At 42.0% G+C, this 144179-nt stretch overlaps 2 protein-coding genes and 1 long non-coding RNA gene across 7 annotated transcripts; all 3 read right to left on the minus strand.

Moving 5' to 3' along the window:
• Window positions 1-11320: 11320 nt before the first annotated feature.
• LOC112234116 lies at window positions 11321-13929 on the minus strand. The gene is made up of 2 exons (XR_002950850.2): window positions 13137-13929; window positions 11321-12626 (listed from the first exon to the last, which is right to left on the minus strand). It is a non-coding gene; the product is annotated as an uncharacterized LOC112234116 (long non-coding RNA).
• Window positions 13930-14621: 692 nt separating this feature from the next.
• On the minus strand, window positions 14622-16816 carry LOC121841119 (phosphoinositide-interacting protein-like). Its single transcript, XM_042307510.1, has 2 exons — window positions 16349-16816; window positions 14622-15738 (listed from the first exon to the last, which is right to left on the minus strand). The coding sequence occupies exon 2, from the start codon at window positions 15711-15713 to the stop codon at window positions 15309-15311; it is 405 nt and encodes a 134-aa protein (XP_042163444.1). The 5' UTR covers window positions 15714-15738; window positions 16349-16816; the 3' UTR covers window positions 14622-15308.
• Window positions 16817-40501: 23685 nt separating this feature from the next.
• LOC112234115 (protein shisa-6-like) lies at window positions 40502-108542 on the minus strand. Of its 5 annotated transcripts, none has more exons than XM_042307483.1 (9): window positions 108346-108541; window positions 106795-107789; window positions 100513-100661; window positions 88197-88289; window positions 87309-87380; window positions 50169-50234; window positions 49009-49029; window positions 47877-48017; window positions 40502-44350 (listed from the first exon to the last, which is right to left on the minus strand). In XM_042307483.1, the coding sequence occupies exons 2-9, from the start codon at window positions 107337-107339 to the stop codon at window positions 43722-43724; spliced, it is 1716 nt and encodes a 571-aa protein (XP_042163417.1). In that variant the 5' UTR covers window positions 107340-107789; window positions 108346-108541; the 3' UTR covers window positions 40502-43721. The 5 variants fall into 5 exon arrangements, with proteins under 5 accessions (XP_042163417.1, XP_042163415.1, XP_042163416.1 ...); XM_042307481.1 differs by having other exon boundaries at window positions 47850-48017; XM_042307482.1 differs by lacking the exon at window positions 49009-49029 and having other exon boundaries at window positions 47850-48017; window positions 108346-108542.
• Window positions 108543-144179: the final 35637 nt, after the last annotated feature.

Consider the following 144179-nt stretch of genomic DNA (forward strand, 5'->3'; position numbering starts at 1 on the left):
CAACATTTATGTTGATGATGACGTTGTGATTTTGCACTGCATGTTTACATATTCAAAGCAACATGTCCCATATAACCGAAAGTATGAACAAGCTTGACATTTTGGATGAACAAATTGCCAATCGGAAGAATGGCTGGTATATGACGAGAATAAACACTGAGACAATCTCCACAATAGTCACCATCCAACGCTTATACATTATGATCCACCACCAGGATTACTACGGATTCCATGCCTGGTATTGGATAGGACACCGTTTGCAGCAGCTTGCCGGTTTGTGTTATGGTACCCAGAATGCCCTGAGACCCCTCTCGTAAATTATAGAGGTCATAGTAGTCTGAAAGCTTTAACATCATTTTAGAAACATTCATTGCGAAAATACAGTATATAATTTCGACCCAAACACCAGGTAAGGAGACTGGACCGAATGCTCGTTTATTTTACAACGTCTTTTGGGACTCGCTGTGGCCTTGCAGCATGAAAACATGTGCGTTTCATGAAGACGTCACCAATTGGAATCAATGCCTCGCCCAGTCCTGGGTTGTTTGTAAACAGAGGATGGTGGTGGAGGGGAGGGTGAAGACATCAACACCTCTTTGCAAGAATACCATGATCACACCTCTAGTGACAAGTACTGATAGTGGTTTGGATTGCATATCTATCAGTATGGCTTTGGATTGCATATCTACCTTGTCAGACGGGACGGTAATTTATTCAGAGGAGCAGGATGAGGCGAGTTTGATAAGGACTCAACCCTCTCCTGTGCAAGGGACCGAAGACAGCCTTTTAACAAAGTTACTTTTTAACGTGTTTTTCATGTCTTAAAAATGTTTGACCTTTGTTAGATCATTAGTACACATTTTAAATGGCTTTTACAGATTTGATGTCTACAAGGAAAGTACTGTTATTCATGGTTGTTTTTATTGATTTTAACAACATGTACTTTTTAACTAATTTAAATGTAACTTTCAAATGCTGTGTTTTATGCTTTATTGCTGTTTTTATATGTATGAAATGATGTAAAAAATGTATGAGCTGTTTTTAAAGGAAATGTGTTAATAAAACTTTTCCAAAAGAAAAAAAAATCTACCTTGTCCTTCCGCAGTCCAAATAAGAGACAAATATATTTTTCATGAAGAATCCGATTACATCAGAAATAATGTTTGATTTGTCAGACAACCCTACACACAATTTCTTGGCTCTTTGTACAAATTAATGCAGGGGGATAATAATTTGTTTATATATTTAAAACAAAAACACTCCTGCACACTCTAGAACATTTAAAACTAGATAGAAAGTATGTAGGAATTGTAATGGATTTATGTCTTTTCAAATAGGCCTAACTGCCTTTCTTTCTGGCCCCCGAATTTCTTTTGACAAACAAATTGGGCCAAAAATAAATATGTGCGGCCCTCCGTTGAATTTTGACCTCCAATTGTGGCCCTGGAGCCTAAATTATTGCCCACCCCTGCTTTATACTGAATTATACCTTGTGTAACATATATCTTTCTTAACGGGCATTTTACATGATCGCCTAGAAACACCATTCCTGGGGTCTATCGGAGTATCCTATAGTGGCTTTCCTTATCTCTCCTCTCCTTAATTGTTCAAAACAGTGTCGATTTTAGCATGTAAATCTTGGTGGGGCAAACTCCCAAATTTGTTATTAGATACAGGCCAGCAAAGCCACTACACAACACTAAACAATACATTCATTGCATTATAACGGTGACAAACGGTTCCCACAAACTGTTTTCTTTTCAGCACCATGGAGTGAATCCTTACCACTGCTACACCTGGCCTTCAGCAGAGACTTGTCTGGCAGCAAAACAGTTAATTCAGCCTCATTTACTGCCTTTTTTTAAAGACAGCTGATATGGCTGACTTCCTTAAACAAATGTGGTTTCTACTGACAATTGAGATGTACAAACATAAAGGGACGACGAGTTGATAAGGGCCTATCCTTAATTCCGATTAAGACATAAATGAGCGAGCTAGGGCGGACGTAGTCAATATAACTATTAATGTACAGGGTAGCCTAATGGTTAGAGTGTTGGACTAGCAACCGGAAGGTTTCAAGTTCAAATCCCTGAGCTGACAAGGTACAAATCTGTCATTCTGCCCCTGAACAGGCAGTTAACCCAGGCTGTCATTGAAAATAAGAATTTGTTCTTAACTGACTTGCCTAGTTAAATAAAGGTACAATTTAAAAAACAGGAAGGTGGTGCTGTGGTTCTTGTGGGACAATGTTGTCATCAAAGTCTGGCGTTGGACTGTTTATTCTTAGTGTTTTCTTAGCACTATGCCAGGTGCTTGTAAGGGCACAGATGACATACCGGTAAGATTCCAGTTGAGCTCATTTAATGACACTGATTCACATAGAGCAGGAATGGCACAGCACAGTGTATGGCTTGACAATTGTGTTAACCAAGAGTGTGTGTGGTTATTTCGGAAAAACACACAATGGCATTGGCTAAAACAAAGAATGCTAACTATAGGCAATCAGAGGAGATGGCTGGAACTTATCACTTGGCTTGTGTACTTTCTCTAGTTACTTCCTTCTCCTCTGTTAGAGATTGCCCAGCATACTCTGTTCCACATTACTGGTGGGCGGAGCTACAGTTCTCCTATGTCCTACTAATATTTACTTTTAATAGTCTTTCGTACAGGAATTCTCTGGATTTATGGTGCTTTCAAGACAACTGGGAACACTGAAAAGAAAACAAAGTCGAATCATGACGTCGGTGATCTTCAGGTCGGAGCTCTAGAAAGAGGCCAGAGTTCCTGACTTGGAATTCTGTGTTGGATGGCCGTTCAAAACCTATTTTCCCAGTCGGAGCTTGTTTTTATCCAGAGTTACCAGTTGTCTTGAACTCACCGAAGTCTGAGATTACCCAGTTCTGAGTTTCCAATTTTGAACGCGACAGGATTGACAACATTGCCAATGTATTCAAATTTATCTGGCCCATGATGTTCAATGTTTATCCTTTTAAGCTTGGAAAAGAGACCCTTAAACCCAGACTTGGGCCACTCACCCACTCCACCGAATAGCAGGCTATTGATTGCTTTGCAGTGCTTGCAGTTAGCCACTGATTCCTTCCAAACTACACTTTTTTGTTGTGTAATGTTTATGTCCAATGGCCGCTGAGCACCAATACATTTTATATATACTTTCTCTTCAGGATTGAAAAGGATTTGCTGGTAGATTGTCAACGTGATTCATGATGATGACTGCTTGTATAGCTTGCTAGCTAAGATTTTGAAAGTGTGATGTTGACATGATATCAGGAATCAAGGTAAGACCCAAGTGCAGACCATGTGAAGTAACAATGTTTATTGTAACACCAGGGGCAGGCAATGACAGGTCAAGGCAGGCAGACTCAGGGTCAGGCAGAGTTTAGTAATCCAGTGGTGGAGCAAAGGTACCGGACGGCAGGCAGGCTCAGGGTAGGCAGAGGTCAATAATCCGGAGGTGGGACCAGGGTACAGGACGGCAGGCAGGCTCAGGGACGGGCAGAGTGGTCAGGCTGGCGAGTACAAGGTCAGGACAAGCAAGGGTCAAAAACCAGGAGGACGATCAAAAGCAAGGCAGTGAAAAAGACAGGAGCTGACAGAACAAACACTGTTAAGCTTGACAAACTGGCAACAGACAGACCTGGTCCAAAAACAACCCCTAGCCCCATAACTTAGGCACATCGTTTGTTCTTAACTGACTTGCCTAGTTAAATAAAGGTTAAATAAAATTTTAAAAAGTCAATGCCTTATTTCCATTGAGGTCCCTAAAGTGCATGGTGCAAAAACATTACAACCAGTAGATACAGACATAGAAACATTCTTGCATACAATAGGTACAGACATAAATGCATAGGTACAGACATTAAGACAGTTCTATTGTTCAATCATCAGCTAGCTTTTGAGGTTCTTTTTTTTACCCCCTAATTTCATAGTATCCAATTGTCTTGTCTCATCGCTACAACTCCCGTATGGGCTTGGGAGAGACGAAGGTCAAGAGTGCCTAAGGTACGTGCCTAAGGTATGGGGCTAGGGGTTGTTTTTGCACCAGGCCTAAGCCTTATTCCTCACCTTTAGCAGAGAGGAAGAGGCAAATTATCTTTGCCTTTAGAGCATTGATCTTGAAGAACCACAGGGGAAAGCAAATCCCTGTGTATCTGCCATATTGCTTCCACTTATCCTATATTCTGAACCAGTGACGACCCGTCACTCAGGGCAGGTCACCTGTTTTGAGCCCCACCTGTTTAGCTAAAAATATATATTTTTAAATTAAAACAATTTTTAAAAATGAAGTTAATAAAGCCACATTTAAACATTGTCTCTTTTTTGCTTTCTTGAGTAAGGCAGCTCCAATATGCAGGTGTTTCAGCCTAGCTCAGTGCTTCTGTGGTGGTGGAACAGTCCGCGGAAGATACATGGCGTAGGTGTTGGTAATGTTCTCTAGTTGCGCCGTGATTGGCTCAGTCTTCTGTCACTCATGGGGACACTACGTAACCACAAAATCCACGGGGAGAGCTTGAAAATTCAAGCCCCTTGTGTGCTGCCATAGAGTTACATAATAAGTGCCCATCCAAGAAGGCTCAAGGTCATTGGCCACAGATACACAACCCAACCAAGCCGCACTGCTTCTTAACACAGCACGCATCCAACCCGGAAGTCAGCTGCACCAATGTGTCAGAGGAAACACGTGCACCTAGCGACCTGGTCAGTGTGCACTGCACCCGGCCCGCCACAGGAGTCGCTAGTGCGCAATGAGACAAGGATATCCCTACCGGTCAAGCCCTCCCTAACCCAGACAACGCTAGGCCAATTGTGCATCGCCCCATGGACCTCCCGGTCGCGGCCGGCTGCGACAGAGCCTGGGCTCGAACCCAGAGTCTCTAGGGGGAACTGCTTACACTGCGATGCAGACCACTGCGCCACCCAGGAGGCCTGAGGTTCTTTTTAAATTAAGTTATGGTCAGTATGGCTTTAAGTTGTTGTGGTAGTTTGTTCCACTCCACAGCTCCATATATAGAAAGGTATTCTTACGTATAGACGCTTACATTTTAAACAATCAATATCAGAGGCTCTGGGTTAAGAACAATTCTTACATGCTTGTTTTGGCTGGTCTGTAGCTTATTCTTTAGATGTTTCTGGATGCTGGTGAACCATTATGTGCATGAATAATTAAGGTGACACTGAACCGGTGTACATGCCACAGTCACTATAAAGTCATTTTTAGGTCTGAGCTGGGAATGTACTTTTTTGGATTATCTTTGTTAAAGCTTTCATGTCCATAGTATCACCAGTCAGGTACCTATCCAATCCAAACCCATGGTAGCAGACCACGAGTAGCCCCCTTTGACACTTAAACCAGGGAACCTTGATATCTTTACTCTGGAACCAAATCCGATGGATTCTGTTTTTCCAAGATGCAGAGAAAGTCTCTTATTTTACAAATGCCTAAATTCTTTAAGAGCTACACAAGTGCCTAGGGGTAGGGGTGAGTGGTTGTTTCTGGACAGACCACCACAGAAACTATTCTTTCTAGATGCATGCACCAATAAACTATATGAATATCCAGCTACCACTGGAGGGAGGCATGCACCTTCCTTAACAATATTCACAAGATGGGAGAACCACAGCAGAATGCTGGTAAACTGTACCAGAGGTTTACAGGAATAATGCATATCCTGGCATAATAAGTGATTTGATAAATCATGTTCAGTCATTTCATAACATTATTTATGAACATGAAATGCTTTGAAGACTTATGTTACTGTTTTTGTAACATGAAAAACACGACAGTATTGCATCAGCTAGTGTTTAGCTAAAAAAACGTTTGTTTTGGCAGGCCATAGAATGTGACGTGCACTCTCCATTTTAACTGTTTGTGTTTGAGTCAGAAGCCATATGAACAATGTTGATCATTACAACACATGTTTATTTTTCCTTTATGGATCTCTTACATGCTGGCAACATACAGTAGGCAGTAACCCTTTCAATAGATTTGGCAATCATACCATCGAAATGATTTGATATTTCATGGTACAAGAGCAAATATTTGTGAAAGGATTATTCTGTTTTGATATGGTTCGTATGTAACAGCTTGTACTTATTTGTATACAAACTGCTTGTATACCAAAGAGTGATACGCAGGTGTATTAAAAGACTGCCTCACCTGTGTGAGAATATGCTAGAGTATGTATTTGTGGTAGGTTGATGGACAAGCCCATAATTGTAAACAATTGTAAACAATGTGTAAAACAGGCAACATAACTCTTGCCCAACATGTCAAGGCCTTATAATATTCTGCCACTGGAGTGTGAAGTGATAATGTGCTACTGATGTTTATGACTCACGCCACCATGACAACCTGAAATCGAGCATTAGCAGGAAACCCAGGGTCCCGCGAGGCTCTGAGCAGCGTGGACTCCATACCACTGCTCCTGGGGAGAAGCTGCTCTAATGCCTCTCCTCCATTTCCTCTGGCCAGGGCGACAGCCAAATGGACTCATTAATAACACTCTCCATGAGGGCGTCAGAGGGAGCTAATGCTGCCCAAAGTACTGATTAGGGCAAGGGGAATCCCAGGGGGCGAGAAGCAGAGGATAGGCATAATGAAAACTCCCTCTCCTTAGTCAAACTTCAACTCAGAGTGAGTAAAGGGAACACACATTGTATACACACATACAAGAACTAACACAAGCACACATGTAATTGTTACTTGTTTGAGTTTGACTGAATCAATATTCTGAATGTTTGTATACCGTCTATTGCGTAATATTCTGTACTTACAATAGATGCTCCTATACTGAACAAAAATATAAACGCAACGTGTACCTTCCATGTTTCATGAGCTGAAATAAAAGATCCCAGAAATGTTCCATGCGCACAAAAAGCTTATTTCTCTCAAATGTTGTGCACAAATTTGTTTATAACCCTGTTAGTGAGCATTCCTCCTTTGCCAAGATAATCCATCACACCTGACAGGTGTGAAGCTGATTAAACAGCATGATCATTAGGCCAAAGATGTATCAAGTTTTGAGGGAGCGTGCAATTGGCATGCTGACTGCAAGAATGTCCACCAGAGCTATTCCCAGATAATTTAATGTTCAATTCTCTACCATAAGCCTCTACCATAAGCCGCCTACAAAGTAGTTTTTGAGAATTTGGCAGGACGTCCAAACGGCCTCACAACCACATGTTGTTGAACCACACCGCTCCAGCTCAGGACCTCCATTCCAGCTTCTTCACCTGTGGGATTGTCTGAGACCAGCCACCCGGACAGTTGATGAAACTGAGGAGTATTTCTGTCTGTAAAAAACTCATTCTGATTGGTTTGGCCTGGCTCCCCAGTGAGTGGACCTGGCTCCCCAGTGGGTGGGCCTATGCCCTCCCAGGCCCACCCATGACTGAAGCCCTGCCCAGTCAATTGAAATTCATAGATTAGGGCCTAATGAATTTATTTCAATTGACTGATTTCCTTATATGAACTGTGACTCAGTAAAATCGTTGAAATGTTCCATGTTGTGTTTATATATTTTTTTCAACATAATTTTGAGGTAATAAGTTTGACTATAACACTATTTTGTGGTCTCTGTCATGTCACACAAATATACTTTTATGTCACTAAAAACAGTGCACACTAGGGTTGATATGTCAGTCAAACGATTCTGTAGTCTCCCTGCTTTCTCCCTGTCTCTGTCGCCTTCCTTTTAGAAATCCTTAGTCATTGCTGGAGAATGATATTTACTCTTTTTGTTTGTCTCTTGGATGGGTGGATCTACTGTCACATCCTAAAGCAGAACCTACATTGCTAGTTAGACTAGTTTCAGACAGCCTCACTACTAATACACTCCCGTATGTATTTACTTAGACAGTGAAGCTAAAACTTTTAATTTGATTCTATACTCCAACATTTTGGATTAGAGATAAAATGTTTTATATGAGGTGACAGAAAATGTCACCTTTTATTTGAGGGTATCTTCATACATATCTGTTTTACCGATTAGACAAAAGAAAGAGGATGTGTCTAGTCCCCCCATTAGGAGTTGTCATTAGTACTTGGACAAATTAATGTGTAGCAGGGGTCGGCAACAGGCGGGCCCGTGTGCCAAAACCGGCCCACAAGTGATTTATTTTGCCCCCCCCCCCCAAGTTAAAAAAAAATAAAAACGTGTTTAAAGTAGAAATCTGTTTCCAATTATTCCCCTAAAAGAGAGACATATGTGATCGTGTCTCATGTCTCAATATAACCAAGGTATGAAATGATTGTATTTGAAAATACAATCTCTTTTTGGGCTTCCTTGTAATCAATTTGAATTTGACAAATTATTATATTTATGCTTCAGCCCCCCGACCGACAAAATTTGTCCCGCGGCTGAATCTAGTTGTCTACCCCTGACTTATAGTGTTTTACATTTCGTCAAAACTTTAGTATTTGGTCCCATATTCCTAGCACACAATGACTACATTAAGCTTGTGACTCTGCGAACTTGTTGGATTTAAATGCAGATTGTTTTGGATGTGTTTCAGATAATGTTGTGCCCAATAGAAATGAATGGTAAGTAATGTACTGTATTTTGTCATTTTGAAGTCACTTTTATTGTAAATAAGAATATAATATGTTTTTTAAACACTTTTACATTAATGTGGATTTGTCCAAATAGTTATGAAACCTTCAAATGGGGTAACTAGATTACATAAAGTTCTTTCATTTAATAAATGGTCAAACAAATATGCATGAAAATATCCTCAAATAAAAGATGACATTCTATACTGTCGCCTCATATAAAACATTTGATCCAAAAAGCTGTAGTATAAAGCCAAACTAAAAGTTTTAACTACAATGAATAAATATGTAGGAGGGTGTACATTTAGCACTCATCTTCTTCAAATAAATCAAAATCAAATCAAATGTTATTGTTCACATGCAGATGTTAATGTGAGTGTAGCGAAATGCTTGTGCTAGTTCCGACAGTGCAGCAATATCTAACAAGTAATCTAACAATTCCCCAACAACTACCTAATACACACAAATCTAAAGGGGTGAATGAGAATATGTACATGTAAGTATATGGATGAGCGATGTCCGTGCAGCATAGGCAAGGTGCAATAGATGGTATAAAATACAGTATATACATGTGATATGAGTAATGTAAGATATGTAAACATTATTAAAGTGGCATTATTTAGAGTGCATTGTATAAAGTGACTAGTGATCCATTTATTAAAGTGGCCAGTGAGTGAGTCTCAATGTAGGCAGCAGCCTCTGAGTTAATGATTGCTGTTTAGTAGTCTGGCGGCCTTGAGATAGAAGCTGTTTTTCAGTCTCTCGGTCCCAGCTTTGATGCACTTGTACTGACCTCGCCTTCTGGATGGTAGCAGTGTGAACAGGCAGTGGCTCGAGTGGTTGTTGTCCTTGATGATCTTTTTGGCCTTCCTGTGACATTGGGTGCTGTAGGTGTCATGGAGGGCAGGTAGTTTACCCCCGGTGATGCATTGTGCAGACCACACCACCCTCTGGAGAGCCTTGCGGTTGATGGCGGTGCAGTTGCCGTACCAGGCTGTGATACAGCCCAACAAGATGCTCTCGATTGTGCATCTGTAAAAGTTTGTCAGGATTTTGGTGACAAACCAAATTTCTTCAGCCTCCTGAGGTTCTCCTGAGGTTCCTGACACCACACTCCGAGTGCCCTCACCTCCTCCCTGTAGGCTGTCTCGTTGTTGTTGGTATCAAGCCCACTACTGTTGTGTCATCTGCAAACTTGATGATTGAGTTGGAGGCGTGCATGGCCACGCAGTCGTGGGTGAACAGGAAGTACCGGAGGGGGCTGAGCACGCACCCTTGTGGGGCCCCAGTGTTGAGGGTCAGCAAAGTGGAGATGTTGTTTCCTACCTTCACCACCTGGGGGCCGCCGTCAGAAAGTCCAGGACCCAATTGCACAGGGCGGGGTTAAAACCCAGGGCCTCCAGCTTGATGATGAGCTTGGAGGGTACTATGGTGTTGAATGCTGAGCTGTAGTCAATGAACAGTATTCTTACATAGGTATTCCTTTTGTCCAGATGGGATAGGGCATTGTGCAGTGTGATGATGATTGCGTCGTCTGTGGACATGTTGGGGCGGTATGCAAACTGAAGTGGGTCAAGGGTGGCCGGTAAGGTGAAGGTGATATGATCCTTGACTAGTCTCTCAAAGCACTTCATGAATCAATGAGTCATTCAAAATGTTGAGTCTGTCACATTTTGAAGCCTCTCGTTCTGATATCATTTTTGAGGATAAAACTTTTATTTTTATTTTTTATTTGAACAAATATTTATTACTTTACACATACTATAAAAGGAGTTATATATGCTGATGCAGTCTTTAAGGATGGACACAAGTGCTTTAGAGTTCATGTCCCACTTCAACCCAGCACAGATGAAATCCTGGCTGTCTGTACATGACATCTTGTCATTCTTCATCATAAGGGTAGAATAGGGTGCATATGCCATTCTTCACTTCCAACTGGAGTTGTTCCAGGGTCCAACAGGTTGCTGGACAGAGGAAAGTATATGTCTTTTTTGAAACAACAGCCATGTCTTCATCATTATTCATCATCATTAGAAACAAACACACACCGCTTGAACTAAAGCTCAAACCTTCTTTAAAGAAAACAAGGGCCTCCGGTTCACAGTCCAATGAGAAACATGGACAAACACCCAGAATTCAGAATTCTGTCAACTCCTTAAAGTTGTGAGGGTCAAGCTGTCAGTCCAGGGGACCAGCCATTGGTCAGGTGGGTCACCTTTGACCATGTTTGGGTGTCACTTTGGCAAGATGAGCTCTTCGTAAGGCACTGTGAGACTCCCCAGGTACCAGAATATCCAGAAGACCAGGCTGAGGAAGATGAGCAGGGGCCCCGACAGCACAAAGAAGTCCCAGAAACTCAGAGGAGCAAAGATCCCCAGGAAAAATAGGATCAGACCGACAACATCAAAGACCAAAGCCAGGATGAGAAAGAAAACACAGCGACCCATAGAAGAGGTATCCATAGCAGGAACATGGACGCAGTCTGGGTTCCTGCCAGCTGAGGACTTTACAAGAATGAGGAGAGGCCTTTCCAGCCACAACCTTTTTAAAACGCAAGTCGCATTCTTCTGATTTTCAGCACGCCTTCAAATTCTTCCATTGTAGGAAACAGCAGCAGAACTGGTATCCAACCACAACAGGTTGTACTACTCTGAATGATCCATTAAAACTTAAAGGCCAAATGGTCCAACCTCATTCCTTAGCAATCCCTGACTTGCAGCAATGTAATGACAGTGCTTGAAATGGATGATCTCATTAGATAACTATTTTTATTTTGTATGCTTATCAAGATCATTGGATGTATATTTAAAATAAATAAAAATCTAATGCACCATGCCTCTGTGTATAAAATAATAATGCATTTCATATTAATATTATGACATCAGCATATATGTATAACATCTAACATTATGAACAGTGTGGGAAAAGATACTGTATGTTGGGAAGATATATTTCAGTGATTTTATCAGCAGTTTATATTTAGCCTGCAGAAGGCCTACTGGACGCATTCCACAATTATTTACTATTTCATGCTTCCTACATCATGACAGAAAGAGGAACTGCAGTGAAAAACCTCACCCTTTAAGTACCTGGTTTGACCAGTCAGACAGTCGTGGGAGTTTGGTTTACCTCTGTGCAACAGCTATTCAACCAAGGACCGCAAAGCAGAGTCAACAGGCCAGGATTAGGTAATACTTAGCATACAGACAGGCAACGCCCTGAGTACAATGACTTGATATGCACACGCTCATTATCAGTAATGTTAGACAAAAGCTATATGTTGGTAAGGCAACTGAAATCTAAAGAATATTAAGAAATAAAATATAAAATAAATCACAACATTTTAAAAAATGCAGTCTGGTGGAATATGCATTTTAGAAGTTTGCGCACATGAATAAAAACAAAATCAGCCTACTCAATGAACAGTTAAAAGAGTATAGCCCAAATGTCCATGTAATGTCAACATGCAGGTGAAACCAAGCTCAGTGCCCCAGGCCACACAACGTTTTGTTGAGAGTTTACAGCCTGCTTTGGCAATGCAATTGTTGTGGCACAGGCAAACCTGCCTGACTACTGTTTTTATGTAAAACAATTGTAAATGCAGGTGATTGCATTTCTGGGTCTGGCTTGGGGAGAGTCTGTGTTCAATTACCTGCCGTTCAGACAGAGGCCTCTAGGATTTCCGTCTGAGACTATTCTAGAAAATGGCTACGATGAACCTTAACATGTCGATATGTTTATATGACAAAATATAGCCTTTCCACATAATATTGATCCTGGAACATAAAAAGTTCACATAACATCACATGGAGATTATATTAATAATTGATATATATAAATAAAAAACGAAAACAATATAACATGCATTTAGAGCAATATCTACAGTAGGCCTATATCCCTAGGACTATGGGTCATTTACCCCATAATGATGAGTCTTTGTTGTCAAGAACTAACGTCCAGACCAGTACTGATTAATGTCCTGAATTGTCTGTAGTCCCATTCCGTGAAGCGTACAGTGTTGAAGGTAGTCTTGGGATCAGACAGTGCTACGGAGAACCTTGAAATTCAAATGAGAAAATACCAAATCAATAGACTGAAAATGTTTCATCCCGAATACAGGTGTATACATTTTCCAGATTATCATTTTACTTTACATTTTACAATTATACAGTACAGTCCCCTAATTCAGGGTCCCCCCACCACACACACACACACGTTTTTTTTTTGTTGCCCTAGCACTAAGCAGCTGATTCAAATAATCAAAGCTCGAGGAATAGTTGGTTATTTGAATCAGCTGTGTAGTGCTACTGAAAAACCCAAAACGTGCACCTGGGTGGCCCCAGGACCGAGTTTGGTAACCCTTGCCCTAATATGAATTACCTGTAGTAAAGCTAATAATGTTACCTAGGCCTACCGGTTTTATGATGTTTTTTGAGCAAAATAGCTGAATGAGGTTAATGTGTTTATCAGAGAGGACTTCTTTTTCATTTTTGAAAATGAAATATAGTTTATTTTCCTGAAATTATGCACAATTTATTAGAAGCCTACATCTTATCCCAAAACTTACAATCAGAACAGCCTTTCAACATTACCCCTAGAGAGGGTCTGCACATCCAAGTTCTGTATATCTGGTGTCTGTTTTTCCTTCTCCATCTGAAAGGAGTCCAAGCTGGAGTCATAGCCGCCATTCTGATATTTCCCCCAGGTTATTCGAGAGGCGACGTGAACAGGTGAAGGCGTCACAGCTTTAACCTTGTTTTCCTCTGCATACTTTGTGGTTACATGTTCATGTTTGCATTTTTTGGAAAGCCTCTCTGACAACTTTCTGGCCAACTGTACAAAACTCAGTTTATTTTTCATTAAGCTTGTTCCAAAGCTGTCTTCTGAGACCTGTATATTTCCCACGTACCACATAATCCACCAAGCCAAACTTATGAAAATTATAATTGAACCACTGTAAATCAAGAAATCGCCATAAAACCTGCCATCGATACGGAAATTGGCAAAAATTCCAATGAACAGGATAATAAAACCAATAACATCAAAACCAATAGCCAGAAAAAATAACGGCACACACCCGCCTATGCGTCTAAGGTCCATCATTGTGTCGATACACCCTGAAAATAACGGAAGGTGCGTCTATTCTGTTCCTTCTATTCTTCTCGCACCCAGAGAGCACACCTGCTGTGAGTGCCGCCCCAACGTGACGTGTTCAGAGCGGAAGGTAGACAGTACACCAATTATTTTCTTCTTCTTTAAAAAAAAGGTTATTTTGTCACGACAACAGACTATAATTTAATTGATCAGCAAACACATAAAATAGACAAACAAAAAGATCTATACTTTCTTATGGCGCACTTATTTTACAGTAGCCTATTCACCAGAAGTGGTTGTCTTGCATATGGTGTTGTTGCTTGATGCAAATGATGCAGCTTGTGTGCAGGCCAACTAAGTTCTTTCGACGTAATGTAATTTGCCAGTCAAATGAGTATTCACCTACAAGTGAAAATACATAAGGGAATGTCGTGGAAATAATAATCTGCCTACCCTATACATAAACAAAATCGATCACGTTGATATAATTTGCAACATTTAGACAAACCTAGTCAGTCACATAAGGCATTCTGAACAGAAACAGAAACATCATTATTCTAATAGTATTTTATAGTCACTCTAAAATTGAGGTTGTGTAAAATCAAAGTTTCAGTCCAGTCACAGAAGGACATTCAAATGCTATGAAAAGTGTGATGTCTTCACTTCCCCTTGGCACTAAAAACATTACATTTGTTGGGCCAGTCAAGTGTCACACTGCCATCACAGAGATGACATCTAACACACACACATCACTGGAAGTCTGTCATGGCTGTGGATGTGATGAGTATAGCCTGCAGCTGAAAAGAAAATGCATCCATCACCAAATGTTATTTATTTTACCTTTATTTAACTAGGCAAGTCAGTTAAGAACAAATTCTTATTTTCAATGACAGCCTAGGAACCGTGGGTTAACTGCCTTGTTCAGGGGCAGAACGACAGATTTTGACCTTGTCAGAATCAGGGATTCGATCTTACAACCTTTCGGTTACTAGTCCAACACTCTAACCACTAGGCCAACCAAAATAAGCACTTGTGTTATTTATTGAATTAATCATGAATCAGTAGCCTACAACAAAGGCATGCTGTCAATACTCAATCCTGCTCTCATCAATGTACATGCACACACCTTTCTTCTCAACATGCTTGTCACTCATTCTAATAATTATGCGTAAAAGCAGTGGACTACATTGATAATTGTGTTATTTGGCAGCATGGTAATTTTCTAGTACTCTCAAATGCTTAAGAACAAATGCCAAAGAACCACCTGTAACTTGGTTATAATGTATACTTTGTCATGCAGATATTAAAATACTGTATACATCCATAGTGGTGGAAGAAAATAGAAGGGTTCATGTTCCCCTACAAGTTAAACATTCATCATGTGAACGTGTAGCCATGCTCAACGTGTAGCCATGCTCAACGTGTAGCCATGCTCAACGTGTAGCCATGCTCAACGTGTAGCCATGCTCAACGTGTAGCCATGCTCAACGTGTAGCCATGCTCAACGTGTAGCCATGCTCAGCAGGGAAGTATCAAATCCTCCATTGTGCTTTTGGGAAACTAAATGGTCTGACAACCAGACTTTGAGCCTGAGGACTCTCCAGGATCACAGCATACAAGACAGGGATACCCCGCCCGGCCCACTTCATAATTTAAAGACTGGTTGCCTGTAGTAGCTGAAGGGCTTCTTCATGGTGGGCTGCTTCCTGTTCTCCTTGGTGATGGGGATCAGCACCACGCCCACCACCAGCACCATCAGGCCAATGGATACCAAGGCCGGGCCCAGGATGTTGGTGGCCTTCCTGCAGTAGCCAGCAAAATACAGGCCACTCAGGATGAAGCCGCAGGCAAAGATGCTGCCCCCGGTGGACATGAGGTGGAATGGGAACCAGTAGATCTCACATGTGCTGCGGGCCGACTCGTTGGTCCAGAGGGACTCGCTGCGGGACAGGCTGAACACGGTGCTTTCTGTCTGGGGAGTGAGCTGCTCCTGGGACTGGGAGTGTAGGGTGCACTCCCCAAGGGGGATGTTCTCTGGTAGTCCAGGCATAGCCTTTAGCCTTACCCTTCCTCACCTGGGAGTCAGTGGAAGAAGGTGAAGGTTCAACAATGACCCATACATCCCTATCTCTTTCTGTCTATTTTCACCTGATGCTGGAATTTAGAGTGGAAATAATTATTCCCTAAAGGATAAGGGATCCAGGTTGGAATAGCTTCTACTCTAAACAATAATATGTATACTGGTGTCATATTTTCGAAGTCTGCATTTCACATTACATTCCTTGTTGTTTCAAATAAAAAGTATGTAAAAAAAATAATAATAATGTGAACGGCACCAGTGCGTTAGAATACATCCATTAAGAGGAAATGGCCTCTTGTGCTTCTTGGACCCACCCTATTTCATCTTGGATCTCTCCTCTGTGAGTTCAACATGAAGCCGATATCGTATCACCTCAGTGATACACATCAGTGTATCATATCACTTTCACTTAATACTTCAATGTCATGATAAAGGGGCGATATAATACGATACAACAGATTGCAAATTCAAGTTTGCGTCTTGCTTTCCAAGCCATAAATCGAGCACAGAGCATATTACCAACTTTTAGAATGTATTTGCTCTTGGCAAGTCTTGAGAAAATACAACTCAAGGCCAAAATCTAAAGAGATCAGATAAAGACCTACCTTTGAGATGCTGAGGAACTTGCTGCTTTGATGTTATCCCTGCGGTGGTAACAGTATCTCAGTGATCTTAGAGACCATTCCAAAAGAGAGAAAAAAATGAATAAAAAGCTTTGGGTGTGGATGTTTGTGGACCGCAAGCCCAGTGTGGCCAGCTGAATGCACTGCAGATAACCTCCAGAAAACAACCCCCCCCCCCGCTTATGGTTTCTCCACCTCCTCAACAGACCCTTCTGACTCCTATTCATGCCATCCCTCACAGCATCTGCCATGGCTGGTATTAAATTAGTACTGATGATGCTTCCTGCCTGGGCTAGGGGCTTGCCTTGCTGTCCCTAGAGAGATTTCCTCCAGTCTCCCAAGAATTGAGTTGAGCCTTCAGAATTCATGTGAAGATGCATGTCGTGGTTAGAGAAACCTCTTCCCCAGATCCACAGGGTAGTGCTTGTTGATCTGAATGTCTGAAAGCCTTTATAACTGACCAGAAGAGAGAGAGAGAGAAGAAATCAATGTACAGGAAGACTATTAGAGATGAGAGGGGAAAGCAGGGCAGGGCACTGGAAATGGCTGACATCACCCACCACTGTGACTTCTCAATGCTTCTGTATGGAAATCAGCTAGTAGTTTTTATTATATTTAACCAGGAAAATACCCTTGAGGTTAGAAACCTCTTTGGCAGCGGGGACCTGGCAAGAGGTCACTAGGAAGTAGTCAGCGTGTACACTCAACACAAGAGCATAATACCAGTGGTAAACTGTGGCTATTGGGCCTTCAGTGGGGGAAAAAAACATTCCAAAACATTGTAACAAATAAAAAAATTAAGAAAAACACAGAGACAGCACCCACACTAACGTTACCAGCCACAACTACCACACTTCTTACACAACCTATGGTAGCCTAACACCATCACTATCACACTATCACCAAAAACAACAACAGTGACACATCAAAGGATACCATCTACTGCATCTTGCCATCTTTATGTAATACATGTGTCACTAGCCACTTTAAACAATGCCACTTAATATAATGTTTACATACCCTACATTACTCATCTCATATGTATATACTGTACTCGATACCATCTACTGCATCTTGCCTATGCCGTTCTGTACCATCACTCATTCATATATCTTTATGTACATATTCTTCATCCCTTTACACTTGTGTGTATAAGGTAGTTGTTGTGAAATTGTTAGGTTAGATTACTCTTTGGTTATTACTGCATTGTCGGAACTAGAAGCACAAGCGTTTCGCTACACGCGCATTAACATCTGCTAACCATGTGTACGTGACAAATAAAATTTGATTTGATTTGATTTGGATACGAGTTTGAAAGGCTTGTGATGCTGAACGGACAGCGACTGTAATACCAGCGCACTCCATGTAGAAGAGCTCACTTTTTGTAAAACACATAGGCCAATAGAAAGACAGCAGTCACACACAGATAAAGAATATGCCAGTAAGTCCCACTCATAAGAATACAAAAACACAAACATTATGCTAAGCAATTCCAGATCTAAGTGTACAACCATTGCTTCCCATTGCAAACAATGTTATCATGTTCAGCACACAAAGTTACCAATGATCTAAAGTTTAAATGCAACAAAGTTTCACACACATAAGAGATGGCTAACAACATCAAGTGAGCTGCAATTTGAAAGAATAACAGTTCCAATCACCAGATGATGATCATTTGAAATGTTACTTCTTGTTGAAAGTTGATCTTGAGAAGAGCAACACTAACACATTAGTGTCAACGTCCTCTTCGAAAACACCTGCTACTTAAGCCGACATCGCACACCAGTCTACAACAAAAACCATCTAGTTTAGACCTTGGGAAAACTACAGCTCTTGAGAAGGTGGAAGTTTCCATAGGTTTCTGTAAAAAATAGTCTCACCCACTACAAATAAAAATGTGATTGATTGATTCCACAGTCACTCCAAAATTCTGCTCTCAGTTGAATGGAATATTCTTTCTGTCAGGCTTCTGAGGGCCTTGCCAATAGTGACCTATCTAGCTAGATTTATCTTCCCAGAGCACCAAAGAAAAATGATCAATGCTATCCAGGATCCTTGAGACATCCCTACCCTAAACACTAACAATAACAATAACACTAACCCTGATTGGATCTTTCTTCGCCTCAGTTTTAACCGTTTCCTATCCAACACAAACTGAAGAGATTAAATCAGAATGTCATTTAAAATAATAATATAATAATATTATTGAGTCGAAATAGAAATTAAAACAACATTTATATTTAAAAAACACAACAATTATGTTATAAATCCTTGGCCTTCTCTGAAGGTGTAGAAGGCATTGATGAAGACCGCTTCCAGAATGGACACCCTTGTTTTCAACTTAATCTACTCGCGTTCGCATACCCATTTTTGTGGATGCTGCCACATGCTTTACAAAGCTTATAATGCCTGTGCACTACCAAAGGTGGCACAAAGGTGATAACAAAATGTATTTTGTGGATTTTTTGTTCTACTATGGGACCATCAACAGGAATATCTTTTTTTCGGCTCAACTTCAGCTAAACTGCAGTACCGAAAGTGCCCTCTGAGCACAGTGGAAAGTGTACTTCCAGACCGGAACCCTGGCACCCTGGTAGAAGGCCTTGACGGTTCCCACTGCACAATACAATACATTCACAATGGTCATCAACATTTTACTCTATCAGACCTTTAAACTCAGCAAGAAATACCCTCTCCTGCAATTTTAAGGTATTTTGCAGCTCGTTCCAAGACCAAGGAGCATTGTAGGAAAATGAACATGTTCCACTTTCAGTCCTGGCCTTAGAAACTGAAAGATAGTATCAGCTGAGAACAGGTTGGAGACTATAAATTAGTTAGGAGCACAGATACTGTAAGTAGGCAATAGTCCAAGCACTGCTTTTTACACAAAGATGCACCAGTGCTTCAGACTTTTCATAGGAAGGAAGGGCCACTTCACCATGTCGTATAGATCACAGTGATGGGTGAGGGGTCATGCATTTGTTATAAATCTAAGCGCCCCGTGATACACAGTGTCCAGTATCTTAAGGGTGCTGGATGAGGCTTTCATGTAAACAATATCCATATATTGGAGGATGCAAATATTGTTCAGGGGAAAAAGGATCAATTAAATATATTATCAGACTGGAGAAAGTGCCCTAAGACTCAGCAGATGCATCAACAGGTGCAAAAATATCTGTTAACTGTACTAATGTGTTGTTTTAATTAAAGGTACACTGTAAAGTGGTTTCCATGAATTTGACAGTAACTTACAGGCAGTTCGTGGCAAGTAAAATTCTGTATTTCATATTACCTGCTGTAATATAAATACGGTATCGAAGCAAGTACTGTGTAATGACACTGTACAATACTGTAAAGTGACTCTATTATAATGTAAAAAAGTAAATGCTGGCGTAATCAGAATGATTGAATGGATAACTGGAATTCCTTGAGGGGAGGGGTTTGTATTTCAGAGTATTTTGGTTAGCTGCTAGGTGAAGTGTTTACACATTACAGCATATCAATTAATACTTGCACTTCTAGGAGCCTTAAGAAAAGCTTCCAAACTGGTTACGACTACAGTGCCAAACAGACCAAAATGACATGGCATTTAAGGTTTAAGACTCCAATCTGTCCCCTAAACATTTTAAGTTCATAGGGCCTTATAACCACATACGAGTTATATTGGTACAGCATTCTCAGTTGTGGCTGCAACAAATATAGCCTCTTACAAGACCCGCCTCATAATCTGTTAATGAGCCAGAAACAACAATACTGTGCACCCACTAGTGGTCAGAAGTTTTTTGCCTCTCACAATGCATCATCATTTAGAGTATGATGCAGTACAATGTTTCAGTTTTTTTTACTGTCGATAATAACAAAAATTACGGTATAAATGCCAGTTTTCTGTTAGAGTGTAGGTAATGTTATTTTCAATACTTGATCATAGTCTAAACTCTTTGTAATGCACCCATCTATAGCTAACAATTGACTTTAGTCAGGTTGTTGAGTCGTATACATTCTTTCCTCATTGGTGTTCCATTGAAGTGCCGTTATGATCTCATCGCTTACAGTTAGTTTAGCTTGGCACATTGTATGTTGACTTGGGAAAAAACTTGGTGACAGTTGGTGACGATTGATCTTTGCAACATAATCCCTTTGTTTAATTCAATCAGGATTCACAAAGAGCTCCTTGGCAGGGAAAATGGCTCATTCGAATTGGCTAGAATTTGCTATAGAAAAGCTAAATTTGCACAAGTGCTCTCTATTGAATTATTCTCATGTTTCTCTGTCGTGAGTCGTGACTGCACCATGTGAATGACTCGTGCTCCCTGACTGGGTGTGTTCTTACAATGTTAAGCAAAAATACCATATTGTGTCGTCAATAATGTATTTGTGGTGCAGTAGGCAATATTTCCCACTAGAGGACAATGCTGGTCTTTACTAGGTTTTGCTATCTCGGCTCTGCATTAGAGATTGTGCACCAGGATTCATACTTGCGTCCTCTACCTAGCAGAATTACTACTCAGAATGTAACCGTTTTGTGCACCTCTATATGTGAGACATGTATTAGCCTCTAATGTGCCAGCTTCTGCTTATGATGTGTTAAATCTATCTTAAATGGTCCATTTACTTTGGTCGTAGACACCTAGAGTAGTCACACACTGACATCAATTTATTATTACCTCATATTCTCTCAATAAACTTAGTTAATAAATGGATGAAGAGAGAAAAGACATGACTGTTGACTGGTCAATTGTAGTGTGTATACTATTTGCAGACATGCGCATCAAAGATACATGGTAAGACTCCCTGTTTTTTGGGAAGGGAGGATGAAAGAGAAAAATATATTTGGACAAATAAAGTAACACTGACTCTTGATCCTAAACAGCTCATCATTAAATATTGATGAACCCTCCGGAGTCAGCTACATCCACTCAGCCTCAGACACAAATAGCATTCAGAAGAATCCATTGATTTGTCTCACTATCACTGCAGACACAGGTCACCCAGGTGACTAATTATTCTCTATGGCAAGTTTGCATCATTTGCTAGAAAGGCCCACAGGAGGAGCCATGCACCCTGGTTGATGGCAAACAGCAGCCGCAGCATTAATTCAACTTATCCACTCGACTGCTGAGAGAAGCTGCATGGGAGGAGACCCTTCAGGTTTTGAAGATTCATTTGTCTCTTATTCACCAAGTACACCTATACTTATTTGATCCAAACTCTGCATTTCCCCTCTGTCTCACCTTCTCCTCAAAGGAAATAGATCATATTACATTTATTTGGTAGGCTGGATTTACTTATACTCTAATTCTCTCCCATATCCTTTGACAAGGCCTTCGTATTTATTAATCGCTACTGAAGAGAAACACGTAGCACACCACTCAACAGTCTCGTATTATTGTGTATGTAAATCTGGGACACTCCATTTAGTATGATAGGTTACGTTTGGTATGGTTACACAAGACAGATGGTTACTTAAGGCAAAAACCTAAGGTGGGTGGTTTGTCGGGGTGGATGGGTAAGTGTATAACACAAACATCTAGAAACCCAAAGGTTGCATGTTGAAATCTCATCATGGACAACTTTAGCATTTGAGCTAATTAGTAACTTTTCAACTACTTACTAATTTTTTGCTACTTTGAAACTACTTAGCATGTTAGTTAACCCTTCTCCTAACCTTAACCCTTTTAGCTAACCCTTCCCCTAACCCTAACCCTTCAACCTAACTTCTAAACTTAACCCTAACCTTAGCCCTAACCCCTAACCCTAGCCTATGTTATCGACCTAGCTAGAATTCATAACATATCATAACTTTAGCAAATTCGTAACATATAATACAAATTGTAATTCATAGCATATCATACAAAATGGGTGATGGACATCCACAAATTAATACATACCATTACGAAATGTAACATATCATACTAAATGGATTATCATGGGTTTACGTAAGGAATAATGCGAAATGCTTTAAGACCAGGTTGCACTCAAAGGAGGGCATATGTAGTTTCCTGATGCCTCTTGTTCCTGGCTCCCATGCTATTGTGAAGTCAATGTCCTGCACTGTGCCACCCCTGCTAAAGTGTGTCAGGGTGATAGATAGACAAAGAGAGAGAAAGAAAGAGAGACAGAGGGAGTAACAGAGAGAGAAACAGAGAGGGAGAGAGAGCACTAATGCATGCAGTTGGGAAGGTGTGAATTGTATAAACAGATCAATAGCTCAGGCAGGTCTTATTTCTGACAGATTTGTTTTCCCAGTCTGGTAATTGCCAGGGATGGAACCCGCCACACTCCCTGGTTGATCTCAAGGTGCTCTGTTTGCCTTCTTCGCTGATGTCTGCCTTGGATTGTTCATTGAAGGTTGTTGATGGCTTCCGATTGAACTGAGACTGGCCACATGGTTTGGCTCTATATTAAAGTATGGGGGCTCACTGAGGATTAAGTTTAAGAAAGCTGTCTTTCGTTATATCCTCTTTGAATCTTTAAATCTCTTACGAGCCTGGCCTTATCTATTAGTAATGGTGAAGGATCAGACCCATCTCTACATCTTTGTCAGTGCATTTTTTTTCTCTCTCTAGCTGAATGGTTACTATCATGGGTAAAACCAAACCCTTCAGGTTATGTCTCTCGGATTACATTTTCTGAATGGATCTTCGACAGAGAAGATAAGAATCATTATGCAAACAGAGTTATGAAAAAGGTTTGATTCCAGGTCATAGTCAGTTTTGAGTTCCAGGGATTCTAAATAGCCTTTTTGAAAGTGAGTTTCTTAGGTAACTTTTTGGGACGTGCCCTGTAGGTGTCATCTCAGTATAAACTCTGTCACTGCTGTTCTGCATGAGTGCAGTTCTTTCAATGAGAAATTCAACCGTTCAGGCAGAACAGAAGACTTTCTTTATGGCAGAGGCTATGCCCGTATGGCGCCATCAGAGTCCTAGATGAACTCACTCCGGAAGATTCTAAAGTTAGAAGATTCAAAATATTTTCATTTAATTAGTCGGTGGTGACTCGACATCTTCCATAGTGGTTGAGATGGGCCATGGATATACTCCTACTGTCAGTTGGAACACTTGGCCCCAGTGTTGGTGGACATGTGGAGCAAGAGGCTGAGAAGCTCTAGTCAGCCCAACCTACACTACTGTCAGCATCCCTTAGATGTCATTTGAGGTCAAGACGCTTTCAAGAGTGCCGATGCCGATGTTCTCTGCAGCCTTACACTTGAAAATGAAAATGAATTTAGCAAAGACAATACGATTTTAGAGGACTGCCGTACATCCAACTCCCATTCACACAGACCTCAGTCCACTCTGAGTCCCAAACAAAAAGATTGAATGGCCTTTGGTGGTTAACAAACTTTTATTGTCTGCCATCCTTTCTGCTCTATGTAATCCCCTTAAAAGCAATAAAGACGGTATGGTGTCAGCACCAAAGTGGGGTTGAGAGAGTTTCATTCAGAGGTTGCAAGCTGTCCACGTCGGGTAAAGCAATATACTGCAAGTTATGATTGTGCTTCAGGAGAATCTGACCTCTAATTCCAGGTATTAAGAGAAAGGCTAATGGTATCAAAGGGTCAGACCCTCCTGAGCCATGGGAAATAAGAGCAATCGATAAGGGGTCAAAGAGATAAACAAGGTGCAGGCAACCTAGAAGTACGTATCTCTGCCTGTAAATATCTCTGTTCTCTGACCAACAACACTTTATCATGCCAGTGCTGTAGATTTATACTCTTGAAGGATTCCCATGAAGTGAGGAAAGGTCTGCCTGTGACACTAGAGGTCAAAGGGTACAGTATATTACCAACCGTGTGGGGAGGAGGGGTTGTTTGTCTCGACACTGCCAAACTGTGGCGAGGGATGTGTCTACCTTGGACAACCCCCCCCCCCCCACCCAGCCGTAACTATAGAAGCTTTTGAAATGCTAATCCCCCTGTGAGCGGTGGGTCCAGTCAATGGTATTGATCCAACATGCCCATCAGCATTGTGGAGAAGGTCCCTCGTTCTCATGGGAAAGTGCTCTTACCATCCCTCCTCAATCTTACAGGCCTCGATGACTTGTATGTACCAAAAGGGGCACGGAGTGCTCAGAGTTTAGTCAGGGCTAACCTTCAATGACAGCTTGGTGGCTAAGGCAGTGCAGATGTTGAAGCCTAATAAAGACAAAGGAGGCCTATTTTGCCTCATGCTTAAAATCCAATATGGCAGCTAGACTGTTACCTGTTAGTATTCTCTGTGGGGTATTTAGCCTTGCAGAATTTACATTAACAGGGAACTGTTAGAAAAATACCTATGTTAGTATGTAGGAAGTAATATAAAGTTTTCACTCTAAAGTATTGCTTTTAAAGGGAATTTGCAACATTTTGGTATATATTGAACACATGGCCTCTGTCACAATGGCTTCTCTAAATAGATTTGTAAGTGGATGTATTTTTATTTTCAAATGCTTTTGAATGTCAGTCTGAGGAGAAGGTTCATCCTTGTGTCCAAGTGCAACTTCCTCCATTTTGAAGTGAGAGGCAACATGGCAGTTGGATATTACACTGCCCAGACAGAAACCCTGGAGACTAGCTTTCAATAACAATAAGAGGTGGCTAGGTGATGTGGCTCTCTGTCCCCACAAACCGATGTGTGTCCTCATGAGGTGAATTCATTACATTGTTTCACATCTTGTTAGATTATGCTGGTCTTCCCATTCAGCAAAGTCTAACTATTGCTGTCAGCATCTATTCATCCTTGAAATGTGTAGGTGGCTGACATTCACAGTTTTCCACAGACTGTTTTCACAACCATTTATAAAGTGTTTAGATCGCACCAATAGCCTCAATGATTAAAAACCCAACAAATAGCAACACATGGTTCTAAGACAACAAGTGCATGTTGATCATGTCAAAACGGGTAACTATCAATCTCTTTCATGATATACTGTATAGCCTAATGGTGGATGTTGTCAGGCAAGTTGGTTATTGGACAACACCATGAAATGTATACACTGAGAATACAAAACATTAAGAACACCTACTCTTTCCATGACAGAGAATGACCAGGTGAATCCAGGTGAAAGCTATGATCCCTTATTGATGTCACTTGTTAAATCCACTTCAATCAGTGTAGATGAAGGGGAGGAGTCAGGTTAAAGAAGGATTTAAGCCCTGAGACAGCTGAGACATGCGTTGTGTATACAGTATGTTCCATTAGAGGGTAAATGGGAAAGACAAAAGATTTAAGTGCCTTTGAACGGGGTGTCAAGAACTGCAACGCTGTTGGTTTTTTTCACGCTCGACAGTGTCCCTTGTGTATCAAGAATGGTCCAATGTTTGATCTACTCATTGAACCTTTTGGGTAATATTTCACATTGAACAATTCCTTTGGCTGTGGAAGACTCATATTTTAGTTTAAAGACTTTGTTGTTCTGTTCAGGCTCCAATTCGGATCTGTCCAGACAAAGGAACACTCATGCCCCAGGATTATGTCGATAATATAGATTTTGTCTCTTATTTTCATCCTTTTTTTGAGAGAAAATAGATTTCTTTATTTCCTCACCAAAAAGGGAATGAAAATGTCATCACAGTGACCCCTCAAGTAAAATCTCCTCATGTTATTACATAATATATCTGTTTCTTAATCTGAATATAACTGATGTATATCATGCAATCAATCTAAGTATCATACTGTAACACATTTCATATTGGGTTAAAATATGATAGTCACAGCGTTTTGATTTATAGCCTTGTCAATGTACTCTGGGGATTTGTTTTATGAGAAACAGTTTTTGGTGGTACGTGCTGAACGTTGTCAGTATTAACATATTCTAGGAAGCCTTAATTTTTCTCCTCTCACAGTTCATTATAAAGTGGTGTTTACTGAGGGACTAAGATACTGAATAATTCATGAGTGTTTTTCTTCCTTTGTATCAGATTTTGCCTTCTACCAACTGTCTTCCTGCATTTTAAGCATTGTTAAGCCTCTTCAGACTTCAGGGACAGCTCAGCCAAAATAATAAAAAATCATTTGACCTTAACGCTGTTATCTTTTCACAATGGGAAACGCACATTCATTACTTCTGTGTGGTGTTGTGGTGTTTATCAAATAATATATTAGTCATAGCTACAAACCTAGTTTAAAGGTCAGTATACAATTTATTCTCAAAAGATCTTAAGTTTTACCCTCTCCTTTTCCCTCCAGAGTTGACGGAGCAGCTTCATTGTACTTTGACTCAATACTAAAGGGATTCTTCACATTCGATAATTAAGAGAAGATGAAAGGTGTGTTCTCCAGTGTGGACTCATAATGGTGAAAGAGTGACAAAGGAAGGTTGAGTCTTTTATCGGTGGTGTTTAGACTTTTTAATAATCCGCACTCCATGGATTTCACTCCTGCAGAAATCAAGGTCACGGAGTGTCTTCAGAATCTAGGACGCCTCGCCCTGTGAGACCTGCCGTTCATCTCACACCTATTATCATGGTGTGGTGGCAGAACGGTGGGTCCAACACGTGTAGACCGTGTGTACCACAATACAGCTATGTCAGTTACAATTGGGGAGATAACAGGATGTTCATTGTGTAGGCAAAATGGTTAGACCTCCACAAAGTTTACTATGCAATCTGCTCAAATGTTAGTCGGATATTTGTTGCACAGGGAATAGTGAAATGGGACATGGGGACTTTGATAGGAGTTTTGGTAGATTGAAGTGGAATTTTGTGCGTATATGCCAACCATTCTAGCTGAATTTCATAAACCTGTGTGTGCATTTGTGCGTGCGTGCGTGTGTTAAATATACCTAGTGCTTGGTGAATGGGTCTTAGGCCTCATGTTGTACTCTCCACTCCAGCATTGTTGATTAATGGATTGGATTTGAACTTTTAAACTACCGATCTGCTGGAGGCATTTCAGCGTTGTTTGCTTTAGAGAAACTTAAAAGGGAACAAGAGTATTTTTCCTTTTGTGTGCTCCCGCAGTGAATTCCTCTGAGGGATCTCAGCCTAGTTCCCTAGATGAAATTGTTCTGCCGTAGAGGGGAGCTGTTAAACTAGCAGAGAGCTCTTGCAAAAGTAAATTGCCCCCTTTGCAAATATTAAAAAATATAGAGTGAACACACTTCTTAAGACCTTCATGGCCCTTGATGAGAATGTGTTTGTTGCATGCTGTGCACACAAGTGGAACCACAAGAAGTTATGTAATACAGTGAGTCATGAGAGGATTTCTCTCTCTTTCTCTCTTTACGCGCACACACACACGCACACACACACACACACACACACACACACTCACACAATGAAAAACACCTCTGTTGGTGTTTAGTCCCGCATCTTGTTGACAGAGGAAGGTGCTGTGGATGCTCCATTTACAGCATATTAAACTACATGGAGGCCAACACCTGGACTTTAGTTGTCTCTTTAGACAGAGGAAACAGGTCCCAGCTCCCCTGCTCCTCTGTTACCATCATAAACAGTATAGTTGATTTAAACAATCCTGCCTAGTTAAGGAGAGATTTACACAGCAGTTACCTGGAGGAAGATTATATTTTTTAAATTTAGTCCAGGTGAGTATTATGTAGTTGATTAAACATTATAAATCTAACTAGGCAAATCAGTCAGAACAAATTCTTATTTACAATGACAGCCTACCCCAGCCAAACCCAGATGACACTGTGTACCAATTGTGCGCTGCCCTAAGGGACTTAGCCGGATGTGATGCAGCCTGGATTTGAACCAGGGACTGCAGTGGAGTCTCTTGCACTGAGACGCAGTGCCTTAGACTGCTGTGCCACTCAGGAGCCCACTTAAATGCTCAGGGTTAGTTGGTTATTGCCGGATGATGCCCCTCATCCCTGATTCTCGACTGGGCGCGCAATATCAACTGTGCCTAGTGTGGTCTCAATCAAATGATCCATAGCCTATTCTATAGGCTATAGGCCTAGGTTATACGAAGAGCATGCTTGGAGAAGACATTTCCTAAGAAATTGTACTTCCTTCCCGAGTTTTTGAGCTGCTAGGATCGCGTATATAAAATAGGCTACACTACGTTACACACTGCAATTCCCAATCATGAGCCTCGGCCTGCCCTTCTCTTCTTTGTGCTGCCAAACCAATGATTGTGCTGTGTATGGTGGCACTTCAGGAGGCGAGGCAATTTGCAACAACAAAAAAAGAGACAATATCTCGCTGACTAGGCCGACTGATGTCCTGTTCAGTTTGAGAGGGAGAGTGTGAACATGAGAAGAAGGTAAGCATGCGGACCAGAGGTAAGCATGCTACACCTATAATGAATTCAAATAAAAAACAATATGTTTCGTTGCCCACAATGAAGCTATTTATCAGAGTTATTGACCTCACAATAAGCCATATTCTAGTATTTTACATAACTTACATTACTATGAAGCGTCAGTCGCTGGGATGACAGCACATGGGTGCTGAAAGTACGCTAATTCGAGGAGGACTAATTAATTTAAATAGTCTTCATTTTAATTTGACTTTAGGCTATTAATAACATGAGGGCTTTGTGAAGGAGTCTATTTCTTCCTATTCAAGAAAATATTTCACAGACACAGTTATAGTCGACTACCCATAGATTTTGTCAGCCAAGTCCTTCAGTCACCATTAGGGTTTAATATTTTCCCGGTATTTTACAAATGTTCCACCCTGAAAATAAATCACTTTTCTCCTAGTATTTCCTGACAAAACCAGAAGTGTCATTCAAAAGCATAAAACTAACTGTATATTTGGATTTGATTAGAGCTTTGATTGGCAGGAAAATTCCAGCCTGATGCTACCTGAGTCTGATGAAGGGAACCCTGTTGTGCTTGAAAATGAGATTCCTGTACAAGAAAGGCTAGCTTTGCACTAGTAGCTAAGCTAAAATAGGGAGAGCAGCCAAATTTCCTTCGTTCACACTGAAATCCCGCACCGTGTGGAAATCCCGTTGATTTCAGCTTTCAGGGATAAGTGACCACTGGCGGTGAAGGTTCACCAGTCATTTTTGAAAGAAAACATTTCATGTGAGGTCACGCCTTCTCACCTCTGTTACAACGAGTTACACTGTATAATATCCAACCAATCTCAACTGACTGGATATGTTGTCTCATACAATTTAACAAGGAAGTTAAATTGCCAAACAAACTTTCTTCCAGGTTGATCATTTGGATAAGGACCAAATTAGTTTGTTCCAACCAATGAGACAATTTAAACGTTCCCACATTAACCTAGATACAGCGACGCTTTCAGGTTAATTAAAGTTTAATTCCCAAATGGCCTATACAGGTATGATTAATCAATAACATTGATTAATCAATTAAAATTGATTTTGCAAGTTCATTAATAGCCCTACTCCCACATTACTGATCCAGCATTGATGATTCATTGACTTCTATAAACAGATAAAAATGGTTTGTACTGCTTCCAACAAACCAAACTTTACATACATTTAAATTGCTAATACTCATAATAATGAGCAAGCTGTCAGATGTGGTGCCACCCATTCCCTCACTAATAAGTGAACCCTCACCCACTGAAAGATTGATCGCTGACCTCAGCAGCGATGCAAATCCTAACTATGCTGAAAGGCTGAGAATGTTAGATCAATCAATCAATCAATCAAATGTATTTATAAAGCCCTTCTTACATCAGCTGATGTCACAAAGTTCTGTCCAGAAATCCAGCCTAAAACCCCAAACAGCAAGCAATGTATTTGTAGAAGCACGGAGGCTTGTAAAAACTCCCTAGAAAGGCCCGGAACCTTGGAAGAAACATAGAGGGGAACCAGACTATGAGGGGTGGCCAGTCCTCTTCTGGCTGTGCCGGGTGGAGATTATAACAGAACATGGCCAAGATGTTCAAATGTTCATAGATGACCAGCAGGGTCAGCAGGGTCGGAACACTTGAAACTAGAGCAGCAGCACAACCAGGTGGACTGGGGACAGCAAGGAGTCATCAGGCCAGGTACTCCTGAGGCATAGTCCTAGGGCTCAGGTCCTCCGAGAGAAAGAGAGAGAGAGAGAGAGAGAGAAGTTAGAAGCTTAATATGCATAACCTATCATTTATTAGCTAAATATTATGATAATACTGCATTGAATGTATTACCTGAAAGAGGTCATCTAGGACATACATATATATATGTTGGATGCAATTTGAATGGAATTGATGGAGAGAGAAAGACTAAAATCATATCATATTTTATTGGTCACATGCAAATATTTAGCAGATGTTATTGCGGGTGTAGCGAAATGCTTGTGTTTCTAGGTGCAACATTGTAGTAGTATCTAACAATACACAACAATACACACTAATCTAAATGTAAAAGAATGGAATTAAGAAATATATAAATATTAGATCGACCAATGTTGGAGTGGATTTAACTAAAATACAGTAGAATAGAATACAGTATATACATATGAGATTAATAAAACTGTATGTAAAAATTATTTAAACATTATTAAAGTGACTAGTGTTCCATTATTAAAGTGGCCAGTGATTCCATGTCTATGTATATAGGGCAGTAGCCTCTAAGGTGCAGGGTTACGTAACCGGGTGGTTGCCGGCGTGTGATAGGCTGTTTTAAAACTCTGCAGCTGCAATCAAAAAATGTATGTTTACAATATTATATTATATTGTATTACTGTAGCATAGACCATGCTGCAGAAAATGCAGGCCTACCAGTCACAAGAAAAAAAGTTACCATGATGAGATGGTAGGTTAAATGCATTGTGAACTGAGTTCCAGACTGAGATGTGCTTTCTATCCCCACCCTGGGCGTTGATGACTGATCATGCAGATTGCAGAGAGAAGGCCATAGAGAAGCCAGATTTTGACATTGCTAATGATTTAACAGTTCTATTTTACATCATGCTGTTCACATAAATAATTCATTATAATTTACCAGTTATTTATTCCTGGAAAAGGGGGTGGGTTTGGGCGGTAAATCTCAGTAACCCAGTTCCTGCTATTCAACCCTAGTCTCCATGCATTCCTTAAATATCCCAGTGTCAGTGAAGAGCTTGGTGTGTTGAGTTAAAACCAGGGCTGAATTGAGGGGATATGTGAGGAAATGGCTGATTATATAACGCGATCTGGAACAACACATTAGTCCGCAATGTTTTAAGTAAGAAACAAGCTGTAAAATGTGGCGAAAGACGTGACAGATGCATATAAGATATCTAGGATTTGTCTCTAGGATATTCAGAGGCTGCACTACAACCTTTGATAGGAGATAAAACATGTACTTTGCTTGGGAAGTAAATGTGTGATTCTGTCACTATCAATTGATGTTTGACATTTCAACAGGCTATATAACAACATACTGACTCTACATCAGTCAGGAGCAAGCCAGGTAGCCTAAGAAGGAACGGAAATAAATCATTTTGTTTATCATATTATTATTTCAAGGCTATAGCCTGCCATTTAAGAAATCAATTGTGAAGCGTTTGTGACGCACTACAGGCTGGCAGGAGAACTCAACATTTCAACAACACATCAACAACAGCACTTCAACAACACATCAACAACAGCACTTCAACAACACATCAACAACAGCACATCAACAACAGCACTTCAACAACACATCAACAACAGCATTTCAACAACACATCAACAACAGCACTTCAACAACATGCCTATAAATAATTACTCAGAGTTAAGTAATAATGAAACGAGAAATACCTTACTAGGCTACACCCTCAAATTAAAGCTGACAGTCTGCACTTTAACCTCATAGTCATTATGTCATTTCAAATCCGAAGTGCCTGGAGTACAGAGCCAAAACAACAAAAATTGTGTCACTGGCCCAATACCTTTGGAGCTCACTTTATAGTATATAAAATGGGTTTTTATGTATTTACCTGCCTGGGATTACATAAGAAACTGTAAAAAAAAAAAAACACCAAGGAATGACACCTATCAGTTTGTTGTTAACAAAATAGCATGCTAGTGGTTGAACACATTCCTGGTGATGTTCCTGCATCATAAGGTGAGTGGGGCCTTCTCGTTGAATGATTTTTGCTGCCATTTGATAAAATGGAAATATCTGCCAATCACACACCAATGACTTGAGGGATTGCCTCATATCCAGTCTGACGTGCATTGATCCGTTTCTTGACCCTGGCCATGTGAAGTCTGGATGGGATGTGAAGCTCCTGACTTGAAGTTTAGCACGGAAATTCAAAGTGACTTTGCTGTGATAAAAAAAAGATGAAAGGAAAGAAATAAGTGAGAAGAGAGAAAAATAGAGAGAGCGAGAGAGAAAGGGAGAGGAGGAGGACCAGATGGAGAGTGAATTGTGGACTGTGTATGTATGTGTGGTGATTAATGAAAGCGGTTGTCAATAAGACAAAGCAGACAGCGTATTCATTAAGGTGGCAGAAACCACTGACAATAATTAAAAACACTTCCTGAGTAGTGGAGAAGTCGAGAGTGGAGAAATGTAAGCAATTGCGAGACTTTTGACTTCAGCAGTACATGCATAATTAATCCATATGACTGCAGTTGTTTTGACAGGTTCTGAGTCACAACATTACAGAATTCATGACTGACTTTGTTAAACATGAGTTAACCCTTAAGGGGAAATTCCGACTTGAGTTAAGTGCATGTAAATGGAACGTAATTCCCTTTTTATGCACTTTTCCAGTAGTGATTTTAGCATGTAAATCTTGGTGGGGCAAACCATTTTTGGGGGAGGGGGAATGCATGCCAGCAAAGCCACTACACAACACAACACTAAACAATACATTAATTGTACTGTAACGGTGACAAACGGTGCCCACAAACTGGTAGGACCTACATAAAGCTGTCCCAACAGCAGAGTTCCAACAGCAGTCCCTTACCACTGCTACACCTGCCTATCAGCGGAGCCTTGTCTGGCAGCAAAACAGTTCATTCAGCCTCATTTACTGCTTTAAAAAAAACCATTGCTGATACATCTGACTTGCTTAAACAAATGTGGTTTCTACTGACAATTGAGATATACAAACTATGGCATAAGGGGATGACAAACGGATAAGAGACAATCTGTCATTTCGATTAAGACATTAATGAGCGAGCTAGGACAGACATAGTCAATATAACTATTTGTTCAGCACTTTTGAAATGTACAGCAGAGTCAGAGCCCTGTACACCAAGTCAGAGCCGTAGGATAAACAAAGGAGGCATATAAGCAGAGAATGAAAGCTCTTACAATATTCGATGATTACATTTATCTAAAACAGGTTATAGGCTACATGTGCACCAACAAGTCAGAACAGCAGGTGAAATTAAGATGGGGGAAAAATACCGAATGATTAGGGTAAGGCATATGGGCTACTAACAGGTTACTACACAACATACACTTAGTATTACTTTCTTAGCTACAGTATACATATCTCCTGGCTTATTACATAATTTATGCAGCAGCATACAAGACATTTTTGGACTTTTTGAAGATGGTGCGACCGTCCTTTGTGGGCAAATTTGCCATCAAAGTCTGCATTCTCTGGATTTATCGGGCTTTCAAGACAACTGGGAATTTGAAAAAAAAACCAAGGTAGAATCATGATTACGCCAGTGATCTTCAGGTCGTAGCTCTAAAAAGAGGCCCGAGTTCCCGACTTACAATTCCTCCGAGTTGGATAACTATTCAAAACTTGTTTTCCCAGTCAGAGTTCGTTTTTTTCCTGAGTTCCCAGTTGTCTTGAATTCACTAAAGTCAGATTTCCCAGTTCAGAGTTAACAGTTGTTTTGAGCGCGGCAGAAGTCATGCTGGATTGACAGCATGGCCAATGTTGGATGTTTATCATTTTAAGCTTGGAAAAGAGATCCCTAAACCCAGACTTAGGACCACACACTCCACTGAATAGCAGGCTAGTGATTTTTGTGCAATGCTTGCAGTTAGCCACTGATTCCATCCAAACCACTCATTGTTGAATTTGCGATTTCAAACTTGCTGTGTAATGTCCAATGGCCAATGACCACTGATACGTTTTATCTATAATTTCTCTTCATATGACAAGGATTAAAAATGATTTTCCAGTAGATTGTCGACTTGATTCATGTTGATGACTGCTAGCTAAGATTTTGAAAGTATGATGTTGACATGATCAGTCCAATAAAAGCTACTGTAGATATAACGTGAATTGACATATTTTTTTTCTGCGGCCAATGACCTTGAGCACTTCTAATGTAAGTCTATAGCAGCACCCAAAGGGCTTGAATTTTTGAGCCCTACCCTTAGATTTGGCTGTGACGTAGTGTCCCCATGAGTGACAGAACACTGAGCCAATCACGATGCAACTAGAGAACATTACCAACCCCTATGCTCCATATTTTCCACTGGCTGCCCCACCACCACATAAAGCACTGAGCTAGGCTGAAACACCTGCATTTTGAGCTGCCTTACTAAAGAAGGCATAAAATAGACCATCTTTGTATGCGGTTTTATTAACTCAATGATTTTTTTATATATATATTTTTACATTGTTTGCAAACTGATATGTGACAAAACAGGTAACCCAAAAATGTGGTGCTCAAAACATGTGGGGCTGCCCCACCTGCCCCGAATAATGGCTCTGTCCCACCTGTCCCGAATGACGGCTCTGCCCCACCTGCCCAGAATGACGGCTCTGCCCCACCTGCCCCGAATGACGGCTCTGCCCCACCTGCCCTGAATGACGGCTCTGCCCCACCTGCCCTGAATGACAGCTCTGCCCCACCTGCCCCGAATGACGGCTCTGCCCCACCTAACCTGAATGACGGCTCTGCCCCACCTGCCCTGAATGACGGCTCTGCCCCACCTGCCCTGAATGACGGGTCGCCACTGCACTTTTCTCTCTATGCCTATTCTGACATTGAATTGAAGCATAAGAATAGCATGCTATTCACACACTATTCGGTCAGGGTGGAGATCTAAGAAATGAAGGTGGGGTGGAGGTGTGTCTACAGATACGTCGTATTCTGACCTTGACTTAATTCCCTCATAATTCCACCAACTTTGTAGAAAAAGCAGTGGAAAAAGCATCTACTTAATTTTTTCTGATAGAAATAACAGCACTGTAATTTATAAAATGATAAGAGCTGTTGATAAGAGCTAGTTAAATAAGTAATCTGTTTGGAGAAGGGGATTGTAAATACACATAGCAATTGTTTTAGATGATTCTTCCCTATGATCCCTGGAGACGAATGTGAAACCAGTCATATGGAAGCTAACTGAAAATCATATTAACATGACATGTGTGGCGGCCCCATTTCCAAAGTGAAGTAGGCTATAAATAGCTGTGCCATTATTCAGAATTTTTATTGTATGCCCTCATAATTTGCGTGGATGAAATTTCGGAGACCCAAGCTAGAGGCTTCTATAGGGCTGAACCTGCCGAGTTGATGAATGCACTTTAGAATGTTAAAATTACATGCCCGGACTTTAATCCATTTGACAATTTCTATCATATTAAATGTTAGCCACTCTCAGGAGCCACCATCAGTAATACCCACATACATTTATAACTGTGACTTTAGCGTTAGTTCTTCAATTCGTAGCTTACATTTGGCATCATTCCATTCCATTTGCCTTTCTTTCCTCTGTCATCCTGTGCATGTGCCTGAGGATTGCTAGCAATACTGGATCATATTAAGGTAACGTTGTGCGATAAATGGGAACACATAGCCTATTTGAATCATTATGGAACTCAGACCACATGTAGCAGTTTAAACCTGGAGCCTGGTGCACGGTTCACAACTACTGGACCGTTGACGTCACAATTCCATGATTAGTGTGGATTAAGGTAGATTTATAAGACTATTGTTCATCCTTATTGTACACTTTTTTCCAACTTCCAATATTTAATGGTTTGAACTTGAATATGACAACTTTCATGATGAGCCAAACACTGTATTCCTGATTAATCAGTATATTTTGTGTTTAAAGGCTCACCAAACCTGTTTTTTTAATGATTCATACATACTTTCCTCACCCCAAAATGTGCCTCAATAATCTACAAAATCAGAGTATTTTTAATCTACCAGTTGGTGCTGAAACAGAGACGAACATGCATATATTTAGATGTATTTATTTTTTATTTTATTTTGGGGGTGGGGTGGGGGGAATTTTAAAATATACAATCTGCCTGCAGTGAAGCCACTCAACATTTACATTACATTCAGTCATCTAGCAGACACTCATCCGGAGCGACCCACAGGAGCAACCAGGGTCAAGCGCCCCGTAACACCATATGATGTAATATATCTCTATGAGTGTTCTGACCCAAATGCATGAGGTCCATAGGCCTACTTGCGAACATAAGAAAACATTTACATTTAAACATTTTCTCCTGTACAAAATGCATTGCAGACTTGATTTACTTGCATGTGACAGAACGCTAAATTGTAGCTGGTCCCATCAGATGACATGACATACTGTATGTTAACCCTATACAAATTCTTCATCAGCCTATCAAAGATCTGAGGTTTTATATTGACCAACCAATGGAATTTCTTAAAATAGGTCAACCCTGGCCACTAGAGGAACATTTAAAATCTACAAATTCAAGGTTTAGTTTTGTTCAATTGGTCTGTAACAAAATGGTGTGTGCCAACATTGCATTGATGCTTCTTTGACTAGGCTACGTGTTTTCCTACATTATGACTGTCGATTCAAGTCCTATGGATTTGCGATAAACTTCTTTAAAATAACTGCAATACTGCCATCTGTAGGACGATAACTAGAGTGAAAACTACAATCCTACTATACGTACACTTTGTAATGCTCATCCTCCTCGAGCCAAATAAAGCTTATGTGACAAAGCAGATGATTCTAAAAATGCAGACAAAACGTTGTAGGCCTACATTTAGGTGTACACGTCTATGCAATATAGCCTATGTAATAGCAGTCTGTTGTGTGCAACGCCAAAGAAATAGGTAGGGGAGAGTGGGGTAAGACTAACCATTTTTTACATTCAGCATCACTCCGTCAAGGGAAATATTATATATTTTTCTAAAAGCGATATCTATATATATTGCAGGATGTTGTGCATCGCTGGAAATAATCAGATTTCATGGAAACATTACAGTTTTGAAAACATAGCATGTCCCCAAAAAGTGATCTATTGGCACAACTTACTCTGGGTACGGGGTAAATTGAGCCTAGGACAGGGTGAGTTGAGACGCATACAAATTTCTGTGCTGAATTCAATTTTAAATCAACCTTTTTAAAACCATGTCTGTCTTTATTTCCCAGACACAATTCAACACGACCACAATCACTTTTTGGTCTTTTAATCATTTTATGCATCTTTTAACACAGGATTAACACCTAACAAAGACATTGCACTTTTTAAAAACACTTTTCACATTGGCCAGGCCCAGTTGTTACCTCATATCCCAGCGATAATGCCCTACATTACGTCTGCGAAGAAAACACTTAAATGTGCTCAACTTGCCATTGGCTCAAACGTTGGTTCACCTTACACCCTATGGCCATTGGCTCAACTTACCCCAAGGCAAACGTTTTAATATATTAACCAACATAGCTACAAGGATGAAACCGACGGCTGTAATGTTTATGTGATGACGCTTTATTAAATATTATGGTCTATGTAATGTTGTTTCTCCAAAACCCCTCTCTCTTACTGCAGTGCTCCATTGAACAGCTATTCTCATGAGCTGTACAGTAGAAAGGTTTTCCATAATTACTCCCCTGATTGTTGTAATTAGGGTTATTACAGTAATCATCATCATCATTTGCTGGGCAGATGCCCTTTCCCACTTAGTCCTCTCTCACAGTAGGCTCTTAACCTCACACTGGCTGAAAGCAGCCAAGGTGATGAGGTCCCAGATCAACGATATGAGAGAACATGGTTGGCCGCCCGTGGTCTGGTGGCGCTTCGTCAAGCCTCATCATGAAATGACCCTAATAGTATATCCATTATGTATCATTACCTGCATACAGCCACTTCTCATGATCGTCCATTAATTTACCACTCGATGAGGGGAAGTTCTGGCTGGCTAAGCAGCTGAGTGGCCGTTGACTTGAGTTGACTGAAGGTTCATTATTGGTTTAACTGAAAGTCGAACATCATCATAGACTCCTACAGGCTTTTACAACACCAAACCTTACCAACTGTAGTTACACTCGTTCTACCCTCTCCTTCCTCCACCCAACCACACCATTCCCAAGAGAGAATACCTTGGCCGCCTACGAGCCTGCACGGTATCCAATTGACTGCTCTCATTTCAGTGGTGGCGAGGCAGTGTTGGGGGGGGATCAATACTTTCAGCCTGTGTGGGGCTGTGTGGGGCTATGTGTGAGCTTTGGGGATTTAGTGCTGGGAGCAGTGCCGGGCCCCATTAGGTGCATTCATCATCTGACACACATGGTGGGCTGGTCAGCGCTGAATGTCATGCTGCTAACACTCCTCACACACAGGCCTCCCTTAGCACCGACACTTACTCTCTGCATTTACATGTTGCCCACATTCATAGCCTACATTGTACCCATGGGCCCTGGAGCTGCAGTGGTGACCCATACATTACACACATCCAATAAATGTTGTCCAATCTTTGCTATGTTTCTGAATAGGTTATTAAAGTGTAATTGCTGTAGAGGAAATGGCTACTATTTCCGTTCTGGTTGGTCAACACCTGTCATTTTTGTTTTTACTGTAAGTGACAGGGCAGTGTGGTACCCCCGTCTCCATTCCTCGTAGTATTCCTTCCCTGTACTGTGCTATCAATCCTAGACAACCCATTTTCCATGGTGTTGTGGATTCTGATCTGATCAGGTACGTAGGTGCTGAGACAGAAGGTCAACCCCAGTTCTCTGAATTCCTTCACCTCACAAGTCAGCTTAACCAACAGATCCAACTGTAATACAGAGGAATGAAATACAGCGAGAAGTCTGTCATACTCTTAAGTTGTCATGTTGCTCAAATTCGTCCCAGAAGGATAGAAAGGTCACTCCATAAAAAAACTGGCCTCAAAGCAGTAGTCTGGCGAAATGTGCAGTGAATGACAAGTGCCATGGCAGAAACAACATGGCCGTTTTCCTGTTGGCTGTAGCATTTCCTTTGAACTGTTTACCCTGAGGTAAAGCCACAACTTCTCTGATATCAGAGAACTCCCTTGAGTTGTATGGCTTAGAATATACAGATGTTTGACCTATATTGTCAGAGCAAAATAATCCTGCAGCAACAGGAGTTGAACATTTATTCTATAATGTTGCTTGATTGGTGGTTAGGCTATTATCTGGTCAAAAGTAGACTACATGAAAATGCAATACTGTTGGTGTGGGTTTTCAGTGAATATATGTCAATCCTAAAGCGGTGCAGGAAAATTCTCAGCAACAAAAGACTGATCAAATTGATCCTAAGTTCGTTTTTGGCAGGACCGTTTTTTCATTTGAAAAACTATTAGTGGAAAAACAAGTTCAGTTGGTTAATGTACTCTGCCTTGGACCAATTTGCGCTTATTCATTTTCCTTTCTGTCTATTAATGTGTCTGACCACTGCTGTTTCCTTCTTACCTCACATGTTCCAATAGCCATGACCTTTTCCCATCTAAATGCAAATGGGAGGGTCCTACACAAAGTGAAAAACATAGCTGTTTCCCATTTATCTGTACACAATTGTAACCACAAGGCTTTTGTTTTCATGTTGCGAGGAAATGTTTTCTTCTGACTCTATGAATTTAAAGAGGTTTTGATATTGTACTGGCTGTTCTGGAAACAGTGGGTATTAATGTGTGTCATCAGAGTAATGGCAGTCATAATGTATCTGTTGTTACGGTGAGTGCCATTAGGTCAATGACCTCTGTCGATAGTACAATACAGTAGATTCAAACTCGCAGGGGAAGAGGAGGGGAAAAAAGAGTTGATAATGCTCCCCTATTGATTTGAATCATTAATGTGTAGTTAACAACTTTACATACCAATAGAATTATGCAAACGTGCAAAGTGGACGAGCAAATGGCAAATTGACTGGAAGCTTTATTTAATGACAAAGGGATATACTATAGCATGTCTTGTCATCAATGCACTGCATTGGATAAAGATGTCATTTCTTTATCTTGTTTCTTGTGTATTTTATTTTACCTTTATTTAACCAGGCAAGTCAGTTAAGAACAAATTCTTATTTTCAATGACGGCCTAGGAACAGTGGGTTAACTGCCTGTTCAGGGGCAGAACGACAAATTTGTACCTTGTCAGCTCGGGGGTTTGAGCTTGCAACCTTCCGGTCACTAGTCCAATGCTCTAACCACTAGGCTACCCTGCCACACATTCCAAATGTGTGGCGTGTAAGACCTTGTGGGTGAGGTTGCAATTTGGGCAACTTCTTGCAAAAATCTCAGAGTAGCATTTAGTCTAGTTAATATAGGTGACAGGATAACAACGATTGTAACTTAACCTGGAGGTCCATGGTATTATATCTATGGGGTATATGCTAATTTGATGTTGAAATGTTTAGGTTTATACATTTATTAGACTGTCAAACAAGTTGTATAATTCCATATATACAGTAGATGTGGGTTATAGTTCTCTGTCATTCTTTACAAACAGTTAATATATGTTTATAACTCAGCCATAAAAAAAACATAATACCAATATTACCAATTCACTCTAATTCGTGAATATTGTTTAAATGAACATGTGAAAAAATTCCCCCAGACTCCATATTTACTAAACGGATTATTGTTTTGTACAATACACATGGGATGTGCTTTAATAATTCATCTGTAAACAAAAACATTTGCACAGGAACAGTCGTATGCTGCTTGCTTTGAAGCTTTTTAAATGAGTCCTCCATTGTTTGTGCAACAAAGACACAAAGGAATTTTCATTCATACCACATTGACACATAAAAATACAAGCTTAATAAATGGCAAGGAATATTTGCAACAAAAGTAAACAGTGCTTTTACAGCAGATAGATCATGGGACGCAACAACTTAGCAGCACGTTAATCTCAGAACCTACGGCAAAAACTGAGCTCTAGCCTCATGTGTGTGGGAAAAGCTTCTTGTGGACAATATCATTGACTGACTGGAAAGTAAAACCGTAGCTCTGTGATGGGGTGGATGTAATTGAGCCAGATAGATGGTTGCTTAGAGACATGTCTGTAAGATTCCGGTGGTGTAACATCAGTAGAACACAGTGTTGCAGCTCCCACCATGTCAGAGTCAGGGCCATCAAATGTCATTTTTTCGTTGCTCAATTTTTTTGTTGCTCTGACATAGTTTTATAGCCATTTTTTGTTGTTGTAGCTATCACTGGAGCTTGACAAGGACTATGAAACTCCATATTGAACTATCACGGTTTCTTTTGGTACTCTGGCCTTAAATTGAACCTCAAAAGAAATGACATTTTAGTTGCCATCCTCTCAATATCTTAGCTGATACTGGGGTTTGAAACTAGTGTAATATTTGGTCTTAATATTTCAAGTGCATCAATTTCTACTGTGTCTACATTGCATGTGAACATACAGTATAGTGTAGCTAGTCATATAATAATATAAGCACATAATTTGCTAAAAAAAAATTGCAATGTTAGCCTCTGTTGTAATGACAAATTCTAAGCAAAATCAAGTCTTAAATATGGACACACTGCACAAGTTGTAATAATATTATGCAAGCTCCTAACATTTAAGGTAGTACACCAGTGACAATGTTTGAAATTGTCAATGACCCGCAAATGTATATAACAACATCTCTACAGTAAATGTCTATATACCCATTTCCATGACCCAGGATTTTACGATAATATTTGGACTTTCTTGTTAACTGAAGAGATAGTTGAAAAGTAAAAACAACGACAAATCATGTACTTGATTGGTCTGTTACTCTATAAGTATAAGAGGACACAGTGGCAGTCCCCAAGGAAGTCTGGATGAATTTGAAAATGTGGAAGACATTTTTTTTTATCATGTGAAATATTTTGTTCAATTCTAGTTTATGTTTTTTGCTTAAAATAATCACTTCCTTTGCTTCTTTTCAAAGAACATTTTGTTAATTTAAGAATTTCATCCTTGTAAAATGTGTGCCCTATAAATTCTGAGGTATATCACCGAAACTGATTCTGTCCTTCTATAGTGCTGGTAAATCATCCATGATAAAAAAAATGACATAAAAAGTTGGTTACGCATCAACATGTTAGACACAAGACATAAAAACACAAGCGTGATTGTACAATTAAGAACATGAGTATGGGCTTCCACACATTAAGGCATTGCTTTAATGAAAACATCTGGACATAAAAATCACAGTTTTAATCCTTGCTTAGCTAGTGATTATATTGATGTCCTCTTTGTCGGTTGTTTCAGGTACGTCAACACACCTGCAACAATGTAACAATTGTAAACACATAACAACAACTATTATTCTTCAACTCTGACGAATGGAGTCAAATATACGACAATACTGTATATCAAAATGAAAGCAGCTTTTCCTAACTCAAAACAAAATGGATGTCATCCACTTGGATTATATAGCGAGGGAATGAGTGCAGAAAATGAAGCTATTGAACGAAGCATTAGTTTACATAGTCACCTGTGGAGTAGTGTGCCTACAGTCTAAAGCTGCTAATTAACAGAGGCATGAGGTTGATTCAACCCTAGCCATACGCAATCATCCTACAAGCACAGTTACAAAAATATACACACATACGCACACACATTATTGAACATGTTTGTTAGTATCAAGTATTTGTTGAGGGGTTGGACTAATCTGAAATTGTGATCTTTAATTGTGAAAAGACTGTAGACTCTTGGGTAGAAACTCAACAATTCCACTTGTCCAGCTCTTCTCATTTAGTGTATAATTCTGCTAATATAGCCTATTTACAATCATTTATGCAATGGAAATTGCCACTATAGCCACTAATAAGCTAATATGTGCTGGCCGTTACCAAAAAACAAGAATAAATCAACAGAGAAAGAAACCCATTAATTGTGCTTTTTAACCAATCAAATCCACTTCATCGTTGAAATGGGAACAATTTCGAGAGGCACCTCTTGAAGTTCTAACACCAGTTAAGTTCAATAAGAATCTCTAAAGCTACAACAAGGACTGAAAATACAAATAGTAAATATATGTATATATTTATAAAGTTGATCCAGTTCCTTTCCAATTCCACTTTTTAAAAAATATTGTCTTCTTATGGATAACCTCACATAAAGCATTCCTTATGTGTCAACATGCAAAGCCCTTATGTTGCCCTATAGAGAAAGTACAGATGTCTTTGTGGTTGTTGATTCTAGTTGTGATAATCCAAATCTGAATGAAACTGAGAGCTTGAGCTGAAAGCAAGAAGGGTTAGTTGTTGGCTACTTTGAAAAGAAGACCTAAGGTGAGGTTGCACACCTCTGGAAGTATCTGCTGTTTTCATCTGTTGACAGTCTGTTGACACAGCAATCCTTGGCCAGCCACCCTCTCGTTAAACAGTTACCTCGTTCTTACTGGCCGTGCGGTACTGGTTGTTGTGCTGGTGGCCTGGGATGTACTGTAGATGGTCCACCGTGTGTGTCCGTCGCGAGGCAAACTGCTGCCTCTTGTTGGTGGTCGGATGGTTGACGGTGAGTGTGTTGTATGAGTCGTTGATGGTAGTGGGATGGGAGTGCATCTTTTGCATCTTAGCGTAGCGCTCACTGCGGTCTATGACAGGTGTGGTGGGCACAAAGTTGATGTCTACATGGGACATGGCCCGCGACATGGCCTTCTCCCGGAAGTTGGAGCGCCGCAGCGACAGCATCTTGTCTGGCGAGAGCAGGGGGTCCTGGGACTGGAGGCGGTCTGCGGAGAGCAGCTGCTCCTCTGAGAGAATGCGGCTGCCGTAGGAAGAGACGCCCATGTTGTAGGCTGAGAGGCCGTAGCCATGGCGTGGGGTCCTCTCTGGGGACAGCACATGGTCCTGGGACATGGCCCTCTGGACACGGTGAGGCCGCTGACGGTGCTGCTGGTGGGGCTCTGTGTTCAGCTTCACCATGTGGGGTGGCTGTAGAATCTGCCGACCTGCCAAGTCTTGGTGTCGCTTCCGCATGTAGTACTCATCTATGTCCTTATCACCTGAGTGGGAAAGGAGGGAGGGGGAGGAGAGAGGGAGAAGGACAGGAGAAACATTACACTCTATATAAGAATGATTCTATACCTCCTCCTGAGTGGATCAGCTCAGCAGTTCTACTACAATTCCCCTTTGATTATGATTGCATTTTCTGTCCTGCTTTCATGGGAGAAGGCAGGGGCTCTCTCACATCACAATAATTCCACTCCTGTTCTGGTGTGGAAAGGACTATATGCCTGCCGCGAGGCAAAACAATCAAACTGTCAGTGATGTGAGTGTTGCACTGCAGGGTAGCCAGTGGTTTGACTCTGCCAAAAGCAAAGGGGCTCTACAGCGAGTGCCAACACTCTCCTGATGTTAAAGTCATTACATCTGCATGAGGAAAGCGGCGGGCTCCTCTCAAATGACTTTTAAACAGGCTTTTAGACCGGCTGGGCCTGGCAACATCAGATTGATGGCACCCTGAAACTACTGTGACTAACTGTCATCTCTGGGGGTTAGATACCTCAGCGGAAGCTAGTTTCCCAAGGCCTCAGGAACACACAAAGGTGGTCTAAAAATGTCGGGACAAGACTGTGCTTGACTAAGATTTGGATGATAAGGATTTTGTTTCGGTATGGATATTTAAACCCTCCTCCTTAGATAGATGCCACGCCTGGATAGAGGAGATCACTTTTTTTTCTCTCCATAAGGGATTTATTTTTCCCAGCATGCATCACTAATGAAGAAGACCTGGGTTAGGCTTCTGGCAATAGCGTTTTGTATTCTTCTCCAGGGGTCACTTTAGGTGTGACATTATGGTAAGAAATGTCAACAACACTGACCCAGAGGCTATAGCTTGCCCACAATAGACAGGACATGTCCCTTAGCTTCATTTAATTTCCTCTTCGTTGCCAAGAGTTATAAGGATTAGGGTTCAGTTTATCCTAAGCCTATAGATCAAAGATTTAGAATTGACATCATTGCATTGAAAATACTATGCCATGTTGAAATAGGGGTTGATTTCATGTTGTACTCAGAGACATTTCCACCAACTCTAGTTTTGACATTAGTTTTGACATTTCAAAATCAATTTAAATTGGACATTTTAACTGCTGTTAAAAATGTTAGGCCTTTTGTAAATAATTCACATAGGGCATTAGGCCACATTGTTAGTAAGAAAGATGCAACTTTGTAACTCTTATCATGGCGAGCATGGAGTGCGACAGCTCACTAAACTAGGCAATCCATAGGCAGGTCAATCTTGTGTGTTTTGTGTCCATGCTCATGATGTTACAAAGAACAAATGTATTTCCTTCCTTTTTACTTTTACGTTAAAGAGATAGATGCTGGATTCATTTCTTTGCCGCTTCGAATAAGAGGTTGCACTTGAACTTGCATTCGATATTGAGAGGGCACGGGGTCTCGAAGGTGAGGTGAAACCACAAACCTGCTAGCTGTGGCTAACTGACTAGGTATCCCCTTTCCCTTTCCTTACCCTTAATTAAACTGAAGTCTCCAGTCACCCAGATTCAATTCACTGTGGTGAGTATATTCATCTGTGGTAGCTATTGATCCCAATACGCCATCATCCGGCCCAGACGGAGCAGTAATCACATAATGCACATAGACTTGTAGAAAAACTGGTGAAACATCAATTATAAAGGGATCTTTAGAGGGGATTAAGATAAGACGTGGTAAGAGAAAGGGGCCCACAATAATATCATTTAGCTTTTTGCTTGGCATGAGGATTAAAGGGGCTGTTGTTCTGACGAGTGTTCTAATGCCTTTTAAGTTGATTACAGAGGGAAGGAGAAGACCGATCCAAATAAGATTCCTCCTGCCTCCTCCGCTCCACCCACTAGCTCCTTGGAGGGTCTGAGCAGGTTATTTTAGAGTCGTGTCCTCCATCTCCATCCCCGGCTCCCTCCAGTCCTGTCTGACGGACAGGGGAGAACGAAGGAGGAGGAGGGATCACACACAGACTACAGTATGTGCATTTACAATCACAAATGAACCATATTAATTTGATTTTCTTTATCATCTCTCCAGATGGTTTCATTAAAAAAGCAACTCATTATATACGTTTTTGGCGTTTTTCCAAAGCCTCTCTCTTTGCACAAAGCCACAGCATCTATCAGAGGTATGATGGAACTCTCCTCTCAGAAGAGCTGTCACTGTACTCTGGTCCCAGCTCAAACTGTTTTTTGTTTAATTGGATTCCTCTCTGTGATTTCAGTGTGTTGGATTATTTTATGGTCTTCTATCTACCCACTGGGCACAGACGTCTATTCCACGTTGGTGCAACGTAATTACATTGAATTGAGGAGGAATCAATGTTGATCCAGCCAGTGTGTGCCCAGTGGGTAATGTTTCTATTGAGCAGTACTAGATGAAGAAGCAGTACAACACATTGCTGAGTATAGACAATTCAGATGTTATCAATGTTGTCCACGTCAAAGGTTTCGTCACATTGATTCTCTGTGTCCACACTGAGCATAACATACAAGCCTGCACTAGAATACCACACCCTACTTATTTTAATACAGCACTATTGAACATTCGAGCAGGAAGGAACTAATGCTTTTGCATGACACATGACACATGCAACGCAACCAACCACAGGATACCAGAGGAGGAGCATACTGTAGAGCATGCAGCTGTCATAGGGGATATGGAGAATGGTGAAAGTCAAGCCATCATGCAGAGGAAGTATAATGATAATAATCGGGCTGACCCAGATCTCATCTCAGAGACATTAGTCCCATCTTGTTGGCGTCTAGACTCATGTGGGTATGGAGAAATGGCTGTTAATATGTCATTACCAGACATTAGCTACATGACACGGGCCACAGATGGAGCCAAATTACACGACAATTAGATGTCAGTCAAAGGGTCAGTAGATGGGGACAATGGGGCTGAATCCAGTGACTTTAACATGTACTGTCATTAATAGACAATGTATGTACAGTTGAAGTCGGACGTTTACATACACTTAGGTTGGAGTCATTAAAACTTGTTTTTCAACCACTCCACAAATTTCTTGTTAACAAACTATAGTTTTGGCAAGTCGATTAGCACATCTACTTTGTGCATGACACAAGTCATTGTTCCAACAATTGTTTACAGACAGATTATTTCACGTATAATTCACTGAATCACAATTCCAGTAGGTCAGAAGTTTATATACACTAAGTTGACTGTGCATTTAAACAGTTTGGAAAATTCCAGAAAATGATGTCATGGCTTTAATGACATTCTTGCATTTCAAGAAACCCATCTCACACACAGAGATGTCTTCCTCTGGATTCAGCTCATAACCCCAATGACTTTGTGCTCATGACTTCTGTTTGCATCCCTGTAATAGGCATCCATACAGGGTTACTATTGCATCACAGTACTTGAATGCAATGTGGTCTTCAACACAATGTGTTAAGATCAACCTTTTCTCCCCCCTGTGGACTGGCGGGGTCCAGGCAGGAGATCAAACAAACATGATGGTGTATGTAATGAAAGACCACCTACTTAATTTGTGGAGAGAGGAGTATTTACTTAAGTCAGCTTTGCTCATTGCCGCCAGTTCGTAGTTGGGAGGCAGGTGGGTGAGGTTCTGGAAGGAGCGTGAGAAGGACATGTCCAGGTCGTATGGCTCTGTCTGCGAGGTTAGGATGTTGTTCATGCGCTGGGGCTTCTCTGCAGTGGAGACAGGAGAGATTGACGCAGTGTAATCAGACTACAATCAGACAGCCTGACAGTCTGGAGGATGCCACAGAGAGGGCCGTGTACACAGGGGGTCTTCACTGGAGGAGACAGGGGGATACAGAGTGTGGGTGTGAGGAGGGTGTGTGGGTGTGGTGGGGGTATGTGGGTGAGGATAGAGGAAGTGGGGACTGTTATGTTCGACTCTTCTAACCGGTATTTAACATGATTTGTTGTTTTAAAAAAAAAATGTTATTTCAGAGTGCAATTCTGGTGTGCTAGGATTGGTTGCGACTGTAAGTGCACTCGCCACGCTAGCTGTCACTAGTATGCGTGGCACCATTGCGGGTGTCTATGCTGCCTGCCTGCCTGCCTGCTGTGGCCATGGTTATGTGGGACAAGTGGTCGTGGCGCAGACAGCTGGAGCGTTAGCAGCGTTAGGGTGGGGTTGGGTGTTGCCAGTCCTCTGAGGTGCTGGTCAGCGGTGGCAGGTTTAAAAATAGGGCTGGGTGACTACTGTGATAGAGAGGACAGGGACACACAACACCAAGGACCATGTGGAACAGAAGTGAGGCATTCCATGAGAGACAGAGACAGAGTGAAAGAGAGTGTGAGTGTGAGCAAGAAAAGATGGAAGGGAGTAGAATGTGTATTTTGTGTAACAAAGGTCCGGTTTTGAAGCGTTACCACAGATCTTAATGAGACTCTACCATTGCAAACAGTGTGTTGCAGATAACCCAACAAAGAGAGATACTGGAGAGAGAGAGAAAGAGAGCAGAGCAGAGTGAGAAGGTAAGTGAGAGTTTGGTGTGTCAACTCTGGTTCATTCAGTCTGAACAAAAAGGAAAAGTGACCCCCCGCCTTGACCCCAGCGATATACAAGACGTCACTGTCACCAACTGTCAGAACAAGAGGTCGACATATACAGTACGTAGAAGAGAAAGGGAATACACATGTACAGCAGGTGTATATGCGTATTACTTACCATGTCTCATTTGTCTGTGGGCTACATAACAAATCCAAGTAAGAGAAAATGGATCAGTACAATAACAAACATTATTCATAGTATGTATTAATAACCAAACCAATGTGTCTGACATTTTCTGTTTCAAATTAGTTGTTGAAAGTCTATGCTATTTATAATGATCGTACTAGTCAAATAAAGTAATCAGATTCCTATGTATTGTGGCCATTCTCAATAGTAGTTATTCATAATCAGCTCTGGTTTGATCCACCTTGAAAGCTATCCTTTGGTGTCTGTGTTGGAGAGATCTATCTACCTTCAAAAGTCCCTTTGCCTTTGAAAATGTTGGCCTCAAAACATACAATTGGAAAACTATCCTGCCATGAGGTTGGAGTCCACAGCTCCACTGATGTTGAAACAGACAGTGTAGCATGGTGTAGCGTTTCAGTGCAGACCTCTTAGCGTAAAAATATCAAAATATGAACTTTGTTCTTAGCCAATTTTGTAGGATAGATGGAGAGGCATCTAGCAACAATGCACAAATAGCTTTTCTCTCTGAACTCATGGTGTTTCACTGCAGTGTTAGAGCTGTGACCACTCAATAATTTCATGCTAAAAAGCACCTCTCTTTTCATAGAAAGTCTCATTTAGGAAAATAGATAAGGCACTATATAAGTAATTGAAGTTTTTCAATAACTTGAGAAAGCCATACAGATGCCATTTTAATTCATTTTCCACAAGACCCCGTTTCATTTGTTATCCAAGCTATTCATTTCCCGTCAAGAAAAATTGTTTTGTCCTCGCTTGAATTCTAAAAAAAAGCATATTTTGACTTATTTCAAATTTAGTTAAAGTTCATGTGTCGTACTGGAGCTGATAAAACCATGCATTCAGGAAATCAATATGACTTAATCCTCCCTCACCTTTATTGGGGTAAATGAAGACATCTTTGTAGCATACCCAAGAGCCACTGTGTGTTGTGTGGCAATATAATCTCACACTTAAAAGGACATGGTTAGTATCCATAATGTACTTTCCTTCTACCATATATCTCTACAGACGGTTAGTTACGATCTAAACATTTTTATTACTCATTGGAAAGAGTGAAATATTACCAACCAAACACAGTCATATTATATATACTGTACTTATGTGAACATGCAAACCTTAAATATCCTTACCAATTTTAGGTGTGTGGGCCTGGGTAAGATCCAGGTGACTATGTTGATAATCATGTTGGTGGTTGCCTATTGGGAAAACAATGAAAAGGTTAGGTTTGGAAATCAAATGAAACATTACCATAGATTCACATTATGTGCATTTCATGTCAAATAAATGGCTGTTAATACATGACAATATGATCAACTTTTCCCTCATTTTTGTGATCATTGACTCTTTTAATGCAGGCTGACTGAACTCCACTGTGAATGATCACATAAACCTATGTCCCATTGACAGACATTGTCTTTGCGATACCAAATTCAAAGTAAGAGATCTGTCCAGAGATAGCAGTGGTGTGCTTTGATTAAAGTGGATTTTGTGCATCTTTACTCTACTACACACTCACATTTTAAGGCAGGCATTTTGTGCTATTCCCTTTTGAGCAACGAAGAATGAGGGAAGACAGATTTCATCATAATCGTCAACTTCCTGACATCTGTGGGACTCCATGTCATGTGAGGGAGTGAATATGTTCCCTTTATTCGATGAGGTCTATTTGGTCAATGTTGTTCACAGCTTCTCCTCTACTACAGCAGCAGATGCAGGACACTGTACCTTATTTGCATTTCAACAAACTCATTGATCATCCCATTAGAACCCTAAACACAAAAGAAACTCAAATAAAATGTGAACTCTTTCGAATGTTTAACGTGAAGTGACAGGAGAGCATCTCCGTGGCGTTAGAAAAACAGTTGCTTTCTTTCCGTTACTGTGACTTGCTAATGGAGAGTTGTGACAGTTACAAAAAAGATGTGTGGCAACACAAGCCTTCATTTCATCTTCTGGTTCCGGATAAGTAGCTGGAACTGCGCATAACATACATTTTGCAGGGAAAATTGCTTCCTGTTGGAGAGATTTATGTCAAAGCAATCAGCACAGTAGGGTCAAGTACCTTGTTAAACTGGATTTTACCACAGTTCTGAAGGAATAGCTTTTTAGAAACAATACAATAGAGTAGAACAACAACCAATAGACAACATCATCCAATTAAATGGCAATGTACCGGTATTCCAAATCCCAATATCCTTTACGAACATAAAACAAGATTTGTGCCCAATCTCCCTTCACACTATAGCTGTATTGCCCTGTTCAATCACCCTGTTTGATCAAGGGACCAATTACACGATCTTCAGATGGCTGAGCTAAAAACTAACCTGCTTTGAGCTTGCCAGGGAAAAAGTTTTACACTGAAAATAAGAGGTTTCCTGCTATCTACAAACTGTCTAACAATCAGGCCGTCCCAAAAAAACATGTTGGAATACTTCAGGTCTCTAAAGGTTGTTCAAAAACTGATTGGAGTGACTGTTCCTATATCTGCCTTCCTGTTGTATTGGCTTTCCTTTGGCTTTTCATAAACGTTGGTAACATTCCGTTTTTCTTATACAGTATGTGCATCCATTTTGTATTGCATCACCATTGATTATCTTCTCAGAGTGGATATCCTAACATTGCACGCCTTAAAAAGTTAAGCAAATGTGAACAACCGCAGATGATGTTGTTTGCTGAAGAACACCTACATCCTGTCTGGTGTGTGTAAGGAGGTGGGAAGATGTCATGCCCCAGGACTCCCATATCCACCCACCACTATGTAAATGCATCAACTCATGAAACAGATGTACAGTAGAAAAGTCACACAACTCTCAGAAATTCAGAGGTGTCCAGTCATTTCATTCCAGTCTGTAACGTGTCCAGAAACAGGTACAGGAATGTTTGGATGAACAGCTGTACTGCCTGCAGGGCTCTGGATCATAAAAATAACAATGAATAGAACAGGCTTGGAACCTCTAAATCTGGCAATTTTACTGGTGAAATCCTGGCTACACTCGCTAAGACTGCCATGCCCACCCTATAATGCCATCATTGGCTTGAATGGAAAAGCCTGTTCTATTCATTCATATTTCTATGCTCTGGAGCCTGTCAGAGGAGGGGCTTTGTGAGAATTTGAAATAATGAATGCCATATAGTATTGTTGGAGTTAGACTACACCTGAAGTGCAGATATGTATATCTACTGTAATAGGGCTAATTTAGAATGGCTTTGGTGTGTGAAAGTCTTCATTCAGACGTGACAGGTCAATGCTTTACTTGATACCAACAATTGTTCGCATTTTACTCATTATGAGTCCACATTGTACTTTGTCATAACCCTCAAACCGATATCTCTGGTAATTATAATGAATAAACGTTATTACATAGGAACTACATACATACTACATATCTAATGGTTTAACATCACCTCAACATGTCAAACATGCTTGGTTGAACATAATGCAGGCATTTTGGGCACCACTGAGTGAAACCCTTCCAGGTTCCAGTGGCTGGACAAGACAGAGGGATCCCACTGTTACCCAGATCCATTTTGAAAGCCTCACTGTGCCTCTGTCAGTGAAACCTGATGGACTGCCTGTAACGATGAGACCCCACGCTGTGTCATTACCCTGGCCGTGTGTAAAGTGCCATGTGGGTCCTGCAGGGTGGCTGGCTGGCTCTCAACTCATCTCTCCCCCTTATACCCTGCGATGGTAGAGGGAGGGACAGGGGAAGATGCACTGCAAGAACCTACCATCAACGCAGACAGGTTCTGCATGGATGTGGGCTTTGTATCGATATGCGGCAGGGTAGCCTAATGGTTAGAGCGTTGGACTAGTAACCGAAAGGTTGCAAGTTCAAATCCCCATGTTGACAAGGTACTGTCGTACTGTCGTTCTGCCCCTGAACAGGCAGTTAACCCACTGTTCCTAGGCCGTCATTGAAAATAAAAATGTGATCTTAACTGACTTGCCTAGTTAAATAAATAAAATTTTCGCTGTGACCAGAGGTTCTATTGTGCACAATGCTTGCAGGATGTTTTTGGGGTATGATTATGGTTCGCAGGCGCTGCTTTGTTTCAGTGTACAGCAGTATAGTTGTTGCTACAATTCTGAACAAGTGAATATCTCAGCTCTTCACAAATTCAGAAGAAATTCAGGACTTCTAATTGTTAAGTTCAAGATGACTAACTGAATCCCTGTGCTTCAAAGAAAGAATATTAGTCACTCTACAGACAAAACAACAATAAAGCTCGGAAGAGAAGACAAAACAATATTGTGAGAGTAAACCTCAATTCATGTGGCACACGTCATGAGGCACAATGAAAGATGACACTTTGAACAGGTTCCAAGGCATGTCTGGATACATCACTGTTGCTTTAAGAAACACTGAGCCACATGAGCTTGAACTAATGCTGGTCTATAACTGTATCTGCCCTACATTGACAAATCTTTAGGGGGTCAGGCCATTCTTCATCCAGCTCATCACAACGTCTGTTAGTTTTCTGCGTCACATACTGCAAAGAGATCCCAGTGATACAGACAATTGCATAGTGTAAAAATGTAACAACAATATTGGGAGAGACATAAAAACCAACAGTTACATGACATTAACCAAAAACATGTTGCAACTTTACCAAACCTCCTCCGGTGGCCTGAAGTTTGTTGATCTCGTGACTTGCTAACAAGGATAAGCACAGATTTATCTGATGTCTCCTTCAATTGGAAAGAAGTAACATCATTCAAAGCTGCCTTTATCCCTGCCTTAGCATCTTATCATCTTCTTGAAGGATCCAAGTTGAATGGAACAGCAACACCTGGAATCATGTAGGAGTCATAGGAGAGAAACATACAGTATCCACTTACAAAAAACAGTACTCTATAGATTGGATATGTAACTAAAAAAACAAAAACAAACATTTAAAAAACTACAATTATAATGGCTAAACAGAGTCATATGTTATGAATTGATGGGATTGGATCAGTTCTAATGGAAAGGCTATTTTCAAACTCTGAAAAGAAATGCATGAAGCTCAAAGACACAGAATTTGCTATTGAGCTCTACGTATTAAGTGGTAATCCAGAACCGACCAAATGTTTTGCATACAGGAACGTTTCTCCCATAACCTTCCCCAGATAAGATTAGAGGATCAGACTAATATCAGCCTTTTGCACACTCTCTCTATGGCTGTTTCTATTACTAACAGATGTCTATACTAAAGAGCTCTCATATTCATTGAATAAGCCATATTCAAGAATGCTCAACAACTGAATTCATTTAATTTTCAGTGACGCTAATTAAAAATAAAAGGAATCGGTTTTTCATGAAAGAGATGTAAAAATCCCACCGAATACAAATCAATTAATTTCCCTTTTAATTTCCCTTTCTTTATTTTTTTTGTTTGAACAATTACTTTCTATGTTTTCCAGCAATTATATTTGTATTGTCAGCATAAGGCAATTGTTAATGGGGGAGGTGAGGAAACATTTTAATGAGGGAGAAATGCCAGGCTTTGTGAAGACACAACAAGCTGGAAAAATAACAACTGAAATGACTTTGCAATTATGAGCTTGGGTTGACTGCAAAGGTATGGAATGCAAAGTGTAAACATTTACACGTTTCAGTTCAATTTGCTTTCCTTTAGCTCTGCTAATTTGTTTTCACCCACATTTTGAAGAGACAAAGTCAGTTGTGTAGCTAAGGTAGACCGGTCAACAACCTTGAGCGTGAGTATTGAGATTTCTGAGCACCTCTACTGCAGCTTTGCGCTGTGAGGTCCATCTATTACAATGACAGATCAGTGTGTCTCTGACTATGTGAGGCTCTGAAGCTCTCTGTATATCCTCCCTCCCCTCAGAGAGGCCAATGACAGTGGGTTGAGAGTGCTGGTCTAGCGTTCCACTTGACGTCATCCCATTATGGGCCCCCGGGAATGAGACTCTTTGATCCATTTCCATCGATTCTGTATCGCCTTCCCTATCGCCTCCTGACTATCTTAGGCTGAGGTGAATTCATGCTCTGGTGGCATACTGCTTCCAGTCAACTGGAGGCTAAAGCCTTCCTCTCCCCTTCAGCCTGACCTTGTGACTCATGTACAGGAAATCCCATCTAACACTGAGCACTGGACTGGAGGAAATCCCATCTAACACTGAGCCCTGGACTGGCGGGAATCACATCTAACACTGAGCCCTGGACTGGAGGGAATCACATCTAACGCTGATCATTGGACTGGAGGGAATCCCATCTAACGCTGAGCACGGGACAGGATAGCTTTTAAACTGCACTTTAAGAGCAATGTGGAAGTTTTAGCCCCCTTAGTAAAAATAGTCTTCAATCACCTTGACACTCTACGATAAAGGATGGTGATATGCCATCAATGCCCAACCGTTTGACAATAACTTATAGAAACTCTTAGCAGGAAGCTTCATGTTATTTTACTACTTTTTCAGGGAGTGAAAGATGACTTGGCTCAGTATCCCTTTGTTTATCAGTCGCTTCATCTCGCTTTTTTTATCCCTTCCAGATGATGGCTGGCCTCTTTTCCTACCCAACCCAATTTCTTACCCAGCCCTCCTGCGAGTAACCAATCCTGCAACAATCAATCCACAAGATGAGTACACGAGGTGATTGTATCTATTTACATAAGGACTGTGATAGATACTAGTCCTACAGAGTTAAGCTTGTTTATCGTGGCCAAGTATCTGCATGAATTGTTTGCTGTTCATCTTGTTATCCCGTCTTCAAAATATTTACCTCGTATCTCCCATCTAAAGTTCGCTAATGAAATGATCGCTCACAGCCCGCAAACATTTGGGGACGCTGATGACGCTAATTAATAGTCGTTGGACGCAGTGAGGCGCTACGTGTGACGTGTTGCACTGGATGACATTCGTCTCCTAGCGTTTATTAAGACACTCGTGATTAATGGTGTGCTGTCCTCTGATAGGGTGAGAGCCAGAGCTGCAGCCCCAGACATCGAGTGATGGAGAGAAGGCCACACTTGAGCGCCGCTCGAGAAAATATGGACCACGTTGATTAGTCGCCTTTCCATGTGCCTTCGCCCATAATGATGAGCGCACTTCTACGTATCTCAGATTAACAGTGTCTGCAATCTGCACTCCAGCACAGTTCTGCCCATATTAATTACAGATCCTGCACACTGGCAGGATTGGAGAGGCTTCTTGGGAAAGTGGTGGGTCTCCCTTTAATTAGCATACCAGGGAAATAATTGACGCCATATGCCTGTCCCCCATGCTACCGTAGCGGGTGGTGGAACAATGCGCCGCAGCTCGTCTGGCATTCCACATCCCATGGTGAGGGTTGTGTCACCCTTCTATCCCCATGCTTTCTAAATGTACAACCACAGAAACTTGGCATCACGAGGCACTTATTAATGTGCATACATCAAGGTGATAACTATTGGCTACTGTCGGCTCGTAGAGGCGGCTCATTAATTGACTTGTTTGGTGGAGGAGTGTTTGTTTGGGTGTCCAGTGTTCTACCCAGTAACCCCTTCTCTGATGCTGTGCTGAGGAGTCACAACTAATTAAATAACAGCGGAGGAGCTCTGAGAAACACAGGCCTGGTAACTGTTCAAATATCTAACCACTCATCTCCTCATAACAGTTCTTATAATCACATGATCTCCTTACCACTGGGGAGGCAGAGAGACCGAAAGGGAGAATCTGTTTCTCAAGATATGGTATTGATGAGATGGAGATAGAAGTGATTGAACCAGTGGTGGATTATATTCGAGGGAGAAACATTGATAGATGGCACTGGGAGATATTGATCGAACATAGATAAATGCAGTGATGTTTTTAGGGGCTTTCACACCAGACTGGTAGGATACGAACTGATTCCATCCACATAGAACATTGTCACTGTAACATTGTCCTTTTTGTTTTCATAGTAGGACTGCATTAGTCTAAAATCTAACTAGCATAACATCAGAGAAGATTCTTAGGTTCTTAGGTTGAGGCTTATCTAAATGTATGCATGTTGAAGCCGAGATGTTGATGGACAGACAATATTTCTGAGAGAAACAGGAAAAGATAGGTTCTGCCAGATTGAGGGTGAGTTGAGGGATGGGGGTAAAAAATATTAGCTTTCATGATATGGGAGAGCGTATCATGAGAACACTTTTATTCTGAAATGTGAAATGTTCAATCAGAGAAGCTGAGATGGGAAAAGGGACAAGAGGAAATGAGGGAGATGAGGGATAGGAGAGAGAGAGAGGTTAGAGAAATGATGAGAAGGAGGGCGGAGTGCATGAAGGAGACTGATGTGGGTGGACGGCTGTGCATCGCAGTAGAGGAGAGTTTGACAGGATCAGAGAGGAGAGCGGTGAAGGGGATGAGGGCAGTCAGAAGAGAATCAGAAATATTTGTGGGCGGATAAGGGCAGCCAAGTCAATCAGCAATATAAGGGGACATTCATGGAGAAGCTAAAGACAATTTCGATTTATGGTGAGATGCCAGAAGGTGAATACATTGAGCATATGCTTGCTGTCTGCTAAGGGGGATGTAGAGAGGAGAGGATGAAATGTGTTCTGATTGTGAAAGAAGCAGAAATACTCATGTCTACATGTCTCTGAATGGAGTAATCATACAAAACCTTGTGGAACCTTGTAATTTACACAACCCTCTAGCTATAGTCATGATCTATATTATGCTTATGTCAGTTCACAAATAGAAGTTAATGTGATTGATGTCAATGATTAGCAGTCAGTCTCCATTATTGCTTTGCTCTGTTCTTGATCATATTACTTAAACATTGTCTGAAAAGGATCAATATTTCTAACAAGAAAACCCCAGAAGCCACATCTCTTTGTGAGTATCAGTGAATCGAGCATTCTCTGTTATGTTCTCCTCTAATAATGGCATTTCTCTGATCACCACATCCCCCCTGCAACCTTCTTTTCTTCTTCAGGAGAGCCTGAGTTAGATACCTGATGTGGCGACTCAATGGGAAATCAAAGAGCAAAGTGGCCCTAAAAGCATTTCTGAGAGGCTTTTTTCACCTCCAGATTGAGCCAGACATCCCATCACAAAAAAAAATCTGTGTGATGTTCTGTGTGATTGCGGCTATTTAAATAATGTTCTTTAATATACGTATAAAGGTACCTCTATGATAAGCGTAAGTTTAGGTGTTAAATTAAATTTATAAATGTGGCGGTACACCATTTTCAGTAATGCCTATGAGCTACAACAAACCATGCTTACTCATCGCACATAATTATCTGCATCCCAGTCTCTACCTGAAAGGTACACGTTACTTACACTGGGAGACCCCAAAGTGCTCAGTAGCCCTTTCCACTCACAGCCCTTGTCATCCTTTATATGGGTTGAAAATGGCAGATTTTGTCATTAATAGGTGCTTTAATTGGAACGCAGTGGCTGTACAGTAAAATGATATACATAACATCAGAGCTCAGGTTCTCTGCTCATCTGGTTTTGACTGACAGCCATTAGGGATAGGGAAGGGGGATACCTAGTCAGTTGCACAACTCAGAGAGTTGCATGGGGCTGCCTTAATCGACATCATCAGCAACCGGGGATCAGCTGTTGTGGGGGTTAACTGCCTTGGTCAAGGGCAGAACGGCACATTTTGAATATTGTTGGCTCAGGGATTTGAACAAGCAACCGGTTACTATCCCACCACTCTAATCGCTAGGCTCCCTGCCGTCCCAAGTTATAAACCTGAGCACTGCGCACGACAAGGTGATGTCACCATCCCTCCCGCCAGTGGCGATTTTAGAGTGTAAATCTTGGTGGTGCAAACCCCCCAAACATTTTTCTTTTGCATGCCAGCAAAGCCACCACACATCACATCACAACACAACCCTAAACAATACATTAATTGTAGTATAACAGTGACAAACAGTTCTCACAAACTGTTAGGGCCTACATAAAGCTGTCCCAACAGCTGTCCAACAGCAGTCCCAACACCGTACCACTGCTACACCTGCCTATCAGTAGAGCCTTGTCTGGCACCGAAACAAATCATTCAGCCTAATTTATTCTTTAAAAAAACATTGCTGATATGGCTGACTTGCTTAAACAAATGTGGTTTCTACTGACAATTGAGATGTACAAACTATGGCATAAGGGGATGACGAGCAGATAAGAGGCAATCTGTAATTTCGATTGACATTAATGAGCAAGCTAGGACGGACGTAGTCAAAATAACTATTTGTTCAGTACTTTTGAAATGTACAGCAACAGAATTCAGAACATGGGCCGTTCTTACAGTATTCTCCCTGTACACCAAGTCAGAACTGTAGGATAAACAAAGGGGGCATATAAGCAGAGAATGAAAGCTCTTACAATATTCAATGATTACGTTTCTCTAAAACAGGTTATAGCCTACTTGTGCACCACCAAGTCAGAACAATAGGCAAAATTATTAGGGTGAGGCACATGGACTTGGACAGCTAACAACTAACTACCAACACAACATACACTTATTATTACTTTCTTAGTTACAGTATACATATCTCCCTGGCATATTACATCATTTATGCAGCAGCATACAATACATTGTTGGACTCACCTTGTTGTGCTGTGCTCACTTGAACAGGAAGGTGGAGCGGCGGTCCTTCATGGTCAAATTTTGTAAACAAACTTTGTCATCAAAGTCTAGCATTCCCTGGATTTATGGTGCTTATAAGACAACTAGGAACTCAGAAAAAAACAACTTGAATCATGATTATGCCAGTGATCTTCAGGTCGTAGCTCTAGAAAGAGGCCCAATTCCCGACTTACAATTCCGAGTTGGATGCCGTTCAAAGTGTATTTTCTCTGTCAGAGCTCGTTTTTTTCTTCAGATTTCCCAGTTGTCTTGAACTCACTGAAGTCAGATTTCCCAGTTCCCAGTTGTTTTGAGCATCTCAAAAGTCATGCTGGATTGACAGCATGACCAATGTTGAATGTTTATCATTTTAAGCTTGGAAAAGACACCCCTTAAAACCAGACTTGGGTCCCACACAAACACTACACTAAATAGCAGGCTAGTGATTGCTTTGCAAGGATTGCAGTTAGCCACTGATTCCTTCCAAACCACTCATCGTTGAATTTGCGATTTCAAACTTATTGTGTAATGTTTATGTTCAATGGCCGATGAGCACCGATACGTTTTGTCTATAATTTCTCTCCATTATTTATCTTCATATGACAAGGACTAAAAAGGATTTGCCAGTAGATTGTCGACTTGATTCATGATGATGACTGCTAGGTAAGATTTTGAAAGTATCAGTCCAATCAAAGTTACTGTAGATATAACCTAATTTGACATAATTATTTCAACCAACCCCTACACATTTAATTGAAATGACAATGAAACAAAGTTGATTCAACCAGTGTGTGTGGGCAGTTACAAGGATGCTTGCTTCAGTTCCTCAATGGGAAAGCTAGGAGTTACAAGGATGCTTGATTCAGTTCCTCAATGGGAAAGCTAGACAGAAATGTACCTTATAGTTGAAGGCTCTTCCGTTGTCATAATAGTGAGTTAGAATTACTCAGGAAATGTGGAGTTTGGAGAGGTTTTTCACGAGTGTAAAGAGTTAACCACACATATAGAAGAAATTAAACAACAATTTGAGGGAACGGTTTGTTTTGAGCTGTGACGTGTTTAGGAAGGCATCAAACTGCAGGGTAATTGAAGTACTTGCTATCTCTACACTGCTCTTGTTGTCTTCCGTCTGAAGACTTCTGCTGTCAATATGCCTGCACAGGTCAAATGTTGCTCTTCTCTTTTATGTCTCTCTTTCTTTCCCTCTCTCTTTCCCTCTCTCTTTCCCTCTCTCTCTTTCCCTCTCTCTTTCCCTCTCTCTTTCCCTCTCTCTCTTCCTCCAGCCAGACACCTCAGCTCTTTAATTAGACAACAGGAAGAGATCATTTCACTGTGCCTTTTCAAGACTGCTTGTTTCAAGATGTCCCTGAAAAACCCATTTCCACTGAAAAGAGACCGTGCTCAGCAAGGTAGTTTTCAGACTGTTTACAGAAAGTATAGGTCTGTAGCTAATATGTTTTGATCAGAGAGAGATAGAGGGTGCTGCAAATCTGTGTTAATAGGAAATGACACCTCATCGAGCTGAGATTACTTTGAACACAGACTGTATGGGCTAAAATGGCTTGAGGGCATGGGGTTTTGGAGGCGAAAGCGCCCCTATGACTATGAGTGGGATGATTTTACAGGTACTCCTCCTAAGTCCCATATTTCCACCACACTCCTTTTTGCACATTTTGTAGTGTAAGGCACATCTATCCATTGGTTTTGTGGGTTTTGACTCCTCAGAGATGAATAGTCAACAGGCATAAAAGGACTATGATCTATCTGGCCATTCAATCTCATAGCTGTGCTGTCTGCTCCTGCCTTAGAACTCAGAACACAACGTACTAAGGGGAACTTGGGGGGAAACAAAGAACTGCCTGTTGAGTCAGTCTTACACACAGCATGTCTCATAGGGTACAGAATACACCACTCCAATCACCAGAGTTGGAAATGACATAGCTGACACTCCACACCTGCCAGGACTTCCAAATAGTCAAACAAGGCAAAATAGTCTGAAGACAAAGGGTCTTCAGAAACGTTCTGGAAACGCTGATCATAAGTGTGTTAGAGATAATGGGTCTTTAAGAACTGAACTGGCTGACACCGCCCTCTCTGCTGACTCCATTAAACATCTATTATCAGTCTGTCAGATTAAACAATCAACGGTAGATATGGAAATTCATTATTCACATCCCCGTTTGGGATATGTTATGAAAAAAAAACGGGGAGCGGCTCATCATTCACAGAGGAGTCAGAGGAGAGAGAGTTGAGCATGGAAACAGACACAAATAACAGGGCTCAATGGGAGAGACCATTTCAAACAACGCCCTGCTAATGAAATGTTCTCATATGTAAGTCTGGTAAAGGCTATTCAAAATGACAGCAATATGGACCCGTGCAATATGGACCTTGACTCTGTACTGGTAGCCCCTGTATATAGTCTCGCTATTGTTATTTTACTGCTGCTCTTTAATGACTTGTTCCTTTTATTTCTTATTCGTATTTTTTAAACTGAATAGTTGGTTAAGGGCTTATAAGTAAGCATTTCACTGTACCTGTTGTATTCGGCGCATGTGACTAATACAATTTGATTTGATTTTGAAATCACATTTGTCTGAAACTCATCAGAAGACAAAATGGTGCTATGTGAAATACTTGAACTGAAAGCCACTGCTGTGTTGGGTCATGACGATCATCAATGAACTTTTTCCTCTTTTTCATCAGGATACTTAATGCAAGGGCTTTCACCCAGATGACTCAGAATTCAACAACAAATGTGCACGCTTATCTACTTATTGTAGAAACTACCATCTAAAAGGGTTTCACAGCATCAAACATGTTTCTTCTGATTCGGGTTCAGTTATTGATGTATCATGCAGTTTTTGCAAGTCATTCAATTACTTTTCATACCATTAATCATACAAGCACTTCAACATTGCAAGACAATGTCGCCTTCCCAATCTCACTCTTGTAATACGTACTTCCTTTGATTTCTTTGTTTAGCAGAGAGCAATATTATTGAGTAGAACAGATAATCACTGACAGTGACAGCTCACTGGGCACAGACGTCTATACAGTGTCTAGTCCACGTTGGTTCAACGTTATTTCATTCAAAAGATGTGGAAACAACATTGATTCAACCAGTGTGTGCCCAGTGGGAGACCTTCTGTTTTGTTAGCAGTATTTGTAGCGTACAATTCACTGAGAGAAGACAGGTACATGGTGCCACAATATGTACAACGAGGCTGACTTTCTTACTCTGATTCCTTCCATCTGTAGGAGATGGATGATTCAGATGGAAGAAGAGGATGAACTTAAGAAAGAGACAGACCGCCGTTAGAGGGCAAATAAACACGTCTGGGAAGTCTTAAAATACCCCTTTAACTAGGGCAGCCTGTGCAGCGCGAGGAGGCTTGGGGTCAATTTGCACTACCACTACCCGCATCGACCCGCAGTGCCAACAACCTGTCCACAGACCCAGCAACTTGATCTCACGAGCTCATTTCGAGATTTGTCTGGACCCAGGACAGCACTTACATAACACACAACACATCTCAGGACCTTATGCTCCATAGAAAGGTGCAAGGGGAGGGGTGAGTGCCACGAGTCACTCACAGATGTCATGACTTTGGAACCCAAATACAAGTGAGCTGCCCCCAAAGCGACCAGGCAGAGCCAAAGATAAAGTCTGGCACTTCCATTTTAAAGTTTAGGTTGCCAACTAAGCAAGTTCTGTAATCAGGCCTCTAAACCCAGCTGATATAGTAGGGTGTTTAAAGATGCATGGGCTCCGCATTCACAGCCATCCATTTCATTGATGAGGTCTAGCAAGGGATTAAGGATGCCCTGCATATTGTTAAAGTAAATTGGGACCTTTCAATTCGCCAGGCCTGTCCGCCTGGCCTGTCTACAGTGCATAATGAATTCTAGTAATGAACGGGCGCTGTACAGGAGAATACAGTATAAATTGTAAAGTGTTGTGCTGTGCAGGACGCATTTGTCACAATTAGCCAATATTTTGTGACTGCCATAAGACAAATGTGTTCCTTTGGGAACAATGAAAGAGGACTGTTCTAATCTAATGTGAGTCATGCTTTCCCCAGCTCCAGGTAATGGCCTGGCATTACACTCCACAAAACTCTGTTGACTTGTCTTCCACACAGTGCCGGCCATGGGCTGGTCCTGGCCTCTTCTACATTACCTAAGATTCACAAAAACACCCACCCAATTCTTACCAGTCCTTTTCAAAGATCAACTAGGTCAAAAGGATTCCGCTGGTAGGAGCATGGTGCTGGTAACTCTAAGAATATAAAGTTTAATATAAATATTAATTTAATGCGTTTACTTGTATAATACGTTTGTAAATATATAATAAAAACATTTGTTTACATCAGATCGAATTTATAGAGGGACTTATTTTAGGATCATTATTTGGTCACATAATAATAAGAACCTTCAAATGTAGAAAATCTGGAGATCTCTCATATTCAGCGTTATTGAAACAAACAGGATGGTTGGCTGAATTATCTCTTGTGGCAGGCTATAAAAAGAACTGCTCTCAACCAATTGAAGAGTTTAATGGATTTGTGATCCCTCAGTAACCAAACCTTGCCAAAAATGTACCCCTGTTCAGCCGATGCAACACAGCCAACGTGAATGTCAATTATCATCAGATCACTCTATCTTCCATTAAGACCTGGTAATGAGAATATGTTTCATGCAATAACCACTCCAGACAACGTAGTGTGCATTGAAATGTGTTCTGCATTCCCGACATGAAAAGCTAAACCGCTGCCTACCGAGCATCTGTCTTCCCTGGCAGCGTGGTGGGAAAACTCGATAATTTCTCCACCTCATTAAGCCTGTGGATCCCCTGGTTTCATTAGAATCCAGCCATTCCACACAGTATGTCAACAGGCTGGCTGCAGCTGTGAGAACATGTCTTGGAGCCTCTCGGCACACAACCCAGGCAGGACCAGAGGGATATTACCATGCATATTGAGTGTAAACTTCAGGTCCACACCCAACCCCAAGTACGGTATATCAAACATCAATCTATTGCAAAACAGTATGAAAACACAATTTCCTGGGCCGTGTTTCTATGGTAACCTCATATATGGTGACAGCCTCTGATAGAGGTGTTGATATGAGAACGGCAGCTGCTGTGATAGTCTGCACCCTGAAAAACACACACCCACAGAAATAAATAAAAACATGTAATAAATGGTATGATCTCTATGCACACACCTAAATAAACAAGTTATGTCATTGTTGGTAATTGTTAGGTTTAAAACTTTCCTCAAAAACACATGAATCAGAAAGTTTGGTAGAATCGAGTGGTAAAACAGAACAACTTTGAACAGTCTAAAACAATCCAATCTGAGGTCATTTCAAATAAAAATCTCCAATGAGGTGTCTAATCATAACTTAATTCGTTTCAGTGTTGAAACTAGGCCATGAGCAGCAACAAAGATCATATCATTTTCTCAAATGAACGCAGTCAGTGCAAAGGGCAATAAAGCTGAGACACACCTCTCCGCTCACTCTGAATAATGGGGTCAAGTGCCAGCACTCACTGTAGATTTCATTTCCTCTCCCTGATCTCGTTATCTGGCTTGGGCTTCATTGCGTCTTATTGTCAGTCTGCGTTTTTAAGCCTTTTCCTTGGCTAGGACATTTTAATTGTCTGTCTAGTCACACCCACTGAGTACTGGCATTGCCAAGGCAAAATGTCAGACACCTATGCATCCCGATTAAGTCCTTTAAATCGTAATGTGTGTAATGGTATTCTAAATGGCTTTAATTTGCTAAAGACCAACACCACTTTCATGTAACATGCAGTAATCAGTAAGTCTATACAATTTGAGGGAGTCTTTCTTGTTGTTGGTCTACTACTCGTTTCATATATAAAATGTTATGCATTTAAAATGCTAGGCAATATTCAAATGTTGTTTTCTGCTTTCTTACATCCCAACATGGATGTGAAGAGCTGAACTGCATTATTTTGGTTATCATAAATAACGTTGACAAACCCCTGTGGGCAGATTTATCAAACCTGGGTGTGTACACATTTAATTAACTGTGCATGCAATGCCGTGCTCAGAGAAGAGATGCCCACATGGCTATACGACTACAGCACAGTGCCTCAATGCATACAACTTCAGAAGACGTGAACAGACAGATGCTAATGAAATTCTGTTCGCTCTGCCTGACTTTTTGGGCTAACAGCAAACTTTGGCCACAGTCTGAGGCCTTTTAAGGTTATGATATCAAGTCCAATAGAGAATGGTGATGTCTTCAAAGAGAAGACAATCATGTTAAAACCAGCAGAGCATAACTGGTTTCGTCAGATGGGGTTGAATGTGATGTGTTGTGATGCACTATTCTATGTAGGCCAGCCGGAGGTCTTTCTGTAATAAAATACACTCTCTCATGAGCAACCCTGGCTGTTTGTCAATGGTTATGATATTACAACAATGTTGCTGATCAAACTTTACGTTGTCACCGAGGACATCACTGCAATGGGATGCAGAACAAATGATCATAGGATGAGATGCTCTACTCCATTCAGACAGGATTCATCTTGGATCCCTGCCAACCATTTACGGCTAATTGCGAGAACTACTACGAAAAGTTCAACACACCAGTGTGTGTGTGTGTGTGTGTGTGTGTGTGTGTGTATACACACAAAAACCTGGTGCAGTCAAAAACAAAGAAAACGATGATAATGCCATTTTAGTGTAAGAGCTGTTTGAAAAGACCACCTGAAATGTCAGCCTGTTTTGGTGGGATGGAGTTTTGGCCTGCCTGGTGGTAAATGAGTTAAATAGTTTTCACAAGTTTCCCCTCCCCACTCAGAACACTTCCAGACCACTCTTGGTAAGAAGTTATTTTTGTTTCTTTTTGACTTTTTGATTGAAAACAATCACAGTAATGGACTTAATTTCTACCCAGAAATTATTTGATATTGAGATAAAAATGACTGCATTGGGCATTTAAGCTATAATACTGTAAATGTCCTTTTTTGGAATGAATTTGAAAGTGATTCATGTTTGAGATCCCATTAGGAGACATGTTAAGGCATGGTCAATTGGATCAGGCCTCAGGTTGACTTTTCATCTGCTGACTGGAGCTAATGGATCAGATGAAATGACGATTAAGCTTTAGAAGTGGAGTAGGAGTGGGGTGATTGTCTTATGTACTGAGATGTTGAGATGACTGAAGAATGATACTCTTATTCACTTCCCTCCACCACAATGAATAGCCCTTCCCATCATCTGATCATTCTCTGGTGCAAAATAGGGCTTATGATGATCACTTTTCGTCTAGCACGTCTGGCAATTGTCAATCTCCTGCTGTGTGTGAAAGACTTTAAAGTGGTCATTGAGCACCACACGCTACGCACCACAAGTAACAAGATTTTGAAATAAGTGGACCATACCTGGTATTCTGTGGAACACTTGGTGAAATAATGTTATGGAGATAGATGTGGTGAAGAGATGATTGGAGTCAGAGGGCATTGGAGAAGAGGAGAGAGAATTTGTTAGTTTGGCTCATGGAGATGCTTCAGCCTCGAAGTAAAGCAGAAAACAGGAACTTTTGATACATATTTTTTTATATATGGCATTACCACACTGCACATATGACAAACACACAGACTTGTAAGTGGAAATCGGGCATCATATGCCGTAAGACCAGAGAGCTGTTGAGAGGATTATCTCCTCCCGAATATAACAGCATTACGCTTTATGCAATTTATTTGAAATATTATCTCAGATGATGGAGTGCAGTAATCTGAGTGTTAATGAGAAAACCTCCCACTGAGGGTGACACATGATGGGGAATACATGAGAACTAAGTCTCCTTTACAGTACTTCTATGTATCAATGTTTAAATGTTACCTGGCTGATCTCAGGTCAGAGAGCATATCTATCCACAAGCTATAGTTACTGTGGTACATTGATATTTGTCGTTGTTAGGCCTTCCCGAGTGGCGCAACGGTCTAAGGCACTGTGCTGGAGGCATCACTACAGACCCGGGTTTGATTCCAGGCTGTGTTGCAGCTGGCCGCGACCAGCAGACCCATGAGGCGGCGCTCAATTGGCCCAGCGTCGTCCGGGTTAGGGGATGGTTTAGCCGGCCGCAATCTCCTTGTCCCATCATGCTCTAGTGAGTCCTTGTGACTTTGGTTGTATGGTGTTTCCTCTGACACATTGGTGCGTCTGGCTTCCAGGTTAAGTAAGCAGTGTGTCAAGAAGCAGTGCAGCTTGGCAGGATCATGTTTCGGAGGACGCATGGCTCTCAACCTTTGTCTCTCCCAAGTTCGTACAGGAGTTGCAACGATAGGACAAGACTCTAACTACCAATTGTTGTTTGAGTAATACAAGTGTGATGTCAAATCAAATGTGCACATGTCAATGAATGGTTTAAATGTTTAAGACCAAAACACAGCTGCAAAACATTTAAAGTTAGAGAAATTAAAAGATCTGGGAGAAGTCTAGGGGGAAAGCGGAAATATCTAAGATATTCTCAGTGAACACTATTTTCTTCTGATATATTTTCCTAGCTTCTTTTTCAAAATTGGTAACAGTTGATACATTTTATTTGTAGATGCTGTAGCCCATGTCATTGATAAAGTGTCTTTTCATGAACCTTGCAATAGACTGCATCACAAACACCGTAGATGGCGGGAGCTGCATTCGTGCCTAGAATGAATCAGTCTGGTTTCAATTTTGAACTGACTGGCTGGTTTCTCAATGAAAAGCCTGACACTTTCTTGTTCCCCTACAATCTGCCTTCCTCCATTTTCTTCTTCACTTTCTTCGGAGTCCTATGAAGGATAGATTACAAATGATAAAAGTGGGTTTTGCATCCAATCTCCCCAACACAATGCCCAAGCACTCTGCCGCGCCTTCAGTAATGAGGTCATTATTATGCGTATCTCAGATATTTGGAGGAATGCGGCTTAAAAGCTTAGACGTTATAATTGATTAAGTAAAGCAGCCTCCATTTGCAACACAGATGGTTGTGTTCATGAAGGTCATAATATTTGAACGCCATATTCAAAGCATTCTAATTAAATATCGCTATATTCTGAATGCTATACAGCGCATTCAGAAAGTATTCAGACCCCTTCACTTTTTTTGATTTGATTTGATTTCCACATTTTGTTACATTACAGCCATATTCTTAAATGGATTAAATCGTTTCCCCCCCTTCCTCAAACTACACACAACACCCCATAATGACAAGCAAAAACAGGTTTTAAGAAATGTTTTCAAAAAATAATTTAAATAAAATGAAATCTTACATTCACATAAGTATTCAGACCCTTTACTCAGTACTTTGTTGAAGCACCTTTGGCATCGATTATAGCGTCGAGTCTTCTTGGGTATGACACTACAAGCTTGGCACACCTGTATTTGGGGAATTTCTCCCATTCTTCTCTGCAGATCCTCTCAAGTTCTGTCAGATTGGATGGGGAGCGTCGCAGGACACACCTATTTTCAGGTCTGTCCAGAGATGTTCAATCAGGTTCAAGTCCGGGCTCTGGCTGGGCCACTCAAAGACATTCAGATACTTCTCCTGAAGACACTCCTGCGCTGTCTTGGCTGTGTGTTTAGGATCATTGTCCTGTTAGAAGGTGAACTTTTGCCCCAGTCTGAGGTCCTAAGTGCTTTGGAGCAGGTTTTCATCAAGGATCCCTCTGCACTTTGCTTCGTTCATCTTTCCCTCAATTCTGACTAGTCTCCCAGTCCCTGCCGCTGAAAAACATCCCCATAGCATGATGCTGCCACCACCATGTTTCACCGTAGGGAGGGTATTGACCAGGTGGTGAGCGGTGCCTGGTTTTCTCCAGACATGATGCTTGGCATTCAGGCCAAAGAGTTCAATTTTGGTTTCATCAGACCAGAGAATCTTATTTCTCATGGTCTGAAAGTAACTTTTAGTTGCCTTTTGGAAAGCTCCATGCGGGCTGTCATGTGCCTTTTACTTAGGAGCGTCTTCCGTCTGGCCACTTTACCGTAAAGGCCTGATTGGTGGCGCTGCAGAGTTGGAAGTTCTCACATCTCCACAGAGGAACTCTGGAGCTCTGTCAGAGTGACCATCAGGTTCCTGGTCACCTCCCCGACCAAGGCCTTTCTCCCCAGATTGCTCAGTTTGGCTGGGCAGCCAGCTCTAGGAAGAGTCTTGGTGGTTCCAAACTTCTTCCATTCAAGAATTATGGAGGCCACTGTTTTCTTGGGGGCCTTCAATGCTGCAGACACAATCCTGTCTCTCAGCTCTACGGACAATTCCTTCGACATCATGGCTTTGGTTTTAGCTCTGACATGCACTGTCAACTGTGGGACCTTATATAGACAGGTGTATGTCTTTCCAAATCATATCCAATCAATTGAATTTACCACTGGTGGACTCCAATCAAATTGTAGAAACATCTCAAGGATGATCAATGAAAACAGGATGTACCTGAGCTAAATTTCGAGTTTCTGTTTCCGCTTTGTCGTTATGGGGTATTGTGTGTAGATTGATTTTATTTTTTAAATCCATTTTAGAATAAGGCTGTAACGTAAAAAAATGTGGAAAAAGTCAAGGGGTCCGAATGCACTGTATATAAATGAATGTCATGCTGCCTTTCCTTAGTCCTGGAAATTTAACACCAAGATGATATCCGACCAGCATCGCCTTGAGACATGAACATCATATGCCTAGTAAAGCAACTCATTCACTACCTTCCTGAAAATTTTCCATAACAATGTATTCTGGAGAGGTATAAATATTTGATGTATGCACAAGCCATTTTTGGAGGTAAAAATCTCTCCTTGACAAATGATCTGTGGTCAGTTTTGAACTGAAATACTGTTCAGATGAGGGAGAAGCAGTAAGGTTGTTAATCATGACTTGTAGGCTAGACTGGAGTACAGACTATTGAGGTAGAGGGGTATTTTACCACTCATTCTCCAGTCTAATGTCACAGTTTTTTTTATCACTGCGTAACGACAGATTTCCTCTTCGTCTGAAGAGGAGTAACAGGGATCGGACCAAAAACACAGCGTGGTAGGTGTCCATGTTTTAATAGTATAAACTGAACACGACAGAATACAAAATAACAAAGTGAATATAGTCGAAACAGTCCCGTGTGGCACAAACACTGACACAGGAAACAAACACCCACAAACCAACAGTGAAACCCAGGCTACCTAAGTATGATTCTCAATCAAAGACAACTAACGACACCTGCCTCTGATTGAGAACCATACTAGGCCGAAACAGAAACCAAACATAGAAAAACAAACTTAGACTGCCCATCCCAACTCACGCCCTGACCATACTAAATAAAGACAAAACAAAGGAAATAAAGGTCAGAACGTGACACACTGTTGTTAGTTTGTCTTAATTATGCTGCAATTCCACTATACTTAGAGTTGTTAAAGGCTTGTCTCATTATATTTGCATTACCCTTTTTCATCAGGATGCTCTTACTTGCAAGGTTTGACAGTTTTCAACAAAATGTTACCCTTCAAGGGTTTCAAAAGAGTTATTCTCTCCCCATAAGAATACCATTTTCGGTTCCAGGTGAAGGTCATTTCTACACGCGAGGATCACAATGGGTCATATCAGCTTGGCAAAGACTGACAATCACCAGACCCTCTCCCACCCGCAAACGGAGAGGGGGGGGGGGGGTGAAGGGAACGGTGGGGTTTTTGACACCTTCACACCTGGTCGTAAAATTTAAGCAGGAGAGAACTCTTTCTGTCTCTCTAGTATTGGGATTGAGATGTCCTTAGTCTCCAGAAGACTTTTACTCGCCAAAACTTTACTCTCTGACATCCAAAAAGTGGAAAATGGAACAATAATTCTATCATAAAGAATGTGGGAAATGGTCAGTGGGGAGATGTAGAAAACTAATGTAATATTGCTTTTCATTTTGTGATGTTATTAAAAACTGTATGGACCAAATACTGTAACTTTGAATGGATACCCCCTTTATATGTCAAGTTTCCATCCAATACGTTGTGCATAGGATATAACAAATTCTGACGATATTTGTGTTAAGATAGGAATGGGATTTTAGGAGTCATAAGGGATAACTTCTAATAATTTCCTTTGCACAGTAACTAGCCACTCCCCGAGTGAGGTCAGAAAAGCATGTCAATGTAATGGAACCACCCTTTTCGACCAGAGTGCTTAAAAGGACTGGCCAAGAACTAACATATCAGACCAGAAAGACGTGAGACCGTGGTCCACACGTTTTAAATGGTTCGAATTTAACCTCAACATGAGGTGAAGAAGAAACTCACTAGACTAGATCAAGACGCCACCAGTCTGCAGCTGAGAATGTAAAGTGGTTTGGACCTTTGACTATCTACCTGAATAAGAGGAGAAGAAAACTCCCCTCTCAGACAATCACTGGTACAGCTGTGTAGCTGTTCTTAGGAAACAGCTCATTGGAGAACAGACAACTAAGAAGAAGGACATTTTGACCTCTGGTGGACAATCAGAACATGCACAAGTGGCCCACAGGAAAGGCTCACCAAACCAACATTCTTCCGAAGGAGGGCTCATTCTGACAGAGAAATGGAGAACGGCATTCAACATGTAAAGACATTCATTACTTCTTATTCCAAATGGCCGGTGGTTTGTGTGCAAGGTATATGATTAATGTGAGGACCGTCCTAGAATGTATCCACGATAAATGTCCCTTTTTCTCACTCTTTTACCCACCCCCTCTCCATATATGTAACAAGCCATCATATCTTGTCAGTCCACTAGGGACCTTTGTCTCATGGAAGTGTGTATGTGTATTCTGTGTTATTATTTAGTTAGCTAGTAAATAAATATTTAAACCAATTTGTATAGTACTCAAGGCTGGGGTTTTTGCGTATCCAAGAAGGTTGCGACCGTTCAGAATTATGAGACTGATATGAGATAATGATTAATAAAGATGGTAACTTTTTTAACAACTTCTTCCGTGGTGCCCCAAATCCTAATGAGTTAATTGTTACATGATTAATTTAATCGGGTAACAATTAAACATATTTAGTGGATTAAATAAATAACAGTCATCAGATTAATGAAGGTAAAGTCATGACAGGTTCTACATGGAACCCAATAGTTTTTTTTAAACCTGGGACCAAAAGAGTTTTACCTGGAACCAAAAAGGGTTCTTCAAAGGGCTTTCCTATGGGGACAGCCCAAAAAAACTTCCAGGTTCTAGATAGCTGTTATATTATTGCTCCTCTCACCATGTATCCTTGCCCATTATTTTTATTTCTACTTTGCACATTCTTCCATTGCAAAACTACCATTCCAGTGTTTTACTTGCTATATTGTATTTACTTTGCCACCATGGCCTTTTTTGCCTTTACCTCCCTTCTCACCTCATTTGCTCACATTGTATATAGACTTGTTTATACTGTATTATTGACTGTATGTTTGTTTTACTCCATGTGTAACTCTGTGTCGTTGTATCTGTCGAACTGCTTTGCTTTATCTTGGCCAGGTCGCAATTGTAAATGAGAACTTGTTCTCAACTTGCCTACCTGGTTAAATAAAGGTAAAATAAAAAATAAAAATAAATAAAGTCCTTTACAATGAGCTGAATCAGTGGATGTAAATATATACTTAGTGAAATCATGCTCTACTGGTTGCAATTTTAGACACTTTTTTGACCAAAGAGAGCCTTTTGTCACTTCTAAACTCTAAACCACAACCATCCACCTTAAGGATTTCAGTGCTGCTGCTGTGTGACTGGTGCAATTTGAACTCAAAGTAGGTGTCAGGGTAGTTATCTAATGTGGGGCAGCAGAGATTGCATTGTATCCATGGAGCCTGCCAGAGACTGCATTTCTGGGACCCTTTGGAGGGACACAAACTGCTTAAAGCAATGCACTTGTGATGGCCTACTCTCCGTATTGCATGCATTGGCAGTCTGTTTCAAGCCTCCATCCACCCCCTCTGTGTCAGGTGGGCAGACAATAAAAATATATTTTCCACTAAAATGTAACAGCCCCCTACAAATATTTATCAGTGTGTCCAGAAGCAGGCTGTACTGTAATTGAATTCTTGAGAACACTGATCAAATTCTATTATATCCCCAAAATGGTGAGCGTGTGTTCAGGCGGTGTTCTTAACCTTCTGGTCCCCTGTGTAATCATTGATTTACTGGTTGAAAGTCTATTCCTACAACAATAATGTGGCTCTTTGAAAGATTATAATTGAGAGAATATTAATTATTGAAAAATATCTGACATGTTTAACACTACAGATTTTAACACTACTTTTTCCCCCAAAATGTTATCCCTCACAAGAGCCAAATGAAAAAGCTGCAATGTCACCCAAGTCAACTGGTGCAGTAATCCAGCCATGTCCGTAGACATCTTGGTGTGGAAAGAAACTGACCTGGGATGCATTGCCTCTGGGCTCTGTTGTTCCTTTGTCATGGGCTAATGTTTGCGTGGACACACACATTCCTCCTCAGGGTGAATACTAGTCTCTACCCCTCGGATCACAAGTTCAATTCATTTCACAGTTGGCAGCACCCACAGTCCTTTTGCTCAGCCTGTTGTCTGGGGCTGGAGAGAGATGGAAGAATATGATGTGCCTCGAGCTGCAGTCTCTCCCCCCATGAAGACTCAACTCGCCCAGGGACAGATCTGGTCTGATAGAACCGCTGTGCTGCCTGCCTGCTTCCCTGCCTGCCTGCCTGCCTGCCTGGCTGACTGTCTGCCTTCCTGCTTGCCTGTTTGCCACATATTACAAGTGTTCAGACACAGAGAAAAAAAATGTCCAGACACCTGAAATGATAAGGATACAAGAGGAGATGAGAGTGTCCAGACACCTGAAATGATAAGGATACAAGAGGAGATGCGTGTCCAGACACCTGAAATGATAAGGATACAATAGGAGAGGAGTGTCCAGACACCAGAAATGATAAGGATACAAGAGGAGATGAGTGTCCAGACACCTGAAATGATAAGGATACAAGAGGAGATGAGAGTGTCCAGACACCTGAAATGATAAGGATACAAGAGGAGATGAGAGTGTCCAGACACCTGAAATGATAAGGATACAAGAGGAGATGAGAGTGTCCAGACACCTGAAATGATAAGGATACAGGAGGAGATGAGTGTCCAGACACCTGAAATGATAAGGATACAAGAGGAGATGAGAGTGTCCAGACACCTGAAATGATAAGGATACAAGAGGAGATGAGTGTCCAGAAACCTGAAAATAAGGATACAAGAGGAGATACAGAAACCTGAAATGGAGATACAAGAGGAGATGAGAGTGTCCAGAAACCTGAAATGATAAGGATACAATAGGAGATGAGAGTGTCCAGACACCTGAAATGATAAGGATACAATAGGAGATGAGTGTCCAGACACCAGAAATGATAAGGATACAAGAGGAGATGAGAGTGTCCAGACACCTGAAATGATAAGGATACAAGAGGAGATGCGTGTCCAGACACCTGAAATGATAAGGATACAAGAGGAGATGAGAGTGTCCAGACACCTGAAATGATAAGGATACAAGAGGAGATGAGAGTGTCCAGACACCTGAAATGATAAGGATACAAGAGGAGATGAGAGTGTCCAGACACCTGAAATGATAAGGATACAAGAGGAGATGAGAGTGTCCAGACACCTGAAATGATAAGGATACAAGAGGAGATGAGAGTGTCCAGAAACCTGAAATGATAAGGATACAATAGGAGATGAGAGTGTCCAGACACCTGAAATGATAAGGATACAAGAGGAGATGAGTGTCCAGACACCTGAAATGATAAGGATACAAGAGGAGATCCAGACACCTGAAATGATAAGGATACAAGAGGAGATGAGAGTGTCCAGACACCTGAAATGATAAGGATACAAGAGGAGGAGAGTGTCCAGACACCTGAAATGATAAGGATACAAGAGGAGATGAGAGTGTCCAGAAACCTGAAATGATAAGGATACAAGAGGAGATGAGTGTCCAGACACCTGAAATGATAAGGATACAAGAGGAGATGAGAGTGTCCAGACACCTGAAATGATAAGGATACAAGAGGAGATGAGTGTCCAGACACCTGAAATGATAAGGATACAAGAGGAGATGAGTGTCCAGACACCTGAAATGATAAGGATACAAGAGGAGATGAGAGTGTCCAGACACCTGAAATGATAAGGATACAAGAGGAGATGAGTGTCCAGACACCTGAAATGATAAGGATACAAGAGGAGATGAGAGTGTCCAGAAACCTGAAATGATAAGGATACAAGAGGAGATGAGAGTGTCCAGAAACCTGAAATGATAAGGATACAAGAGGGATACCTGAAATGATAAGGATACAAGAGGAGATGAGAGTGTCCAGACACCTGAAATGATAAGGATACAAGAGGAGATGAGAGTGCCCAGAAACCTGAAATGATAAGGATACAAGAGGAGATGAGAGTGTCCAGACACCTGAAATGATAAGGATACAAGAGGAGATGAGAGTGTCCAGACACCTGAAATGATAAGGATACAAGAGGAGATGAGAGTGTCCAGACACCTGAAATGATAAGGATACAAGAGGAGATGAGAGTGTCCAGACACCTGAAATGATAAGGATACAAGAGGAGATGAGAGTGTCCAGAAACCTGAAATGATAAGGATACAAGAGGAGATGCGTGTCCAGACACCTGAAATGATAAGGATACAAGAGGAGATGAGAGTGTCCAGACACCTGAAATGATAAGGATACAAGAGGAGATGAGAGTGTCCAGACACCTGAAATGATAAGGATACAAGAGGAGATGAGAGTGTCCAGAAACCTGAAATGATAAGGATACAAGAGGAGATGAGAGTGTCCAGAAACCTGAAATGATAAGGATACAAGAGGAGATGAGAGTGTCCAGAAACCTGAAATGATAAGGATACAAGAGGAGATGAGAGTGTCCAGACACCTGAAATGATAAGGATACAAGAGGAGATGAGAGTGTCCAGACACCTGAAATGATAAGGATACAAGAGGAGATGAGAGTGCTAAATGCATCCACAAAGGCAAATCATTTATTTTCCTTTCCTATAAAAACATCTTAGATGTTTTTTAGTCATGTTTCTGTATTTGACTCTATATTATTGAACCCTATCACACCAAAAATATTCTGATATGTGATCATCTAAACCCAAGCCGATGCATAAGACTGTAATTTGACTTATAATTATAGTTGAACGGTATTTGTTTTTGCTAGTAAATCATAGTTTGCCGTTGTAATCAACTTGGCTATATAAAAAAGAAAGATTCTTAAGATTTTGGTGTTAGAAAATGCCATTACTGATGGGCGGTGTCGACAGTTCATGAGAACGTGCACCACAATGATTTGTTTGAAGACAAATAGCTGCTATTATAAGATATGGCCTTCAAAGCCACTGTTCTCCATGGCCAGATTAATGGGACCAGCCTCTTGCCGATATCACACTGCAACATGATGAACGGGAAATTAGCATAAAAGACTCCTTGCATTCTATCTGGCACTCTTAATGAGCTTTAATAGAAAGTGTCCACACAGCACGAGGAAATGGTCCTGATTGATGTCTCACATTATTGGGGATTGCACCCCTCAGAACTCCAAAACCCTTGTCTTCTGCCTGGTTCTCCTACCATCTCTCCCAATCTCTATCCCTCTCCTTCTCTCTCCATCTCTCTCTACCTCTCTCTCATTCTCTCTGTCAGTACTACCTGCTGCTGAAGCCTGGTTCCTTCTTTTCCAGGACAACACCCAAGGGACAGTCTACTGATAACAGGCCTGTCATACCGGCCCACTCTCAGCTCTCACACCTCTATTTTATTCAATAGCACAGTTCTGAAGTCAACCCACGTTTTCCTTCATGCCACAAATATGAGATTTTTCATTTCCCTAAGCAACAACTCCCTTCATCAGGGTGTCTTCAATGTGAACAACACAGAGCTGTGTATCTGAATGGGTTATGGATTTGTTTAGGATGTCAATACTATGTTCGTGTTACAGGTCTGGGAGAGAGTAAACGTTGTGCTTCCCTGAATGAGTGAACACTACAGGATACAGTACAGGATACAGAGGATATACACTGAGTGAACAAAACATCAGGAACTCCTGCTCTTTCCATGACATAGACTGACCAGATGAATCCAGGTGAAAGCTATGATCCCTTATTGATGTCACTTTTTAAATCTCGTTCAATCAGTGTAGATGAAAGGGAGGAGACAGGTTAAATAAGGATTTTAAACCTCAAGACAGTTGAGACATTGATTGTGTATGTGTGCCATTCAGAGGGTGAATGGGTAAGACAAAATATTGAAGTGCCTTTGAAAGGGGTATGGTAGTAGGTGCCCAGCGCACAGGTTTGAGTGTGCCAAGAACTGCAACGCTGCTGGGTTTTTCACGCTCAACAGTTTCTCATGTGTATCAAGAATGGTCCACCACCCAAAGGACATCCAGCCAACTTGACACAACTGTGGGAAGTATTAGAGTCAACATGGGCCAGCATCCCTGTGGTATGCTTTCGACACATTATAGAGTCCATGCCCGACCAATTGAGTCTGTTCTGAGAGCAAAAGGGGCTGCAAATAAATATTAGGAAGGTGTTCCTAATGTTTTGAACATGGGCCTGTCCTTCTTCTTCTCGTCACTCTAACAACCACCCGAGCCACTGCCTGTTCACCCCGCTATCATCCAGAAGGCGAGGTCAGTACAGGTGCATCAAAGCTGGGACCGAGAGACTGAAAAACAGCTTCTATCTCAAGGCCATCAGACTGTTAAACAGCCACCACTAACATTGAGTGGCTGCTGCCAACACAACTGACTCAACTCCAGCCACTTTAATAATGGGAATTGATGTAAAATATATCACTAGCCACTTTAAACAATGCTACTTAATATAATGTTTACATACCCTACATTATTCATCTCATATGTATACGTATATACTGTACTCTATCATCGACTGCATCTTTATGTAATACATGTATCACTAGCCACTTTAAACTATGCCACTTTGTTTACATACTCATCTCATATGTATATACTGTACTCGATACCATCTACTGCATCTTGCCTATGCCGCTCTGTACCATCACTCATTCATATATCTTTATGTACATATTCTTTATCCCTTTACACTTGTGTGTATAAGGTTGTAGTTTTGGTTTTGTTAGTTAGATTACTCGTTGGTTATTACTGCATTGTCGGAACTAGAAGCACAAGCATTTCGCTACTCTCGCATTAACATCTGCTAACCATGTGTATGTGACAAATAAATTTGATTTGATTTGATTTGAATCTACTCTGAGGCGGTGCCTAATGAAGCAGCCAGCGGAGAGCGTGTGATGACTATGGATCCGCCGCAATTGTGATTTTGGGACGCCCTTCCCACCGAGCTGCAATTACCAGCCATTTGTGGCTGGAATGAGAGCTTGTCGCTTGCAGCTCAATGTTCCACCACCACCATTATGCCGAAAAGCTAGAGGATTCGATGTGCATAACAAAACACACATCTCATTGCTCGTTCTCCACCCTACTGGGCACTGATTTGCACTCACTGCAGTTTCCTCTCTCTCTCTGATGAGCTGATTGTGTATATTCCTGTGTGTGTGTGTGTGTGTTTGCGTGCACCTGTGTCTCTATTTATGAGTCAATACATTCTGAAAAATGTAGACACTCCATCGGCTTTCCACATGCACCTCCCTGTACACATCACAGCCAACAAACCACCAAATACACAGCCCCGCCTGGGCTTCTTGCAGCGTTTTGGCATTTGCGTGTCAGATGGTTTGTATCTCTCAGCCATTTGCTCCATTTGTGTCAGCTTTGGTCCTGCTTTGAATGACCTATCCCTTCAACGTAATGGCAGAACCTCCCTTTACAGAACAACAACCTTTCTTCAATAGCAGCACAGAGTGTCTGGGCCACATACAGCACAGTACTGTAGCTGTCCTGCTATGCATGCTAGATCTGCTCTCCCTGGTATTAGACAGGTGTGGTATGGTCACTGCTGCTCTTCTGGTGTTGGCTAGCTCGTTGGCATCATGCTGACAGAAGCAATTCCATGTCCACCACTGCCCTGTGCTGCTCTCTCCTCATAATAGATATTGACAGGTGGAGTGCAGATAACACTAATCTCCATCCTAACATGATTGTATATGTCATAGAGGGATTTTTCATCATTATAGCATTCAATTCACAACTTTGTCGGCCCGCTAATAGCATTACATGCTAGCATACGCCGTGCCCTGTAGCTGAATGGCTGTGTAATTGTCAGCCTTCCTCTCTTCTCTGGTTCCTCGTGCTCCAGCCCGGCAGGTAATAAGCCCTGCCAGTGGTCTTATACTTCAACTAATGAAATAAAAAGCTATGACGGGGGGAATGTTTTACATTTTTTCTCTCTCTCTCTCCTCTCTCTCTCTCCCTCTCCCTCTCCTCTCCCCTCTCCTCTCCCTCTCCTCTCCCTCTCCCTCTCCCTCTCCTCTCCCCTCTCCTCTCCCTCTCCTCTCCTCTCCTCTCCTCAGGACTACCTGGCCTGATGACTCCTTGCTGTCTCCATTATGAATGGAATGCTATGTAAAGGATAGAATGAATAGGAGTCTCTTGAACCTGAGGAGAACTATAATAAGGCATACTAGCCTCCCAAGGACTTTTACCTGCATCACACTTAACATGTGCTTCAATGTGTGAGATCACAAATACAAATTCCCTACAAAAGGCTGTACAGTTATGTTTGTATTGCTGTGCAAGTTGGTGTATCACATTCACACAACATGATACAAATGTGAAAATCATTTAACTGAATAGTAAACACTGTCATACACACTGAATCCTAACTCAAGCTCAACAGGCACATTGGAATTCAAGGAGGCTCTGCGATTATTTTCTGAAGTGGTACGTTCTCAAGAATAAATGCACCAACTCCTGATATGGAGATGGGAGAAAGATAATTATATTTCCAATTTGACATAAAGACACTTTGGGCTAAGGAAACTCACACAACAGCAGTGCATAATGCATGAAATGACCATGGATCACTAGAGGTGATGTGAGGGTATCAGTGTGTTTATCAGTAAGATAAAGAAAGATGAATTTGTTCTTAACTGACTTGCCTAGTTAAATAAACGTAAAATTAAAGTAATAAAATAAATAATACAAATCAGAAGGCTAGTGGATAGAGAGCTGAGCCCCAGCCACCCAGCCCACTATAAAAGGCATGTGGGACTAACGGAGCATGAGACTCATGAAGCCAACCTAATCACTTCCTTTAGCCTGCTTCTTTAATAGACAGGCTGAATAAGGATTATAATCCATTCATATTGTGCATTTGACTGTTCCAGATTCCTACAGCACAGAGCAGAGGCTGGACTCTGCTCAGAGACATGCTCATCAGGAGAGAGAAGGAAAACACAGCTTGTGCCAATGTGGCTCTTGCTGAGAACAGGAAGGAACGAGGTCAGTGAGAGCAGTGTCGCTCGATAGCCTTTATGGGTTTGTGAACTATTCACAAGTATATTTTATACATCTGAATGAATCTATGATTTACCTTCACCATGCTGAATTGATTGACTGATTGATTTTGGATTACGATTGAAAATAATGTCAGGATTATCTAAACTACCAGTTGCAAACAATTAGTTCACATTTCCATATCTAACGCAACATTTGGCATGCTATGACACAAACTGTTATGTCACAACAGACATGACCTTAACAAGAAGCACTTTAGTTGACTTGCAAGAGCCCCAACTCTGCATAGTGCCCTGGTTCTTAAGATAAAAATGGATTGCGCCTCTTTCCAAAGACAGGCAACAAAGAGAATATTCTCCCATCAACTATATCACCATGAATAAATCCTTTAGAATTTCTTCCTGTATTTTTTTAGACAGAAAACTCACAATAGTGGGGAGAGAGTCGTATGCGTGTGAAGGTAGAGAGTTCTGTGCCTCCGTCACAATGGCCCACTATTATTGGATTTACAGTCCGTCTTGGTGCTCAGGCCTGTCCATTAGGATCTAGCTGGCAGGGCCATGCATGGTATGCCTCTCCTCCTCCCCTGGCTGTCACACAGCCGAAGACACAGTGAAGTGGTCACAGTAGACTGGTCAGGAGGGGCAATGGACGGCTGGGGGGATCACCCTACTGGGAGGTTACTCAGGGATCAAGCTTTTAACACCCTCCCAGTCTGGAGTGAACAGTAGAGGTCACATCTAAGACACTCTGCCCAGCCATTTCCACTTGTCTTACTCCTCTGCACTGGGTCTTTGACTGTCCCTCTTAGTGATATAGTGGGGCAGCAGGTAGCCTAGTGGTTAGAGAGTTGGGCCAGTAACCGAAAGGTTGCTAGATCGAACCCCGGAGTGCCAAGGTAAAAAAATATGTTGTTCTGCCCCTGAACAAGGTAGTTAACCCACTGTTCCCAGGCCGTCTTTGTAAATAAGAATTTGTTCATAAATGACTTGCCTAGTTAAATAAAAAATATACTGTATACAGTCTCCTCTTCAGTACCCCTCCTTTCTGGGATATCAACTTAGCTGAAATGTCTGCCTTTAGACCTGAGACTTGGAGAGATCCCCATATTGGAGGTTGTCATGCAGGTGACACCTGCTTGGTGTACTTGACCTCCCCTACCAATGTGGAGCCTCAGGGATTAGAGAAAAAGGGAGGGATGTGGGAGGGCTGCAGCACTGTCCCTATGAGACAAGGTCACCTTAAATGGATTGGGATGAGAAGAAACCAATTCCCCCTGGGACAAAATCAGGGAGCAACTTGTGAAAAATAATTAAGCAGGATGCACATCAGTGGATGTCACAGCCAGAGGGGTGAGGGTGAGGGGGGGACACAAAAAATCCTTAAGACAAGGGTAATGTTTGTTCACTTGATATCTGAAATTGTCACGATGGACAAAGGATAATTTGTTTGACCTCAAAAACAGTTAGGTTTTGTGAAAGGAGGTACTTTTGAAGGAACAAGGCCTGGGGTTCAGAATGACGAAATTACATTTGAAACAATATTATGAAATAGTCGACTTACATTAGTCTCCGCCCACTGGCAATGACCTCACATTTTTGTCTTAAATCAGTTAGGATAAACAGATTAGCATTTATTACATTCGTAACACAACTTAGCTTTGGCAAGATTTGTATTTTCACAACCAATTAGTCATTTGCAAGGTTAATGTCTCATTTGAGGACAAATCATTTCTAACTCTGATTTATGGCTGTTCCACTCCAACATACAATCTGTCAAACATCTTGGATAGTTTTATTGTAACAATAAGATTCTCTCTCTCAAATTCTCCAACAACCTCGCAATGACCTCCAAACAATGCAGGAAGAACCCCACCCCTCTTCAGAAACTCCCCCAAATGGAGATTCTTATATCAGCTGAGATATCTTCACCAGCTTCAAAAACACATTTTATCAATTCAATGTTTGTCATTTAGATGAATGAAGTGGAATCTCCTGAAGCATTTCCTGTGTGGCAGGGGCTTGGCCTTTAGCTGTGTCTATTAAATCTGTTGTGGTCCACAGTGGCTTAAGGGACACGTCTGCCTGGCCAATCCATCATGGAAGAGTGGAGATGGATAGACATTGCCAATTCAAACCACTCACTGATATCATTTATAAAATCACACTCACTGCACAAGCCTTCCAACAGACACTTCACTAGCCAGCCACATAAACGATCTACCGTGAGCTATTTGAGCTTGCTACTGTGCGTTAGCCTGCAGCCCCATAGTGTCTGTATGAGTAGAGTGTACGCACCCACAGAGAACTAAAGGATTTTGCTCAATAAAATTTGAGGTCATTCCTATTGTGCTAAGCAGTTGTTTTTCTTGTAACTATCTTGATTGTAGACTCCGTTATATCTCCCTATTAGCATATGGATATTCATTAATACATATCTACAGTTCCATGTGAATGTATGGGGAAAAGATCCAGAATATCATAATACACACTTGAAATGAACTTGAAAGGAATTTAGGGACTGAAGAGAGATGCTAGAGATACAGTATGGTGTATTGTAGCACGGTTACAGTATGGTGTATTGTAGCAGGGTTACAGTATGGTGTATTGTAGCAGGGTTACAGTATGATGTATTGTAGCAGGGTTACAGTATGGTGTATTGTAGCAGGGTTACAGTATGGTGTATTGTAGCAGGGTTACAGTATGGTGTATTGTAGCAGGGTTACAGTATGATGTATTGTAGCAGGGTTACAGTATGGTGTATTGTAGCAGGGTTACAGTATGGTGTATTGTAGCAGGGTTACAGTATGATGTATTGTAGCAGGGTTACAGTATGGTGTATTGTAGCAGGGTTATAGTATGGTGTATTGTAGCAGGGTTACAGTATGGTGTATTGTAGCAGGGTTACAGTATGGTGTATTATAGCAGGGTTACAGTATGGTGTATTGTAGCAGGGTTACAGTATGATGTATTGTAGCAGGGTTATAGTATGGTGTATTGTAGCAGGGTTACAGTATGGTGTATTGTAGCAGGGTTACAGTATGGTGTATTGTAGCAGGGTTACAGTATGATGTATTGTAGCAGGGTTATAATGATGTGGTGGAGACACGTAACATGTCTGTCAAGTTCAAATGTACGTTTTATTGTCACATGCACAAGTACAGTGAAATGCTTAATTTGCCATCTCTACCCAACAGTGCAGCAATCAATATCAAAATAGTATAACTAATTTAAAAAGTGAATATATACAGTGGCTTGCGAAAGTATTCAACCCCCTTGGCATTTTTCCTATTTTGTTTCCTTACAACCTGGAATTAAAATTTATTTTTTGGGAGGGGTTGTATCATTTGATTTACACAACATGCTTACCACTTTGAAGATGCAAAATATGTTTTATTGTGAAACAAACAAGAAATAAGACAAAAAGCTGAAAACTTGAGTATGCATAACTATTCACCCCCCCCCCCAAAGTCAATACTTTGTAGAGCCACCTTTCGCAGCAATTACAGCTGCAAGTCTCTTGGGGTATGTCTTTATAAGCTTGGCACATCTAGCCACTGGGATTTTTGCCCATTCTTCAAGGCAAAACTGCTCCAGCTCCTTGAAGTTGGATGGGTTCCGCTTGTGTACAGCAATCTTTAAGTCATACCACAGATTCTCAATTGGATTGAGGTCTGGGCTTTGACTAGGCCATTCCAAGACATTAAATGTTTCCCCTTAAACCACTCGAGTGTTGCTTTAGGGTCATTGTCCTGCTGGAAGGTGAACCTGTGTCCCAGTCTCAAATCTCTGGAAGACTGAAACAGGTTTCCCTCAATAATTTCCCTGTATTTAGCGCCATCTATCATTCCTTAAATTCTGACCAGTTTCCCAGTCCCTGCGAATGAAAAACATCCCTACGGTATGATGCTGCCACCACCATGCTTCACTGTGGGGATGGTTTTCTCGGGGTGATGAGAGGTGTTGGGTTTGCACCAGACATAGCGTTTGTCTTGATTGCCAAAAAGTTCAATTTTAGTCTCATCTGACCAGAGTACTTCCTTCCATATGTTTGGGGAGTCTCCCACATGCCTTTTGGCGAACAACAAATGTTTTAAAAAATAATAATAATTAAGTAATGGCTTTTTTCTGGCCACTCTTCCGTAAAGCCCAGCTCGGTGCAGTGTACGGCTTAAAGTGGTCCTATGGAGAGATACTCCAATCTCCGCTGTGGAGCTTTGCAGCTCCTTCAGGGTTATCTTTGGTCTCTTGGTTGTCTCTGATTAATGCCCTCCTTGCCAGTTCCGTGAGTTTTGGTGGGCGGCCCTCTCTTGGCAGATTTGTTGTTGCGCCATGTTCTTTCAATTTTTGTTATAATAGATTTAATGGTGCTCCGTGGGATGTTCAAAGTTTCTGATCTTTTTTTATAACCCAACCCTGATCTGTACTTCTCCACAACTTTGTCCCTGACCTGTTTGGAGAGCTACTTGGTCTTCATGGTGCCTCTTGCTTGGTGATGCCCATTGCTTAGTGGTGTTGCAGACTCTGGGGCCTTTCAGAACAGGTGTATATATACTGAGATCATGTGACAAATCATGTGACACTTAGATTGCACACAGGTGGACTTTATTTAACAAATCATGTGACTTCTGAAGGTAATTGGTTGCACCAGATCTTATTTATTGGCGTCATAGCATAGGGGGTGAATACATATGCACACACCACTTTTCCTTTCTTTATTCTTTTTTTTTCTTGAAACAAGTTTTTTTTTTCACTTCACCAATTTGGACTATTTTGTTTATGTCCATTACATGAAATCCAAATAAAAATCTATTTAAATTACAAGTTGTAATGCAACAAAATAGGACAAACGCCAAGAGGGTTGAATACTTTTGCAAGGCTCTGTATAAATCGTAATGACCTGGCTAGATCATAAATGAACAATTGCCAGACAGAGAATTGAGTTTACAAATTCCAAATTGAATAACCAAACGCAACACAGGCTACTGTTTGGCCATAGCCCACGCCAAATAGGATACCCGTATAAATCAACCGTGACTGTCTCTGGATAAGACCAGACGTAAGAGAGAGAACAATGGCGAAGCATGGTCTTAAACTGGTGATGCTCCACCCCCCAGCCAAACCCCCACCCCCCACCCGCCGCTCCACCAACCATCAGGATGCCCGGCACCAGAACATTCCAGGCATTCCCGTGGTTGGCAGATAGCAGTTTGACTGGCATGTCGGACCCCGTGAACACTGGGTACTGGTAAGTACAACACAACCAACGAACAGCATAACACATAACACACAGCTGTCTGTGCAGGTCACTACAATATATCTACATATAATAAAGAAAACAGGAGAAATAAGAAATAAGAGAGTAAGCTATATTCTGGGTCAGTGCCAATACTGGATGTCAAACTGGTGATAGTAACAGGAGGTACAGGGAGCAGACAGAGAGCCTGTTGACAGCCAGCTGTTTGAGGTGGAAAAGCCCTCGTCTTTGTAATGACAGTTACTATAACACCAGGCAGCAGTGATGTGGCCGAACAGGAAGGCAGAGGATTGCTGTTCAAACCCCAATTAGCCTACCTAATTTTCACATACATTTGTTGTATAAAGACATGAACATATTGAACAACTATATAGATTTGCAAGGAAATATTTGAATTTGAATTAGAAGCAAATTTAAAACAGTATTTATTTTTGTCACTTGGTAAAATACCACTTACCTTGCAGACACCTAAAATTTACAAGAAGTGGTTATGGAATTGCCAACACAATAACAGGATCAGAATGTGTCTCGTCACACACACACACACATACACATACACGTACACACACACACACACACATACACATACACACACACACACACACACTGTTAATCATGTCATAGCAACCATTTTAATGCTTGTCACCCTCCTTGTCTATCCTAATCATCTACAGAACCCATGACTGCTTCATACTTTGGAGAACAGACCAGCACAGACATTCAAGCCTGTTTTCCACTCCTCCTTGTGGAGTTGTTTCTCTATATTCAGCATTAGGGACACCAGACAGCCATGCTTTCTGAAAGCTGTACTGGGCTGGTTAATGATAGTGGCAGGGCGTCTGCTCTGATGCCCTGCATTATGAGGAGCTGGTGCGATTAGCCGCCAAACCCACTCTATGGGCCCAGGGTCAAGGTGTGTGAAGTGTGTGAGAGTGGTCTTATCTGGCGGGAGCAGAAAGCAGGTGTGTGGCTGTTCTCCGGCAGGAAGCAGGGGTCTCCATAGTGAGAATATGTTACATACTGTAGGAGATATTAGGAACGTCCAGATCTCCCTGCCAGGACAGCTGCCCTAAATCGTCTACAGAGTGCTGCGCTGCAAAGACAGAGAACAGCCACTTGTTTACTACTTAGCTTTATACACCAACTCTAGCTATTATCATCCTATACTTTCAGATTAAGAACATTTAGTTTTCTATGTTGCAATTCAGTCTATTTATATTTTGACTGATAAATTCAATAGGTGTATATCATAATGTAGTTTTCTTGGCATTTGACAGGAAGTCACTTATGTACAACTATCATCAATGATTTTAAGCCTCCTTAGTGAGTGGAGACGAGACTCTGTCAGCTCAACTGACTGCATTGTTCTCGTACAGTAGACAGTTCTGTACACAGTGATCTGGCACGAAGAACAGTTGGAGGATGTGACAAGTACAGCATGCAGTGCTGATAATGCTGAGTGTTATTTCATCCACACATGGCCATTGTGTAAATGCCTTTATGAGTCAGTCAAGGGGAAAAACATAACAAAAAGGAGAGAGTACTTTTCACATCTGAACAAAGCAGTAACTCGTTGAGGCTTTTCTCTTTTCAATTAGCTTTGAGAAATGCCGTTATTGTTCTGCCAAAAGCTTCAGTCCCATTTCCCAAGGTGACTGCCAGATGAGAAGTGAGCAAGTAAAATAATTGGGATGGGCTATTGCACTGTTTCCCCCTGATCTACTCAAACAGTGGTTCGAAAAACGGAGGAAGACATTTTGGACAAAGAGTGGAGGAAATGTGTGGAGGTGAGAGGCAAGGTCAAAATGTGAGTGAGATTTGTGTTAGAAGTTTGTACGTCAACGCTGTCTTTACTCTTGAAGACATAGTAATTGTCATCAGACCAACAGACAATGGAGATGGACAATACCTTTTAGGTGCGGTCGTCCCAGTGTCACGAATCCAGAGGAGATGAAGTTATGATCAAGTTGGCCTTGGCGGAAGTTCTCTTTCCCATAGTGCCCTGTGGGAGAAATGCAGAGTTAAGATAGCATGAGATGACCAATACCATTTATCTGACCGAGACAATTCACTAAGCATATCCGTTGCTGATTTTCGTTCCAACCCTCACACACGAAATCACAAACAACTGTGTACACATATCAGAGTCTGGGAAACTCTTAATACCTCCAACCACCCTAGTTAATGAACGTATTATATGATGCATTAGCCTCATTCTTTAGTGAGCTGAATAGCTGTGTTCACAGCAGTTTGTCTTTTATGGAGTCTTAGTTCAGTTCAGCCAGTACTCTGACAGATAGTGAGGAGGCCTCTGTATTTCACTCCCTCTTTGGCTCAGACAACTGGTAAAGGAACAGGGACACAGAGGGAAAGGAAGGTCTCACATTAACAATTTATGCTGTCTGATGTACACTCAGGATCATCACCACCGCAAAAGGTCTCCCCAAAGCTGCGAGCTGGGGGAGCTAGTGAAGACCTTCCCTTCTCATATCGTTCTCAAATTAATCAAAGATGCCCATTCAGGGTCAAAAGCTCTGCCCTTTTGCCAAAGCAGGGAAAATATTCAAACTTTAATTGGATGGCAAAATGTCTTTCAGGCTTGGGCACTTGACCCTGAAGATCAGTGGAGAGATTCTAAAGAACCCTTCTAACCGAGACACTCTCCTGTGTTTTAAAACAGATTAATTCCATCCTCAACTTATACAGTACAACACTTTTACCCCACATAGACCTACACTATGGAGGGACCTTATATAATTGATTCATAAACTGTGTAATTGGATCTATCTTCATAATCATGACAGCTGCATTGCAGTACTGTATCTATGAAATGTCAGTTTATAAAAAATGTGCCTTGCAACAAAACATTTCATCCTGAATTTCCTTGGTCTTAAAGATCACTATGTAACATAATTTGTTCCAAGATGATATAGTGTGTCTGGCTGGAACAAGTCCTGTAATTGAGAGTGCAGAGGTCCACAATGGACCGTCAAAGTGCCGGCCAGCAGTCTGACAACCTCCATTTGTCCTGCCAATCGAACACCAACATGTTGTGCACAAAAAGATGCAGGTAGGCTGAGAAAGTGAGTGTGTATCAGACAGTGAAAGCTTAAGCTGAAAATAGAGGAGAAACAACATGACGGTCTGTCTTACAAAGGCCTATTGAGTTCCCCATCCCCTAGCTCTCTTCCTTCCTGTTAGTGCCAGTCTGCATTAGCTGGCAAATAGTTCAACAGCCTCATCTCAATGGAGCAACTTCAAAGTCAATAGTGTCACTCAGACCTTTGGGCCATAGAGGCAGAGATCGAACAGCATTTCAAATGATCATAATGAGAAGGAACACCTGGGACCATTAGCCCTGGTCTTCATTACACTGACGTTTGACACAGGCCCAAGCTCTCTAAAGCCTGTTTGGTTCTGTTTTCAAGCCCAACGGATACTGTAAACTGATTGCTGAAACATTTTATCCATCACTGTTACTTTGGGATTTTCATACTAAGAAACTAGTAAATACTTAATGACTCTTGGGATTTAAGAAGTTGACTGTGTCCAATTTATGCTGAATAGAAAGAGGCGTTTATGTGCAAGTTTTTAAAAATCTGTTCAAAGTGTGCCTTCATGAAGTGTTTCTTGGCTTAGAATAATACCAAAGGGAAAACATCAACAACATACACAGTGCATTCGGAAAGTATTCAGACCTCTTCCCTTTTTCCACATTACAGCCTTATTCTAAAATGGATTAAATCATTTACACAGTCTACACAGAATACCCCACAAAAAAAACAGAAATACCTTATGATACCTTATAAGTATTCAGACCCTTTCTATTAGACTTTGACATTGAGCTCAGGTGCATCCTGTTTCCATTGATCATCCTTGAGTTGTTTCTACAACTTGATTGGAGTCCACCTGTGGTAAATTCAATTGATTGGACATGACTTGGAAAGGCGTGGCACACCTGTCTATATAAGGTCCCACAGTTGACAGTGTATGTCAGAGAAAAAAACCAAGCCATGAGGTCGAAGGAATTGTTCATAGAGCTGCAAGATAGGATTGTGTCGAGGTACAGATCTGGGGAAGGGTACCAAAACATTTCTGCATCATTGAAGGTCCCCAAAAACACAGTGGCCTCCATCATTCTTAAATGGAAGAAGTTTGGAATCACCAAGACTCTTCCTAGAGCTGGCCGCCCAGCCAAACTGAGCAATCGGGGGAGAAGGGCCTTGGTCAGGGAGGTGACCAAGAAACTGATGGTCACTATGAAAGCGCATAGAGTTCCTCTGTGGAGATGGGAGAACGATCCAGAAGGACAACCATCTCTGAAACCCTCCACCAATCAGGCCTTTATGGTAGAGTGGCCAGACGGAAGCCACTCCTCAGTAAAAGGCACATGACATCCCGCTTAGAGTTTGCCAAAAGGCACCTAAATGACTCTCAGACCATGAGAACAAAGGTGAAACTCTTTGGCCTGAATGCCAAGCGTCACGTCTGGAGGAAACCTGGCACCATCCCTATGGTGAAGCATGGTGGTGGCAGCATCATGCAGTGGGGATGTTTTTCAGCGGCAGGGACTGGGAGACTCGTCAGGATTGAGGGGAAGATGAACAGAGCAATGTACAGAGCGATCCTTGATGAAAACTTGCTCCACCGTGCTCAGGACCTCAGACTGGTGCGAAGGTTCACATTCCAACAGGACAATGACCCTAAGCATACAGCCAATACAATGCAGGATTGGCTTCAGAACAAGTCTCTGAATACCCTTTAGTGGCCCAGCCAGAGGCGGACGAATCAATTTTAGAATAAGGCTGTAACGTAACAAAATGTGGAAAAAGTGAAGGAGTCTGAATACTTTCCGAATACACTGTATCCCTGCCAGTGTTTGACAAGCTGTGATGGGGATAATCAGCTTTCTAACCTTGGTCTACTCTAAGGACAGCGCCTAAGGGCTGAATTCAGGTTCTACTGTATGAGACATTGACTATGTTCTTATGCTGAAATACACTGATACATTATCTTGAAAGGGTCATTTAACTGATTTTCCTTTAGCAGAAGACTTTAGGGTCCAAGCAGAGACCAACCAACATCAATGAGAAAATTATGTTAGAACATAATATATTTCCAAGTGTAAAAATAAAACATAGAACACAATCTGAATTGTGAAAAACAGATATATTCATATGAGGATCTCATGTATTACTGCAGATTCCCAGGTATATCCACATATAATCTACATGAGCCACCAAAGACAACTAGCACTGTAATACAGTATGTAATGGATAACTGTATGTGTTGAGGCTAGTTCAGTCAAGGCCAGTTTAACCCAATATAGTACAGCTGATGCCAGACTTGAGGGAGACGCGTACAGTATTTCACAACAGAAAGATGAGTCGTGTCAGAAGGAGGCCACAAGGGAGGAAGACCAATTGCAGGACTGACATGAACCCAAACAAAATAGTCAGCCTCTAGGGAAGTATCCTGCGTAGTCCACAATCTCTTAATGTAAAACACTGGGGAAGTATGCAGCATAGTCCACCATCTCTTAATGTAAAACACTGGGGAAGTATGCAGCATAGTCCACCATCTCTTAATGTAAAACACTGGGGAAGTATGCAGCATAGTCCACAATCTCTTAATGTTAAACAAAATCAAATCAAATCAAATTTTATGTCACATACACATGGTTAGCAGATGTTAATGCGAGTGTAGCGAAATGCTTGTGCTTCTAGTTCCGACAATGCAGTAATAACGAACAAGTAATCTAACTAACAATTCCAAAAAAACTACTGTCTTATACACAGTGTAAGGGGATAAAGAATATGTACATAAGGATATCTGAATGAGTGATGGTACAGAGCAGCATAGGCAAGATACAGTAGATGATATTGAGTACAGTATATACATATGAGATGAGTATGTAAACCAAGTGGCATAGTTAAAGTGGCTAGTGATACATGTATTACATAAGGATGCAGTCGATGATATAGAGTACAGTATCAACGTATGCATATGAGATGAATAATGTAGGGTAAGTAACATTATATAAGGTAGCATTGTTTAAAGTGGCTAGTGATATATTTACATCATTTCCCATCAATTCCCATGGTTAAAGTGGCTGGAGTAGAGTCAGTGTCATTGACAGTGTGTTGGCAGTAGCCACTCAATGTTAGTGGTGGCTGTTTAACAGTCTGATGGCCTTGAGATAGAAGCTGTTTTTCAGTCTCTCGGTCCCAGCTTTGATGCACCTGTACTGACCTCGCCTTCTGGATGACAGCGGGGTGAACAGGCAGTGGCTCGGGTGGTTGATGTCCTTGATTATCTTTATGGCCTTCCTGTAGCATCGGGTGGTGTAGGTGTCCTGGAGGGCAGGTAGTTTGCCCCCGGTGATGCGTTGTGCAGACCTCACTACCCTCTGGAGAGCCTTACGGTTGAGGGCGGTGCAGTTGCCATACCAGGCGGTGATACAGCCCGCCAGGATGCTCTCGATTGTGCATCTGTAGAAGTTTGTGAGTGCTTTTGGTGACAAGCCGAATTTCTTCAGCCTCCTGAGGTTGAAGAGGCGCTGCTGCGCCTTCCTCACGATGCTGTCTGTGTGAGTGGAGCTGTTCAGTTTGTCTGTGATGTGTATGCCGAGGAACTTAAAACTTGCTACCCTCTCCACTACTGTTCCATCGATGTGGATGGGGGGGTGTTCCCTCTGCTGTTTCCTGAAGTCCACAATCATCTCCTTAGTTTTGTTGACGTTGAGTGTGAGGTTATTTTCCTGACACCACACTCCGAGGGCCCTCACCTCCTCCCTGTAGGCCGTCTCGTCATTGTTGGTAATCAAGCCTACCACTGTTGTGTCGTCCGCAAACTTGATGATTGAGTTGGAGGCGTGCATGGCCACGCAGTCGTGGGTGAACAGGGAGTACAGGAGAGGGCTCAGAACGCACCCTTGTGGGGCCCCAGTGTTGAGGATCAGCGGGGAGGAGATGTTGTTGCCTACCCTCACCACCTGGGGGCGGCCCGTCAGGAAGTCCAGTACCCAGTTGCACAGGGCGGGGTCGAGACCCAGGGTCTCGAGCTTGATGACGAGCTTGGAGGGTACTATGGTGTTGAATGCCGAGCTGTAGTCGATGAACAGCATTCTCACATAGGTATTCCTCTTGTCCAGATGGGTTAGGGCAGTGTGCAGTGTGGTTGAGATTGCATCGTCTGTGGACCTATTTGGGCGGTAAGCAAATTGGAGTGGGTCAAGGGTGTCAGGTAGGGTGGAGGTGATATGGTCCTTGACTAGTCTCTCAAAGCACTTCATGATGACGGATGTGAGTGCTACGGGGCGGTAGTCGTTTAGCTCAGTTACCTTAGCTTTCTTGGGAACAGGAACAATGGTGGCCCTCTTGAAGCATGTGGGAACAGCAGACTGGTATAGGGATTGATTGAATATGTCCGTAAACACACCGGCCAGCTGGTCTGCGCATGCTCTGAGGGCGCGGCTGGGGATGCCGTCTGGGCCTGCAGCCTTGCGAGGGTTAACACGTTTAAATGTCTTACTCACTTCTGCTGCAGAGAAGGAGAGACCGCATGTTTTCGTTGCAGGCCGTGTCAGTGGCACTGTATTGTCCTCAAAGCGGGCAAAAAAGTTATTTAGTCTGCCTGGGAGCAAGACATCCTGGTCCGTGACTGGGCTGGGTTTCTTCCTGTAGTCCGTGATTGACTGTAGACCCTGCCACATGCCTCTTGTGTCTGAGCCGTTGAATTGAGATTCTACTTTGTCTCTGTACTGGCGCTTAGCTTGTTTGATAGCCTTGCGGAGGGAATAGCTGCACTGTTTGTATTCAGTCATGTTACCAGACACCTTGCCCTGATTAAAAGCAGTGGTTCGTGCCTTCAGTTTCACACGAATGCTGCCATCAATCCACGGTTTCTGGTTAGGGAATGTTTTAATCGTTGCTATGGGAACGACATCTTCAACGCACGTTCTAATGAACTCGCACACCGTATCAGCGTATTCGTCAATGTTGTTGTCTGACGCAATACGAAACATCTCCCAGTCCACGTGATGGAAGCAGTCTTGGAGTGTGGAGTCAGCTTGGTCGGACCAGCGTTGGACAGACCTCAGCGTGGGAGCTTCTTGTTTTAGTTTCTGTCTGTAGGCAGGGATCAACAAAATGGAGTCGTGGTCAGCTTTTCCGAAAGGGGGCGGGGCAGGGCCTTATATGCGTCGCGGAAGTTAGAGTAACAATGATCCAGGGTCTTTCCACCCCTGGTTGCGCAATCGATATGCTGATAAAATTTAGGGAGTCTTGTTTTCAGATTAGCCTTGTTAAAATCCCCAGCTACAATGAATGCAGCCTCCGCATAAATCGTTTCCAGTTTGCAGAGAGTTAAATAAAGTTCGTTCAGAGCCATCGATGTGTCTGCTTGGGGGGGGGATATATACGGCTGTGATTATAATCGAAGAGAATTCTCTTGGTAGATAATGCGGTCTACATTTGATTGTGAGGAATTCTAAATCAGGTGAACAGAAGGATTTGAGTTCCTGTATGTTTCTTTCATCACACCATGTCACGTTGGCCATAAGGCATACGCCCCCACAATCTCTTAATGTAAAACACTGGGGAAGTATGCAGCATAGTCCACAATCTCTTAATGTTAAACACTGGGGAAGTTAGCAGCATAGTCCACAATCTCTTAATGTAAAACACTGGGGAAGTATGCAGCATAGTCCACAATCTCTTAATGTAAAACACTGGGGAAGTTAGCAGCATAGTCCACAATCTCTTAATGTAAAACACTGGGGAAGTTAGCAGCATAGTCCACAATCTCTTAATGTAAAACACTGGGGAAGTATGCAGCATAGTCCACAATCTCTTAATGTAAAACACTGGGGAAGTATGCAGCATAGTCCACAATCTCTTAATGTAAAACACTGGGGAAGTATGCAGCATAGTCCACAATCTCTTAATGTAAAACACTGGGGAAGTATGCAGCATAGTCCACAATCTCTCAATGTAAAACACTGGGGAAGTATGCAGCATAGTCCACAATCTCTTAATGTTAAACACTGGGGAAGTATGCAGCATAGTCCACAATCTCTTAATGTAAAACACTGGGGATGTATGCAGCATAGTCCACAATCTCTTAATGTAAAACACTGGGGAAGTTAGCAGCATAGTCCACAATCTCTTAATGTAAAACACTGGGGAAGTATGCAGCATAGTACACAATCTCTTAATGTAAAACACTGGGGAAGTTAGCAGCATAGTCCACAATCTCTTAATGTAAAACACTGGGGAAGTTAGCAGCATAGTCCACAATCTCTTAATGTAAAACACTGGGCATAGTCCAAAATCTCTTAATGTAAAACACTGGGGAAGTATGCAGCATCTCTTAATGTAAAACACTGGGGAAGTATAGTCCACAATCTCTTAATGTAAAACACTGGGGAAGTATGCAGCATAGTCCACAATCTCTTAATGTAAAACACTGGGGAAGTATGCAGCATAGTACACAATCTCTTAATGTAAAACACTGGGGAAGTTAGCAGCATAGTCCACAATCTCTTAATGTAAAACACTGGGGAAGTTAGCAGCATACTCCACAGTCTCTTAATGTAAAACACTGGGGAAGTATCCATCGTAGTCCACAATCTCTTAATGTAAAACACTGGGGAAGTATGCAGCATACTCCACAATCTCTTAATGTTAAACACCAGGGAAGTATCCAGCATTGTCCACAATATCTTTATTTTTTTTATATTTTTTATTTATTTCACCTTTATTTAACCAGGTAGGCTAGTTGAGAACAAGTTCTCATTTACAACTGCGACCTGGCCAAGATAAAGCATAGCAGTGTGAGCAGACAACACAGAGTTACACATGGAATAAACAATTAACAAGTCAATAACACAGTAGAAAACAAAGGGGGAGTCTATATACAATGTGTGCAAAAGGCATGAGGAGGTAGACGAATAGTTACAATTTTGCAGATTAACACTGGAGTGATAAATGATCAGATGGTCATGTACAGGTAGAGATATTGGTGTGCAAAAAATCAGAAAAGTAAATAAATAAAAACAGTATGGGGGATGAGGTAGGTGAAAATGGGTGGGCTATTTACCAATAGACTATGTACAGCTGCAGCGATCGGTTAGCTGCTCAGATAGCTGATGTTTGAAGTTGGTGAGGGAGATAAAAGTCTCCAACTTCAGCGATTTTTGCAATTCGTTCCAGTCACAGGCAGCAGAGTACTGGAACGAAAGGCGGCCAAATGAGGTGTTGGCTTTAGGGATGATCAGTGAGATACACCTGCTGGAGCGCGTGCTACGGATGGGTGTTGCCATCGTGACCAGTGAACTGAGATAAGGCGGAGCTTTACCTAGCATGGACTTGTAGATGACCTGGAGCCAGTGGGTCTGGCGACGAATATGTAGCGAGGGCCAGCCGACTAGAGCATACAAGTCGCAGTGGTGGGTGGTACAAGGTGCTATAGTGACAAAACGGATGGCACTGTGATATACTGCATCCAGTTTGCTGAGTAGAGAAGCCATTTTGTAGATGAAATCGCCGAAGTCGAGGATTGGTAGGATAGTCAGTTTTACTAGGGTAAGCTTGGCGGCGTGAGTGAAGGAGGCTTTGTTGCGGAATAGAAAGCCGACTCTTGATTTGATTTTTGATTGGAGATGTTTGATATGAGTCTGGAAGGAGAGTTTGCAGTCTAGCCAGACACCTAGGTACTTATAGATGTCCACATATTCAAGGTCGGAACCATCCAGGGTGGTGATGCTAGTCGGGTGCAGGCAGCGATCGGTTGAAAAGCATGCATTTGGTTTTACTAGCGTTTAAGAGCAGTTGGAGGCCACGGAAGGAGTGTTGTATGGCATTGAAGCTTGTTTGGAGGTTAGATAGCACAGTGTCCAATGACGGGCCGAAAGTATATAGAATGGTGTCGTCTGTGTAGAGGTGGATCAGGGAATCGCCCGCAGCAAGAGCAACATCATTGATATACACAGAGAAAAGAGTCGGCCCGAGAATTTAACCCTGTGGCACCCCCATAGAGACTGCCAGAGGACCGGACAGCATGCCCTCCGATTTGACACACTGAACTCTGTCTGCAAAGTAATTGGTGAACCAGGCAAGGCAGTCATCCGAAAAACCGAGGCTACTGAGTCTGCCGATGAGAATATGGTGATTGACAGAGTCGAAAGCCTTGGCAAGGTCGATGAAGACGGCTGCACAGTACTGTCTTTTATCGATGGCGGTTATGATATCGTTTAGTACCTTGAGTGTGGCTGAGGTGCACCCGTGACCGGCTCGGAAGCCAGATTGCACAGCGGAGAAGGTACGGTGGGATTCGAGATGGTCAGTGACCTGTTTGTTGACTTGGCTTTCGAAGACCTTAGATAGGCAGGGCAGGATGGATATAGGTCTGTAACAATTTGGGTCCAGGGTGTCTCCCCTTTGAAGAGGGGGATGACTGCGGCAGCTTTCAATCCTTGGGGATCTCAGACGATATGAAAGAGAGGTTGAACAGGCTGGTAATAGGGGTTGCGACAATGGCGGCGGATAGTTTCAGAAATAGGGGTCCAGATTGTCAAGCCCAGCTGATTTGTACGGGTCCAGGTATTGCAGCTCTTTCAGAACATCTGCTATCTGGATTTGGGTAAAGGAGAACTTGGAGAGGCTTGGGCGAGGAGCTGCCGGGGGGAGGAGCTGTTGGCCGAGGTTGGAGTAGCCAGGCGGAAGGCATGGCCAGCCGTTGAGAAATGCTTATTGAAGTTTTCGATAATCATGGATTTATCGGTGGTGACCGTGTTACCTAGCCTCAGTGCAGTGGGCAGCTGGGAGGAGGTGCTCTTGTTCTCCATGGACTTCACAGTGTCCCAGAACTTTTTGGAGTTGGAGCTACAGGATGCAAACTTCTGCCTGAAGAAGCTGGCCTTAGCTTTCCTGACTGACTGCGTGTATTGGTTCCGGACTTCCCTGAACAGTTGCATATCACGGGGACTATTCGATGCTATTGCAGTCCGCCACAGGATGTTTTTGTGCTGGTCGAGGGCAGTCAGGTCTGGGGTGAACCAAGGACTGTATCTGTTCTTAGTTCTGCATTTTTTGAACGGAGCATGCTTATCTAAAATGGTGAGGAAGTTACTTTTAAAGAATGACCAGGCATCCTCAACTGACGGGATGAGGTCAATGTCCTTCCAGGATACCCGGGCCAGGTCGATTAGAAAGGCCTGCTTACAGAAGTGTTTTAAGGAGCGTTTGACCGTGATGAGGGGTGGTCGTTTGACTGCGGCTCCGTAGCGGATACAGGCAATGAGGCAGTGATCGCTGAGATCCTGGTTGAAGACAGCGGAGGTGTATTTGGAGGGCCAGTTGGTCAGGATGACGTCTATGAGGGTGCCCTTGATGGTAAACACCGGGGTGTCATGGTAGTCTTGAGGTCACTTCAGGGTTAACATTATTGATTAATGAAGCACAGTGAAAATTGTTAGAGGGGATGAAAGCCGATAAGGGGTTAGACAATCCTAGTTTTGGGCAACTGTATGGCAGTCAAAGTGGTTATTGATTCCAATGAGAATTATTGAAGTGTCAAGTGCTGGAATTCAGGCAAACATAACTGTAACAACCTCTGTTGGCTAGCCCTTACAGTAGTTTCATTTAATAAACTGCACATACCAGCAGCTGTGGCTTTTGTGGCTCGAGTCAAGTCTGAGAAAAGCGGCTCACATCCCATGGTGTAGCACGTAACAGTTCTCCTCTGACACAATCCCTGGATGAGGAGGAGTGTCTACTTTGACACGAGAGTGAAACATAACACTGAATCTGGGACACCATACTAGGGCACTTAGCAAGCGATCCCCGGAGCAGGGATCTGGAGACCGGATAAAAGAAGGAGGAACAGCGATGCAAGACAGAATTATCTCAGGACAAAAGCCATGTGTCTCCCGAAGAACATGTTAAGTTGCATCTCCATTTTGAGCCAATGCTGAGTAGGCTTATGGAACCCAGCATGAAAATAGACTCAGCCGAGGCCCTTTGTCTAAACTGCTATATCGTTTTCAGTCTTTAAAAAATATACTTAAGTAGCAGGGCCCCCATCATCAGTTTGGGGGAGTAGTGAACTACATGTGGTTTAACTAGCAATTTAAATACATTTTTGCAGCAGCTTTGTGGTAGTTGACCTAAATTCAAATCTTGGTAGTGTTGTCATGTAGTAGGCAACTTTGTAGGCAACTTTTTTGCCATATAGTGGTGTAGCTTACTACTGGAACTACACACTACTTTTTTGCCATGTAGTGGTGTAGCTTACTACTGGAACTACACACCACTTTTTTTTGTGTGCCTAATTCCACATGTTTGAGTTTAATAGGCCAGAATACACATTCTGTTAACATTTGACTCCAGAGTGACATGTTCTTGCAATTTGTAGTCTGTGACATTTCAGATTCAGGTATGATACTTTTTCGCTAAGTAGTTTGGTTGTAGTGAACTACTTTTTAAAAGTAACTTTAAGGTTAGCTTTCTTGTAGTTTAACTTACAATAGTGTGAAGTAACTGGTAGCTCGTTAATTATATTTTCAGAGTAGCTTCCCCAACACTGCCCATCATCTATTTCAGTGTGTGTGTCAAAGACCATTTTAATGAAAGCAATAAGGTCCCACTTTACCATGCAAAGGTTGCATACCATAGAAATAACATTGTTGTACACATGTCAGCCAAGTATAATGACAGTAGTTATAAAAACTGTTACATAGAAGCGTGTACAATGGAGATTACTGTGTAGTCATAAAAAGCTATTGAAAGTCCATAATAGAATGTCTCCTTATTCAGTCATCCCTGCTTGTCTCGTTTCTATGGGATTTCTATAATCTACCTCCACAATTCCTACCAATCACTACTGTCTATATGAAATTCAGACTGGATCTCCACCACTCAGAGAACGTAACTGAGGGCAAAGAATATGGCTTTAATAACACCTTCTCTATTATGTTCTCATGACATTTACATTGAGCCTCGTTTCATTTGACTATTTAACATAACCTCTGTTTCCATAGTAACTCTGTCATCTTGGGTATTGATTTTATACAGAGAAAGGACTTTGATTCAACTCATAGCTCACCATGCAGCGTACTAGAGGGAAAGACCATTTCAGAACCTATGCTTAGGACAAATACAGTTTGCAATCATTTTTGCAAGATATTCTTGGATATGTGAAGTAAAAACAGTGCAGGTACCCACCGTGGTTTGCTAGCATGGTGTGAACTGGGGTGTAATGGTTCTTGGACGTTCGGAGAGGTGTGTCCATGTCTTTGGGTGAACCCTCCAATGCTGCAATATTTTCATTCTCCTTATTTAGTCCTTGTTGCCTCAAAATGTCTGCAAGGGCTCTGCAAAAGAAATATAAAAACACAGATGTAATTTTAGCGTTTTCAGACTATACAAACAGAACCAGAAATACTTTCCTGTTTTCAATCACCGACAACCATTATTCTCAACATCCCCAGAAGGTCTACTTAATTTATTTAGTTACATACAGCTCCAATTGTGTTGGTGGAGCTCCAGAACCAGGCACAGTGTGAAGTGTAATTACACCCAAGGTGGCCGATAGGCCAGGTTTCAATACTGAGCCACACTGAGTACAGATGTGCCTTTCCCTTCAGGCCAAGGGAAAACAGCTAAAGCCATTCATCAATGTTCCTTGAAGAACGTTCTGCTAGAGCTATACGCCCCCACTACTAAAGTTCAAATGGGAATCTAACTCCTACCAAGTTACCAATTTTCAAGGGCTCTACACAAAGCATCTTGCTATCACCATTTTCAACATTGGTCTCCATTGAAGTATAGTGATGAGGATGGTGGACATATTGGTTTCTTCAAAGAGCTGAAAGGGTAATGTAACTGTGTCAAAGTCGACCTGAGTCAACTTTTTTCCATAACTCTCTGTGACTTTGGGAGCTGTATTAATAGCCTTTCCCTTCTAGGATGGGCACACTTTAACCATATCCTTTTCACAGACTGAGGCGACCTGGTTTTCATCGCCCCAGTTGACTACTTTGCGTCTTGTATGGCAGGAACACGTTCAACCAGTCCCACACAGTGGAGGAATAGAGGTGCTTTAAAAAAAATATTGTGTTTGAAAGCCCCAAAGTCTAGACCTGTCACAGTTTCCTCTCCTACAAAATCTCTTAGGTAAATCATGTTTCAATAGCACCAGTACATTCCTATGTATGGGAAGGGGGAAAACATCTACAAGAAATGGGAACGTATAAAATAATCTTAAAACGATACACCCATCATCCATCGAGGGAGTGACGTAAATACTGTAAAGAAGAGAAGTGAAAATAAATTGTAATTCCCTTTACACTGCACTTGCAGCACATGACAGAGGATGTAGTTCAGTCTTGTTGGTTATCAGAGGGACTTGCCTCCGCAGTGAAATGGGATTTTTTTCTTCTCTTTTTTTCTATTTGAACACATTTCTACATTGTCAAAAGAGATAAGGAAGCCTAGAATGTGTTTCCAGAAATGGCGACATGTTATTTCAGTCTGTTATTTCAGACTGAGACAGATATTGAATTATTATGAGCATGTGGCGTAGATGTTCAACAAGTCTATCATCTGCATTCTAAACGGATTAGTTTAGTTTATTAGGATCCCAGTAGCTACTGCACATGCAGCAGCTACTCTTCCTGGGGTACACATACAATGTACAAATACATGACAAAGTACAGAACCATTATAGACAAGAAAAACACAAGATATTACATTAAATCCAAATGAAAAATGCACATAAAAATAAGAGTTATATATTTGAATGGGACCAATAGACAACAGTATTTACACACTATTCATACAGTATATACATATTCATATTCTTATATTCAAGAAATAGGAGAAATGATGTGATACAACATACATTTTTTGTCCGTTTTTTAAAGCTAAACTCACTTTTTGTCTGAGTAACCTCTTGTGGCAGAGCATTCCACAATGACATGGCTCTAAACATACAGTAACTGAGCGATGCATTAAATCGGTCTTTGGTTTGGGTACTGTGAAGAAACCCATAGTGGCGTATCTGGTGGAGTATGTACAGTATGTCTGTTTGAAGTGTATGCATATAGATTATACAAGTGGTTAGGCATTTTCAACACACACACATTTCTTAAAAAGACTAGAAGAGAAGTAACACATGTCTCCTCAACCCTCAACCATGACAGACTCATGCATGCTGTTGATGTTAGTTCTGTGTGTACAGTCAAGGGCAAGGCGTGCTGCTTTGTTTTGAGCCAACTGCAGCTTTGCTAGGTCTTTCTTTGCTGCACCGGGCCATTTTACAATTAAAATAGGTTCAAAAGCATTGGGGAGAAAAAAATGGAAACCAAAAGTGAATTTCTACTCCCCTTGGATCCTGAACTCCACAAAATGTTTGTCAAGCCATGATTCATGGCTGAATGAATGTGTTAGAAAAGTATTGCAGCATTGACCCTGCCTATCAGGTTGTCAGTAATCTTGGTTGACGCAGAAATAAAATATTTTGTAATTTGGTCAGATGCTTGAGGACCAGTACCAGTACCAGTTAGGTTTACATAGTCGGTCCATGAGAGAATAGGTTGTCAGGAACACCAAAAAAATGAATATTCCCAATGTGAGCAGAGAGAAGGATATCACTGACATGCCAACCACTAATGGAGTATAAGCAGAAACTGGAGAATAAATAAATCCATGTAGGTGTGCTTTACATGCTTTACAGTTATGCAAGAGACATTGCAAAGTCATACTATCTCACCTACCTCACCCAATCTGCTTTCTCTGCCCAATATTATGGTAAAATCACTCAAAAATGACATATTCAATCTCACTGCATGCAGGTCAATATAGAAATCCCTTTTGAATGTATTGGAACTGACTCTCACTGGCATAACAAAACCTAATACGTACTCAATCTCAGAGTAGATACTTTTTTGCAGCAGATCCATCTTAAATTGCATCCAGGTTTGCTTTCGAGAAAGTGATCAATATAGACCACTCAAATCCCTGGCTTTGGCTTTCACTCGACATTTATTGTGCCTCCGTGAAGGTCACAGAAGAAACAACAAAGGTCTGCCAATGCCTTAGCATTCCCCTCACAATCCATCCCCAGTCACTGAGATAAAACTCTGAGTCACTTCACAGGGCTAAATACATTTAAACCATTGCCTAGTATATAGTTAATCCCATGTTCCAATACAGCTCTCAACAGGGTTATCAGCATGGATGTCTCAAGCCAGCCACAGAAGTAATTTTTCAGAGATCATTATTACCAAATGTGCCAAATGATTGTTGGAAATAAATCATTAAAAAAAGCTATTGAATGTCCACTATGCAATGTCTCCTCGTTTAGTCATCCCTACTCTGGCTGCATTTACACAGGCAGCCCAATTCTGATTTCATTTGAAAATTGGTCTTTTGACCAGTCACATGAGATATTTTCACATTATAAAAAAATAGAATTTTACCCCCCTTTCTCCCCAATTTTGTGGTATCCAATTGTTAGTAGTTACTATCTTGTCTCATCGCTACAACTCCCGTACGGGCTCGGGAGAGACGAAGGTCGAAAGCCATGCGTCCTCCGAAACACAACCCAACCAAGCCGCACTGCTTCTTAACACAGCGCGCATCCAACCCGGAAGCCAGCCGCACCAATGTGTCAGAGGAAACACCGTGCACCTGGCGACCTGGTTAGCGTGCACTGCGCCCGGCCCGCCACAGGAGTCGCTGGTGCGCAATGAGACAAGGATATCCCTACTGGCCAAACCCTCCATAACCCGGATGACGCTAGGCCAATTGTGCGTCGCCCCACGGACCTCCAAGTCGCGTCTGGCTGTGACAGAGTCTAGGCGCAGCTAGCACTGCAATGCAGTGCCCTAGACCACTGCACCACCCGGGAGGCCCTACATTATATATTTTTTGAGCTGATCTGATTGGTCAAAAGACAAATTAGTAAAGAAAAAAATCAGAATTGGGCAGCATCTGTCTCATCTCTCTCACCACCACTCATACTGATGTGGTGGTGGCAGTAAGCATCTCCATTTGAAAGTATGCCCCATGGCTAGGATAGGAGAGCATTAAGGGGCCAGAAATCCTCACAGTCTCCTCAGTTCTGAGTACTGAGATGGAGGTACTGCCACAGCCTCAGAAGTCTAATAGTCTTTAGTGGGATTAAAGTGAGTCGTTTGGTAGGTTGCATGAAATAGCTTTGACTAGAACTGTAGGAATACACTAGAGACAGATATTGGTATCATATTTCTACTTGTACTGTCATCGTTGAAACTGTCAAGGTAATGACTTGGCTTGCATTTAAGGATTGTATATTTGAATGTCACTCTACGAGCAGAAAAATGTGTCTGAGAACATTATCTCTTAAACCAAAGACCTGTACTTGACACCATCTTTTGGTGTGACAATTAAATCAATAGCTATTGAGGTTGTAGACATAACCATGAATTTTCGAAAGAAAAATGAATGGGGGGCACTTATCCAAGCCTTGTTCTCGTATCTATATTTTGTCAACAGAACCGTCCACCTGAAAGATTTCTCTTCAGAACCAGACGCTTAATAAACTGAGGGGAACAAAAAGGTTTCCTTTCTAATGCTTTGATATGCATTGTTCAGCTAGGAGTCAATGACATTTGACAGGCTGAAGTATGGACTTCTAACAACAATGTGAGTGTGACTCATCTAACAGCAGAAGTATTAATGCAGAAAACAGGTGCTGAGGTTAATGGATGTTGTGGAAGAGAGACAGATCTATGGTTGTAGATCCCTGTCATGAGACGATGACAGTGTCATCCTTGGAGCTTACCCCATACTGAACATCTGGCCACCGCTACAGTTCAAGCTGCATTTAACTGCAGACAAAGGTCTTCCAGTCTGCTAGACCAGCCAATATATCCATTAGGGTTGTGGTACAAATGATCTCTAGTGGAGAAACATACATTTTCTATCTAGGGTTGATGCCATGGGAGGGGCTTGCTTAAGAATGGGGACAAATTAATGCTGCATGGACTCTGAGAACAATCAATCTGAATTCCAATCACTACCTTGATTTTATGGAGCCAGCAGGTAACGAGGGTACAGAAGCCAGTCCTAGCAAGGTACAATTAGCCTCACATGGGCTTTAATCAAGATCTTAGCTTTGGCTGAACAGGTAGATAACCCCCTCTGCTATGGGCACCATTAGACAACCACAATGATTGGCTAACCACATGTGGTTTCGCCACCCAAACCATCTCTTTGGGTACTGTCTTGTTATAGTTTTTATTGCAAGGCATAGGTATACTACTCACATATAACACCGTGAGTGAATGAGATAGCTACTGGCTTAATCTGCTAAATTCATCATGGCGGGTTGATGTCAGAGCACAAAATCCCTAACATACTCCTCCACTTCAGAAGGTTAACGGTCTTTAAATTCAGACTAAGGTACACTAGTTACTCTCCTAGCTCTAGGACGTGCTTAACAATATAGTCAAGGCTTCTAATGTGTCATGGAAAAAAATCACCCGCTTCAATAATTTTGGAGGCAATACTCTATTTTCAGCACCTATCCACATACTTAGAAATTGTTGGACTTCAAAGTGCCTGATTATAAGGATTAGTGGAACAGTATGCATTCATTCCATTCATAGGGACATAATATAATGAATACATTGAGACATTGATTCCTCAGCAGTTAGATGTATTCCACCATAATGTGTTTATCTCATACTTTCCCAACAGCAGTCCATCCATGGGCCATTATCCCGTAAGATACAAAGTCAATCAAAAGAAGGGAGAGTGACATCTGTACAGTATGTCCTCTGGGTTGTTAGCAGTGAAGCAACCCAACCTTGTTCCTAGCCTGAATGTTATACCGTGACCATGAATGTGATGCCTTTTCTTTGACAGAGCCATTCAATTCCACACCTGCCTCATGGAGGTTTGTTTGTGCTGCTGATGATGAAAACGGAGCAATACTTTAGTTGACAAGAGACATTTAATGTTCCAATGTATAGTGGTGGTTGTGGTAGTAGTAGTGGTGGTGGTAGTGGTGAATCGGGTTGACTGTCACTTGGGGGTTGTGTATATCTGCATAAGAGAGGTACTTGAAAAGGAGTTGATTGTAATGATCAGTTGTCCTTTGCGTAATGGCTTGCAGGTGATGTAACACTATTTTCCAGAGAGGAATGAAACTGAGCATCATTGTGAATTATGGCTTCATCCTTATTCAAAAGTTGAGAATATATGTGGTCAGATTTCTATACATCATTGTGATGAAGTGCTCATGATTTAGTCTATTCACAAATCTAATTTAGCTTTCTATACCCACTGTACACATTTTTTTACTGTCATCAGTGGACTTTTCATGTCTGTGAAAGCTGAAGCTGGTGTTTCATAACAGTGATTGCACACACAATCATACACTCCCCCCACACACACAGGGAAAAAAGTGGCCCCCATAATAAATGACTATTTCTTAACCTGAATGTCAGGGTGACTTACCTATGGACATTCATTTCCTGAGGGGGCTTGGTTGCTTTGTCGTAGGCAACTTTTGCAGAAACTCCGATGAGGATGATAAAAGCTATGACACCACAGGTGATGTATACCGTTGTGTTAGTCTGATCCAAGTCAGGGTCGTAAGTGTCACCTGTTGGTGCCGGGGAGGGAGGCTGCGTTTTGATCCAATCTGGGGTGTTATAATTTGTGCAAGTTTTCTGTTCTATGCGTTTCCCTTTTTCTGCACAGCAATAGCGCAGGAAACAACTTCCACAACAGTAGCGGTGCTCGGTGTTGTTGCACTCGAACACTTTATCGTACGCTCCGCTCACGTCATAGTAGCCCAGGCACGTGTCATGGGAAGCGATCGAAGGTGCCTGGACCTGAGTGTTTCGCCGCGGAACCGCAGTAGGCGCCTCCGTGCCGTTCACCTCCTTCATCTTCTGATTCCGCTTTGGAGCGTTTTTCTTCTTGTTGGCTGTAGCCGCACACAGTACATTCAGCGGGTCCAAGTAAATCAAAAGAAGCAGAAGATGCTGTATCCCCATGATTTGAGGTTGTATGTCTTTGCTGATGTGATCGTTTGCCCCCCACTTTTTTAGTTGTATGCTTTCTCTCCTCACACGAAGACCTTTGCTTCTTTACCTAGCCGTGCTCCTGCCACTGACCCAGTCTTGCGGCTGTCCACAGGGGTTCATTTCCGAAGCCCTTTTCCAACTGTCCACTGCTGAGAGTGTCATGCTCTGGTTGAGGGAAGGACGCTTCTTGCACCAATCAATTGCGGTCGGACGACGGTGTCACACATTGTGCAGCATCCTCCGAATATAGGTGGAGTTCTGTGGTCATCGGGGGACTTTTGGGTGGAGGAAGTGTCATTTGGATTCAGCTTGAGAAATGGGCTGAAGAATCCCCTCCGGCTGTCTCCGACAATGCCATCTACCAAGTATATCTTTATTAGCAAAGCTCTAAATCTTGCACAGTTGAACGCTGATTGTTTTCTGTAGAGAAAGCAGGAGAGAAAGACAGAGGATTCAGTAAATTCCTACTGTAAAAAAAAAAAACTTTATTAAAAGAAGAAAAAGGAACAAACATTTTGCACAAGAAAAATAACATAACCATCTGCACCAAATTAAATGTAATTTTATGAATTGCGTATCAATGCCAACTAAACAGACGCATATGAACGAGCTAAAACAATTCTGCTCAGTCTAACAAACGTTCCCTCGCAGACGCGCGAACTGTTTCAGCACCATGGACAGCGCTCAAACCCAGCGCGGACACTACGCGGATATATCCTTGAGTAGTTCTTGGTGCTATGCTTTCTATTTTTGAATGTCCACTTCAAAATTATAACGCAGACAAATAAAACGTCTTAACTCATTTTACAGAGAAATAGCCTAACATATTCAATGCTGTTAGTTTCCCCCCTCTTTTCTTGTACGAAGTTTACTTTCCTCCAGCTCTATTCATGGTGAGAAGAAGACGAATCTGACGAAACTTTTGCACAAACAAGACAACCAAAATCACACAGCAACGAAACAGATAAGCACTTACCCGTTGATGGTGTCCGGCAACTGGTTCTCTCGATTCTGCCACAGACTGAACCAAAGTACCTCAGCTCCGCGTGAGACCCCGCTCTGCTCCGACCCGACTCCATCCCTCACTCCCCCCTCCACATGAGCGCATCTACGTCACCAATACAGGTACCTCAGTTAATTAGAAATCGGCCCCTGACAGCAGTGTGCTCGGTCATGCCTACAGGCTGCACTCAGTAATCTGGATCATTCTAGAACTGCATTAGAGCTTTCTCTTTCAGTGCGACGTTGGTGGTGTAAATCTTCGCTCTACTGCACAATGCTGCGTTCACTCATACCATGTAACAGCAGCATGTTGCAATTGTTGGTGCTTTTCTATAGTTGGCTTTTATTATGCCCTATTATACGAGAGATTGGGAATGATCTGCTTTAGGTAATACAATAACATGCCACAATATGCTGGTAATACACAGTTTAACATGCCATGATAGCAGAGTTTGTCTCCAGGCTATTGGAATGTTCCATTCTGGTGTTCAGAAAAATGGCTATATTTCATTGATAAGACATTGATATCTAATCTGGAATGTGGCTCGTTGGAAAGAGAGACAGCATACATTACAACGGAAAGCAGTTGGTTAATAATATTCAGTGAAAAAGCTGCATTAAAGCTAACACACTTACTTATAGGAGGCTCCAGAAACCGCAGTAGCCTAATTTTCAATGAAAGACACTGCATCATGTTCAACCTCCATGTAATTTTGGATGAGGCAGTGGAGACTGAAAAAGAACAATGGCCTACATAATTGACTTCAGCCCCTAGTTCAGTGGAGGTTCCTGGGAGACCTTGTGCAATCTAAATCTAACAATCCTTATCGTTTCAGAGAACTCTACATATTTGATGTACTTTCCCACCTCATTTTTCATTTGACAGGTTTGTGTACTTTCAGTTGTGTTTGCACCATATTACAGTATGAGTATAAGGCTATGATGAGATACTATTACTCTCCAAGCACATAAAGTTACTTTGTGGCCCATGGTTTAATGAGGTAGCCTTTTTTAACCTTGTCCACACATTGAGTTGCATGTTGAAAACAGTGAGGCCTTTGAAATGAAATCCATAAACTCCACGCTGCCCTGACAGTGTTCAGAAGCTAATATGACAAGGAGACAAGAAAAGGGCACAGGGCTTTTGATAAATGTGTTTCTTCACTGGATGCTATGGATGGCAGCATTTGCAAATTAGCCCCCCGACTCTCTGTCAGTCAAAATGACACATCAGATGTTATATCGAGCACAAAGGGAAGAAGGATTGTCCATTAATGTTTAACAGCTTAGTGCGGAGAAAGCTAGCCTCAGCAAAAAGCATTGACAGGTAACGACTGGGTCGACATTGGCTCAGGAATAATGAGACTATTCCTCAGAAGAATGAAATCATTAGGGTTCCAACCTGGGAATTCTGCTCTCTAGTTTTCTCCCAATTAAGTGGAATGAGCAACATCTTGAAACAACAACTAATTGGAAACAATACTGTCTAATGTTATATTTTCTCCAAACAGAAGACTAAGTGACAATAATGAGGTGTCATTGTTATGACATCATGAATATGCCCCACCTACTGTACCACATCTGTTTGCTGTGTGTCTAAAAACCTGCTCTTTCAATCATGGACTGTATGTGGACCTCTTTTTGGGCTTCAGCTCAGAGCATAACCAAAATGTCTGCCCCAGTTCTTATGCAAAACAGAGTAGTGTGTAATGTTGAAATGTTTGGGTATTTTTGAGTTAATGGAACTGTCCAAATTTTTATCAAAAAAGCAAATACTCTTTGAAAAATGAATTGTTTAAGGCATTTGTATAAGATTTGAATTCCTAGAAGTACCATCAGCCCACATCCGTGTATTCCAAAGTCACAAAATCATTGAGTCTGGAAGGGTTATGGTAAATCTACATGAATGTCCTCTGAGATGTAGAAGTAAACCCACTTCAAACTACCAATACACCTTTCAATTTAATGAGAACATATGTAATGGCACCCTCTCTCCCTCATTATGACAGGCCCAAGCGATCTCCTCTCAAGAGCAGATAGGCATGGGGAAATTAGCCGATGTTATCAAAGCTGATGTTATCAAAGTTAGTCATTTGGGGCATACTAGGCAGCTTCTGTGTGGCCTACTCCTTATCTCCAATTTGAGAGTAAAGCCAGAACGGCATAGTTGTTACTGACTTCAAACACTTTTGCCGTATCTATATGGTTGCTTTCATGCCGTTTTTCGGGAAATGCACCGGCACATAGTAAAGAACCACAACATGGTCCAGTGGGATGTGTCAAAGACAGTTAAGACCCATGTGGCATGTGGAGAGAAAGTGAGCATGGAGGGATGGAGGGAGAGTGTTATGGTTAGAGAGAGGAGGAGGAGGCGGTTCTGGCCTGTGTCTGTTCCACCACACCATGCTATCAGAGAGAGACAGAGTAAAGAGGAACAGCAGCCAGTCTGGGGAAAATTAGAGCAAAGCTGTAGCAGCACTGCCTCTCTCTCCCTCTTTCGCTTTATCAGCCCCAGCAAAGCTGCACAGCCAGCACTGACTGAGGCAACTGCTGCTGCTGCTGGCACGCTCAGACCATGAAAGGAGTGGCTGTCTGTGTGGTGTGCTGTTAGTGGTTAACGCCAGCAAAACCTTATCTCCCTCCAACACGTCAGTGCTCTGTGATTCAGAGGAAGGGCATAGTAGAAGGGTCGGTTAAACTTCCATGTGGACCGCTTTGTTACTTACTTGACGTGACACTGTGGGATGTAGTTCACCATTTGGGTATTGAACATCATGATAAGTCCAGGACACAGTTAATGGAGACATAACAACATCAATGCACAATCGAGGTGGACATATTGGATGTGGACTTATTGTCGACCTTGGGGGTTCATTTTATTTCTGTAATGGTAGAAGACATTATACAAGTTTATCTTCACACATGGTGGAATCTCAGTGCAGCAAAACACACTGAAAGGAAACAAAATATGTGAGTGTAAAAAGCACTAGTAAAACAGAAACAACCCCCCAGACAGTAATAGGGGAGGGTGGGGGAACAGAGGACAGGCAGCACTGTGTCACAGTTGCTTTTGGATGAACAAACATGCATTTCTGGGAAGGCATCATGGCAGCTAAGATTGGTTGTTGTATGGAGGAAAACACTGTTTTAATAACTCCCCCAATGTAGGGAAAGACAATTGCACACTAACCTGGTCCTTCGCTAACTGAGACTGTCAGTCCATTATCTCCAGCACAAGTAGGCTACAGACACACGAACACAGAGAAAATGTCTACAGGACCATTATGAGTGTTCTCTTTTTATCACTCTGAACAACATTAAGAGAACAGATATACAATTTTCTTCTGCCGTGATAGCATTATGTTTCCTTAATTGCCTCTTAATGTGGTTCATGATAAATGAGTAGCTATAAGCACATTGGTATACACAGCTGTTATAGAGAAGTGTAATGAGGACAATAGCACAAAATGACCACTGCTGATGATCGCCAAGGGTCATGTTTAATGCCCGTCATTACTGCATTCGTCTTTACGATGTCAGCTTTATAAATGAACATGGTCAATACTATTGAGAAGTAATTGTGAGGGACTCTTTTAGCATTTAACAAAAATCCTGGGTGGTTTGTATAGAGGTTGATGCCAGACTTTCCTTGGGAAAAGCTTGACAGCGTCTGTGGAAGTTGGGGGATTACTATTGCTTGTCTGTCCCTGTTGTGGCGGCTTGGCTTTGCAGTGGTGGAGTCTATGCCGCACCAGTAAACACAGCACAGAGCTTGGATAGCATGTACTAGGTTTCTTTATTCCTGCAGGCCCCAATCAATAGTCGCCTCACTACCAGGGTTGTCTCACTACCAGGGTTGTGCTGGGCCTGGATGTTTGTAGAGTAAGGTAAGCCGCTAAGCAGAACGTGGAGAACAAGAAATCTGTTCCAATCTCCTCTTACACAGTTCCCCGGGCTTGGCTGCCCTCTCTGTGGTGTGGAACGTGGGCAGTCTCAAATTGGCATTCGGTAAACATTCAGTACAACTCATTTCCTGTTACTCCTTCCCACAGCTTGACACCCCCTGAGATGGGTTGTTAAATTGTAGCTGCATACCAACAGCTTCCTCTGAATCAATTACCATTTGGACGTAAATGTCACAGCTTTGGAATTACATCAAACTGTCACTGGACCAGGACTGAGAGGAAACCAATGCTTGGTGGAAAGAGAGTCTCTGGGGGACTTTGCACACAGTTTAACATGCATGAAACTGTATACATCTCAAATGACCTTGGCGCTTGGAGCGAAAGTAACCATGACCAGCCCTGGTAATTCCTTAGATTTTATGTACATATCAAAACCTTACAAAAGACACTGCCTTTATATATGAATAATTAATGGTGTAGTGATAAGTGACGAGTGAGGCTATAGGCAACCAGGAATGTAAAGCTTTTTCTTCTTCAAATAAATGTTTTTATTAAAAAAAATAGGGCCAAAAGGAATTTCGTAAGATATGCGATTGTCAATGAATTGAAGAAAAAGAAAGTTAACTGAGGGAAATGCCAATGGTTATTGTAAGGAGGTGTTGAAGTAGGATAGTTTAGAGGGTTGTACCAAGCCGCTACAGTAGTATGACTAGGAATAGGCCTGTTTCCATAGTGGCCATACCCTCTCATGTCTTCTCAAAAGATTGTTCTTGGACTGAATTTTTAACCTAGTTTTTTCAATGTCTGCGGCAGTAGCAAAACAGATCTTTGAAACTTCAATGATTCATGTAATGGGCATCTTGTCATGACATGGTTCATATGAAAGCGTAGTTATCTGTTAATCCTGAACTACCAGCTATTCTTATACTCCAGTCTCTCTCTCTCTTCCTCTAACTCTTTCTCTCCCTCAGATCACAAGGCATTATTAAGTAGCTCCTGCAAAATGCATCTGGCAGAGTTTTCAAAGTGCTACTTAAGACAGACAGTGGATGAGATGAATAGCAGGGAAGGAGAGAGAGAGAGCACATCCTCTCTGGTCTAATGTAGCTTTCACACATACCATTTGCTGAGTTTGATTTGATTTGATTTGAAGTCCTGATCAGATCGGAGATCAAGATATTTTTACCCAACTTACCTGCATTATTTCTACACTACAAAATGTGTAAAAACTAGCAGGCACATTTCAGGGTAAATCTGATCTGAAATGACCAATTAAACCAGGTGTGAGAGATACCTTAGACCCACAGCCTCAATGTCACTCTCTCCACACATGTCAAATCTTCATCCCACCCCAACCTGTCAATGCCAAGTTTCCAACTACCCAATGTCTTTCAGAGACTGCTGTTCCTAAATTATATTGAGAGGCTCAGTTTCATCCCGGCCTTTCAAGAGAAACCTGCCCCTTGTGTTTAGTGTGTGTGTGTCTGTGTGTGCCCTGCTGTGTGTTGGCAACGTAGAATGTCCTATCAAGATGGCCAGAAGATCATGCAGGCTCTGGCCTACAGGGACCAGGCGGACCCAGCAGGGGTGCAGGGGCACACTGACAAAGTCGCAGAGTACACAGCACACATACAGTAAGTCATTGGAATAGAGCCAAGTAACAAACTGTTTTTTGTGGCATCCAAATTTAATTATGGCACATGCCCTCAGGATCTCATAGAAGCCTCTCCTCTCCTTTTCTTGTTATTGTTTTTAAATTGAATCATATTTTTGTTCCAATATCTTTCAAAGAAAATGGTATGCTATCTGCCAACTACAAGTGCTGTATTGTGCCATGAAAAACGTTGGATTAAAGAAGATTACTCTCAAATCATAAGACTTGAGAAAAATACGGCGAATAGTGAAGAGTTGACCAAAACAAGATGTACTAGAGAGCTGTTAGATTATGCATATTATATGAATGATACCTTCTAGCATCAGCTCAGGAATGAAATGTGGTTTGTCAGTTCCTAGAAGCTCATAGAGAAACAGATACAGCAGGCTACATACTGTACTGTAGACACAACTTTATAACTTTATATTTATATTTTAGATACTGTAGATGTGATTTTATATTTGTAGATGTAGATACTGTAGATGTGACTTAATATTTGCAGATGTAGATACTATAGAAGTGACTTTATATTTGTAGATGTAAGTTTATATTTGTAGATGTAGATGTGACTTATATTTGCAGATGTATATACTATAGAAGTGACTTTATATTTGTAGATGTAAGTTTATATTTGTAGATGTAGATGTGACTTATTTTTGTAGATGTATATACTGTAGAAGTGACTTTATATTTGTAGATGTAGATACTGTAGATGTGACTTTATTTGGAGATGTAGATACTGTGGATGTGACTTTATATTTGTAGATGTAGATACTGTAGAAGTGACTTCATATTTGTAGATGTAGATAATGTAGAAGTGACTTTATATTTGTAGATGTAGATACTGTAGATGTGATTTTATATTTGTAGATGTGACTATATTTGTAATGTGACTTTATTTTTGTAGATGTATATACTGTAGAAGTGACTTTATATTTGTAGATGTAGATATAAGTTTATATTTGTAGATGTAGATGTGACTTATTTTTGTAGATGTATATACTGTAGAAGTGACTTTATATTTGTAGATGTAGATACTGTGGATGTGACTTTATATTTGAAGATGTAGATGTGACTTTATATTTGTAGATGTATATACTGTAGATGTAACTGTACATTTGATGGCTACAGCCCATAATGATTTCATAACGATTGATGTGTTCATTTCTTTCTCTCCCTGTGATGTGGTGATGGAGGAAAATGTGAACTCCCCTTCATTCTGTCCATCTAATAGGCCTGGCCCACCTGACAGGTAGGCTGTATCACCCCCATCACTCCACTTAATCAAAAGTGCCAGCTTAGGAGTTCCTTTAATCAGCCCAATTAGGCACTAAGACCATGCCATTCTAGGGGAAGGTTTCTCAGCCCGGGAAACTTTCAGGCTTTCTCTTGAAGTATGTGGTTCATTGACAGGCTCCCTGAAGCCTGTCTTGGCTTGTCCACTTCAGTCTTTTCTTTGCTCTCATGTCACTGTTTCTACATTTATCTGCACTAGTAATTGAAGCTCTGACAGACTTCAATCACACAGCCTGTTTGAAACCTTTCGAGAGCTAGATATTTTCTGATTGCGAAACTTGAACTGCGTGACAAACTGTGTTTTCACATGACAGGCAAGGCAAACTAAGGAGTAATTTTCATGTAATTGCAATCTGTTTACAAACGATATGTTGTTGGATAGGTTTTGCTGGTTATGCCATATGGAAGTTGTTGGAAGGCTATCAACTACAGGCAAGACACAATAGAAGAAAATGGTGTCTGGGTAAAGAGGAAATATCCTGAGAGGAAACTTCACATTCTTCAAATGTTTACTTTCAAATAAATGAATGCCCAAGGAACCATAGCAACAGGTCTTTCTTTCACTTCTTTTACTTTTTAATCGTTTTTGACTTTTGAAATATCTGAAACATGTTCAATCTCAATATAATTATCATAAATACAGGAGCATTATCCATCATTGTCAGTTGTAATAACCTCCTTATAAATCAATGTCATATGAAAAAGATCATCAAGTGGGAGTCCTGTGTTGTATGGAATGGAGAAATGACATCAAAACACAAAGGTCCATCAGCCAGACGCAGTGATTGTACATGAGTCTTAATAAGGACATGTATCTCCACTCAGACAGCTCCAGGCACAGGACACAGAACTGACAGGTGCATCAACAACTCTATCCCCATGGATGACTGAGCTCTACACACAAGCTGTTCCTATATCCAATGCACTGTTGAATCTGTTGAATGGTGTGGTCAATAGTTCATATAGAGATGAGGTAGATCACTGTATTGCTACTGTAGGAAATTATTTTTTTAAGAAGCTAAAAATAGATCTAGGAATGAATTTGGCATTTAGAGAGCACTGTATTGCGTCATTGGTTAAACTATATAATGCTGAGAGGTTTTGGCTCCAACACGGTTGTGACTGAGTACATCCACACAAGTGTAATTGTGTATTGACAGAATCAACCTGTGCCAGAGTCAGTAAAGTTATCCCCCAGTTTAAACGCAGAAGGCCCGTAGTAAACCAACCCTGTGGCCAGCTGTTTGAACTGATGAAAGATATGATGTTCCCACAATGAATGAAAGATAATTAGCCCGAACAGTAAAAAGGAAGAGAGGGGGGTTCATTTGAAACTGATTGAATTTGGGTCTAATCACACTAAAGGATTAGAATGGATGGTTATCAGATGCTGGTAAGGAAATCATTTTCAATATTTCACTAGCAACTATTATTCAGAAGAGTTGAAGTTGAGGACAGAATGAGACAAGATAAAACAGAGTGAATGGTCAAGACTGCATTCAACTTCAAGATCTCAAACTTTCAAAGGGAAAATATGGACTTAATTGTTAACATTTTAAAAAGGTAGATATGCGTTCACAGACATAGCAGCAAGGTGCTATATTGCCCTGTTCATCTCTCTTACTGTTATAATCTCTTTAAAACTTTATTTTTAAAGTATCTTTTCTATTTAATAAGCTCATTTTATTTGATGTTCCTTTCAAAATGTGAAATTGGGTTGCCCTAGTCCCTTAGAATACTACATATTGATTTCATACCAAGTCTAAGTGCTAAATCTTGTCAGCTAGTGAGAATCCCAATGGGGTGTTCGGTTTCATAAGGTGCAGTCGCTTCCTTTCTCCGACTCGGAGTACCTGGGCACAGATACCATGAATACAGTCTTTCTCTAAAGTGCAGTGTTCTTCTGCCAGGTTGTAGGTTCTCTGCCAAAATGGATGCCATGACAAGTCTTATACAGAATTAACTGCTGTTAAATACAGCAAGTCTCTTGACAAGCTAAGAAATTAAAAATAAGTTCACTTTTTTTTTTATATAAGATATGATGGCCACATCTTAAGTCAACAAATGCCGTTTTTGCCTTCGTCTGTCATTAGAAGGTTGGCACTATAGAAAGCCGTGGCAGTGCCAGTGTAGGGGGATGGTGTGTATGCCCCAGAAAATCAAATGTGTGTGCCCACTCTGGATCTGGTGTCCTCCCCACTGACACTGTGCTGGTGAGAGTCTATGAACTGGGTCACAGCTGCACAGAGTGGCACCATGGCACATTTCTCATTGCTCTAAATGGGGACTATCTGAGGGCTGGGTGAAAACAAGTGTGCTTGTTAAACTCTCTCCCCCCTTACAAGTGAGATGAGAAGAGCAAGAAGGCTGTGCAATAAATCATTAAACCACCGCAGGGGAGACATCTCACTCTCTTTTCATGTACACTCTTTTCAAGGTACACAATGAAGCTGATGGCAATGGAGCTGCTCTCCCAGGCACCTCAACATGGCACACTGGAAGAAGAGGGAGGGACGAAAAATAATGTAGACAAAAAAGTATATATAAACACAATATCTGGGTTTCTTCACTAGGCTCCTCCTCTGTTCTAGGAATTGGCCCAAGGATAAGGGCTGCATCGTGGGTAATTTCCCCAGGAACATCCCCAGGAATCATCAGAGACAGGAATCTTGTGGATCCTATTGAAGAAAGTCACTCACACCCCTACCTCTGTCACTGAGAAGCCCCAGATGGATGGCTCACACTGATGATTCGCATTTAGAGTAAAGACACTGTGGGTTTCTTCTACTTACTACAACATTTACTGAGAAGACAATGCAGATAAAGAAACAGGTCTATACGGCTGCGTTTAGACAGGCAGCCCAAAACTGGTCTTTTCATAAATCACATAAAATAATTTAACATCTTTTTCAGAGCTGACTGGATTGGTCAAAAGACCAATTAGTGAACAAAAGAGGAAATTTGGGCTGCCTGTCTAAACGCTGCCTACATGACTCAATCAATCAGACCATGTAACATCAAAGGGCTTGTACATTCTTGGGAAAAAAATATGCTATCTAGAGCCTAAAATGGTTCTGCGGCTGTCCCCGTAGGAGAACCCTTTGAAGAACCATTTTGGGTTCCATGTAGGACCCTTTCCACAGAGGGTTCTAAATGGAGCCCCAAAGGGTTTATGTGTAACCATATATCAAATCAAATTTATTTATATAGCCCTTCGTACATCAGCTGATATCTCAAAGTGCTGTACAGAAACCCAGCCTAAAACCCCAAACAGCAAGCAATGCAGGTGTAGAAGCACGGTGGCTAGGAAAAACTCCCTAGAAAGGCCAAAACCTAGGAAGAAACCTAGAGAGGAACCAGGCTATGTGGGGTGGCCAGTCCTCTTCTGGCTGTGCCGGGTGGAGATTATAACAGAACATGGCCAAGATGTTCAAATGTTCATAAATGACCAGCATGGTCGAATAATAATAAGGCAGAACAGTTGAAACTGGAGCAGCAGCACAGTCAGGTGGAAGTTGAAACTGGAGCAGCAGCATGGCCAGGTGGACTGGGGACAGCAAGGAGTCATCATGTCAGGTAGTCCTGGGGCATGGTCCTAGGGCTCAGGTCAGTTGAAACTGGAACAGCAGCATGGCCAGGTGGACTGGGGACAGCAAGGAGTCATCATGTCAGGTAGTCCTGGAGCTCAGGTCCTAGGGCTCAGGTCCTCCGAGAGAGAGAAAGAAATAAAGAAGGAGAGAATTAGAGAACGCACACTTAGATTCACACAGGACACCGAATAGGACAGGAGAAGTACTCCAGATATAACAAACTGACCCCAGCCCCCGACACATAAACTACTGCAGCATAAATACTGGAGTCTGAGACAGGAGGGGTCAGGAGACACTGTGGCCCCATCCGAGGTCACCCCGGACAGGGCCAAACAGGAAGGATATAACCCCACCCACTTTGCCAAAGCACAGCCCCCACACCACTAGAGGGATATCTTCAACCACCAACTTACCATCCTGAGACAAGGCTGAGTATAGCCCACAAAGATCTCCGCCACGGCACAACCCAAGGGGGGCGCCAACCCAGACAGGATGACCACAACAGTGAATCAACCCACTCAGGTGACGCACCCCCTCCAGGGACGGCATGAGAGAGCCCCAGTAAGCCAGTGACCCAGCCCCTGTAATAGGGTTAGAGGCAGAGAATCCCAGTGGAAAGAGGGGAACCGGCCAGGCAGAGACAGCAAGGGCGGTTCGTTGCTCCAGAGCCTTTCCGTTCACCTTCCCACTCCTGGGCCAGACTACACTCAATCATATGACCCACTGAAGAGATGAGTCTTCAGTAAAGACTTAAAGGTTGAGACCGAGTTTGCGTCTCTGACATGGGTAGGCAGACCGTTCCATAAAAATGGAGCTCTATAGGAGAAAGCCCTGCCTCCAGCTGTTTGCTTAGAAATTCTAGGGACAATTAGGAGGCCTGCGTCTTGTGACCGTAGCGTACGTGTAGGTATGTACGGTAGGACCAAATCAGAGAGATAGGTAGGAGCAAGCCCATGTAATGCTTTGTAGGTTAGCAGTAAAACCTTGAAATCAGCCCTTGCTTTGACAGGAAGCCAGTGTAGAGAGGCTAGCACTGGAGTAATATGATCAAATTTTTTGGTTCTATAGGGTTCTCCATGGAACCAGAAAGGGTTCTCCTAAGGGGACAGCCTTTTCTCTAAGTGTACCTTTTCGGTTACATTAAGAACTGAATGGCGTGGAGCAGCCGTGAGGGGAAAGATGTAACTAGGCAGTTAAATGAATAATGAGCTACAGTACACACACTTCTATTTGTGCGCTTGAGTTAGTGAATGTTTGGTACCCATAAAAGATTAAACCTACATAGCATGATTTATAATACAATATTGAGGTATCACCAGTCACTGTGAAATTGGAATATAGATTAAGAGAAAGTTCAGGTAGAGGTGGTCATTTTCTAGTCACTGGAAAGAGTTGAACTTTTTTAACAAGAAAAATGCATTTACACAGAGACCACGGATTATCATCAAGTCAAAATCTCATGTACTACTAATATCTAAATGACAATCAAACCATGACTTAATGCTTTGAGGGCTTTATACAATAGCTTCAAGAAGAGTATTAATTTGGTCTGTTTGCATTCAGCTCAAGATTATCTTTGAAGCCAAGTTAGTTGTTGGAGATAAATAAAATAAAAATCAAATGAAAAATTGTATTTATTACATGTGCCGAATTTAACAGTTGTAGACCTTACAGAGAAATGCTTACTTACAAGCCCTTAACCAACAATGCAGTTTTAAGAAAATCCCCCAAAAAGCAACAGCAGGGCAATAACAATAGCAGGGCTATACACAGGGTACCGGTACAGAGTCAATGTGTCAATGTGCAGGGGCACTGGGGGGGGCAATGCAAATAGTCTAGGTAGCCGTTGGATTAGCTGTTCAGGAAATGTATGGCTTGGGGGTAAAAGCTTTTTAGAAGCCTCTTGGACCTAGACTTGGCGCTCCGGTACCGCTTGCCGTGTGGTAGCAGAGAGAAAAGTCCATGACTAGGGTGGCTGGGGTCTTTGATAATTTTTAGGGCCTTCCTCTGACACCGCCTGGTATAGAGGTCCTGGATGGCAGGAAGCTTAGCCCCGGTATATGGACTGGGCCGTACGCACTACCCTCTGTGTTGCAACCCTTCAGGATGCTCTCTATGGTGCAGCTGTAAAATCTTTTGAGGATCTGAGGACCGATGCAAAATCTTTTCAGTTTCCTGAGGGGGAATACGTTTGTGTCCTTTTCACGACTGTCTTGGTGTGCTTGGACCATGTTAGTTTGTTGGTGATGTGGACACCAAGGAACTTGAAGCTCTCAACCTGCTCCACGACAGCTCCGGACTGTAGTCCACAATCATCTCCTTTGTCTTGATCATGTTGAGGGAGAGGTTGCTGTCCTTGCACCACATGGTCAGGTCTCTGACCTCCCTATAGGCTGTCTCATCGTTGTCGGTGATCAGGCCTACCACTTTTGTGTCATCAGCAAACTTAATGATGGTGTTGGAGTCGTGCCTGGCCGTGCAGTCATGAGTGAACAGGGAGTACAGGAGAGGGCTGAGCACGCACCCCTGAGGTGCCCCCGTGTTGAGGATCAGGGTGGGGGATGTGTTGTTACCTACCCTTACCACATGGGGGCGGCCCATCAGGAAGTTCAGTATCCAGTATCCAGTTGAGGGAGGTGTTTAGTCCCAAGGTCCTTAGCTTAGTGATGAGCTTTGAGGGCACTATGGAGGTGAATGCTGAGCTGTAGTCAATGAATAGCATTCTCACATAGGTGTTCCTTTCTCCAGGTGGGAAAGGGCAGTGTGGAGTACAATAGAGATTGCATCATCTGTGGATCTGTTGGTGTGGTATGCAAATTGGAATGGGTCTAGTGTTTCTGGGATAATGGTGTTGATGTGAGCCATGACCAGCCTTTCAAAGCATTTCATGGCTACAGACGTGAGTGCTACGGGTTCGGTAATCAGTACATACACGTATAATTGTGTGCTTGTGTTAGGGAGTTTGTGGTACCCATAAAAGATTATGCCTATATAGCATGATTTATAATACAGTATTGAGGTATCACCAGTCACTGTGAAATTGGAATATAGATTAAGAGACAGTTCAGGTAGAGGTGGTCATTTTCTTGTCACTGGAAAGAGTTTAACTTTTTTAACAAGAAAAATACATTTACTCAGAGACCATGGATTATCATCAAGACAAAATCTCATGTACTTCTAATATCTAAATATCTAAATGACTTAATCAAACCATGACTTAATGCTTTGAGGGCTTTATACAATAGCTTCAAGAAGAGTATTAATTTGTACTCTTTGCATTCAGCTCAAGATTATCTTTGAAGCCAAGTTAGTTGTTGGAGATAAAACAGGAAGACTTGAATTCCCTGGTCCCTTCACTACAGTACTGTTGGTACATCAGAGCCCTGGTCCCTCTACTACAGTTCTGTTGGTCCATCAGAGCCCTGGTCCCTCCACTACAGTACTGTTGGTCCATCAGAGCCCTGGTCCCTCCACTACAGTACTGTTGGTCCATCAGAGCCCTGGTCCCTCCACTACAGTACTGTTGGTCCATCAGAGCCCTGGTCCCTCCACTACAGTACTGTTGGTCCATCAGAGCCCTGGTCCCTCCACTACAGTACTGTTGGTCCATCAGAGCCCTGGTCCCTCCACTACAGTACAGTTGGTACATCAGAGCCCTGGTCCTCCACTACAGTACTGTTGGTACATTGGAGCCCTGGTCCCTCCACTACAGTACTGTTGGTACATTGGAGCCCTGGTCCCTCCACTACAGTACTGTTGGTACATTGGAGCCCTGGTCCTCCACTACAGTACTGTTGGTCCATCAGAGCCCTGGTCCCTCCACTACAGTACTGTTGGTACATCAGAGCCCTGGTCCCTCCACTACAGTACTGTTGGTCCATCAGAGCCCTGGTCCCTCCACTACAGTACTGTTGGTACATCAGAGCCCTGGTCCCTCCACTACAGTACTGTTGGTACATTGGAGCCCTGGTCCTCCACTACAGTACTGTTGGTACATCAGAGCCCTGGTCCTCCACTACAGTACTGTTGGTACATCAGAGCCCTGGTCCCTCCACTACAGTACTGTTGGTACATCAGAGCCCTGGTCCCTCCACTACAGTACTGTTGGTACATCAGAGCCCTGGTCCCTCCACTACAGTACTGTTGGTACATTGGAGCCCTGGTCCCTCCACTACAGTACTGTTGGTACATTGGAGCCCTGGTCCTCCACTACAGTACTGTTGGTCCATCAGAGCCCTGGTCCCTCCACTACAGTACTGTTGGTACATCAGAGCCCTGGTCCCTCCACTACAGTACTGTTGGTACATTGGAGCCCTGGTCCTCCACTACAGTACTGTTGGTCCATCAGAGCCCTGGTCCCTCCACTACAGTACTGTTGGTACATTGGAGCCCTGGTCCTCCACTACAGTACTGTTGGTCCATCAGAGCCCTGGTCCCTCCACTACAGTACTGTTGGTACATTGGAGCCCTGGTCCTCCACTACAGTACTGTTGGTCCATCAGAGCCCTGGTCCCTCCACTACAGTACTGTTGGTACATCAGAGCCCTGGTCCCTCCACTACAGTACTGTTGGTACATTGGAGCTGTCCCCCTTGTCCTCCTTCCTGACAACATGCACCAGACAAAAATTAGCATGACTATCACCCTCTTCCTCTACATCTGTGCTGTGGCTTTCATATTGTATAACTGTTACAGGAGAAAGGAGAAATATAGCAATCAAACACACACATGCACACACAGACACATGCGCACGAACGCACACACAGACACACACGCACAAAGACACACAAGCACACACACACACACACACACTGGTGTTGCGCATAGAAAAAAATGGTTCCCTGAAAGAGTTCAACAGCTTGCATGTTTGTTTTTTATTTATTTTTTATTTTAAGGGGGTAGCTTTAATATTGCAGATAGATTGTAGCTTCCATCAATGTCTGCGTCACTTCCAATCCCCCATATATTTTTTTGCAAATATATATACAGTTGAAGTCGGAAGTTGACATACAACCTAGCCAAATACATTTGAACTCAGTTTCACAATTCCTGACATTTAATTATTTTTTTTAAATAGTAAAAAAAAAAAAAAAAAACTTGAATGAGTAGGTGTGTCCAAACTTTTGACTGGTACTGTATGTATATTTGTGTCTGTATGTACTGTTGAAGTCGGAAGATTACATACAATTACAGTGGGGCAAAAAAGTATTTAGTCAGCCATCAATTGTGCAAGTTCTCCAACTTAAAAAGATGAGAGAGGCCTGTAATTTTCATCATAGGTACACTTCAACTATGACAGACAAAATAAGAAAAAAATTCCAGAAAATCACATTGTAGGATTTTTTAATGAATTTATTTGCAAATTATGGTGGAAAATAAGTATTTGATCACCTACAAACTCGTTTTTCAACCACTCCACAAATTTCTTGTTCACAAACTATAGTTTTGGCAAGTCGGTTAGGACATCTACTTTGTGCATGACACAAGTCATTTTTCCAACATTTGTTTACAGACACATTATTTCACTTATAATTCACTGTTTCACATACACGAAGTTGACTGTGCCTTTAAACAGCTTGGAAAATTCCAGAAAATTAGGTCATGTCAATTAGCCTATCAGAAGATTCTAAAGCCATCATTTGAGTCAATTGGAGGTGTACCTGAAACCTTGAAATACATCCAATCTTCAAACTAAGTGACTCTTTGCTCTACATCATGAGAAAATCAAAAGAAATCAGCCAACACCTCAGAAAAAAAATTGTAGACCTCCAAAAGTCTGGTTCATCCTTGGGAGCAATTTGCAAACGCCTGAAGGTACCACGTTCATCTGTAAAAACAATAGTACGCAAGTATAAACATTATGGGACCAAGCAGCCTCAGGAAGGAGATGCGTTCTGTGTCCTAGAGATCAACGTACCTTGGTGCGAAAAGTGCAAATCATTACCAGAACAACAGCAAAGGACCTTGTGAGGATGCTGGAGGAAACAGGTACAAAAATATCTATATCCAGTAACATAACATAACCTGATATGCCGCTCAGCAAGGAAGAAGCCACTGCTCCAAAGCCGCCATAAAAAAAGCCAGACTACGGTTTGCAACCGCACATGGGGACAAAGATTGTACTTTTTGGAGAAATGTCCTCTGGTCTGATGAAACAACAATAGAACTGTTTGGCCATAATGATCATCGTTATGTTTGGAGGAAGAAGGGGGAGGCTTGCAAGCCAAAGAACAACATCACAACCGTGAAGCACGGGGGTGGCAGCATCATGTTGTGGGGGTGCTTTGCTGCAGGAGGGACTGGTGCACTTCACAAAATAGATGGCATCATGAGGATGGAATATTCTGTGGATATATTGAAGAAACATCTTAAGACATCAGTCAGGAAGTTAAAGCTTGGTTGCAAATGGGTCTTCCAAATGGACAATGCCCCCAAGAAAACTTCCAAAGTTGTGGCAAAATGTCTTGAGGACAACAAAGTCAAGGTATTGGAGTGGCCATCACAAAGTCATGACCTCAATCCTGTGGAAGATTTGTGGGCAGAACTGAAAAATTAACAGCTTGCACATGTTTCTAAAAGGCAGAAATTGCAATGTTTCATGGTTACAGTTGAGTGGTGACAGCTCGATGGCAGAGAACATGTTATGTTCAGAGGCATAGAGAAGGAGAGAGCAGGGGGAGAATGGAGAGTAGTGAACATGAAGGGCCCATATGGATGATAGAGTCATGATGATCCAGTGGAGGTCAACAGCATACTATTATCAGGGAATGTTTTTTTCAGTTCTAAATGATTACTGCCAATTCATAGCTGTTTTGTGAAATAGATCTGCAAATGTCCCTTTGAGCTGTGAAGGAATACACATTTTGTCCATGTTATGGCGTTTGGGAAAGTTTTACTCGTAAAAATAAAGGACAACATTTTAAGTAGCATCCCATTAAGTGGAACGCTACAGTAGATCGTCCACAGAGAAAACCAGCCATGTCTCAGCTGTCTCTTGCAATCACAAGCTAATTGCCGTGCAACACCACAGCTAATAGCCTTCAGCTTGCGGCCAGCCTAGCCATTAGCTGATTGCCGCACGCCCACTTTCTCTTTAATATAAATCCCTGGGAGAGAGAAAATTATGGGTGAAACACAATATTTATTTTCTGGGCTATTCAGAAGCACACAGACTCAGTAGGATCCCAACTATAGAACTCTTTAATGAGTCTTAACCAACCGCCAAAGACACTTATAATTCCATCCTGCTGACTGCCCCAATCACATGTTTTTGCAGAAGAGGCACTTGGAGAGGTAAATATACTGCATTTTAATTTACTGTTTGGGAACAGCCATAATCCATCAACCTTTGTATCTGCGGCAAATATAATTGATCCCCCATACTTGTCTTGTCTGTATGACTCAATATATGATCCTCTTTCCTTGGTCGACTCTATTGTTTTAAATTCATCAGTGGCCTTGTCACATCTCTCATGCTCTGCATGGCCAAGGCTGTGCTGTTCTTCAAGTAACCCCATTTAGCAAAACCTACGGCAATTAATAACAGGCTGACTGCAGTCATACTCAAAATACAGGTGTGGGATTTATCATCTGTAAACAGACACAGTCACAAATCTGGCAATATGAAAACATCCATTATACAATGAGGTTCCTGTTTTTGCATTTGTTTTTAGGGATACACAGTTTTTTGAATTCCAAGTTCACATTTGTGCAGAATTAAAGTCTCTACATTTGGGTCATTGTCATGGACTGTCTGTTTCCCTTGTTCTGATTTAGCAATAGAAACCATGACAAAAATTCTGCCAGGGCCCCTTCATGCATGCCATTATTACAACAGCGACAACTCCCTTCCTTCTGTCCCCAGTTTTCCCTATCGTGGATACCGTAGGTACTCCAGCTCTCACGCCCTGATCTGTTTCACCTGTCTTTGTGCTAGTCTCCCCCCGCCCCTCCAGATGTCGCCCATCTTCCCCATTATCCCCTGTGTATTTATACATGTGTTCTGTTTGTCTGTTGCCAATTCGTTTTAGTTTGTAGAATCTACCAGCGTTTTGTTTCCCTGCTCCCGCCTGTACTTGCTCCTGTTTTCTATTTTCTCGGTTCAGCCTGCCCTGACCGTGAGCCTGCCTGTCGTCCTGTACCTTTGCCCCACTACTCTGGATTACTGACCTCTGCCTGACCTGACCCTGAGCCTGCCTACTGTTCCGGTGCCTTACACCCTTTCTGGATTATTGACCCCTGCCTGCCTTGACCTGTCATTTGCCTGCCCCAGTTTAAATAATAAGCTTTTGAATTGTTCAACACTGTCTGCACCTGGGTCATACCTCAAAACGTGATACCAGCACCTTGCTCTCCAGTGCCCCCGGAATTGACTGTGAATAGTGGAACAGACCCTGTGCAGTAGGAGCCCACAGACCGACAGCCTAGCTCCTATTAGATCCAGGGGAGATGCCTGCTGTCACTTCGGCTCTCTGGCTACAGCCGATTTACAGGCCTAATCTCCTCTCGTGCTGCTCTGTCACCTGCCCCAATATGTGCTCATTTAAGAAATCGCCCAAGCTGATAAATGGCCATACTCTCTCTCACCATAACTAACGGGCCACCAGCAGCCTGTAGGCTCAACAGACAGGTGCTCATTCTACCGTGACAAAATTACATCTCATTGGCCATTGGGACGCTACCAGGAGCCTTTAGATGGGCAAGAAAATCCTAGCTCCACAATAATATAATTCTTCTCTATTGCTTTCTAACTGTGTTATCTGGCTGTCTCACTCTCTCACAATATAATCTGCTTCCTTCAACACACTCCCAGCTAGACGAGAACTAACTGGAGAGATCTCCAAAGTCTGGGTCCTTGAATCGATACTAAATCAATGCAGTCCACTTCTTTGTGTCTTTGTGTGAAAGGAAGCTGTCTACATCAGAGAAGCCTGAGTCTTATCTCCCCAGAACAATCAGGCCCATCACTCTGGAGCCAGGCTCTGCAGCACCAAACCTACCCAATGTGTTTACACCCTAAATGGCATCCTATTGGTGCATCAGATCCTCTTCTTCTATACACTTGTTTAAAGGTTAAGTATTTTGACCCTGACAATGTAGTCTCTATTATTTCGATATGACAAGCAACAATGCAAAGTAGCCTAGATTGTGTAATCAATCCAACCACAAAGTCATCAGCATAACAATACCATATAGTGCTTCAGTCTGCCAAAACCAACTTCATATTTTCCCATAGTAACTGTTCAGGGAAGTGAACCTTAATATCAACAAAGGGAAGATTATCTTGAATAAAGAAACAGGGGTAGAGATTGGAGAGGGAGATTGCAGGGGGAAACATATGGAGGGAGAGAAGTGGGTCAGGGTATTCCTGGGGAGGAGGAAGCAACCTTTCAGTAGCGGCTAAATTTGGTGAAGTGTTCATTTTGGACTCACCCCTTGTCTGCTGGACAGGGTTGATTAATGTAGCTGTTCGTCACTGTTAGGCTGGCAGAACCAGGACAGGCACATCCAGACCATCCTCTTTTAAACCTCTCCTCCACGGCTGCCAAGTTACAGGTGCTCCTGTTACAGGTGCTCCTGTTCTGGCCCATTCTGTCAACATGCTGCACCATGCAAAACAACAGGCAAGATCATATTTTACAGCTATTTCCTCTTTACTTGTATAATCCTATTTAAGTACTACAATTCCATTCATCCTCACTAAGTATGAGAGTTTAATAGTCACAGTACGTACTAAAAAATGCCCCCAGGCAGCAGTTAGACCTCGTAGAACAATGTTAGCGACAATGCAGAAGGGTAGACAAACAAACAGAGGTCTGTACAAACACCTGTTCATAAAGGTTAATGTGGGTGGGGAGGCTGGTAAAACATGATTATCATTCAGCCCTGTTCACTTAGCTGGGGGATACTAGGTCAGGCCAGATGTTCATTGTCAGTGGACAAGGACAGCAGCTTATCAATAGGTGTGTCTCTTCATGATTACCAGAGTGAATAGTCACACACACACACACACACACACACACACACACACTCCCTGCCCGGTCTTCCTCTTCCTGCTCGACAGCCTCTTCCTGATCTGTGATTTGACGGCGTCTGATCCCACAAGGCAACCGCCTCCTTATCTCTGCAACAAGAAGCACGGCTGTGATGGTGTGGAGGACAAGTGCAATAGGCCCACTGTCTTTATCAACCGCATACACATTCTCAGCTTTACCCCAGGAGAACTTTGAAGGGCAACTTCCCATAGACTGAACTCATAAATGGTGGAACAGAGCTAAGGGAGCATTCGATACATTTACAAATGTGAGATACTGTATAAATCTATAAGGAATGTAACCCTGTATGCACATACTCTACATCAACCAACTGTAGACAAGGATGAAATAGTGGCTAAAAAAATCATTGCAATACATTTACACTGAAGGACACGTGTATACATAATGAATGGATTTAATAAAGGTATCACTAGTCACTTTAAATAATGCCACTTTAATAATGTTTACATATCCTACATTACTCATTTCATATGTGTAAATATACTGTATTTCATACCATCTATTGCATCTTGCCTATGCCGCACAGCCATCGCTCATATGTACATATTCTTATTCCATCCCTTTACATTTGTGTGTACAAGGTAGTTGTTGTGAATGTGTTAGATATTACTGTCACAACTAGAAGCACAAGCATTTCACTACACTCGAATTAACATCTGCTAACCATTTATTTATTTTACCTTTAACTAGGCAAGTCAGTTAAGAACAAATTCTTATTTTCAATGGCGGCCTAGGAACAGTGGGGTAACTGCCTGTTCAGGGGCAAAACGACAGATTTGTACCTTGTCAGCTCAGGGATTTGAACTTGCAACCTTCTGGTTGCTAGTCCAACGCTCTAGCCACTAGGCTACCCTTCGCGCCCCATACCATGTGTATGTGACCAATAAAATGTGATTTGATTTATACAACCACTCAATCTAACAAGTATGACAGTAATGCTGTCTTGCTTGTTCAGTTAATGCTTAATAGTTACAGTATAATGATTCATTCTTCCTGTACAGGTTAGCCTGCAAAGAATAGCAATTGTATTAGCCCTGCTTATTCAGCCCATGCTTTTCATGCTCCTAATTAAAGTGCATATCTCTATAAGTTCCATTGCATTGTTTCCCATTGTCTTCCACTATTTTTACAATCATGGTTTTTCTTCCTTTCGGATTCAAGACTAGTTTGATTGACCGTTTCTTGAAAGCAGCAGAAACTTGGGATTTACCTCTATTCCAGTTTTACATTCATGTGTAGAGCTAGACTGTTATCTCGCCAGTTGCGATGCTGGGCAAAGTCTATGCAGCTTGGAGCAGACACAAAGACAGAGAGAAATGTTAAGTATACAGAAATAAAGGGGAATCCTCCAGCTCCTCCAAATACTATATTAACAATGGGGTTTTCCTTTGAGTACTTCATGACACCACACATCCAGAGGACACAAGAAGACAGATCCTTTCATGATGAGCAACACTTCATAACGAATTACTCATTTAGCTTTGACCCTTTCTATTTCACATTCTCTCTCTTGTTAAAAATAAATCCTAAGTTTCTGCTGCTTTCACGAAACTGTCAATTAAACTAGTATTGAATCAGAAAGAAAGAAAAACCATGAATGTAAAAGTAATCAAAGACAATGGAAGACAATGCAGTGGAACTTATAAAGATATGCAGTTTAATTAGGAGCGTGAAAAGCATGGGCTGAATAATCAGGGCTAATAAAATGGCTATTCTTTACAAGCTAACCTGTACAGGAAGTCGTAATCATTATACTGTAACTATGACGCATTACCTGCAGTAAGCCCCACAAGCAATTACAGGATTTCTGTCACTACTTGAAAGATCGAGTGACTGCATACACGCGTCTTTCAGAGACCATCGAGAGCATTCTACCGGGCTGTATCACCGCCTGGTACGACAACTGCAAGGCTCACATCCGTAGGGCTCTCCAGAGGGTGGTGCGGTCAGCCCATCGCATCACCGGAAGCACACTACCTGCCCTCCAGGACATTGTGCTGGAATTATTATAATCAAAAGGAGAGACTTAGATTTTTTCAAAACAATCAAACTTTATTATTTAATTACTGCAGTAATGGAGCTGGTCGGTAATCACCCCTGGAGGTGATCACTGAGAACTCAACGAGCTGGTTTACTGCAGTAATGGAGCTGGTCGGTAATCACCCCTGGAGGTGATCACTGAGAACTCAACGAGCTGGTTTACTGCAGTAATGGAGCTGGTCGGTAATCACCCCTGGAGGTGATCACTGAGAACTCAACCAGCTGGTTTACTGCAGTAATGGAGCTGGTCGGTAATCACCCCTGGAGGTGATCTGAGAACTCAACCAGCTGGTTTACTGCAATAATGGAGGTAATCACCCCTGGAGGTGATCACTGAGAACTCAACGAGCTGGTTTACTGCAGTAATGGAGCTGGTCGGTAATCACCCCTGGAGGTGATCACTGAGAACTCAACGAGCTGGTTTACTGCAGTAATGGAGCTGGTCGGTAATCACCCCTGGAGGTGATCACTGAGAACTCAAACAGCTGGTTTACTGCAATAATGGAGCTGGTCGGTAATCACCCCTGGAGGTGATCACTGAGAACTCAAACAGCTGGTTTACTGCAATAATGGAGCTGGTCGGTAATCACCCCTGGAGGTGATCACTAAGAACTCAACGAGCTGGTTTGAGCCACAGCATTTTATAGCAAAGTCCAGCCTCCTTCAGTCTACATGACAAACATCAGATGTATGGAATGGGTCACAAGGATCTGCTGTAAAAACTGTCCTCATTGTGTGGAGACACCCAACTCTATACTGGAGCCATCTCCCCCTGGTACCAGAGTACAGAAACATTAACTCATGCTCTGGAATGCGCTATCACCTAAAGACATCGTAAATCTTCCAGAGGCCCATTCTCAGTAGAACACACATAGATGAGCGTTCTAACAACCCCTTATTCTGTTGCATAAAATAACGATTTGATGCAATAACAACATTATAATACCCTAATCTTGCAATTTTGTTCTCACAACATCTACAGCACCCAGTGTCATAGAAAGGCCAAGACGCTCATCAAGGACCTCAGTCAGCTGAGCCACAGCCTGTTCACCCCGCTACCATCTACAAGACGGAGACAGTACAGGTGCATCAGTTCTGGGACAGAGAGACTGATCATCTCCAGGCCAGCAATAGCTGGCTTCCGCCCAGTACCCTACCATGAACCTTGTACTTAGAGTCATTGAACACTGGTCACTTTAATGTTTATATAGCACTTAATGTATATACTGTAATCTAGTCATGGCTCATCCTATATAACTACTGCTGTACACACGTTTTCTATTCATATACTGTCCATTCTGTCAATACACACCATTCACATGCATGCATATTTAGTTTCCGTACTCTGTAATTGCTCATTCTGCTATTGCTCATTCTGTTTTGTCAAAAATTATATATATTATTTTTTTACTTTTTGGATTATGTGTGTTTTGTTATTGTATTGCTAGATATTGCTGCATTGTTGGACTTAGAATAATAAGCATTCCGTTGCACCTGAGATGACATCTGCAAAAGTGTGTGTATGCGACCAATAAACTTGTATTTGATTTGATTCAGTGTAAATGTATTGCAATTATTTCAAATAATTATTTCATCATTGCCTACAGTTGCTTGGTATACAGTAGGCCTACACTCTAGAGTAAGTGCATACACTGTTGCAATCCTTTATATTTATATACTGAGTGTACAAAACATAAATGGTGAGTTACACCCCCTTTTCCCCTCAGAACAGCCTCAAATCTTCAGGGAATGGACTCTACAAGGTGTTGAAAGCATTCCACGGGGATGCTGGCCCATGTTGACTCCAATGCTTCCCACACCTCTGTCAAATTGGCTGGATGTCTTTTGGGTGGTGGACCATTCTTGATACAAACGGGAAACAGTGTGGCGTGAAAACCCAGTGTTGTAGTTCTTGACACAAACCGGTGTGCCTGGCACCTACTGCCATACCCCATTCAAAGGCACTTAAATCTTCTGTCTTGCCCATTCACCCTCTGAATGGTACACATACACAATCCATGTCTCAATTGTCTCAAGACTTAAACGTCATTCTTTATTAACCTGTCTCCTCCCCTTCATCTACACTGATTGAAGTGGATTTTTAACAAGTGACATCAATAATGGATTTGAGCTTTCACCTAGATTCAACTGATCAGTCTATGTCATGGAAAGAGCAGCTGTTCCTAACGTTTTATATTTAGATGGTTTGGGATGAGTTGGACCACAGAGTGAAGGAAAAGCAGCCAATAAGTGCTAAGCATATATGGGAATTCAAGACTGTTGGAAAAGGATTCCGAGTGACTACCTCATGAAGCTGGTTGAGAGAATGCCAAGAGTGTGCAAAGATGTTATCAAGGCAAAGGGTGGCTACTTTGAAGAATCTCAACTATAAAATATTTAGTTTGATTTGTTTAAGAATTTTTGGGTTACTACATGATTCCATATGTGTTATTTCATAGTTTAAGTCTTCACTATTATTCTACAATGTTAAAATAGTCAAAAAAACCTGGAATGAGTAGGTGTATCCAAACTTTTGACTGGTACTTTATATATGGTATATACAGTGCATTCGCATAGTCATCATCCATGACATTGGTTCCATTATGCCTGGCGAAAACCAAACACTGCATTCTACAGTAAGAATCTTATACCAACGGTCAAGCATGGTGGTGGTAGTGTGATGGTTTTGGGATGCTTTGTTGCCTCAGGACCTGGACGACTTGCCTTAATAGAAGGAATCATGAATTCTGCTCTGTATCAGAGAATTCTACAGGAGAATGTCAGGTCATCCAGCTGTGAGCTGGAGCTGAAGCGCAGCAGAGTCATGCAGCAAGACAATGATCCAAAACACACAATAAAGTCTACATGAAAATGGTTTAAAAGCAGTCCAGACCTAACCCAATTGAGATGTTGTAGCAGGACTTGAAACGAGCAGTTCATGCTTGAAAAACCTCAAATGTGACTTGTTTCAGGAAACTAGGAATACAGTATGTCACATGACACTACAGTATTTCACAGGAGCAGCATTTGAATGTAAACATTTGTTTTTTATCAACATTTGTTTTTGGGCTGAAATTCCATCTGGAACATGTGAACCTTCATGTGCCTTAATAATAACAAACATATATTCCATCCATAAATACGAATACAATTGTTAAAATTACAAGCCTAGTTGGTTTAGCCATGGAAAAGGCAGGAACTTCCAACTAGCCATGATTGGCTGAGATAATGTATGGGCTGGACATGTCAGTAGATGAGTTTGGATTGGCCTGCCATGTAGCATGCTTCTGTCTATAACTTGAACTGTTCAGTATGTGTTGACAGTCCTTTCTACCATGGCGTTTTTGAAAGATATAATGTTAGCCATCGAGAACTACAAAAGTTTTGCTACTTTTCTCAGCAACATTTAATTTAGCAGGTGCTATTGACAAATCAGTAGGAAAAAAAGTGATGGGCTACTTTATGCACATGCCACGGTCAGTGTGAACTGGAGTGACTTGACACAAAGCTGGCCAAACAAGATGTAGCTTCAAACAAAACAGAGTTAAATGGTTCCAATCTGCTGTGAAGTGTTCGTCCATGTATACAGGTAAGAGTCTAGCTACATTTTCCAGATTTAAGTATGTAATTTTGTTTTTATTGCAAGTTAAAGCATGCTGTTAGTTAGCTAGCAAACGTTAGCTTGCTGGCTCGCTAGCTAACATTAAGTGTATTTTCTTTTGAACCTTTATTTAACTAGGCAAGTCAGTTAAGAACAAATTCTTATTTTCAATGATGGCCTAGGAACAGTGGGTTAACTGCCTGTTCAGGGGCAGAATGACAGATTTGTACCTTGTCAGCTCGGAGATTTGAACTTGCAACCTTCCGGTTACTAATCCAATGCTCTAACCACTAGGCTACCCTGCCACCTGTATAATTAATTTGCATAGCTAATTATAGTCTAATGTTAGCTCTCTAACATTAAACCGAGTTTGTTAGCGTTAGCTACCTGCAGATTCACACTACAGCTATGCCAATTTTTTTGCATTGGTAGTTGTATGAGTTGGGGTTATGCCGGTTCATTGTTTAGCTAGCTAGCTATATGTCTAAACAAATCAAATCAAATCAAATCTAATTTTATTTGTCACATACACATGGTTAGCAGATGTTAATGCGAGTGTAGCGAAATGCTTGTGCTTCTAGTTCCGACAATGCAGTAATAACGAGCAAGTAATCTAACTAACAATTCCAAAAAAAACTACTGTCATACACAGTGTAAGGGGATAAAGAATATGTACATAAGGATATATGAATGAGTGATGGTACAGAGCAGCATAGGCAAGATACAGTAGATGATATCGAGTACAGTATATACATATGAGATAAGTATGTAAACCAAGTGGCATAGTTAAAGTGGCTAGTGATACATGTATTACATAAGGATGCAGTCGATGATATAGAGTACAGTATCAACGTATGCATATGAGATGAACAATGTAGGGTAAGTAACATTATATAAGGTAGCATTGTTTAAAGTGGCTAGTGATATATTTACATAATTTCCCATCAATTCCCATGATTAAAGTGGCTGGAGTAGAGTCAGTGTCATTGACAGTGTGTTGGCAGTAGCCACTCAATGTTAGTGGTGGCTGTTTAACAGTCTGATGGCCTTGAGATAGAAGCTGTTTTTCAGTCTCTCGGTCCCAGCTTTGATGCACCTGTACTGACCTCGCCTTCTGGATGACAGCGGGGTGAACAGGCAGTGGCTCGGGTGGTTGATGTCCTTGATGATCTTTATGGCCTTCCTGTAGCATCGGGTGGTGTAGGTGTCCTGGAGGGCAGGTAGTTTGCCCCCGGTGATGCGTTGTGCAGACCTCACTACCCTCTGGAGAGCCTTACGGTTGAGGGCGGTGCAGTTGCCATACCAGGCGGTGATACAGCCCGCCAGGATGCTCTCGATTGTGCATCTGTAGAAGTTTGTGAGTGCTTTTGGTGACAAGCCGAATTTCTTCAGCCTCCTGAGGTTGAAGAGGCGCTGCTGCGCCTTCCTCACGATGCTGTCTGTGTGAGTGGACCAATTCAGTTTGTCTGTGATGTGTATGCCGAGGAACTTAAAACTTGCTACCCTCTCCACTACTGTTCCATCGATGTGGATGGGGGGGGTGTTCCCTCTGCTGTTTCCTGAAGTCCACAATCATCTCCTTAGTTTTGTTGACGTTGAGTGTGAGGTTATTTTCCTGACACCACACTCCGAGGGCCCTCACCTCCTCCCTGTAGGCCGTCTCGTCGTTGTTGGTGATCAAGCCTACCACTGTTGTGTCGTCCGCAAACTTGATGATTGAGTTGGAGGCGTGCATGGCCACGCAGTCGTGGGTGAACAGGGAGTACAGGAGGGGGCTCAGAACGCACCCTTGTGGGGCCCCAGTGTTGAGGATCAGCGGGGAGGAGATGTTGTTGCCTACCCTCACCACCTGGGGCGGCCCGTCAGGAAGTCCAGTACCCAGTTGCACAGGGCGGGGTCGAGACCCAGGATCTCGAGCTTGATGACGAGCTTGGAGGGTACTATGGTGTTGAATGCCGAGCTGTAGTCGATGAACAGCATTCTCACATAGGTATTCCTCTTGTCCAGATGGGTTAGGGCAGTGTGCAGTGTGGTTGAGATTGCATCGTCTGTGGACCTATTTGGGCGGTAAGCAAATTGGAGTGGGTCAAGGGTGTCAGGTAGGGTGGAGGTGATATGGTCCTTGACTAGTCTCTCAAAGCACTTCATGATGACGGATGTGAGTGCTACGGGGCGGTAGTCGTTTAGCTCAGTTACCTTAGCTTTCTTGGGAACAGGAACAATGGTGGCCCTCTTGAAGCATGTGGGAACAGCAGACTGGTATAGGGATTGATTGAATATGTCCGTGAACACACCGGCCAGCTGGTCTGCGCATGCTCTGAGGGCGCGGCTGGGGATGCCGTCTGGGCCTGCAGCCTTGCGAGGGTTAACACGTTTAAATGTCTTACTCACTTCGGCTGCAGTGAAGGAGAGACCGCATGTTTCCGTTGCAGGCCGTGTCAGTGGCACTGTATTGTCCTCAAAGCGGGCAAAAAGTTATTTAGTCTGCCTGGGAGCAAGACATCCTGGTCCGTGACTGGGCTGGGTTTCTTCCTGTAGTCCGTGATTGACTGTAGACCCTGCCACATACCTCTTGTGTCTGAGCCGTTGAATTGAGATTCTACTTTGTCTCTGTACTGGCGCTTAGCTTGTTTGATAGCCTTGCGGAGGGAATAGCTGCACTGTTTGTATTCAGCCATGTTACCAGACACCTTGCCCTGATTAAAAGCAGTGGTTCGTGCCTTCAGTTTCACACGAATGCTGCCATCAATCCACGGTTTCTGGTTAGGGAATGTTTTAATCGTTGCTATGGGAACGACATCTTCAACGCACGTTCTAATGAACTCGCACACCGTATCAGCGTATTCGTCAATGTTGTTGTCTGACGCAATACGAAACATCTCCCAGTCCACGTGATGGAAGCAGTCTTGGAGTGTGGAGTCAGCTTGGTCGGACCAGCGTTGGACAGACCTCAGCGTGGGAGCTTCTTGTTTTAGTTTCTGTCTGTAGGCAGGGATCAACAAAATGGAGTCGTGGTCAGCTTTTCCGAAAGGGGGCGGGGCAGGGCCTTATATGCGTCGCGGAAGTTAGAGTAACAATGATCCAGGGTCTTTCCACCCCTGGTTGCGCAATCGATATGCTGATAAAATTTAGGGAGTCTTGTTTTCAGATTAGCCTTGTTAAAATCCCCAGCTACAATGAATGCAGCCTCCGGATAAATCGTTTCCAGTTTGCAGAGAGTTAAATAAAGTTCGTTCAGAGCCATCGATGTGTCTGCTTGGGGGATATATACGGCTGTGATTATAATCGAAGAGAATTCTCTTGGTAGATAATGCGGTCTACATTTGATTGTGAGGAATTCTAAATCAGGTGAACAGAAGGATTTGAGTTCCTGTATGTTTCTTTCATCACACCATGTCACGTTGGCCATAAGACATACGCCCCCGCCCCTCTTCTTACCAGAAAGATGTTTGTTTCTGTCGGCGCGATGCGTGGAGAAACCCGCTGGCTGCACCGCTTCGGATAGCGTCTCTCCAGTGAGCCATGTTTCCGTGAAGCAGAGAACGTTAGTCTCTGATGTCCCTCTGGAATGCTACCCTTGCTCGGATTTCATCAACCTTTCTTACACTAGTACCCCAGGTAATCTTAGGTTTCTTTACATACAGCCGACAAGAACTACTGAATATAAGATCAGCGTCAACTCACCATCAGTACGACCAAGAATATGTTTTTCGCGACGCGGATCCTGTGTTCTGCCTTACAACCAGTGTAACCGAGTGGATCACATGCAGCGACCAAAAAAAAAAAACGACTCAGAAAAAGAGGGAAACGAAGCGGTCTTCTGGTCAGACTCCGGAGACGGGCACATCGTGCACCACTCCCTAAAAAGACTCCACTTCGGCCAAATTATTATTACATGACCCATCAAATTAACACGTGTCTGGGGGTGATTACGGCCATAGATTGTATTTCATGAACATCTGTACACTCTGTTTTTTATATTAACTAACCTCCAGACGAGCTTCAATGCCATACAACTCTCCTTCCGTGGCCTCCAGCGGCTCTTAAACGCAAATAAAACTAAATGCATGCTATTCAACCGATCATTGCACGCACCTGCCCTGACCAGACTTAGAATACGTGGATAACTACAAATACCTAGGTGTCTGGCTAGACTGTAAACTCTCCTTTCAGACTCACATTAAGCATCCCCAATCAAAAATTAAATCTAGAATTGGCTTCCTATTTCGCAAAACAAAGCTTCCTTCACTCATACTGCCAAACATACCCTCATAAAACTGATCATCCTACCGATCCTTGACTTTGGCGATGTCATCTATAAAATAGCCTCCAACACTCTACTCAGCAAACTGGATGTAGTCTATCACAGTGCCATCCGTTTTGTCACCAAAGCCCCATATACACTACCCACCACTGCAACCTGTACTCTCTCATTGGCTGGCCTTCGCTTCATACTCGTCACCAAACCCACTGGCTCCAGATTATCTACAAGTCTCTGCTAGGTAAAGCCCCGCCCTATCTCTGCTCGCTGGTCACCATAGCAGCACCCACTCGTAGCACACGCTCCAGCAGGTACATCTCACTGGTCACCCCCAAAGCCAAATCCACCTTTGGTCGCCTTTCCTTCCAGTTCTCTGCTGCCACTGACTGGAACAAACTGCAAAAATCACTGAAGCTGAAGATTCCCCATCTCCTTCACTAGCTTTAAGAATCAGCTGTCAGAGCAGCTCACAGATCACTGTACCTGTTCATAGCCCATCTGTATACAGCCCATCTATCTACCTCATTCCCATACTGTATTTATTTATTTAGCTCCTTTTGCACCCCAGTAGCTCTCTCACATCCATCTTTTGCACATCTACCATTCCGGTGTTTAATTGCCATATTGTAATTACTTTGCCACCATGGCCTATTTATTGCATTATTTGCACTCACTGTATATAGACTTTGTTTTCTATTTTTTCGAAACTATTATTGACTGTATGTTTTGTTCATTCCATGTGTAACTGTGTAGTATGTCGAACTGCTATGCTTTATCTTGGCCAGGTCGCAGTTGCAAATGGCAACTTGTTCTCAACTAGCTTACCTGGTTAAATAAAAGGTGAAATAAATCAAATTTAAAAAATCCAAATGCAACACTTGAAATACTACTATAGACCTTTTATCTGCTTACTTGTCAATGAACTAATGAGGGAATAACACACACCTGGCCATGGAACAGCTGAGCAGCCAAATGTCCAATTTATTTTGGTCCCTTACAAAGGGGGGAAATCACATTTAAAAAAGTGCTGTAATTCTTATACCGTTCAGCCGATTTTGATGTAAATACTGTGGCAAACCTCTTCAAGGTTAGGAGCATTTTCCACAAATTAAGTGGTAAACTGTCACCAAATCACCCAAGAATGAGAGTTCTTTTGAACAGGACAGTACCTGTGTGTTTGTTTCTCCGTCCTGGTCCACCCAGGCCATAGGCGAGGTCAAGGATAGCAGGGTTCGGTACTCAAATCGGGTTCTCGGCAGGTCCAGGTCCAAACGCCAACAGGTAAGTCCAAAACAATCCAGCTCATACACAGTAAATCCAGCCAATCTCTATTGTCTCTTTCTCTATTGTTCATAGATCCTTCCAGCACTCTCTCTCCCTCTTCCTGGTTTTTCTTGAACCTTTATCTGTGGGTCGGCTCCACCTTCTGAGGGTTCCCCTTGCTTCCTGGGACTTGTAGTTTTGGCGGTCAGCCATTTTGTGATCTGTAGTTCTGATAGGGGTGGCCATTTTAGTGATCGGGCAGAGCCCGTTTATTAGTTCTGCTCTCACATATCTGCCATTTATCACTCGACCCCCTTTGCCACAATACCCTCAAATTAAAGATGAAAGTCTGCAAAGTCTTTCAGCTCATATTCATTATTTAATTTCAACTACAATATGCTGTTAAAATAATAATAGCTAAACAGCTAAAATAATAATAACTTTGTCATTGTCCAAATATTTATGGACATGACTGTATGTTCCACAGGAGGCTGCTGAGGGGAGAACAGCTCATAAATTTGGAGCAAATGGAATGGTGTAGTTGATAGCGTTCTACTGATTCTGCTCCAATCATTACCACAAGCCCATCCTCTCCAATTAAGGTGTTACCAACCTCCTGTGATATGTATAATGTATAGTGTACAGTCAGCTATATAGTGTACAGTCAGCTTCTCCTTCACCCTCATCCTGGGCATTGCACTAGCAGCATCTTGTCTGCCTACTCAGTACTCCACCACAACAGTCTCCCTAAGGCATGTTTTAATTGATTCACTTTTTTACCTACCCCTTATGATATACTGTATGAAAAAATCTGGTATAAAAAAGCAGGCGTGATACATTTGTGGGATTTTGGTCTGTGTATGAAAGGGATATAACAGGACAGTATTGACATCCTGTTACATAGTAGTGATACCTTGCCAGTTGGAAATGTACACTACTCCCTTTTAAAGTTCATGACATTCTCACAGATGTGAAAGCGGCTCTACAGTATATCATGATCTGCAACGTCAAATTATTTTCAGCAGATACAGATGGGCCCCACAGAGCTGCATCCAGTGATCCTGGGAGAGGAGGCACGCAGACTGCACGGCCCTGGAGACACTAGACCACCGTGCTGCTGCATGCACCAGTAGTTCCTCTCCTCCCTCCCTGGGTTTCACACTGAAGCTCTGCCCTGAGTGCCCTTTTCTCCTCATTAAGAAAGAGTTTGGCTTCTTTCCACGGTCTGGTATAATTTTACAATCTTGGATACTCATAAGTTGTCTACCTAAGGATACTTTCTCCAGATAGGCTGTTATCTAGGCACTGAGAAGATGAAGTGAATTAGATATGTATCGTAATTACGATGGTTGCCTAGGATAAAATATATATAAAAAACAAACTTGCAGTCAGATTGACGGCATGGAGAGATTTAGTGGTAAGCAAAACAGCAGTGGACCATTTGGGGTGTAACAGAAGTATATATCTAAATAGAGACAGCAGGTTCAAGTATTTTCACTGCCAAATACTATAACTGGCAAGACGTGAACGTATACTGTCATTTATCTCTGAAAGGAGGTGAAATTATATCAGAGACAATTAAGCTAAATGTATTGGTATGAGTTCCACAGAAGTGGAAGTATTTGCCAAGAATATAGATCTTCAGTTTTGGTGCCAGTAATTTGTTATCATTTGTCTTATACGCACATCCATTCAACAAAACCATTAAGAGGTTTGAACAACTGGAACTTGTGGAAAGTGATAAATCGCCTGAACCATCCACAGGTAATGGCATCTCAGGGTTGAATAGAGAGGAGTTGACAGGCCTGAACATAACTGGAAAAAAGCAAACATTGTGGCATAACTCCTCATTTGCATATTTGATGTGTGAAGGCTTTTTATGATTTAAAAAAATACCTGACATTGGTTTAGGCAATTAATTGTCCACAAGATGAAAATAATGTTTGAAAAGAGAGACAAAGAGATGACACAAGTTATTCCAGAATCCCCCAGTCAGACAGAACCCTGATGGTCTCTACAAAAGGAGACAACTGCAAAAACAGGCTGGAAAGCATGTGACACATTCTCCAGACAGGCTTTGGGACAATGCCAAAACACTGAGGACTCGCTTTGCTGCTGACCTTTGACATTTCTGAGTCATTCTTGAAAGTACAACTTCCGAGAAAGTTCTCATATTTAAAACATTAAGGTTTTGTTTAGGAGAGACTCCTGCACACCATGTCCTCTTTGTCATTCCGTAAAATATTAAGAGAGAGAAAATAATTCCATCAATAATTCCATTTTCTTCTGAGCGAGGCTGCGTATTGCTCATTAAATATTAACTGACTGTCCAGAGCTACCTTGCATTTTAATGATTATTATTTATATATTTATTTCTGGGAGATGCACTGTGGGTGGTTAGTACAAACCGTGTGCCAATAAGTACATTTCAAATAAATGCAAATCAAAAAGCAGAACTAATTTCCATAGTTTTGGAATTCATCATTACCTGAACAATTGACCTGCAAGCAGAGATTGTGAAAAGCTGGATGATGAGCTTGGATGACGGTGGTGCTCTACCTCTTGACGTAAGAAGCATCCTGTATCTGTGGATAGCAGTTCATGCTCTACCTCCACTGACAGAAGGAGCTCAATGGCCTGTTTCTGTGGGTAGCAGCCGCCTGTATCCCAGGCCTGTATCTGTGGGTAGCAGAGGCCTGTATCCCAGGCCTGTATCTGTGGGTAGCAGAGGCCTGTATCCCAGGCCTGTATCTGTGGGTAGCAGAGGCCTGTATCCCTGGCCTGTATCTGTGGGTAGCAGAGGCCTGTATCCCTGGCCTGTATCTGTGGGTAGCAGAGGCATGTATGCAGTAAGGCCTGAATGCAGTAAGAAGTCTGTCTAGAGAGGTTTGGCGACTGTGTTTTTACTATATATAAGCAGTGTTGAGATGTACATTATACATGATAGTGGAGAAAACAGCTCTAGCATTGTCAGCTAGCGTGGATATCACATCATGTCATTTTTAGACACTGATCCAAGGCCCCCATGTCCACCAGGCCAGAGGTTTTATCCTGATCTTGAGCTGATGCCACTAGGCATGTTTATTTGTATCATCTGGTTGTCAATAAGCCAGCTATTCAATCTACTTGGTATAGTTGATGACAAGCTCTGACTGTGCCCAACGCACCAGTGTACTGAATTATGAAAACCATTGATGGGTGAAATATGAACATCAATCTTGTTCAGCTCCTGTCTGCTGAATGAATTACTTTTAAAAAGTTCAGCGGCATGTTTGCAGACATCTACTTGATTTTCTATACTTTTTTCTAGTGGCTGACTTCCATTTCCCTTCAATAACAGCTTCCGTTCTCTGCAGTGCAAGAGTTATCTCAGTGAGAGGGAAAGGTAATCAACAATCACACAACAGCACATGAAAGATGCTGTCCCTGAGTATGACTGAATAAGACTGAAAGGACGATGCATTGGTGCTGACCAAAGCAAAAGTTTTGCGATTGGGTAAGACAACAGAACACAGCTAAATATAACTGATGGATCAGCATACTAAGATATTTACTCCTGCTCTAAAACGTCACACATTTCATTGTGCATTTTGGTAAATGTACTCTTTGATGTGAGCCACTCAGTGCCCTGGGTTCTGACAAGTACATTTCTCAAGTTTTAAGGCAAATGCACAAGGGTTATTTGTCATGGTGTAAGTCTCTTGTGTCCTGAGTGTACATCAATACACTTAGACAGAGTATTGGGAGACGGCAGAGCAGTGGTTGACATTCTGCTCCAAATGGACCGCATTGATTAGCTGGGGTTTTCTACTGATGTCCAAAACACTCATTATCCTTCCCTACATAGTCCACAGGATGAAGGGGCTCTACAGTCAGCTATAGCCAAACACAGTGAGTGATTTGGGCCAGAATATATATTTTTAAATTATTTAACTTGGCAAGTCAGTTCAGAACAAATTCTTATTTACAATGACGGACTACCCCGGCCAAACAATGCTGGGCCAATTGTGCGCCGCCCTATGGGACTCCCAATCACAGCCAGTTGTGATACAGCCTGGAATCAAACCAGGGTCTGTAGTGACTCCTCTAGCACTGAGATGCAGTGCCTTAGACCACTGTGCCATTCGGGATGGCTTGGATTATG

The sequence above is a fragment of the Oncorhynchus tshawytscha genome, linkage group LG27, assembly GCF_018296145.1.
Source record: "Oncorhynchus tshawytscha isolate Ot180627B linkage group LG27, Otsh_v2.0, whole genome shotgun sequence".
Taxonomy (NCBI): Eukaryota; Metazoa; Chordata; class Actinopteri; order Salmoniformes; family Salmonidae; genus Oncorhynchus; species Oncorhynchus tshawytscha.

Bases quoted from the DNA above. Each gene is read 5' to 3' on its own strand.
- LOC112234115 (XM_042307481.1), bottom strand. From the start codon at position 107,339: ATGGGGATACAGCATCTTCTGCTTCTTTTGATTTACTTGGACCCGCTG. The intron at 100,662-106,794 runs GTAAGTCACCCT...TTTCTTTTGCAG, and splicing joins CAGGAAATGAATGTCCATAG to AGCCCTTGCAGACATTTTGA. The intron at 49,030-50,168 runs GTAAGGATATTT...TTTGTTATGTAG, and splicing joins GGCCCACACACCTAAAATTG to CCCACAGACAAATGAGACAT.
- LOC121841119 (XM_042307510.1), bottom strand. From the start codon at position 15,713: ATGCCTGGACTACCAGAGAACATCCCCCTTGGGGAGTGCACCCTACAC.